This window comes from Eucalyptus grandis, chromosome 3 (genome assembly GCF_016545825.1).
Source record: "Eucalyptus grandis isolate ANBG69807.140 chromosome 3, ASM1654582v1, whole genome shotgun sequence".
NCBI classification, from domain to species: Eukaryota; Viridiplantae; Streptophyta; class Magnoliopsida; order Myrtales; family Myrtaceae; genus Eucalyptus; species Eucalyptus grandis.
This window is the reverse complement of record NC_052614.1, coordinates 16,971,113-17,081,366: the sequence shown is the minus strand read 5'-3', so window position 1 is coordinate 17,081,366 and position 110,254 is coordinate 16,971,113. Positions and strand designations below refer to the sequence as shown.

General features: G+C 40.4%; 11 protein-coding genes across 18 annotated transcripts; 7 read left to right on the top strand and 4 right to left on the bottom strand.

The window, feature by feature from the left end:
• Positions 1–1,229: 1,229 nt before the first annotated feature.
• LOC104415521 lies at positions 1,230–2,330 on the top strand. The gene is made up of 2 exons (XM_010026842.3): positions 1,230–1,689; positions 1,847–2,330. Exons 1-2 carry the CDS (start codon positions 1,285–1,287, stop codon positions 2,132–2,134), a joined length of 693 nt encoding a protein of 230 aa, XP_010025144.1. The 5' UTR covers positions 1,230–1,284; the 3' UTR covers positions 2,135–2,330.
• Positions 2,331–7,710: 5,380 nt separating this feature from the next.
• LOC104415518 (phosphoglycerate mutase-like protein AT74) lies at positions 7,711–23,421 on the top strand. 2 transcript variants are annotated; one of them, XM_039308098.1, is made up of 3 exons: positions 7,711–7,756; positions 21,104–21,591; positions 22,833–23,421. In XM_039308098.1, exons 2-3 carry the CDS (start codon positions 21,141–21,143, stop codon positions 23,237–23,239), a joined length of 858 nt encoding a protein of 285 aa, XP_039164032.1. In that variant the 5' UTR covers positions 7,711–7,756; positions 21,104–21,140; the 3' UTR covers positions 23,240–23,421. The 2 variants fall into 2 exon arrangements, with proteins under 2 accessions (XP_039164032.1, XP_010025142.2); XM_010026840.3 differs by lacking the exon at positions 7,711–7,756 and having other exon boundaries at positions 20,583–21,591.
• Positions 7,815–8,237, top strand: LOC104417689 (phosphoglycerate mutase-like protein AT74H). Its single transcript, XM_039309374.1, has one exon. It carries the CDS (start codon positions 7,815–7,817, stop codon positions 8,235–8,237), a length of 423 nt encoding a protein of 140 aa, XP_039165308.1.
• LOC120291689 lies at positions 13,795–20,407 on the top strand. Its single transcript, XM_039309373.1, has 3 exons — positions 13,795–13,884; positions 17,477–17,686; positions 20,012–20,407. Exons 1-3 carry the CDS (start codon positions 13,795–13,797, stop codon positions 20,192–20,194), a joined length of 483 nt encoding a protein of 160 aa, XP_039165307.1. The 3' UTR covers positions 20,195–20,407.
• A 1,286-nt stretch (positions 23,422–24,707) lies between the features above and the next one.
• LOC104415517 (glutathione synthetase, chloroplastic) lies at positions 24,708–30,025 on the bottom strand. Its single transcript, XM_010026839.3, is given in 13 exon segments — positions 24,708–25,207; positions 25,471–25,663; positions 25,758–25,897; positions 26,274–26,319; positions 26,322–26,394; positions 27,292–27,361; positions 27,452–27,532; positions 27,757–27,837; positions 27,946–28,068; positions 28,206–28,336; positions 28,527–28,602; positions 28,999–29,168; positions 29,499–30,025. Coding segments are annotated over 13 exon segments (1,701 nt in total). The 5' UTR covers positions 29,892–30,025; the 3' UTR covers positions 24,708–25,083.
• Positions 30,026–33,097: 3,072 nt separating this feature from the next.
• On the bottom strand, positions 33,098–38,004 carry LOC104415527 (sodium/hydrogen exchanger 1). Its single transcript, XM_039310210.1, has 14 exons — positions 37,481–38,004; positions 37,259–37,377; positions 36,938–37,035; positions 36,691–36,750; positions 36,568–36,614; positions 36,290–36,484; positions 35,873–35,919; positions 35,567–35,633; positions 35,111–35,211; positions 34,888–34,989; positions 34,210–34,348; positions 34,061–34,123; positions 33,889–33,969; positions 33,098–33,642 (listed from the first exon to the last, which is right to left on the bottom strand). The coding sequence occupies exons 1-14, from the start codon at positions 37,661–37,663 to the stop codon at positions 33,319–33,321; spliced, it is 1,626 nt and encodes a 541-aa protein (XP_039166144.1). The 5' UTR covers positions 37,664–38,004; the 3' UTR covers positions 33,098–33,318.
• A 1,716-nt stretch (positions 38,005–39,720) lies between these two features.
• LOC104415528 lies at positions 39,721–43,018 on the bottom strand. Its single transcript, XM_010026851.3, has 8 exons — positions 42,658–43,018; positions 42,197–42,276; positions 41,995–42,055; positions 41,287–41,344; positions 41,062–41,119; positions 40,777–40,849; positions 40,232–40,345; positions 39,721–40,111 (listed from the first exon to the last, which is right to left on the bottom strand). The coding sequence occupies exons 1-7, from the start codon at positions 42,970–42,972 to the stop codon at positions 40,253–40,255; spliced, it is 738 nt and encodes a 245-aa protein (XP_010025153.1). The 5' UTR covers positions 42,973–43,018; the 3' UTR covers positions 39,721–40,111; positions 40,232–40,252.
• Positions 43,019–43,464: 446 nt separating this feature from the next.
• On the top strand, positions 43,465–45,698 carry LOC104415529 (UPF0603 protein At1g54780, chloroplastic). Its single transcript, XM_010026852.3, has 3 exons — positions 43,465–44,050; positions 44,517–44,709; positions 45,287–45,698. The coding sequence occupies exons 1-3, from the start codon at positions 43,616–43,618 to the stop codon at positions 45,532–45,534; spliced, it is 876 nt and encodes a 291-aa protein (XP_010025154.2). The 5' UTR covers positions 43,465–43,615; the 3' UTR covers positions 45,535–45,698.
• A 149-nt stretch (positions 45,699–45,847) lies between these two features.
• LOC104415531 (GDSL esterase/lipase At1g54790) lies at positions 45,848–48,810 on the bottom strand. 3 transcript variants are annotated; one of them, XM_010026855.3, is made up of 7 exons: positions 48,509–48,810; positions 48,352–48,355; positions 47,727–47,989; positions 47,309–47,509; positions 47,035–47,201; positions 46,590–46,860; positions 45,848–46,335 (listed from the first exon to the last, which is right to left on the bottom strand). In XM_010026855.3, exons 1-7 carry the CDS (start codon positions 48,744–48,746, stop codon positions 46,067–46,069), a joined length of 1,413 nt encoding a protein of 470 aa, XP_010025157.2. In that variant the 5' UTR covers positions 48,747–48,810; the 3' UTR covers positions 45,848–46,066. The 3 variants fall into 3 exon arrangements, with proteins under 3 accessions (XP_010025157.2, XP_010025155.2, XP_010025156.2); XM_010026853.3 differs by lacking the exons at positions 47,727–47,989; positions 48,352–48,355 and having other exon boundaries at positions 48,509–48,809; XM_010026854.3 differs by lacking the exons at positions 48,352–48,355; positions 48,509–48,810 and having other exon boundaries at positions 47,727–48,062.
• A 3,630-nt stretch (positions 48,811–52,440) lies between these two features.
• LOC104415533 (putative uncharacterized protein DDB_G0277003) lies at positions 52,441–56,018 on the top strand. Of its 3 annotated transcripts, none has more exons than XM_010026857.3 (10): positions 52,441–52,658; positions 52,788–52,857; positions 53,263–53,391; positions 53,497–53,560; positions 53,648–53,729; positions 53,937–54,021; positions 54,329–54,385; positions 54,714–54,827; positions 55,144–55,274; positions 55,385–56,018. In XM_010026857.3, exons 1-10 carry the CDS (start codon positions 52,570–52,572, stop codon positions 55,782–55,784), a joined length of 1,221 nt encoding a protein of 406 aa, XP_010025159.2. In that variant the 5' UTR covers positions 52,441–52,569; the 3' UTR covers positions 55,785–56,018. The 3 variants fall into 3 exon arrangements, with proteins under 3 accessions (XP_010025159.2, XP_018717366.2, XP_010025160.2); XM_010026858.3 differs by having other exon boundaries at positions 52,444–52,658; positions 55,204–55,274; XM_018861821.2 differs by lacking the exon at positions 54,714–54,827 and having other exon boundaries at positions 52,442–52,658; positions 55,204–55,274.
• A 24,935-nt stretch (positions 56,019–80,953) lies between these two features.
• On the top strand, positions 80,954–84,568 carry LOC120291235 (putative uncharacterized protein DDB_G0277003). Of its 3 annotated transcripts, none has more exons than XM_039308321.1 (10): positions 80,954–81,131; positions 81,277–81,346; positions 81,752–81,880; positions 81,986–82,049; positions 82,134–82,215; positions 82,431–82,515; positions 82,804–82,860; positions 83,189–83,302; positions 83,639–83,769; positions 83,873–84,568. In XM_039308321.1, the coding sequence occupies exons 1-10, from the start codon at positions 81,049–81,051 to the stop codon at positions 84,270–84,272; spliced, it is 1,215 nt and encodes a 404-aa protein (XP_039164255.1). In that variant the 5' UTR covers positions 80,954–81,048; the 3' UTR covers positions 84,273–84,568. The 3 variants fall into 3 exon arrangements, with proteins under 3 accessions (XP_039164255.1, XP_039164257.1, XP_039164256.1); XM_039308322.1 differs by having other exon boundaries at positions 80,957–81,131; positions 83,699–83,769; XM_039308323.1 differs by lacking the exon at positions 83,189–83,302 and having other exon boundaries at positions 83,699–83,769.
• The last annotated feature ends 25,686 nt before the right edge of the window (positions 84,569–110,254 follow it).

Below are 110,254 nucleotides of genomic sequence, written 5' to 3'. Positions count from 1 at the left end.
GCAGATGAGTTTTCCTATATTAGGTAGAACATGAAAGCGCTTTAACCATATGAATTAGGTTAGATAGAAAAACGCGTCAGATCATTATGAGTATCTAAATTTGTATTGCATAAAAATAAGTCAAAACAACTTAAATTGGCCAAATTAGGTCAATTTATTTTTCACTCAACCCAAACCCAACCTAATCCACCCATTTCACGAGTCTCTATAATACTAAGTATTAGGTTTTTATCTCTTGTTTCCAACTATACAAATTTTTTTTCTAAAGTATTAAAGCTCGATGGTCAGAGTTCTAATCCTAACCCCGACACATACTATTCTTCACGCGTACTTCGATTTTTGGCATGCCCACATTTGTCTACCTTTTCCATTCTTGTTGTCATAGAATCCTCACCATGTCCTAAATTGAGGAATGAATTAGACTGAAGAAGTAATTTCGTAGGGAAGTCGACTCATGCCGTTTGTTCAGAAGATCGCCTCAAAGTAAATGGATTGATTCGCTTGGAGGAAATTGATGTGCACTTGTCGGTGCGTCTAACATTTTTTTTTTTATAAATATCATTTGTATTGAATGACTAAAATATATTTTTATTTTTCTATGCAAATATTTAAAAATAAATGGTTATCGATAAAGAAATTACTTTGTATTGATTAATTATTTCATAAAATAAGCAATTATTTTTAAAATATATATTTTCAGATTATTTATTTTTCACCAAACAAACGGAGTTTGCTTAATTGTTCGATTGATGCTATTGGTGTTTCTTTTCAATTCAATCGCCTCGTCAACAATCTCCTCTGACCCCTTAACGAACCCCTCTCTCTCTCTTCAATTCCCTCACCTCCTCGCACGTACCCCGCCCGCATTGTCTCCTCCTCCTGCAATTGCCGTTTTTCCAATTTCACCGCCTTCATCGCCACCTCCACCTCCTCGATACGCCCCTCCCCTCTCCTAATCTCATCCATCCATCTCAGAACCACCGAAACCTTCTCCAGCAATCTCTCCGTGCAATTCCAATACTCGTGCCCTTTCACTTCCGACCGCTCCTCAATTCTCTCCAAATTCAGCCGTAGCGGTGGCGAAGAAGGGGCTGAACTGGAAAAAGAAAAAACAAGGGGGGGCTTTCTAGTCTTTTCAGCCGACAGAGAACCGGTTTCGGGTCGGTCGGTGGATCCGGACCCGATGATTCCAAAATAAAAAAGAAAACCCTGGAAGCCCTAGAGAAATTGTCTCCAGTTCACACAGATCCAGCAGGAGGAGGAGGAGGAGGAGGAGGAGGAGAGATGTCGACGATCGGTCCAGAAGACGTGACAGAAGCGGAAGGAGGAGGAGGAGGAGAGATGTCGATGGTGGGTCCGGAAGAAGACAGGGATCCGATGATAGCGGAGGCCAAGCGGTTCGTGGAGAACTACTACAGCACGTTCGACGCGAACAGGGAGGGCTTGGTGAACCTGTACCGGCAACGATCGGTGCTGAAAATCGACGGCCGGAAGATCCAGGGCAAGGAGGCTATCCTCGCCAAACTCACCTCCCTTCCGCAGCCGTGCCACCACGAATTCGCCGAGGTCAGTTGCGGCACCTATCGCTTGGCACCCGCATCGGCATCGGTCGCCGTGTCCGTCCTGGTCGGGGGCGGGACGTGGTTAGGCGGCAAGAAGGAGGAGGCGGACGCCGCCCTTATACAGCAGGTCTCTCTCGTTCTCTCTAAGTTATTATTTCTTGTCAACGCTTTGCAATTTCTCTCATCGATCAATCCATTAATCAATCGCATCGCGCATAAATACCGAGAGTACATCTCAAGCTCCTTGTCTAACGCTCTGGCTGGCTCTGATTCTTAACCTTCAGAGCTTCAATCTGGTGCCAGCACGAGGAGGAAGCTTTTACATAGCTCGACAATCTGGGATGCTCTTTGATCTCAAGAAGCCTCGGACCGGGGCTCTGTCCTCCTGGCTACCGAAACCTCCCCCCTCGGCATCGCCCGTTCATGTCTCGTTATTTCAAATCCTATCCTCGGCATACCCGCCGACGTCGGCTGCCACGGCACCGAGTACGCCTCCGCAATTCGAACGCCTCAGCATTTCGAATCCGAATACCACCCATGATGAAACTTCCTCCGTCTCTACAGAGACCTGATGATATAACTGTTTTATTTTCAATGTTCTAGACTCTCTTGTTTTATGTTTTCAATGTTTTATTGCAGTACTTTTGTGAATATGTATTGGATTCATGTTCGAATCCAAGTTCAGCATATGTCATACTGCTCTTATGAACTGAACTCAGTGGCAGGGCCTTCTAATTCTCGTGGTAATATACTTAATGTTTCGTGACATTAGCAGTGAGGAAGTTAATATGATGGACATACATGATGGTGGCGCAGGGAAGTCCTCATCTAAGAGCATATGCTCGTGAGAAATGCACGACATGTACTAAGAACTGTGTGCTGAAATTTGGTTGCTTAAATGATATGATTACTCATCATTGTCGGATGAAATAAGTTCACCGGGCCCTATTCTTTAAACACTTGGCAATTCATAAATCATTTACTAAAAGAATATTATAGTAAATACTTTGTATCCCTAGTATTGTTTTATGTCCGTATAAATTGAACCCGACTCATTCAGCACGAAACACTCTCAATAGAATACCTAACACAAAGACTAGGATTGTCAACTTATAGTCATCTGACAAAACCGGGATTTGAGAACCGCATTTGGAACAATTCTGACAAAATCAGGATTTGAGAACCTCTGCCCATATAGGCAAAAGCATTCGACAAAACCCGGATTTGAGAACCTCTGCCTATATAGGCAAAGGCATTTGGAACAATTCTGACAAAATCAGGATTTGAGAACCTCCGCCCATATAGGCAAAAGCATTCAGAACAATTCTGCTTCGCCTTTGCCGAGAATCTCTCTCTCTCTCTCTCCTCATGCTACCCGGTGACAACTTAAACACATGGAACCAGAAATATTGGCTCCCGAGGTCTCCGTGAATTCTTTCAACTTTGTTCATGCGCATACCACTTGCAGTTCAGGTGCCTAAAGTATTAGAAAAAACCAAATCAAATAATCCTTGCCAGTCAAGCTGGCTGACAGATAGTGCACTTGAAGGATCCATGAAGACCCACGAAGACCATATAAACCATCATTCGATATTGCCTTGACACAAATTATGGGAGGGTAGAGTGGCTTGACAGCCTCTGCAACAGAAGGACGACAAGACTGACTTTCAGACAACCCACCTTTTAGCAAAGTTGGGCGACAACCATGGACCTTCTCAGCCCTCAAATATGCCCTAGCACTCCCTGGAGTAGACAATTGCCCATCAATGAATGCACGAAAGAAGTGATAGTGTAAAACAAATCGAGGACAAAAACTTCATGAACATTTACTGGCTCAACATGGCTGTTTATTATTTTTCCACCGATTTTATTGATAACTGTCAAGATTGTTGAGAGAAACAACAAATTCAGGTAGCGGGTGTATCGGGGAGCACATTACACAATAGACTTGATCATTTTCATCCTCTGCTGGAGGGGGGAGATTTCTTAGCCTCAGATGGTTTGTCGATGCCACAATCATGTTTGTTACACTTTGTCCGGAATGAATAATTTACGTTACTGCATTGCTCACACTTCCAACTACTCTCTGGCATTTTTGTTTTGAAAGTCACTTTATAAATGAGTACCAATATAGACGAATACGAGGCAAGCAACACGGCCAGTAGTGATAACTTACTATAGTTCTTTTAAGAGTTTGAAACCTACAGTTGAAGAGCATAAAAATCTGTTAATTTAAACCAATAAGCACTCTTCAGCTGAAACAAATTGGCTAGAGCAAAATTATAGCTCAGGAATACGATAAACACATGAAAGAAAGCCACAAAGTTTAATCTCCTCAAGCTGCTAATTTGTTTGCCAAAGCAACACCGACCCATGATTCAGGCTTTGGAGCATTGCACTCTTCACACCGTTCTAAAAGAGAAGTAAACATTTCCACAATCCGGGCACGTCCGATCATTATCGAGTGTTGCATCTACAACGTATTTCAAGGAAATCTAATGTCAGTTGGAGATGAACCGGTATTCTTATTGTTAATTCTAAAAGCAATCACCAGCACATGGAATACCAACCTGCCCCCTTCTTTTGAAGTTTATCACCGGGGAAAAATCCCGGCCGTGGTCCCTGGGAGAATAAATGCCAAAACAATGACATGCAGAATATCTGAAATAGTGAAAAGGAAAAAGCAGCAACATCCAAAGACAGAGAAATTTCACATAGATCATGCCACCGAACCCATCGGAAGCCCCAGCCATATCTGTCCATCATAGGAGGCATCCCATACATTCCACCTGAACTGAATCCCTGATGGGTCGTTTTTGTCATATGTTTCTTTTTTAATTATTCTTTTGCCATTTGTCTCGTGTGTTTTCTTGCACTGTTGGTATAGGTATGTAATACAGATGCTTCCCTTACTGTTGGTATCTAGTCATATATAGTTTAATGAACGAAATCTCAAATAATTGGTAAATCATTGAAGGAATGATGATTATATTACGTTGGTAGTCTAATACGCAATATAATAGTCGGCAATATGCACCCGCTATTTTGGGACAGTGATCTAAATTTTCATAATCTCATATTATACAACTCGTGATGTGCTATAATCTTGATTTCAAATTATATCAATCAATGCTCGAATTTCAAATGCAATTACTATTTCAACTATGCTGTTAATTATGTAATAAAAATAAATTTAATAGCATATTATATGACTAAGTACAGCCTATTACCTTAAATTATTTATTTAATTTTACATACCGAATAGCGATTTTTTGATGATATATATAGAGTACTACACTCGCGATCGATATTAGGTAATAACTACCGTGACATAGTAATTGCTTTGATGCAATCCCATGTCATACGCTTAACTTTTGATCATAATCAATAACTAAATTATTAAAAGTATAAATAAACATTTGATAGAACATGTTGTGTATACAATAATTTATATAGGAAACTAAACTCATGAGTCATAATTAATTTTGATATTCCTTCAAATCTTGATTTGGGGGAAGTATTTTTAGATCTCTGTTCTATTTGGACCTGGAAGAGTTTAATCGAGACGGGAGTAGTCGCAGGACAATGTCGGCATTTTAGAATGCTTCCCGATGCGGCCTTTTTGGGTTTGGCCCGTTTTGGGTGGGTGGGGAGGGCAGAGTCGTGACCGAGTTGAGCCGCTGGTTTTGGGGGAAATCGCCGGCGAGGGTTTCCGGCGAGGACACCGGAAGCGGCGCGACGGCGGCGAGGCAACAGGGAGCGTCGCGGGTCTGGGTGCGGGCGAGGGACTCCGAGCGCGGGCAGAAGCAAGGCAGAGACGGCGTCGGGGCGGCGAGGCAGCAGGGAGCGTCGCGGGCGAAGCAGGAGGTTCGGATCTCCTGGCGTCGGTCACGAGCAGGGCGGAGAGCAACCCCGGGTCCTCAGGTCACTGGATCCATGGCGTCGGGTCACCGATCGGAGGTCGGGATGAGGTTGCAGGCGGAGCGCGACGGAGCAGGGGGCTTCGGATCGACGCGGGCTCGCGGGTGGAGGTTCGGAGCGGCGGTCTGGCGTCGCGGGTGCGGCTGAGTCGCGGCAGCGGCAGCGGGCGAGACGGCGACGGTGCGAGCAGGCGGCGCCGGTGCCGGCAGGGACACCCCCACGAGGAAGATGAACAGTCGCGTGGGGGCTTTCTTTTTCTTTTTTCTTTTTCGGTTTGGTCTCTCTCTCACGTTACTTTTTCATCTTTTCACTTTTTGTGTACTTTTTCACCCGAAAGAAAGAGCCCCTTTTACTTTGCGCGCGGTTTATTTTATAGGTTCAAAAATATATCCTCACGACATATATCTTTTCCTTTTTTGCTTGCGCGTGATACCCTAAATATGTCGTTGAAATATACATACCCTGCGCAATATTTTCTTTCGTATTTCTCACATATTCTATCCAGAAAAATTCCCTCTTTGCACAAAATACACCCCTAGTGTATATTACTGAAAAAATATAAAAATCTAAATGGAATATGTGAGAAATCTTCCCTTCATCGGCGGCCTAAAATAAAGTAAAACAAAATGAAAATAAAATATTTCTAAATTATATGCCATGTGTTTTTTATTTTTTATTTTTTAAAATTCAATCCCAAAAATTTAGGTGTCAACAAATCTCCGATCCTACATTCTCTGGTTGCTAGGTAGTGAGGTACACTCCCAATAGGCTAGTGGCAATTCCTTTTGTAAAATTCTTAATAACATCCTCACGTCACGCGGGGTATGGGCTTGGAAGATCGCCTAATCATGGGCTATAGGTCCGTCTTTTAAGCAATACCCCTAAACATGTTACCTTCCCCCGAGGGTAGGTTGCAACACAACTCAGTTCACTTACATCATATTCCCGTGGGGATTTACTGTTATTCTGTACAGCAATTCCCTCAAGACTAATTCTTTTTATACCAATATATGTTGTTACATGTATGTTTGTCTCTCACCCTGATTCTTGGATATAACGATGTACAGGATCTTATATATGCAAGAATTTTATGTTTGTGTTTGTACACATGTCTAAGCCAAATTAAAGATGAGGTAATTTTGATTATGACGTGTAGATGGCAGGGCCATTTGCATACAGGAGCCTTGCTCCCAAGACGAAGAACCTGGTTGTCGCGGGCGGTCAGATAGCATTTGTGTTTGGAGTGTATTTCTACACAATGAGAGCTGTCGGTGGTTCAGATGAGCTTTAGACGGCAATTGATAAGTTTGAAGAGCAAAAGAGCAAGCAAGGAGCTTAGGCAGAGAAGTGGTCCGATGCTCGATACCGGATGCGACTTCGACGGTGGCCTAACTATAGTTTTGGATTTCCTAGACTCCACACGCAGCGTGCACACTTTTCTGTTTTTGTTAATATGTGCACACATCGTTTGTCTAGTGCTGTGACGGTGCATGGTCGATGCCGAGTAACGCATGCTTGTGTTATGAGATGAAGCCAATCGGACTTGTGTTCGCATCAATGAATGCGAAGTCTTAGCTCAAATTATCATGTGATAGGATCGACTAGTCCAGGGTGGCTGTTGATTCTAGGATGGCGGCACGAAATCCTGGCATTAGGGGCTTAGGGCACCGCATTGGTTTCATATGATGGACACAGCAGTTGGATGGACCAGTCTTAGGCTTGAAACATTAATTTAATGTGTGGGACAGGACCGAGCGTTTGTAGTTTATGTAAAGCATTTTCTATTCGAACTCAAATAATCTAAGAAAAGCAAAGGTTACCAAATTCGGAAAGGGGCACTAGCACACGAAACCAAAATCCCCCCTCGCCGTTTTTAACAAGTTCATCCAATAGCCCGTCAGAGTCACGTGTCGGTGGCCTCTGGTGCTTATCCTAGTCAACACGGATATGGTGTACGCTTTCGATACGAATTTGGTAAATCATCCCGAATTTCATGGCTGAATATTTTTAATTCAGGCGACCGAATGTGTTCCAAATACGGAAGCCACCACCGCCACGACCGATGGAAATCTCAATCTACGTAACTTGTCGACGCAATGTGAAGGTAGAAGAAACTGGAATCTCTCCATTGTCTATATATTGGTAAATGCGACGTAGACAAAACACTCGAGAACAGTCAAAAACGACACGACAAGAAGCCAACGAGCGCAGAACAGATTCGCACGCAAAAAGTTCACACGCAGAAGAGATCGAAGAAGAAGAAGAAGAAGAAGGAGGAGGAAGGGAGGAAGGAAGGAAGGAAGGGGAAGGAGAAGAGGCGGCCGCCGGAAAATGGGGCACCCGCAGCAGCACGGCGCGCTGCTCCCGAAGCGCATCATCCTCGTCCACCACGGCGAGTCGGAGGGGAACCTCTCGCCATCGGGGCAAGCCACCACCCCGGACCACAAGATCCCCCTCACCCCGCTCGGGGTCGCGCAGGCCCGCGCCGCCGGGGACCGGCTCCGCACCCTGGTCGCCGGCGGCGGGGGGGAGTGGCGGGTCTACTTCTACGCGTCGCCGTACAAGCAGACGCAGTCGATGCTGCGGGAGATCGGGCGGTCGTTCAGGCGGGGCCGGGTGATTGGGGCGCGGGAGGAGTGCCGGATCAGGGAACAGGACTTCTGGAACTCCCAGGTGGTGGGGAGGATGAAGGTGGTGAAGGAGGCCAGGGAGCGGTTCGGCCGGTTCTTCTACCGGTTCCCGGAAGGGGAATAGGCGACCGACGTGTTCGATCGCGTTTCGAGTGAGTTTTTTTTCTCCATCCTTACGTTTTCGATCAATGCAATTTCATGTGAACGCTGCGTGTTGAGTCGGTCATCGATGTCGGCTTTGCTTCGTTGCTGGTCTGAGAGTGTTCACACGAGAGAAATGAACCCAAGGAATGAACTTTTGTATGGACGGCGCACCGATGTCTTTAACGACAATTGAAATCCTAAAGTAGAGCCCTAAGGGCTTATTCAATTTTTAACACAATTTTAAAGAAAGTATTGAATAAATTGCATAGTATATCAATATTGCGCAATCAATGGGGATTATCTTTAAGGACAATTGAAATCCTAAGGTAGAGCCCTGAGGGCTTGTTCAATTTTTTAACATAATTTTAAAGTCAAGAGGCTTTCTTTTTTAAAAAGAAACTAAAGATCTATTTTTGAAAATTTTCAAGGAATTACATTTTTTTATTTTAAAATTTTTATTTTTTGGAATTTTCTAAATTTTATGAAATTTTTATTTTTTTAGTATTTCTTATTTTTTCTGTGATTTTTTTAATTAATATTTTGTATGAAGTTTACTATTATAATAAATAAATAAAAAAGAGAGAGAGAAAGAAAATCGGACCGGGTCAAGAGACCCGCCCCGACTCAACCGACCTGGACCCTATCGGTCCTGGTTGGACTAAAAAGGGGCTATGCTTAGGCCCACTTTGAATTAATCTCAATTGACTCACGGAAATTTTAAAACAGCCCACTCAATTTCCAGCCCGCTTCCATTTTCTCTCTCAGCCCAAGTGGGGGTTTCTTTCGAGTAACAACACCTACCCAGAGACTTCAACATCCAATATCAATTTCAGAATAAAATAAATTTAACAATAGCACCACTGTGATCTCATCTTTTAAACCAAGAATAACATAATTCGTCATCAAGCACCTTTTAAACATCGAAGCTCCACGAATGGACGAGTACCATTACCATCGCCGTCCGGCGAACGGTGGAAGTAGCTGGCTGGGTGATACGAAAGGCGGGGACGTTCGTGAGCGTCCCAGAGCGTGGGTCTCGAAAGAAAAGAGTGACCGTCGAGTCCCCCTCATGCTCATTGAGGCTCGCTCGAATGACGAAGCTGCAGCTGGGTACATAAAATGGCAAGGAGTCAGTGTTATATCTCTTCTCTCTTCCCGAGCCTCTTTACTATAATCATCCTTTCCTTTCTAATCTAAACGTTGCTCATGTCCCATTCCGTCGAAAGCATTGTCGAAGCTTCTGTGGATGAGGGCACTGTTGTGAACGAAGGTACTGGCGTGGACGAGTGATCATTCATGGCCGACGACCACCATCTAGCTCTAGCGGCTGGCGATCGCAGTCCAGGTCTGGCCCAAACCCTAAGCACAATGATTAGGGTTTTCTATTTCACCAATTAGGGTTCTAAATTGGGGAAAACATGTTTCGCGACGTCGTTTAGGCTATGTATGCGGAGTTAGAGCGTTGGCGAGCCAAGTCAGATTGAAAAAATGATAAAAGATTACTATTTTGAATTTTCAACTATTCAAATCGAAGTTAACACTTGAAGTGATCTAAATAAAAGTTTTTGCATCAAAATTAGCACTATGCAGAAATTACGACACTTATAATTAATATTTTCCTCAAGCCTCATTGCCGGAGGTCCAATTTCGAGACCTTCAAAATATGCCGTTCTCACTATAATCCTAGTGCTGAGGTCTTAATTTTGTTGTGTTGGGCACATCATAGACGTACGGCAAGACCCCGTAGAAAATTTCAGTGATCCATAAGACAAACCAGGGTCTTATCGTCCATGACGAGAAAAATTAAATGCATGATGGTCCTTTTCATTGAATATTCAGTGATTGGTGAACTGTTTAGCCGGTTTTGGTCTTAGTAGGTGGCCATGTCTTATATATATTAATACCTTAAAAAATCTCAAACTGGTACATTTATGACAAATTTACCATAAACTATTTTTTTTACCATAAAAAACCCCAAACTGGTATACCTTTGACAAATTTACAATAAACTGATACACTTGTGACAAATTTATCCTATGTTAGTTTTAGTTAAATTTTCTTGTTAAATTATAAAGTTAAATAAAACGTGACAATTGACCGGTATATCAATTTGGGATTTTACACTATTTGTCACAGTTTATAATTTTTTTGATTTTTTTGTGGTATTAATCTAATTTTTCAGAGGGTATATTAGTCTCAAATTTACCAGTTTGGGATTTTTTGTGGTCGAATAAATTAGTTTGGAGTAAATTGTCTTAAATGTACTTGTTTATGGTTTTTTTATAGTTAGTCGAGGTAAATTTTTCATAGATGTACCAGTTTGGGGTTTTTCATGGTCAAAAAAATAGTTTGAGGTAAATTTGTCACAAATGTACCAGTTTGGGGTTTTTTAAGGTATTAACCCATATATATATTTACCAATATATCTTGTATATTGGGAGTAACGAACTAAAATTTGGATTTTGCTGGTAGTTATTTGACTTCACTAGTGTTTTACAAATGAAGCTACTGCGAATAAATGAAACCACGCGTTCAAAGTCATCAATGATTTACTTGTATCAGCAAGACATCGTTTCGTTGCACATATAGATAAACAATTTATTTTTATTTTTATTGTACGAAAGCTAACACATAGTTTTTCGCAATAAAACACCGTTTGAACGGTTAAAGACAAAATCAATTTTTTTCAATAATAAAAACCCGTATGATATATTATCTTGAAAGCAATATACATACATACGTATTATATTTTTTTTACAAGACTAATAAGAATAAGCTGTATTTTCTTCTTCTTCGCAACAAAAATTAATCATGATTCCTTAAGACTATCTTCAAAATTAGTCCACATGAAAAATTGTCTTAAAGGTGGAGCCATTATGAAAAAGAGATAAGTAATATGTTCTAACTATCGAAGCACATGAATTCATCTGAGTTTTAGTATGCCTTGTGCTAAACTTCGCAGGATTATGTTGCTTCATTGAATTTTCTCCTTTTCATACGTCCTTCAATGATATAAAAATGATGAATAATGTGTTGTGTATCCATAGCACCTTTTCATATTTAAATAGTACTATTCTCGTTTAAGTGGTAAATGATTTTTTGCCATATTATAATCCCTGTTCAAGCAATAATTAATTTGAATTGACTATATTCGATTAGTGGGGAGTGCAAGAAAATTACTTCTTGGAAGGAGGGATGACCGGTCTCTGGCCCTACGTGGGAGGCAAATTTTAGAGAATACATAGTAATTATATATTTCTAGATATTGCAGTAGTGATTATTAGAGTTTGCCAATATCTACAATATCAACCTTGCAAACACTTGACAAACTTACTTATTAAATTGCTTACTACTGACTAGTTGATCTATAACCAAGTTACTAATTTGTTTTGAAAGAATTGCAAACTTATATTCGAATTTACTATTGATTACTCAACCGATACACCGTCACTAGATGTTTCATTTTTATTGGAGGACCAATACCAATGATGTCAACCAGATGTTGCCGTGGACGATGATAAGACGACTCCCGACGGTGGAATTTCTTTACCTTGATCAGTAACCTGCTTATCTCCCCTCAATATTCAATCTTTTTCAGGAAACAAACGACAATCTTGAGGATGCAAGCAATGGGCTAATTCTTACTGATGAGGAGGTGGTGCGCTTCCAGATAAAGGAAGTTTTCGCTCACGTGCCAAAGGATGAATTGTAGAGCCGAATCGAAGATATGAAAGAAGTAACTATGAAAAACTTGGAGAAACTGGAAGAGGAGAAAGAATCTGTGCTTACACATGGCTGAGATGAAGAAAATTTGTATGGGAAGTGCGGGGACTCCATCAATTTGGAAGAGGATTAACATAGCTGTCACTGCTGGTTTTCCTTTAGTTTCTGTTGATTAAATCATTTCTCATATGCTTTGCTGCCTTCAGGCAACTTTAGAATGCCTGCTGCAAGAGCTACGCAATAGCCTAGTTTGTGATCTGCCCACTGCCATTATAGTGACTTATAATGTTCTTAGAACTTATTTTGTTGCCATTAGTTTTGGTCCATTTCTGATTAAAATCGCTTGAATTTGTCATCCAACCTTCAGTCTTAAGCTACTTATAAGACTACTTTCTCTACTCCTGGGTTTACTCTTTCGCGCGAATGTTATTCCCCCTAAATTTCTTTTCCAAACTCTTACTTGGACATTGATGTAGAATCACAATGTGTGACATAGGAGTTTCAAACTCAATGCAAAATTAAATTGGTATGTAGTTTTTACATACTATATTTCCTTTAGGGAAACAAATCAGCAAGGTGTGAAGTGAGAAGAGAGTTAAGTCATGACTCGTCAATGGTCCACGAGAGAAGAGTCATTGTAAGATTCATTTGGGACGTGCTCTATCATGGTTTAAATCTGCCAATTTCTGGCAAGATAGTCTCCAACTAACTAAGAGCGAAAAGTGTTGTTTACAATTGAAGCATTTTGATATTGTGCAATGTTGAAGATCTTAATGGCTAGAACTTTAGCAATTGCCTTCACGAGCCGCACACTTTTCACAAGTAGAAGTCAGAAAGGAACTATTAATGGTCAGAGGATGAATGGGCACCCGTAAGACAGTTTAAACATCCGACAGAAAGAAATGCAAGCATGGTCTTCTAACATTCAAAACTATCATAATTAAACCATAACAAGTATTGAGATATCTATTTTTTTTTTTTGGTAACTCAGATCCGCCGGGCCTAACTCGCTTATGCTCGCCAACCCACGGCCCGTAGAGTGCACGGTGCATCCTAGACTAAGCATCACTACCTAGGGGGAAGCTCGCACAGGACCCTACCACAATGGCCCTCCACTTAAGACGTGTTAACAACTACGAGTTTTGACCCTAGGACCTCTGTAATAAAGTGTCCAAAGTCGAACCAACTTAGCTGCCCACCAATGGGTTTGAGATATCTATTCATAGGCATAAATTTCCAAATGTTTAGGTATTGAGAGAAATGGGGATTAATATCTACAGTATTTTAGGTTAAAAGCAAAAGAATGATTGACCTAAATGTGTAACTTAACACATGGCCTAACCCTCTCCAAATGTCCAATCTGTCCATCATACTGGCCTGAACTTTTGGCAATACAAGCTGGTCCTGAATTGGTGGCCAAGAGATGTTATATATGGGTATTAGCTGAAGCCATGAAAATGGCAAATATGATCATCAAGACAGGCATTGTTCCCAGTTTGCAAGATATGAATGTCTAACTAGGAAGAGAATGAGAGAAAGATACACAATCTTAGCATAATCGAAACAATTAACAGTTATGGTTAAACTAAATGACCCGATTTAGGTCATCTACTCTTGCCATCGGGGGCAAATTATCCTAAAATTCGAGTAAACATTAAACCAAAACACACAGTTGTTTCGCAAGAAAACCCAACTGAAGCAATCTAATAAAATGTAAACCAAAGTTTCCGTCTAAAGGGTTCTTAGTCCCTTGAGTGCTTCAAGCATCCAGCACTGCTGCCGATGCCATTCTCCTGCCCTACAATTCTTCCAACATGTCCAGGAGCTATGGCGCCTCTAGTGCCTCTCCCCCGGGCGGGTCCTCCTCCTCCACCACTACCCAGGCAGGACATACATGGCATCTGGTATTGTACAGAAGACAAAAATACAATGCATCTTCCTCTGGTGTCATTTGCAGAATAAAAGTCTAGGGCAAAACATAAAGTGAGTATTTTTCCTATTCCAAAAAGACACAGCAAAAGCAATAGAGAATACCTCGTGGAAGTTGTGGGTTAGCCCTTCCCTCAAATATCGTCCAGCAAAGGAGGCAATGATGCGATCAGTGATGTGGTCAATGAATGCATTGAACTCATCCACATGGAGCGGAATTCACCCAAGCCGTTCAAGAAGGCAGCAATGGCGTCTAGGGTCCCAAGACGAACCCCATCAAAATCCATGGATGCTTCGTCATAATGGATTATGACCTCTTGCCTGTTGTATCTAAAAGGATGATAGTATGATTGACACGAACTCGTTGAGAACATCATCCATCATGCGAGAGTGAGAGATAAACAACAGGCCTAGTTTCGCGAGAATGGTTGGCGATTTAGGATAAGAGAGATCACAAATCATGATGCCAACAGCTTACCTGAATTGCTTGGCCCACACTTGAGTGATCGAATCGGTCGGAATAGACAATGGGTCCCTAGCACCTCCTCCTCGATACGACTCGATGTCCACATCAACTCGCTTCAACCAAACTTTCAAGAGCATCATATCACACTCCATCAAGACATACTACCATCACATCTCCGTAGTCTCCAGCAATCTCAACACACGTGAAGTTTGTGCCATACACCAATCAAGCAAGTAACAACATAATAGAAACACTAGCTTTCCTCTATACAGCAATCGAACAACCGAAAGCGGAAACAAAATTCGCATCGACATAGCCAACAAAAACAATAAGTGCAAACAACATAGGCATAAAAAATAAATAATAAATAAAAAAATTCAACACACACGAGAGTCTAAAGGTGAACTTCGATTTGATCAGGTTTTGGCTTATGGCAAAGAATTTGCAGAGACTCGATGAACTAAGAGAGTGGGGCAGATGGAAAGTGCGCACAGTTTGTTTAGGAGGTGGTTTTCAGGTGTGGCCGAGTGCACCGAGTGGCACCTTTTGATTGGTCGCGCATGAGACCAGATGTCTGGGGAGGTCCCATTTCTCGACGTGTCACGGCGAGGGCATCGGGAGCGGGTTGATTTCGGTGGCCCCAAGCATAGCAAAGCAAGCCCGAAGTGACCGTTGACATTATGCGATTTATCCATGCAAAGCATTTGTGCTCGAACCATTGCATGATGACTAATTTTAAAAGAGCCTATGTTAAAGTTTGATCGTCCAGACAATTTTTATTGAGGAGGTTGAGATCTATGATAGATATAGAAATTGAAATATCCTATGCGATGTTTGGTAACGTCTGAAAAAACCATGAATTCAAGTAAAATTATATGATTTCCAAATCAGAGTTTGAAATATGTGGGCAGAGTCTCACTTGACTCGACTCATCTCTTGCACTATCTTTTTCTCTCTCTCATGTCGATGGTGGAGATTAAGCACAGACAATATGTCGCAACCTACTTTTTCCTCCAGAAGGGGAAAAGACATAGGTTTATGGATATTACTTAAAGGACGGGGCCCACAGCCCATGAGTTAGACGCAGATTCTCCTAAACCCATATCTTGGGTGACGTATGTTCAAATTGACGATATGAAAATTGTCTAAAGAGAAGTCACCACTAACTTATTAAGATCAGCTAGAAACCAAGTGAAATATGAGAATGTATTTCACTTTCTACATAACAGAGAATTTAGAATTGGGGACTTGATTATACTAATTAAATAATTAGTGTCATTTCGGTACTTAATCTTGTTCATTTAAAAAAAAAAAAAAATTTATGTCAAGCAATCTAGATTAATTTTATACATACTAATATGTGAGGTAATCATGCAAGTGCGAAAGTATTAACATAACAATCGGCAATTAAAGAAAGTATTGAATAAATTGCATGGGACAACAAAGATCAAGTTCAATATATCAATAGTGCGCAACCAATGGCGATTGTCTTCAAGGACCATTGAAATCCTAAGGTAGAGCCCCTAAGGGCTTGTTCAATTTTTGAACACAATTTTAAAGTCGAGGATTTTTTTTTTTTTTTTTTAAAACTAAAGATCAATTTTTGAAAGTTTTCAAGGAATTACATTTTTTATTTTAAATTTTAAATTTTTGTGGAATTTTCTAAATTTTTATGAATTTTTTATTTTTAGTATTTCTTATGTTTTCTGTGATTTTTTTAAGTAATATCTCGTATGAAGTTTACTATTATAATAAATAAATAAATAAAATAAATAAAGGAGAGAAAGAAAATCGGACCGGGTCAAGAGACCCGCCCCAACTCAACCGACCTAGACCCTATCGGTCCAGGTTGGACTAAAAAAGGGGCTATGCTAAGGCCCACTTTGAATTAATCTCAATTGACTCACGAAAATTTTAAAGCAGCCCACTCAATTTCCAGCCCGACTCCATTTTCTCTTCTCAGCCCAAGTGAGGGTTTCTTTCCAGTAACAACACCTACCCAGACACTTCAACATCCCATATCAATTTCAGAATAAAATAAATTTAACAACAGCACCACTATCATCTCATCTTTTAAACCAAGAATAACATAATTCATCATCAAGCACCTTTTGAACATCGAAGCTCCACGACGAGTACCGTTACCATCGCCGTTTGCCGGACGGTGGAAGTAGCTGGCTGGGTGATACGAAAGGCGGAGACGTTCGTGAGCGTTCGAGAGCGTCCGAGAGCGTGGGTCTCAAAAGAAAAGAGTGACCGTCGAGTCCCCCTCATGCTCATTGAGGCTCCGCTCGAATGACGAAGCTGCAGCATGTGGACGAAGGCATTGATGCGGATGAGTGATCATTCATGGCCGACGACCACCATCTAGCTCTAGCCAGGTCTAGCCCAAACCCTAAGCACAATAATTAGGGTTTTCTATTTCACCAATTAGGGTTCTAAATTGGGGGAAAACATGTTTCGCGAAAGTCGTTTATGCTATGTATGCGGAGTTAGAGCATTGACAAGCCAAGTCAGATTTAAAAAATGATAAAATATTACTATTTTGAATTTTAAACTATTCAAATTGAAGTTAACACTTAAAGTGATCTAGGTAAAAGTTTTTGCATCAAAATTAGCACTATATACAAAATTACGATACTTATAATATTATTTTCCTCAAGCCTCACTACTGCAAGTCCAATTTCGAGACCTTCAAAGTATGCTAGTGCAGGTCATCATCATAGACGTACGGTAAAATTTCAGTGATCTATAAGACAAGCCAGGGTCTTATCATCCATGACGAGAAAAATTTAATACATGATAGTCCTTTTCATTGAATATCTAGATTTTTTTAGTTTTGGGGGCGTGCATAATAAACAGATTTTTATTGTAAAAATAGATTTGCAATTTACATTGTAAAAAAAAAAATCATAAATTAAAATTTTTAACTTTTTAGTTTTGAAATAAAAATAGAAATTATTTCTTCTTTTCTCCAATTTCGTTTTTTTAAGGTCGGTCTTCCTTTCTCCAATTTGGACATCCTTTTTCGTTCACCATACGGGCTTTTCTATTTGGCCGTTCCTTATCCTTCTCCTCAACGCTTCAACCAAAAACCCTAGCGCCGTCGCCGTCCTCTCGCCGGTCAGATCGTCGCTCATCTCGCCGTCGCCGTCCTCAGACCGTCCAATTTGCTCCGGTCGTTCCGTCGGATTCCGCTCTCGATTCCGCAACTCCGGTCGCCGTCGCCCATCTCCGTCGTTATTCAATCCGCTCGCGTACGCGTTCGTTCGCGGCCTTCTCTGGAACTTCCCCCCGCGATTCCTCACGAGGTTCGATCGATCCTTCCCTTCTCGCCTCTCTTTATCATGTTCCGGCTTTCGTTTCGCAGATTCGATTTCGATTTCCCTGTTGCTTGCTGGAGAGGGATGGGGGATTTTATCTTCTCGGTGTTTTGTCTTACATTTGTCACTCTTCCGGAATAGTTGCTGGTGGATTTCGCCTCTTTCTTGGTTGTTCTGCGCTTGTGCTCGGTTCTGTTCCCATGCCGATGGCCCTTTTTCTTATAGCTTGACGGAGTCAGTTCAGGGTGAAAAGTTTTACTGCTGCTCATCCATAAATGAGAGATTTGTGCGGTTTTATGAAAAAATTCAGTATGTTCTTATTAAATCATGGGGGGTTAGCCTTTGATTTACTACGACAGGGAAAAGAAACGGCATATTGAAGGTAGATTACTATGGTGAGTGGGTACTTATGTATATTTTTTCGTGGGTCCGGTAGTAGAATTTGTCTATCCAAAGTCAATTTTTTTTGCTTCTGCTAATGTGCGAAGTGTTTGTTTTCTTGTGATTGTATTATCTTTTCCTGTGATGAAATTTTCTCGGTGTACTCTCGTACTGCATATGGAACTTTCATTGCATATTGATGGTAATGCATTTTCAGCAATGTAGTCGAGCGCGGATTTACCGGCTAACTTGATTATATTTCTTTATATCTTCTCTGTTTAACAAAATATTAGATATGACATGAGGGTTTCCAGTGGCTACTTTTTCATTTCTTATATTTATTTCTGTCTCCTCTCTTAAATTTGAGTTTCCCATATCAGTTTGCTGTTATTTCTTGAGGATTTTAGGCATTCATAATAGGATGCAATAGTTGTTTTAAAAATTCCGAGTATTGTTTTTGCACCAGAGTAACAGTGACACTTTGTTCTCTTTATCTCCTCATAAATGTAAAAGGTTTGCAGAACACAGGATAGAACTTTGTTCGTTTGCTGGCATAGGGTGATCTGCACATTGATTATATTTATACTGAAGAGGCTGCCCCTTTTCCTTTTATTCTTTTATGTTGCATTTTTATTGTGACATGCTTGACAAGAAATGCTGGGTGTGAACCTTTTTTTGATTGATCAGTTTGATTTGACTGGAGATTGTTGGTATGGTTCATTACATAGGTGATTGGGACGTGTCGTGTGTCATGAAGTCGGTTGGTTATAGCTCATGTCATCTAGGATCATGGCACGGGCAGTGCCTTGTGAATTCTCACTATTGTAAGCAAAGCAAGCCATCGATACTAGTCTATTTGGAGCTGGAAGAGTTTAATCATGATAGGAGTAGTCGCAGGATGATGTTGGCATTTTAGAATGCTTCCTGATGTGGCTTTTCGGGTGCCCGTTTTAGGTGGGTGGGGAGGGGCAAACTCATGACTGAGTTGAGCCGCTTAGGGGCTGTTTGGGCTCTACTCGTTAATCAATCATCAAAACTCGAGCTCAGAGTACCCAGTGGCTCGCGAGCTTGATTATCTTGCACATGATGGTTTGAAATGTTCCGAAGGAAGTATGATATTATCATTATGACCGCACTTGTATGTTTGTCTGCTTCAGATGCAAAAAGAATCAGCTGAGATATAAAGTTTTCCTCCTTGGGTATGAACTTTGATGCTCTAGTTAACATGAGATAATAATTGCTCTTTTTTGTTCTGTAATTTCTAAAGGGGAGCCTGTTGAAGTATTTTTTAAATCATTTAATGTGAAGTTTTAGACTAATTTTCATCTTTTTTTCTTGGTTATCTTGCGGAAGATGGTTCACCATTCCTGGATTTCATAGTCTGAGTCTGGATTTCAAACTTTAAATTGATATTTTCTAGTCATTTTGGTGAATCTCAGAACTGGTTTTCTATGTTCTGCTGCTTCTTCTACTGAAATCTTAATACATGATCATTGGACTGTTTCTCTCTTTTCTGGGGTTGATGGCATCAGGTCAGTTACATATATTTCATTGGGTCGTTTGAATTTTATGGTGCTTCTATTGGAACATAACAGTGGTGCAATTGAGCTCGAGTTTATAGTCGATTCAGTTCTGATTGATTTTTGCATGCTGAGTATCTGAATTGACAGCTTTAAGCTTAAATCTAAATCGGTTCAACTCAGCTCACTTACATCCTATTCCCATGGGGATTCACTGTGTATTCTATACTGTAATTCCCTCAAGACTAATTCTTTTTATACCAATATATGTTGTTACATGCATGTTTGTCTCTCAGCCTGATTCCTGGATATAACGATGTACGGGATCTGATATATGCAAGAATTTTATGTTTGTTTTGTACACATGTCTAAGCCAAATTTAAGATGAGGTAATTATGATCATGACGTGCAGATGGCAGGGCCATCTGCATACAGGAGCCTTGCTCCCAAGACAAAGAACCTGGTTGTTGCGGGTGGTCTGACAGCATTTGTGTTTGGGGTGTATTTCTACACAATGAGAGCTGTTGGCGGTTCAGATGAGCTCCAGACGGCAATCGATAAGTTTGAAGAGCAAAAGAGCAAGCAAGGAGCTTAGGCAGAGAAGTGGTCCGATGCGCTCGAGACCAGACGCGACTTTGACGGTGGCCTAACTATAGTTTTGGATTTCCTGGACTCCACACGCAGCGTGCACACTTTTCTGTTTTTGTTAATATGTGCACACATTGTTTGTCAAGTGCTGTGACAGTGCATCATCGATGCCGAATAACGCATGCTCGTGTTATGGGATGATCTTGTAGTCAATTTTGTCCATGTCGGCCCTAATATATAAAGATGCATGCCGATATTCATCAGAATATGAAATCTTAGCTCAAATTATCATGTGACAGGATGGACCAGCCCAGGGCGGCTGTTGATTCTAGGATGGCGGCACGAAATCCTGGCATTAGACTGCATTGGTTTCGTATGATGGACAGGGCAGTTGGATGGACCAGTGCTAGGCTTGAAACATTAATTTAATGTGTGGGACGGGACCGAGGGTTTATATTTTATGTAAAGTGAAAAGCAAAGGTAACCAAATTCGGAAAGGGGCATATTAGCACACGAAACCAAGATCCCCCCCCCTTGCCGTTTTTAGCAAGTTTATACGATAGCATGTCTGGTGCTTATCCTAATCAACACGGATATGGTGTACACTTTCGATGCGAAGTTGGTAAATCATCCTGAATTTCATGGCTGAATATTTAATTCAGGCGACCGATTTGTGTTCCAAAAACGGAAGCCGACACCACCACGACCGACGGAAATCTCTAATCTACGTGACCTGTCGACGCAATGTGAAGGCAGAAGAAACCGGAATCTCTCCATTGTCTATATATTGGTAAATGCGACGTGGACAAAACACAGGAGAAAAGTCAAAAACGACACGACAAGAAGCCAACGAGCGGAGCACAGATTCGCACGCAAAAAGTTCGACACGCAGAAGAGATCGAAGAAGAAGAAGAAGAAGAAAGGAAGGGAGGAGAAGAGGCGGGCGCCGGAAAATGGGGCACCCGCAGCAGCACGGCGCGCTGCTCCCGAAGCGCATCATCCTCCTCCGCCACGGCGAGTCGGAGGGGAACCTCTCGCCGTCGGCGTACGCCACCACCCCGGACCACAAGATCCCCCTCACCCCGGTCGGGGCCGCGCAGGCCCGGGCCGCCGGAGACCGGCTCCGGGCCCTGGTCGCCGGCGGCGGGGGGGAGTGGCGGGTCTACTTCTACGCGTCGCCGTACGAGCGGACGCGGTCGACGCTGCGGGAGATCGGGCGGTCGTTCGGGCGGGGGCGGGTGATCGGGGCGCGGGAGGAGTGCCGGATCAGGGAGCAGGACTTCGGGAACTTCCAGGTGGTGGAGAGGATGAAGGTGGTGAAGGAGACCAGGGAGCGGTTCGGCCGGTTCTTCTACCGGTTCCCGGAAGGGGAATCGGCGGCCGATGTGTTCGATCGCGTTTCCAGTGAGTTTTTTCTTGTCTTCATCCTTACGTTTTCGATCAATGCAATTTCATGTGAACGCTGCGTGTTGAGTTGGTCATCGATGTCGGCTTTGTTTCGTTGCTGGTCTGAGAGTGTTCACACGAGAAATGAACTCAAGGGATGAACTTTTGTGGATGGCGTACGGATGTCTTGCTTGATCGATCATGTGTTTTCGTTATCGGTCAGAGAAGTTTGCTGTTTGTCGTGTTTGCTTGAGTATGCTCTTGCTCAATTTGCTGAATTAGCCGACTGAGCGAGCTCAATATTGGGAAGAGAAAATGAGGGATTAGAATTTCATGACGGGCGGAGTTTGGATTGTTGGAAGCCTGACTTTTGATGGGACTCGCAAATTTTTCGGAGTCGATGCTCTGCAACTGTTCCCAGTGAGGGCTCCTCTTGATCTTGCCTAAATGGTGTCTGGCCAGCTTTTTTTGAGAGAAAGAGAGATATGCTTGTGCTCTGTTTGCTGTTGGTTTCACCAGCCAATCTACAAAGTTTTGTTTTATGTCTGATCCTCTGGATGGTGTAATTTGCAATTCCAAGAGCTCGAATAGCTTCCTGAGTGTGCAGAAGAGAGAATGCAAACATACGGTCACCCAGCTTTGGGATTACTGCAGTTGAGGATATAGCTTATCATCGATGCGAAATCTCTGCACATAGCATGGAGCCCGTCTTGCTTCATGTCTTTCAGGCCATACCAAGTATTATGGTTCATGAGTAAAGCTGAAGTAGAATTTTTAGGGTGAAAGTATCTTGGTGACTGACCTTCAGATTTCTTGGTCACCTCATAAGCGTATCTATGCTTTTATGTTGACGGCATGCTTTACCAACACAATGTATGGTATGGTGATATAAATGTTTGACAGAAATTTGAATTTAATCGCTATAGAAGATGAGAAAGAAGAGTAACATCGACTGCTAAGGTGATAAGATGGCTAAAGCATCTTGACGCAGCTAGTATTCTAACATTAGGTTGCGATCATTGGTTGTTCTATGATTATCAGACAGGTAAGGTAAGCTGACATGTGAATATGCAGCTTTCATTTTTTTTTTTTTTTTTTTTTTTTAGTGTGATATAGAGTGCCCTTTAGAAGATGTTCTGCCCCAAGAGGGACAGCCAGCCAGATGAGCTCCATGAAGTCTTGTTTGCATAAAGTTGTGGTCCTTTTACCGTGCTTATAATACTGCAGAACTGCACTAAAGAAGTATGTCGATTGTGCAGGTTTTATGGAATCATTATGGAGAGACATCGATATGAACAGGCTTCACACTAATCCTTCTCATGATCTGAATCTCATCATCGTATCTCATGGATTGACATCGCGTGTCTTCCTCATGAAATGGTTTAAGTGGACGGTCGAGCAATTCGAGCAGCTCAACAATCCAGGGAATTGTGAGTTCCGCGTGATGCAGTTGGGGGAAGGCGGAGAGTACAGCCTTGCAATCCATCACACCGAGGAAGAATTACGCGAGTGGGGCCTTTCATCGGAGATGATCGAAGATCAGAAATGGCGAGCTCATGCAAGGAAGAGCGAATGGAATGAACGTTGCCCATGGTACCTCGATGCTTTTTTCGATGGATTCGCTGACTCGGATGATAATGCAGGAGAAGAGGATGATTGCTGCTAACAATTGGATTATATCCAATTTGATCTGGCCGATTGTAATCCGATTTAATAAATTTTTTATTATGAAAAATTCAATATTTGTTAGCATAAAAGCCATGTGTGACCTCTCTCCTTTGTATTTTCGGGTTTGTGATCATGGTAAATATGATAAAAGAGGGAGATTAACGCGATGCATTCATTTAACTGGCAGTGGTTGAGAAATACCATCAACTATCCTTTTCTTTTCTCTTTCGCTGCTTACAAGCGGCCATTTTAATTGCTACTTCATCGCCGCTTTACAGGTTGAACGCGGAAGCTAGCACCATGATGCTTGTCTTCGAGCATGCGCAAAAGATGCAGAAAATTACAATGTCTGAGTCGGAAATCGCAAAATAGGAAAGAAAAAGAGGGGTGTAATGACTTGCCGGGACAGGAGAAAGACGAGTCCACACGGGAAGATGGAACGCTAGCAGGAGTATACTCGTGATCGTCCTAGCAAGGATGAAGAACACGGCTCGTTCTCAAATTGCTTGCCTTCTTATTCGGTGAATGATCTTGTACTTAAACTGTTCTCGGCCTCGGCATAAATTGAGCGAATGTCCATACATCACTACTCTCTAAGTTCATTGTCACTCTTCCTGTAGCCTTTTTTCCTAAGAGAATGACAATAGAACTTACAAGACATGCCTCTCATCGCAGGCTGTGAAGAACTTAGTGCATATTTTGTAAGTCGAGCAACTACGTATTGCTCCTGGTCATGTACATAAAGGGTGAGTAAAAAGAACAGCCCGAACCAAGTTAAATTGGTCAGTTCTGGACAGTTTGCATGGAGACTAATCCAATTCCCGGTTTGCATAAAATTGGAACAAGTGAAAATCGTTCTAGTTTCCAGTTCCAAAGATTGGCCTGTCCATCCGGATTGGACCGATTTTTTTTTTATTCTTCACAAATCCTTAGTCATGAGCTCTCCCACACTCTCACAATGCTCAATCGCTCACTCTCACGGTGGCGTCTCGCTTAATGCCTTCCCTCTTGCAGTCTCATCTCAGGTCTCGATCGTTACCACCGTCTCTTGCTCTATTTTTGGTCAATCGTGATCGCACAGAGACCTCCGTAATAATGGGTGACTGCTCCAACCTCCAAAACTTCCATTTTTACTCTCCTCCGAGAATGAGATTAGCTCACAAAGTCTTGGTGCTTACTGGTTTTAGCAAAGAATGATCGATTCAAGCAGAACTGAATTTTGCTCTCTTACTTTTCATCAATTTTAAATTATTTTCCCTTTCCTCTGAACCAAAAATAAAAAATAAAAAATAAAACGACATGGAGCCAGTTCCATGGACCCCCGGGAATTGGATCGGGTCAAATCCGATTCCAGAGCCAAATAGGCTGGTTCCCGATTTCAAAAACTAGGACCCAGAATGGTCGAGTTCCTGGTTCCAGAATGGGCCAATTTAGCTCAGAATCTACCCATAATCGGGTTCAAACAGTTCAGAGAAAATTCAAAATAACTTGGAATTGCCACCACTCAAAGTTAACAAATCAACATCGCACTGAGAACTTTTCAGATCATTATGTAATGTCAAATGAAAATACATTAGATCAGATGTAACGCATTGTCTTCAATGACCTGCACCGACTTTTGCCAACAAACTGGAAGACGTTCAATCCACTTAATCCCCTCGATTTCTTCCTCGATTCAAAAATCTTCAATTGGAATTTAACTTTATCGACTCGCAAAGTTTCCAAATCCAATGGGGTGTCAGAACTTGTTCAGAGGTCTTGTGAGCATGCATCAATCCCCGTTAGATATCAGAATGAGGAGTCCAACAAGAGAATAGAGCTGAAATCCAAGCGCCTCAATTCTCAAGTCAAATATAAGCTATCCAGAACTGCAAATCCAGAAGCGACTCCACCTTCATTTGATGACGATATCTTTGTTCTCATTAAATAACCACACTGTTCATTTACGATGACATTCTCTTTGTTCCTGGTAAGATGAATCTCAGATTACCATGAGCACATCAAATGCATTTAGAAACATTGTCACTGAATTCACTAGTGCTAAAACATGCGAACAATGGTGCTATAGAAGGCATGAAAAAAAAAAATGAAAAAAAAAAAGAAGCTTTGATTATAAGATTTTGCCATCCGACTCCAACTGCAAAGATTAAATTCCAAGTCACTGATTTTAATTAATCAGAGATCACATCCATCAAACTAATGAGAGATGGAGTGACATCTAAAAATTACCTCAAATAAGCACTATATACCCCAAGTTCTGACATGGCGTGATCTTTATAACAAATGCCATCACGAATGAGAGTTGTGGGAGAAATGGATGGAAAAATTCTTTGCATAAGGATATAGGCAGCATTCTCCTCACTTCCTTCACGTTGCAGCCTTAATAGGGTTTCTCTCACATCGTCGCCATAGATGTTGTTCCCTAAAGAGAGAAATGAATTCATTTTCAAAAGAAGATAGCACGGCTTATAACAAAGCAATCCTTGAATAATATAATCAAGGTGAGAGATAATTACCTCCCCCTTCCCTCTGGGGTTTCATGACAAATAGCTCGGGACTTTCAATTGCTTTACCAACAATATGAGGGTCTTCTAGGCTCCATAAACCTGCAAAGCATTTCCGGATCTTGGCAATGTCTTCTTTGTTCTCAAGGAATCTGATATATGCACAAATGGAGTCTCGTAAGTGATCAAACATGCAGGAGATAAGAGTCTATTCAACAGTGCATCTTCTCCTGTAATTAAATTGACTTCTAATGTTCCCATTGATATGTTATCGAGACTGTTCGGTAAGACATACGAAAGGAGCTAAAATGGCCATTTGGTATTAAAAGTAGTCCTTAAATGAAGTCCTGGGTGCCATTGATTACATCTAAGCTTCAAATTCAACTAAACATCATCATATTAGCTATTGTTGTATGCATAGCGCACATCTATATACATGTGTGCTTCAGGAGTTTTTCCAGGAACGATATGATTCCATATAAAGCACAGAGGATAAAGAAATGTGATCTGTTGAACAAAATATATCACCTTTCAAGTACATTAGGTTTTGCAAGTTCTTGCTGAATCTTTTTGTGCCGGCTAAATGATAAGATATTGACGGGCACTTAATTGCAGATGACTCTTCCATAAGTAGCCTTGCTCTCCATTCCTACAATACAGCAAGAAACAAAACTTAAGTCACACCTTTCAAGCATTGACCCAGGGCTTAAGATTTCCGCACTTCTTACTATTTTATAATATAGGGTTTTCAAGTGGCACTAATTTGACACCTCTCAACTTCTTGAGGTTGTGTGAAGAATGGATTTCGTATTTCCTTATATTGGTTTCTTTCCATTCCCTTTGTTTACTTATTTTGTGGATAATTATTTATTTGCATTCCACCCAAGAAATTTTTTTAAGTTGATGATATTTTCTGGAACAAAGTCCACTTTTGCCATAACCAATTGGAAAACTTGGTTATTTGGAGGAAATGTCATGATTACATTGTTCAGTATTCTTTTACATTGCATAATGCTATATGTTTTGAACATGAATTCAATTGTTTAGCCAAGCTTGGCTTACTAATGTTCATATGTACATTATCAAGTATTGTTCATTGTGGCCAGTCTCATAGAATTATGATATAGTAATGAGGGAATCCTAACAATCAAAATTTGCAGGAAATAGAGAAGTATATTATAATCATGAATCTAACAGAAATAATCGACTTGCATAATTCATCATGATGGTACTAATAATTGTTGTATTCAATCATCAAGACATATAAAAGTAAATGTTTATGAAAAATAGAGTAAGGATGCAGTCACTATAACATTGTAAGAAATGCTGACACAGAAATATTTTATAAGAAGAATAAAACCCGCCTCAAACGTGGGATTTTCACTAGTATGGTAATAAAACATATCTATAAAGAAAGTATCGGTAAAGCTAAAATGGAAGGAGAAATTTTCTGAAAATTAATCACAACTAAAGTCAATATTTCTAGGAAGACAATCTTCTCTTAGCTGCTATTAGCTAATTATTAGGATAAGGCTTAAGGAGGTACCGATTCTGAAGGATAATCATTTGGGGTATACCCAGCTCTAAAATAAATAACTGCTACAGGGACTCCACCTCTGCAATAGCAAAGCTTCATTATTTAAGTGAAACATGCATGTAAAGCCAAAGTTCAACAAGACAAACTAGAGACATGAGCAACTACATACACAAGTAACGTCCCATCAGGCTGAAGTTCCCCCTCTGCATCAATTTCTGCTAAGGTCTTCCGAATAGACCTCACATTATGTGTGTTATATAATTAAGGAAGCACCCAAAGCAAATTATGGACATGAAGAGACTGATGGACAGAAATAGAGAACTTTATAGTTTGGAAAGCAGATTTTTGGACACAGCATCCTAGCAGATAGATGTAGAATCCAAGAAATGATCTAAGAGAGACAAAGAGAGATAATCACAGATATAACCTACCCTTCTGATATCTCAAAACAATCACTAGTATATAGAAGGATATCTTTCCCTCAAGACAGAGCTAAGCCAGTGCTGGTCATACATATTTCGTTCCTCTGTCTGAACCACAACCAGAACAGTGGCCCTGTTAAAAGTAATCAATTGTAATCAGATCTTAATGAACTATACTCCACATATGCAGACCTATGAATAAAAAAAAAAAAAAAGACCTTAATTATTTTGCAAATCTTACTTCAGGTTATTGAACTCAATCCAAGCTTTGGCCAAGGCCTCTGCATAATGACTCACAGCAGCATTGGTAGGGATCCTCCTGGGATCTAACCCAAGAGTTTCACCATAATGGCTGAGCAAGGACCTGTGTCATTGCCACCTGACGTTAAGATCAAGCTTTTGGTTTTCTGTGACCATCTTTGACTGTGCATGTGAACAGGTGCGTATGGGCTTAGAGAAATCATAGGGAATGTAAGAGTCGGTACATATGACCAACCTAACCTGTGGAGCTCACTAACAAGACAGCCAAGACCCGAAAATGAGGATGATATGGTGTTCAGTTCTATCTGAAGCAGTAACTTTGTTTGTTCATCAAGCATATAATCCGATCGATGCAAACCCAGTCGTATCTCCTGTGGAGAATTGAGAGAGCAAAATTATGGGGTTTAGCACACTAATCATAGTCAGCAATCAGCATATATTTCTTTCAGACAAGGAAAGCAGCCAATCAAAGTGACCTGAACTTGAAAAGCCAATTTTAATACACTATTGCAACCAAACTTAAGGTAAAGCTTCCACAAAATTCTAAATTTATGAACTTACATCTTTTTTATTAATTTCCATCATCTTGGAATGAATATCTAAGAGTCGAGAGGTGAAAGCATCCACCTTTTTTGTTCTGCAATGAGAAGAAGTTACATCATGTAATTCAACAGTAAGTTTGGACTTGATTCACCAATGCGACAACTAAAATCCGGACTACAAAATAACCATTGATTGCAAGGAAGGTAGAAGGGTTCATAATATCCAAAATACTAGGTTATGAGAAAAATAGAAGAGCTAAAAGGAGTTGAATTTGTCATAAGCTAAGAAACAACCAAGAGCATATGATACAAGCCAAAGAAGAGTGAGAATTGAATCAGACCTAAGAATTCACATGAAACAATGGTCTTAATCTTGTTGAATTGGACACTATATACTTATAGCATAAACTACATGCCGTATTTGACCAAAAGAAAATAAATAAATAAATAAACTACGTGCTGCAGACATATAGCTAAAGCAGAATAAATACCTGGATAATGAATCTTGTAAAAACTTTCCATCCAAACTCACACGATCGACAAGCTCATTGAAAATAGGAGCTAATTCGCAAGCCTCTCTAAACTGACTCTCCGGGAATGAGATGGGCAACAAAGCAAACGGAGCATGCGTCAGACCGACACCAGGTACTTTTCCTGATCTCTGCAACACACATGCATACATACCATTATCAATCAAACTGTAGAATTAAACAACCCAGATCAAATTCAACAGGAAACTCCATAAACAGCACATCAGAAAGTCGCATATTCTCTTTTATTTCAGCAGAGGGAAAAAAAGCATCTTTACAGTCATCAACCCGGAAACATCCACTTTTCCGATAAAGCTAACAGCTTTAGTATCCCAGATGCTAAAATTTATCAACTTTGCGAAACAATTCAACAATTTTATACCAGAAGAGAACTCCAAAACCGCCTTCATCACAAGCACTTCAAAAAAATGCGAACTTGTCATATTTACGGGGGCACATACGTTAACATTCCTGTCGCCGACGACGAGCCCATGAAGAGAACTCCAAACCAGAGCATCATAAACCATCTGATCAATCAAACCCTGATCAATTTCGACGAAACCCGACGTGGGTTTTCCCGCGGCCTCATCGTTCTTGGCCTCCATCTCGGACCTCACGCACTTCAAAGGCAGACACCGCGGAAAGATCGGATTTTGGGCGACGGGGCTCGTGAATTTCGAAACGGGCGGCTCTAGGATCTCATCAACTCTCCGAATCCGGCCCGAAAGGAAAGAGTTCGATCTGGGTTTGGCTACGTGGGACGAAGCGCGAGGAGGAAGAAGAGCGGACGCCACGGGGATAAAGCATGCGTCAGCCGTGGTGAGAGCTAGTGGAGATGACTGAACGGCTCCCATCACTTCTCTCCCCTTTTGACTTGGCTTTCTTAGGAATTTTCAGTCGCCTGAAAAGGAATCTTCTTGGGCAAAATGAAGGGATTGGCCCTTAGGCAATAAAGCAAAATACAAATCTGATTTTGCTTTGATCAGGATTTAGCAGCTTTCTTTTGATTCTGCAATTTTCTTCTTTATTCCATGGGCAGGTCAGCTTTGGTGCAAACATTTTGTATATTCTCTGTTAATCTCAATAGCATTTTGCATATCTGGACAATAGTCTATTTGAGCCCATTTTCTCATTTATATTGCCACGGGAATTAGTACTCACGGCTTATTAGAATACATCGAGTATGTCTCACTTATTAACCTGCCATAAATGATTGATTTGGAGATTATTTTCTATTTGTATTGTTTACAAAAGTGAAAGGAAATATATGCAAAAATAATTCCCTAATCATTATTCTTTTTCCGTGGGGTAGACATGCCTAATATACTAGTCTTATAATCTATGAAATCCTGAGATTACTCTCCTTCTAACACTGCCTAATTGAGCGATGCAAAGGCACTCTAGCTAGATAAGGACCATTATAGTTACAAACTTGCAAAACAGGTCGATACATCGATTGAGAATTAATTTGTTGTCGATGCCTTACGTGAAATTTTCAACGGAAAAAGATAAAAAGATACACGCACAAGTTGGTTTCGTTTTTAGATATTCCACGGCAAGGGTCTCCTCATGCAAGACAGTATAGGATTCGCCATTCTCTGTTTTCCTTTCCTACCAGACAGGAGCGGAATTTGTTCTCCAAACCGGATCTCTACAAGTTTCAGGTTTCGGAAGAACCATCAACTTCACCGAAAGGTTCCATGAAAGTTGGTTTTATGTTTTTTTAAGCAAAAGTGGGTTCATTCTGATCAGTCTTTCTTCGGTACTGATTCCGCATGCTTTCCATATATTATTAGGGAGAATATTTTGAAAAATGCATTGAATCTGGACGTGTTTTTATGGGTCTTCACCAGCCACCCCCACGCACAGCATATCTTCTTTACAATTTTATTTTCCTTTTCAACATATCTTCTCTAATTTTTATTTTTTTTAATAAAAGCAACACTTCATTCGTTTTTGCAAAAATACCATAAAGAAGCGATGCAATTCAACTGAAAATCAAGACAAATCCCACATAGTTTCGAAGCAAAACAAGTTCTAAATAACAATATAACTCATCGGGACAAGATTAGGGGTCCATACGTTGAAAAAGTATATCCGTGACTTTTTCAAACCAAAATCGGCAACTAATCACTGAATCTATCTTCATTAATGAGTGCACACCGAAAATCACATATGTTGGTGTGGCTTTGCCCTCGCTTAGGTTCGGCCATCCCAACACCATTGCCGTCTAGAGTAAAAGGTCGAAGATCACAAATTTAATGGTTGATTAAAACTGGATTTGTATATCAACAAAACCCGAGGGAAGCAAAACCCCAAAAACATACATGCAAAAATCCCCAAATCTAGATTAGATCAAGATAGATTCCTCCTCGAAACAAGAGATGAGCTCCTTGATCTATGCTAGATCCAAAGAGAAACGGGAGGAAAGCAAGAAAAATAAAATGGGGAACCGAATCAGCCAAAGAAAAAGGAAGGGGAATGACTGATCTTGCTCAAACCCTCCCCTCCATAAAGGTTGAAAAAATAAAGTTGTGTGAAGAGAGAGAGGTAAAGAAGGGGAGGTTGGCGGCTATACTAACGTATCTTCTTTATTTGATCTGTTCAATTATTTATTTTATTTAGGTTCTTCAATAGGAAAAAGTGAATGCTTGATGAGAAAGAAAATCCTTGCTCCCTTTAACTTAGTACTTCATCTATATCAATGGAATAAATCCCGGAGAGGGCAAATGCTTGCTTCTGTATAACATGGGAGGCTAAATTCCTGAGCACGACCAACTTATAATATATTCTCCCAAAGCATAATGTAATTTGTCTGTGTGCCCACGTCAATGAATATGTTGTGAGAGGACAGCAGTTTCCTGAGTTGGACATCATTTGTGAACATCAGCTGACAAACAATCACCACTATCAGACCTATCAGTTTGCACAGGAAGTTCTTGAATTTCTACTTGTACCAAACTTTTGATTGATTCAGTTTAACTGTATCATACCAATAAACTATCCCTTCAAGAATAACATCGTAAAAGTTCTTACTTCATTTCGCCAATGGACCACATCACTGAGACAATCTGAGTTGAAATGTACATGCAAAGGCCGATCCTTATGCTTTGGTTGTAATATATCGTAAATAAACTTGTTTAATACAGCTTGTGTTGGAGCCAATAGAAAGAGAAGAAAGAGAAACTGCTGTGTATGAATCCGTTTTTCCTCTTACCCTCAATACTCATGATGTCTTGGCTTCATCTAGCTGTTGGGTACTGGGATTCGATGTTGCATCCAGGCCAGAACCCATCTTCAGAATCGACTTGATTATCTCATCATCGTTGCGCTCCACTGAGCTCGTCCTCTCTGTTGAGCTGATCTTTTTCAATTTTCTCTTCCTCCATTCAATTATCTCTACCTTGTGATCAAAGCTAACGACCTTCCTCAAAACCTTTTTCTGAGACTGAACTTCGGGGATTGGATTTTGCTGCTCTTTTTTGCCAGGATCGTCATAGCATGAATGTACTTGCTCCTCAATGTTGACGATGTCGCTGATGCTGTTCACAGGTGGAGGCTCGTCATGCTCATTTGGAGCCACCGTGCCATCAAAGTTTGCCTTTCTGAAACTCAAACCTTGATCTGAAAGATTTTGAGATGAAGGATCCAACTTTCGGTCTGCAGCAGCATTGGAACTGCCCTGCGATTCGACAGAGTTGGGTGTTTCGGCTAATCCATTGCTGAGCCTAGGATCGCCTAATGTGATAGTCTTGCGAGTCTGCGATGCTAGCCAATTCATGATGACATTGAATAGCTTTTGGCATATGGTCAGCAATTGGAATTGGTCCTCTCTACGATCCATCTCGTGTACTTTTCTTCAAAGACGTCGAGTTCGGTGTTTGATATAAGAGTTTGAAACGGCGGAAAAAAGAGATGTGAAACGTTTGAAGTTGAGTTTCAAGGTGAAAATTATTCTGCTTGTGGGACATATTCTTTTCTTTACTTGGGGACAATCTTAGCCCAAAACTTACCACTTAAGCAGACAGCGAAAGGAACTCATAAAGAACTCCACAGTGAATATTTTACAACGATAACCTTCTTCCCTCTAATTTGTCACTTAATCCTTTTCAGGAAATTGAAAAACAAGGTGTAGAAAACATACAAAATTGGGATAAAGTGTATTCCCTACTCTTTACAGCCAATCACAAGCTTCCTTGTACATTTATTGATCCTCTATAAATAATATTAATGACTCCATGGACAAAATAAAAGGAAAATCAATTGCACTCACCATCTAATTTAGGAGTTCTCTTGACTCTCTTCTGCCTCGCCAGTTGGTGATCCAGGAACGAATGGAACAAAACCCCTCCCACCAAAGACTGGCCTCATGAACCTGTCATCAAATTTCCTCCACAGGTAATGAACGCTAATGCCTGGGTTTGTCATAAGCAACCTCAAGCTTCTCTTTCTCTGACTGCTTCCCTGTTCGCTCTGGTCACCGTTTTCAATGAACAGGAATCTCAAGTCCTCTAGGCTCGGGAGATCAGAGGCGTCAGAAATCATCGGTCTTGAGTGCCGTAACAACAGTGCTTCTATTAGAGGCTTTGTTATGGAACCGAACACCTGTCCAAGAAGTTGAAGTGTCCATAATCTCCGCAAGGAAATGCAATCAATAGAGCCACCAAATACAAGTGATTCATGATACAGAGAAAATCTTAGAAGAAGATGGATCATCCTCGTTGCATTGTACTTTCTTCATCCAATGTCAAAGGATTAATAGCTTTGCCATACCGTTTTGCGAGCAACATGACAATCTTGGTTCAATATGCATGAAGGAAAACTATGGAGATCAGTGAAGAGGCAACTTACCAGTGTACTAAATAGAACAACTATTATGGTGCTAGTGATCATCAAACTATCTTGTGATGACGTATCCGACGACGATGCAAACTGTGTGAAAATTGCATAGGTTGAATTAATCAGCAAATTGACAATGGCTGCAAGAAGAGAATCGTAACTCATGGTAGGAAAAGCTAGTTACCTCACTGTAAGACAACGCAATCGTAACTGCACCTCGCATCACACCTGCCCACCATATAATGAACTAAAAATTTGAATGGTTAATAATGTGATAAAACCTGAGCAAGAGGATGGGATTGATCTCAAATGCCAGAAGATAGCAGTTAGCACCTGTTGGCGAAACTCGATTTTTGTTCCATCTCTTTTTTTAAAGCAATTCCTGATGTTTGTAATGGGAAACACAAATGCAGCCCTTCCAACCAATACAAGTGCAAACAAAGTTGAACTGACAGCAATCGAAGTTCCTGCGCTGAATTAAAAGCACATGAAGCAAGTTAGGACAGCACTTTGCACATTATGACATCAACAGATCTCTTGTCATTGAATTGCAGAACCGACATATTGTTCAAATCATACACCGTTGGAGCAGTCTCAAAATCATTGTCAGGAGAAATATTAGTAAAGATTCAGTCTACAGCCCACATGGTAAACAGAACCAATCGCAGCACAGGGAGGACATGTATGGGGTTTATTTTCTTTAACAGGGTCAGTTGTGTGTTCTTGAAATGTTATTGGCTTCGTCTACTAGAGCGATTCATGATAGCTTGCATTTGCAGATTCTCTTGAAAAACACACATTATTATATGCAGCCTACCAGAAGGAACTCACTCAACTAGGGTTATCTTTGCACTAAGTATGATTAAAATAAATGCAAAAGAGAAAATATACATTTATTCTCTATTTATCTTCTACTACCATATATGATCAAGCCACCCAGCACTCTCTTTAAAGACCCATGTCCAGGTTTTCAACCATGGATCTGCATACTTATATGAAGGAGGAAGGTACCTTGCCCCGCTGCTTTTCCATTTATCAATGTCCAAGGCATCCATCCCAACGTATAAGAATATGAAAGTTTCAGAAATGAATGAGATTGTTGCAAATGCATGCCTGAAATCATCGAGCCATATGAACAATAAGGATCCAGTCAGAACTCATTGCTCATCTAATCAGACACGTGAGTTGCTAAACCTCAATAGAAAAAAAAAGGCGAATCAAAGGTGATGCATACTTGGTTGTTATCCGTGAACTTTCTGTGACATTATGCCATGTGTAGTGGGACATGACGATTCCACAGAAGAAAACTGTTAATATCCCACTGAGATCCATAAGCTGCAGAGCAACAATCAGTATGGACAAGTACCAGAAGCAATACACCACAATATCAATTCAATTTCGCTAAGGCCGGTCATATATTGGTTTCTGAATTGATGACAATTTCCCCAGTAAGAAATATCACATGCTCATGACAATTACTGAAGTATGGAGTTAGCAGGTTTCTGGATAAATCAGGCAAGGAGGATGGAAGGCAACTGAGAAGCTAGACTTGAGATCTTCTTGAAATGAAAGCATCAGAATCATAGAGTTGAAAAGCCAAAGATAGGCTCAAAGCTAGTAAGGCTTCAAGTTTTTCTTACAGTATGATTTACATAGTAGAAAGTTGTCAGATTTAAAAGGATATATTTACCTCAGCCAACATGTATGACAAATAAGCCATTAGCATCATCAACGCGACTTCCCGATCTGTGGAATGCCTGTTGGTCAAATACCATTAATGTCATTAGTCTACAATCGGAACCTCTTTCACAAAACTAGATGATCCTGTTAAGACCCGGCCAATACATGGACTAGAGAACTCACAGAAATACCCAGAATTGAAGCAAAACAGCAATATGTTCGTGATGTCTAGAAACTTCAGTGCAAGAAATCTAGAGTACAGAGATTTATAACCTTGATGCTGGAGTCAGAAAATAGTCATGAAAATTTAGTTTACCTTCCAAAGTAAAGTGTCTTTATGATGAAAGCACTCAAAAGTCCGGCCTGAAATAATTACAAAATTTGAGCCAGGATAATGCATTTATTAGGAGACTCAAACAATATGAGCTAGCTAATTGAACACTTTTGGTAATTTTCCATTCCGAGTCTAATGCCAGCTTGATAGTAAATCAGACGGTATGATCTCGACACAGATAATTCATTGGGGAAGTTTTCTAGTGAAGCCTTTAGAGTCACATTCCAATTCAATTGCATGAGGGCAAAACTGGGAACAGTTGTCTGGTGTCTTATACAAGTACAAGCTGATATCTCAATGCATCGAACATTTGGAACTTGTCTGAAAAAAATACATTGCTCTTGATGATTCTCTGAATGATTGTGCAAATAACTAACATGGAAACCAACCATAACTTACCACGATACCGAGAGCTGTACTAGTGAAGAATAGGTAGAGGAAGGTTCCGAGCAGCTTTAAAGCTGTAAGGCCACTAATCTTTTTTAAGTCAATTGACTGTACAGCATTATAGAGCACGATGGATGTTGCATCATTCACAACTCCTTCCCCAAACACAATACTGTAAAGGAAGGGTGTCTCATCTTGATTGAGAACCTATAATATCAGATTATCTTCATATTAGTAAATATTTTACTAGTGTAATAAAGCCCTGTCAAAACCGACTCTCCAACATGTACCTGTAGTGTGCAAACTGAATCGGTGGCAGAGAATATTGCACCCACAGCTGTGCACACACAAAGCCCTCTGTATCAGTGTAAGAATGTGTAGATTTTTTAATATAAGAAAATATGGTAATTTACCTAGGTAATCCTGAACACTAAGAGATGTCACCCCGATTCTGTTGAACACCAAAAATACCCCTACAAATCGACAAGGGGAGCCGACAAGACTAAATTAATGTATGGATAAACATAGAATCAGTGACTGAGGAATAAGCTGCGGAGACTTTGGTCCGAACAGCAGTTTATGATAGTGCTTCTGGACTAATAGCTTCCAGAAAGACCGAAAACCAAAATAGCATAACCAGCTAAAAGGTTGAAATTTTACCGAGCGATATGATGCAGAAGGAAATGACAGTGCCAAACACTCCAAACAACAATATCATCGAAATATTCTTGAAGAATTGCTTTTTTTTTACCTGGAACCTGCAATCAGATGAAGAAATGCAATGGTCAAATGACAGAAGAAATGAAATTGCCGACACATTTACTCTACAGTTCCTCAACCAATCATCTATTTCGATTTAGATTCCATTATAACCTCTCACAAGTATGAGCTCTAACACATCAAGTGTGCTGTTGCAATCACACACACACACATGAGAGAGAGAGAGAGAGAGAGAGAGAGAGAGAGAGAGAGAGAGCATACCCTGCATTGAAGATGATGGGTGGAAGCAAGTAGAGGAAGAAGAGATTCTCGCTAAAATTGAGTAACTTCGAACTCTCCCCTTTACTAACCAGCAAAACCACACCTCCTGAGCCCAATCCCTGTGTACCCACATAACCATTTTTTCCATAATCGAACATGAATCATCACAACAAGTCATCGAAGATCACTAAAACGAGTCGTTTACACCATAATATCGCATACCAACAAAAGGGCTGTGATGGATTCGTTGGCCCACCGGTTCCCATGTAGGAGGTGACCAATGATGATGCAAGCACACAGGAGAGCAAAGAACACGCAAAGAGCAATCACAGTTGTCAAGTTGAAGAATGACGAGCTCTTGACTGGAGCAGGTAACTGCGACACCGCGGTCTCGAGAGCTTCCATGTCTGAGCTTCTTGATCTGAATTTGGCATTTACAACTTGTGTGCCTTGAGGGTGAGAGAGAGACAGACAGCTCCAGAGGATTCCGCCAGGGCCTTTTAAAATGATCAGCACTTCAGGATTCCCTCTGAACTTGAGGTGCGACAAGACAGCGGGGTGAAAGAGAGGCTGCGTTATGTCCTTCTGTTGCGTGCGTGCGCGTCCGTTTCGGGATGGACCGTCTTCTTGGGTGCTTCAAGATTCAAAGTGGAGGGAAGACTGGCAGTTGAGCAAGGGGTTGGCATCAAGTGTGGGCACAGATTCATACCAGTTGCTGCGACCAAAACGTGTCGCCGCTCTATTCGTTCATGTCATCTCCACAAGCTTACGTCGATCCTCTCGTACTTGTCATCTTGTTTATGCGGCTGTCAACCCCTTGACAAATCCCAGCTAAAGTTCCACATCAACCGGGAAAATATTAAATACGACAGACTAATTAAGCCCACCTATTCGGACCCAGAAAATTTATATTTCAGACAATTTTCTCAGCTTTCTTAGATCTGTCAAATGACGGGAGCCCTTTGCTCGTTGGAGGAGCATGGACCGTGCAATGGACGGTCTGTACGGGATGATGAGAGCAGCAGGTCCGTTGGCCGTTAGGTGGCGCTAGAAATATGTTCGTAGACTAATTTCGGTCATTTTATAGCTGTTGCCATTTAGATCAAGAGACGTGCATAAGACTGTAATGGCTAACGTGATGAGGGCAGATCCTGAGCCGGCTCCTACGTGGACCTTGTTAATGAATGAGTATTTTGATAAGTACAATATCAGAGAGACTATGAGGTGGAATAGAATAATGAGGAAAATTCCAGATCTACTGCATGATGATGTAGAAAAACTGCGAGCGCAGTAATCAGATCTCTGTAGTACAATTAGGCCAGCACAGAAGGTCAAACAAAAGAACATCCTGGGACGTGGGTGCTGAAATCGAGGATTCTTGGGTCCGAGAAAGATTTCAGTGTTGATGAGTTTTAATTGTCCCGATGCACAGAGAGAGGCCACTGCATTTAGCCCTGACTCTGACATAGTCCTGCTTAGAGATCGGCTAATAAACAGAGCTGATACCCTTCGAAGGCGGCATCTATGAACATGAATGGGCAGACCATATACAAGTATACCTAAAGTTCTTGATGTTAAAACCCTTTTCTTATCGCGAGTAGTTGCGCCTTTTTGAGATCTCAACCTACTGATCAAAGACCAATGATCACCGTCCTTTTTCGTGATGATGAGTATCTGTGTCCTCCGTCATGATGATAAGTTGCAGTGCTTTTCTTTTTTACGAGGGCCATAGGATATATCATGTTCTGTCGCAATCATCGGCGTAAGCTGTGATCCATGGGAGGATAGGACAAGCCGCAGGATAGTACCATGATAAATATCACCTGCAACGTAACAAGTGTCTCTTTCATGAGAGTAGACAAATGAATGCTTGTCACTGGGATCAGCGTGGGTTTGGTGAGTTGCATCTACAGCTGGCAGAAGTTCTTCTCTTAAACCAAAATAGAAAAGTAGTCATACCGATAACCCAAAAGTCTTGCTAAAGCGGTAGCTTGTCTTGAACAAGTATGCTAAAATGGGAGTTCGTTACTTGAGGGAAATGCAAGAGCTATTGACTTCTTCACTAGGATATTGATGAAGTCTAGAAGGAAATGGGAGTTTGGGAAATGCAAGAGCTATTGACTTCTTCATTCGGAAATTGATGAAGTCTAGAAGGAAACGCCAACTTATTTATATAGTAAAGAAAACGGGGGGAAAAGAAAACAAAAGCACAGATGCTTGGAGAGAGAAAACATCGGGTCACTTTGGATGATTCTAGGAAGTAAATCCATGTTGCTGTCTTTGAGATCACAAAATGCTCCACTTAATTTTAATTTGGTTAGAAAGCGGATTATCTGGTAACCTGCTATCACTTATAAAGAACGGTTATGTGCATTCTTAGAGAGTGAAACTACTTTGGATGATCCTCAGAAAGCGCGGGAGAAAAACCGGAATGAAAAGAACCATACACAAACTACGGCAGATGGAAATAAGAGAACGAGCTTTTAGCCCTTCTTTTCATAGCTCTCCGGAGACGGAGAATATCGAAGCATCTCCTTGCTTCAAATTTAGATGCTATTTACCAAAAGAATCAGATCTCACACTTCAACATGACCAATCTCCGAAGAAGTTTAAATATACCCATGCAGATGGCTCAGGGATAAACAAGGTTCAGAATTTCCCTCATTCAAGAATTCTCCACCAGGTTCTCCGAGATCAGAACATAATTAGCTCCTGCATGAAGCCAGGTCTCCAGGTACTAAGCAATTACAAATGAATGTAGGTATTGTCTCATTTAGAAACTTCTCGCACGTAGATGGATCCGTTAGCATAAAGCCCAACGGAAGTTGCAGCAAAGAACGTGTACAAAATGATCTGGAAAAGAACAAACGGTAAGTGCGGAATGGCAATTATGAAGGTCTTCAGAAGTTAGGGTGTCGATCTACTTGATAAAACTAAAACTAAACATGTGCAGAACAAGGTTATTGCAGTAACCTTCCAAGTCCAGTAGCAGGGTTAGAGAAGTGTGAGGGATATAGCAGCAGAGCGGAGGCGCACTCCATCATCCTCCCATTTGGACTGTGGCGCAGTTGCTCCAGCAATAAATACCTGTAGATGGAAAAATGCATTTATAAGAAACGTAAGAGGAAAAGAATCTTCTCTCCAACCTTCTTTGCATGAAAAATTGCGAGCTTTTTACTTCTTATGGGTGTCAGTTCCGATGCTATAACACCATCACCATGTACATCTAAGAATATATATGTTCCAAGCTCCCACATCATTAATTGGAAAAACCACGCACAATTAACATATCATTTGTTTGGCGGAGTGCAACTAAAGATATCCTAAATTTTGGGCATAAAAATGGCACAGTAATTCTTGGAGGGAGCAAGCAAGTTGTCACTACTCAAAGTTTCAACGCTTTTAGAGTTCAGTGAATGCAGTTAAGACCTTCTACCAGCAAAGTTCCCCAGCAAATTTCTTGAAGTGTCATCTCTATATGACAAAGAATTTTTAGCAGTTGAAGGGCATCAACTAACCTTTCCACTGTCTACAGCAGCAACCAGCGCAACATGTTGCTGGTCTCTAGAGAATTCATAAAAGTAATAAGTCCTGTATCAATAAAGCATTAGATCAGTATGGATTGAAGAGTCGCATGACAAGAATCTTTTTCAAACACTGAATCTGTGTGACAACATTTTACATGTTAGTTATCAAGTGGTAAATTTGCATAGTGCATCTGCTGATAAGAAATGCTGCCACAATAACAACGGCCACCGAGATTGGAACTCAAACATTTTTAGCAAAGTGAAGAATAAACTCACTTGAAACCTTCCTCTTCCTTTATTTTGATATTTCGGGCAGAGTATATTGTTGCGCCACCTGCCATCGCAATGCAGTACACACAAAATAATAAGAGAACCATGAAAAGTAAAACAGCTGGAAAAAAAAAAGAATCCATCTACGGTGAAATCACGAACAAGGAGATGAAACTGCTCGAAAACACTGAAGACACATTGGTGAAAAACCACTCAGTGGCAGAATCCTACCTGGAACAAAAATTTTGGCAGCCTCCTTTAAGGAACCCAAGTCAGTAATATCTTGGGCCTGTAAAGGTTTCTAGTCAATGACAATCCCAAAAAATAGAAGACCCAACAGTTGATCAAACATGTAATAAAAAGGATCCAGCCCCATTGAAATGTAGCACCAGCACTACCAATTTGGCATTTTCTTAAAGATGAATTTGTAAGGAAGTTAATACTCTAGGCGCAGCAAAGCATAAGTCAGAATGGAGGATCACATAATTTCTGTATCCTTTTTATTTTTTGTGGGCGCTAGGTAAGATGGGGCTTAATATCTTTGTAAGGAAAGCTTATACATCTTCATGGGTATCCATTCAGCTACTGAAGGGTAATCCTTCACTTCTCTACAGTATGAATCCTGCTTCTTATGCTCATAGTTTTTTGCTTGGATACCTTTAGGCCAGTAAAATGAACCTTATCCTCCCAATAGAAGCAGAAACGAGGAGCATTGTTTACCCTTAATCCAGAAAGACACAGATCGGCAGCCTCATTCTTCAATTTTCTTGACTAATTGCAAAGCAAACTCCCATAATAGACACAACACATAGTAAATGAAATAAATGGAGTCCCACTACAGTCACATCATGACAGCTATCTCGATAGCAAAAAGCTCTTTCAAGAAGTACTAATAGCATATCATAAGAATTCGGAATTTGCTATTGTAAATACACTAACCTCCAAAAATGTGATCTTGAGTTGGTTGGTCGGGCGAATCACAACACTTACGACTTCAGAACTGCATCAGATTAGCACTGTAAGTAATTGTTAATATAAATGTCTTTCAAACAATTGGGGTCTACTGTCTAGCCAAGAGACTTCAGCTACAATTATCAGAGATGCAAAGAAATATGAACAGCACACAACATGAGTAACATACCCATCAGGCAATGCAAACCGAGCTGCAAATTTTTTTGGCTTCGCCTTATCTCCATAAAGAGACATGCCAGCATTAAAATCCTGAGATCACCAAACCTTTTAGACCACAATCAACAAGAGAGAATATGATGAGAAACGATAGCCAGCGGTTTTACTCTCTCAAATGATTATTCAAAGATTGTAAAATCACCCGAGACTTCCTTTTCACCGTTGGACCATAAAAATCAAAATTTTCCACACTAAAAAAGAAGAAGATAAAAGCCCTCCAAGATTGATTGCTCAATAAAAAGAACCATCTTTATAACAATCCACCCACCCTATAAGCAATTCCCACTTAATTTCTTCCAGCATACATACAAACACTGGCCAAAAAAGACAGTAGAAACTTTTTCTTTTGCGAAAACATGCAATTCCTACTGACCAGACGAAAACGTAGTCCAACATGACAAGAGAGAGCAATACCTCGGGCTCCGTAATGTCCTCAAACTGAGGAGGCACACGAATTGCGAACCCAGCGCCATAAAACTGGAACCACGACTTGGTGTTGGCGATTCCCAAAGGAGCTGCCTTTGGAGGTGGCGACGGTTCAGCCGAGCACTGAGAGAATGTCGACGCGGGGGCGAGTGAAAAGATCAAGAATTTAGCTGTCTTGGAGATGAATTCTCTCTTTGAGAATCGAATGAGATGAGGGTCATTATCTTTGGAGGAGGAGGAGGAGGAGATGGAGGGGATGTTTGGTGGGTGGGGAGAGAGGGACAGGCAAATGGGAATAGCCATTTTGGAGAGTGAGGGTAGTAATATTCATGGTTGCAGAAAAAAATTTGGAGGGAGATAATGTGGGGTAAGAGCTGAGACTTCGATACGTGCCACACTGGTGATCGGTAGTGAGCAGATTTGCGGAAAAAGCGAGGGGTATTTCTGGCATAGAAATTGACATATACGATACCAACATTAGTGTTCCATTCACGATACCAAAACAAACAAATTTAGGGACATTTGTCCATCACTAAGGTAAAATTTGTTAAAGAATAACATAAGATGGATCGAATTTTGCAAAGAATCGGAAAAACCATGTTAATGTGGAGGGCAAGATTTCGGTTTCTGTCGTTGGAATAAGAAGAGGCGTCTGTCTGCTCATTTAAACAGAGCAATTATCCAATACCACAAAATGGCATCGATGGTTTTGCAAAGTGGACCGAAAAGCCCTTGACTCTTTCCGTGGCTGACGCAGGCATTATCCTTCAACAAATATCAGCCAAAAATCCGCACTAGAAACAAATGTCATCCACCCAAAATCGAAACCAACACAAGCCAGGAACACACAGTGAGCACAGCGAGCAATCCGAGGAAGAATTTGTTATGTATTGTCATCACCTTCTCATGATTCACAGATTTTGAAGACCCGTTTGATCTCTAAGTTATGGAGACCATTCTCTCACCTCGTTCACTCTCTCCACTCATCGCTCCCAAGCCATGCTCTTCTTCGAAATCTCCACAGCCAAGATCAAGCACTCTCTTTTACACCAAACCCATCTCTTGCATCCTCAAAAGACACCATCTTGAGTCAAAAAACCCATCTTTCAGTGAGACCAGGAGCTGGTTCTCTCATGCCCAACAAGGACTAGCAGCTCTAGCTCTCACTCTGGCACTCAACTTTTGCCCTCTATCGCTGGACAGTCCTGCATTGGCTTCTGAGTTTGATGTGATCAGTGAGGGGCCACCGAAGGAGTCTTATGTTGTTGATGATGCGGGAGTTCTCAGCCGAGTCACAAAGTCTGACTTGAAACGGTTGTTGTCTGATTTGGAGTCCAGGAAGAACCTCAGAATCAATTTCGTCACCGTCCGAAAGCTGACAGTAAGTTCTGGGGCATTACATTTTGCTAATATCTTCTGTTGGAAGCCATTTTGTGTCTGATGAGTGCAGATTCTTATTTGCAAAAATACTCCCTTCTTTTTTATATCATGATGAAATTGACTTAGAAAATTATAGACTTACCTTTATTTGCATTTCAACCGATCTCATCGTTGAGATGGAAGCTTCACGACAGGGTGTTCATGACTTGATCTGACGTATGAACCACTTGAAAGTAGTATAGCGCCTTGGTATTCCAACTGGCGTGGCAAAATACCGGTGGGTATTCAACCAAGGCGGACATATTCAACTCCTGGTTAGAGTTTGCCACAGTATAGCGATTCTGTATACCATTTACACCTAGGATTTTTCCTTTAAAATTCTAAAAACTCATTGGATGGTTGACCAGCAAGAGGATGATTGTTCATGATGAGATTAAGTGGCGATGTAATTCTTAATTTTGCTGCAGAGTAAAGCTGATGCTTTCGAGTATGCTGATCAAGTTTTGGAGAAGTGGTATCCAACAGTGGAAGAGGGCAACAACAAGGGCATTGTTGTTCTTATCACAAGTCAAAAGGAAGGAGCAATCACAGGAGGCCCTGAGTTCGTCAAGTCTGTCGGAGATAGTATCCTCGATGCAACCATCTCAGAAAATCTTCCAGGTAAGATTGCATTCTCTCCTATGTGATCTACAGTCCGTGGCTGCTTTGTCTAATGGTCAATGGATCAGAAAATTCAAGTTTGTGATTGATTATCGAATCTGAGAAATTCTTGTCCACTAGGTGCTGTCCTTGTCCTTTGTTGGCTGCCACTTGTGAAAAATAAATTTTTCAATCAGGATGAACCTCTTAATAATCCTTTCTTTTTTTTCATAAGCATCTGAATCAACCCTCCCCGTGCATGCAATAAAGTTGGTGACGTACATCAAATATGCCTACATTTCAAGGCCAAAGTTGCATTGTTCTGTCCAAATGTCAAGAGTTATTAGAGAATCTTGGCAGTTTCTTTCACCACATTCTAGGCTACACTTCCATTAGTACAAATTGGTATGCATTTACCAAAAGGAAAAAAAAAATGGTGTTTAATGCGGTGCCATGATGTTTTAAGTTATCGGAGTCCATATCAGACTATGCAAAGATTTTCATGAAAATATATACATTCCTCACTCAAAGAGGAAGCTGGGTTCTGCTTCATGGTGCTGCAGTCCTGATGATCAGGCTATTGGTTTATTCATTGCAGTATTGGCAACAGAAGAGAAGTACAATGAAGCAGTTTATAGCAGTGCCAAACGGCTAGTCGCTGCCATTGATGGGCTCCCGGATCCTGGGGGCCCTCAGTCAAAGGACTATAAGAGAGAATCCAATTTCAAGACCAGGGAAGAGACTGAGGAGAAAAGGGGGCAATTTAGTCTTGTAGTTGGGGGTTTATTGGTAATTGCATTTGTCGTTCCAATGGCACAATATTATGCTTACATCTCCAAAAAATGAGGAAATGTATATCTTTGTCTGCTAGATACTTCTCCGAATTTCTCCTGCGCTGATTAAGAAAGAGCTTGTTCAACAACGACGGTTGTGAGCATGATGATACCATAGACAAATGTTTGAAAAGTTTGCACATCAAAGGATAATATGATTTTGGCATCTGAGCAGTATCATAAGTATTTTATTTTGTGTTTTCTAACTGAAACGGTCTTGTTTGTCCAGTTACATTTTTGCAGTATACAATGGGAAAATATACATACATGAAACTTCCAAAAGCGGATCTATGAGTAGAAGCACTTTCCAGCCCTGCAGAGTGCTATTTGTATAAACCATAGATGGCATCCACTAGATTGAATTGATTTGAGTCGAATGATTACAACAAATTGTCAAGTGCATACTCTGTTAGCATATAGCAAATCAGTAATCACTCAAATAAATGAGTTGTCATTTGACAATCATGGATGGCTTTTAGGATTTTTGTGTCCAACAGATGCTGAGAAACAGTCAAATTTTTATAGCTGTAGAGGATGATCATCCTTCAGAACTTGAGCTTCATTGCAAAAGGCATTTTGTCTGCAAAAGGTGGATCTGAGTATTTTCCTGTTAGTATTTGAGAGGAAATGAACTGGTTGGCAGCCTCAGTGTAATGAATCCCATCCCAATTGACGTACTCGGTGCTGTCATCACATGCTTTGGCCGTGACTGTGGTACCGTTAAGAACCTTTGTTTGCCCACAAGAAACCCTGCTGTCATAGTTCAGGGGTGCGCCCCCATAGCCACAACACGCCATAAACGGTTGCTCAAATCCTGTAAAACACATTACAGAATAATTGATCTTTCTTCCCAGATTCAATCTTCTATAAATTAATCATCATCCAAGTTCAAGATGAAGAATCTTGTTGTCACAAACCAGCAATTGATGTTCCAAGCTGACATAGTAATTTCCCGATCAACCATGAGACCTTAATTCTTCTTTTGTGCAATCTTAAATCTAGGAACTGGCAGGATGAAATATGCCATGGATGAAATTGAGGAAAAGACAATTGCAGGTGGCGACTTACCATAGCGGGAATAGTTGGCGATGAGGTTGGACTTTATGGAGAAGATATCAACATACGTGATATTTGCATCAGTGTACTGGCCCCGCAATTTCGCGCATAGAGCATTGAGCTGCAAGTTGAAAAGCTTAGCCGCTTGGTTGTGTCCGCTGACGCATCCGATCTCATCAAGCTTTGATGGATCGGTCCCAAACTTTGCAATATTCTGAGTTATGCATCCAAGGGGACCTGTGTTGTGTATCCAAAAATTTCTACCCCCTTGATCATACAATGTCTGCAGCAAGACAGCAAAGTAAATAGATGCAAATTCCATTTTTATCTTCTATGCTAGGTTCTTTCCTGATTATGTACATCCTTAGATAGAATTCCTGTATATGTCAAAACTATGAAACAGGCGCATGCAAAGTAAAAAGAATAATTAACATGCCGTCATCAGGATGAAACGTACCTTGAATCCATTTTCGAATTCTACAAGAATTGTTGGAATCAAGGCGAGTATCTGATCCAACGACTTGGAGTAAAATGGGCCAGCAAGGTCATTCTGTCCTATATCAAACATGTAAAGGCCCTGTGCAAAGTACTCTTCTGCTGGTAGATACTTGACAAGCTTCTTACCTGGAACAGAATTTCCAGAGAGGCATGAAATTGTCGATGGCTATTGACAGCAAAGCTTTTTGCGAGGTTGAGGGCAAAAGAAAAAAGAAAAGGAAAATATTAAAAACCTTTGGCCAGCAACTCAAGCACACGGGCTTTAAAACGGAGAAACTGAGACACCTGAACCCCAAATGAAAATGGGCTCAGTGATGTTGCAGTTGCCGGAAGTATCGTCGATGCCGCCGTTGCAAAGTTGCAACCTCTCCGGAAATTTGGCGTGCCGATTGAATCTAGATAGGCATTTAGGAATGGAAGGTCCATTGCATCCACTGTAGCATCAAACAAGAGGCGTTCAATTTCTATTCTCAAAAGCAAAGTCCATCTATATTAAAGAAAAAGAAAGACGATAGATAGCAGCAGCAACAACAGCAAAGCATGAGCAGAATGAAGGAACAGAACAAACAATGACACGACACCAACAAATTGAAGCAGAGAGAATCCAAGCAAACATCAAAACCGTTGTTCTTGCATTGATTGGTGATTTACTCAGGAAATCGACGATGAGACGGCCATCACAGTATCGCCCAGATGGCAGCTGGAAATAGCTCTGGCCATTAGGAGGGTTGAGGCTCTCGATCCCGGCCGAGATAAGATTGCCCGTGTCGGAATTGGAGTCGCCAAAGTTGAAAACAGCAGGGAAGTTGAAGAAATCGATCGAGTTGCCAAGAGGGAACAAACAGAGCAGAGCCAAGATGGCAATGCAGGTCTTGGAGGCCATGGATGATGTTGCAGGCAGCTTGTGTTTTTCTCTTGGAGGTTAGTTACCATCAACATGTAGTTCATGGTCCCCTCTCATGATTAAAAAGGAGATATCATATTTTTTTAATAGGTCTAGGTTGCTTTCTATGAAGGAAACCCATACAATAAGATATTTAAAAAGCAAGGGTCTCTCCAGTTTTCTTTGTTCACCAACTAGAGGGTGGAATTCCACAATATCTTATCTTATTTCCCATGCGCTCTACAAAACTAGATTTATAATGTTGGTGTATTAGAATAATTTCTTTTATGCTGTAGAACTTTTTCATCATATCTTTTGTAGGACAACCCTAGCAGGAGACAATTCACTGTTCTTTCACATGTTAAATAGCTGTTCACTTTTCAAGGTAGACACGTGACTCAATCCTTGTTTTGCTAGTTTGAGCTCATAGACCACAAACTCCACAACTATGGCTGAAAACAAAGCATCTCTAACAGTACAAGCACATAGATGGCATGAGCAATCTGCACAATCTGCATTTTTCCAAGACAATGATAGGTAACTAGTTTACTGAGAAAATCGACGATGAGGCGGCCGTCGCAGAATCTCCCTGCCGGGGCCTTGAAGTAAGTGTCGCCATTGGGAGGGTTCAAGCGGATGCCGAGTGCTGCGACGAGTTCGCCGGTGTCGGAGTTCGAGTCCCCAAAGTTGAAAACAGCTGGGAAATTGAAGTCGGTGGAGGTCGCAAGAGGCAAGAAGATGGAGAATGAGAAGAGAACATGAAACAGAGGGAGGATTTTGGTGGGCATGGCTCCTTTGGGAAGGTCTTGTGTTGTTGTTGTGTGTGTGATGACTTTTGCAAGTTTCCAAAACTAGAGAGTTTTGGGGGGCCTTTTGGGTCGGTATTTATGTGAACAGTGATAGATTGCTTTAAGCCAATGAATGGGGCAACACGAATGCCCTAAGCAAAAGATTTATCCTTTTTTCCCTCTAAATTACGATTCTGCCTGCCCCTGGTGGATGCAATTCAGCCATAAGCACCTCAGGAAAACTCCACGGGTCGGTTGTAATTTTACTGTGGTTGAATATGCTCGTGGTCATCGCACTAGCAGCATATTTATCTTTGCCCTGTGTAAATCTGAGAAACTTGATTGACGAAATTATTTTCTTGTACTTAGAAAAATTCAATGTACCATTCACTTTATTTTCGAAATGGGTAGGCCATAAAGATATACTGTGTATACCAACTACACTCAACTACCGTTATAAGTGACGCACCTATCCATATTTAATGATGTCCAACTTCCTAAGTATCCACCAAAACTACCAGAGTTAATTCTCTAACATTTTGAAATTTCGAAGCTTGGGACCTTTTCTGTAAGAAAGAAATGGAAAAGAATTGCTGTTAGCCTGTTAGCAATCCTAGCAATCAAGGGCAAAAGGCAAAAATGAAATTGTGCGAAAGCATTTGAGAATTTGAGTAAGCAAGGTGGACGCCATTCTGCAAGCAAGATGTTGAAGTTTCCTTGCAAGGGCAGCAAAAATAATTTAAGATAGAAAATAGAATAAGGAAAAATCAAGAAAAATATTTAAAATTACTTGGAATGTTCCGGGACAAGAAGAAAATGAATAGGGGAAAACTATCAAAGGTAAGGAGGTGGGACATCGTATAATATGATCTATACTCATATCAGTTTTCTGATTTTTGAAATTCACTTTCCTCTCTTCTTTCAAAAACATCCTTGTCATCAATTTTAAAATGTGCCGACACAGGTGGACAGACATGATAATGAAAAAAAATTAAATGGTTAAATGGTATAAAAGTTCGTTTAACCATTTTCCATTTTTCAAATCTGATACACTCTCGAATAGAGTGTCTACTTTTTTATTCTAGCATAAAACTTTTTTAGTCTCATAAAATGCTATCAATTTTTAGGAGTGATCGGTTCCCGATTCGGTCCGATTCCAAGGTGGAACCGGGAACCGGACCGGGAGAACCTGGTTCCCAATTTGGGAACCATGGACCGGACCGTTTGGTCCTAGGATCGGGAACCGGACCCGACCATCGGTTCCGGTCCGGTCCGGTCCAACAAATTGGCATTTTTCTTTTTCACTAAAGAAAAACCATGCTCCGGACCGATCAATCCAATTCGGTTTCGGGCGTTCTAATAAAACTACTCACACATGTTTCCATGCGCCACGTGCAAAATATTCACACTTCACTTGCGTGAATATCAATCACAGTTTATGTGTTTCACGCTTAATTTTAAGCATAAAAGCCATGAACAATTTGATTAAAGGTTGTGCTTAAAACAATCTCTCTTCTATACTTTGAATGTTTAGTCAATATCAGACTCTTTGAGGCTTGAAGTGCCTTGTTGTTTGCAAGTGAGGGGAGCAAGAGAGAGAGTGTGAGCACAAGGAACTCCTAGAGCCTTGTCTCACATCGAGTAGAAAATGAAACTAACAAGTAAGTTTTCTCTATAAATAAAGAGTAACAACGAAACTTTGGTGGTCTCTTGGCCACATAGAAGATTGTTACCTCAATTGCAAAATAAGTTTCATATATAATATTCATATATTATATGTGTTTATATATTATATGTATATAAATTATATATGAAAAAAATTGGTCCGGTCCGGTCGGTCCGGTTCCCATCTTGGAACCGGGAACTGGACCCACCGGCCATCGGTTCCAAGATTAGGAACCCGGAACCAGACAGCCGACCATGGGAACTGCCCAAAACCGGCCGGTTCAGTCTGGTCCCGGTTTGGGCGGTTTCCATTGCATACCCCTATCAATTTTTACTCAACTCTCATGTCTACATTCGTTAACACTCCCTCTAATCGCCCTTAGTAATATGGCATTTCAATGTCATTGCTTTAATATTTTTCAAATTTCAAATTCAAAAAGATATCTTTTAGAGAGATGAATTTCCACATTAGCCAAATCAACGTCTTAATGAATCTAAAACTTGGGTAGAAATTAGAGTAATTAGGCTATATTTGGTCGTTCAGATTTCTAATCATTATAGGACTTGATAGAATAGATATGAAATCCATAGATTTTACTATATTTTATTCATTGTTTGGTGATTATAATAATAATGTCGAATATTTATATCATATTATATGTATAAATTGGTATTAAATGGCATATTAATATAATTGAACTCAAAATTAAACAAACGGTGATAGTAAAAATCTCTCATGACACTCTCACATACTTTATATTTATTTGTTTTTATTTTATTTTCCTCTCTTTTTAATTTTTTTTTTCATTTTTTTCTTATCCTTCCATCATTCTCTGATAAAAATTATTATATAGTAAACTATACTAATATATTTAAAATACCTAAAATATGTAATAATACAAATAATTTATATATTAAATTTATATTATAAAATAGAATTAAATTTGAATATATGAATAAAAATAAGTCTAAATTAAAAAGATAACTAAATTGTTATTTTTTGTTATTTTAAATTTTTTATATTAGCATTCAACTAGTATTTATATTGAAATATAATTTTAATTTCGATAATTTTTGTCATCACTCCTGCTTTGGTCGTTGTGTTGTTGGTTGTATCTGGTAGATGGTTGTTCATGCCATGCTAGTGTTGATTAGTTTTTCTAGTCACATAGCCTTCTAGCCACTTGGCTCTTTTCCATCTTGGCGTCCTTCCACTCATGATGATCCTATTCCGTGATCGCTTTTGTATAGTTTGGTCCTTCCCCAATATACTACTTCTACCAAAAAAAAAAAAATTGATTATCATTCAAAAAAGATAACTTTTCTATTATAGATGTTAGAAATTTTATCTATTTTTATCCCATCTTTACGATAGAATAATTTTATTCGGTATATATCTTTTTATATTCAAATTTACCTATCTTGTATTTAGTGCCTACTTAAGATAGAATAAATTAAAATTATAAGAGATTCTATTATGAATTTATCCGAACCGCCAAACGCAACTTTAAGGTTGACCTCTTTCAATTGCCAAGAGAGTTTTCATTCTATATCACTTAAGAATTTCGATTTTGTACTCAATATTCAATCTCTTGTGCTTAGAAGTCTTCCAACTCAAAACGCTCGAACAACTCATGCTTGGGAGTTTTTTCATCTGTCGATTGTTAGGATAAATTTGAATGGAGGGATAATTGGGGCAAATTTAAAATAAAAATTAAAGTTGATGGTTTTTTTTAAATAAAAAAATTATGATAGATCATGGGTTTTCTTCTTCTTCTTCTTCTTTTTAAGACAAAAGAAAGTTTGAGGTAGAATTGGAACAATTTAAAATTGGAGATTTTTATGGAACAGCAAAACAGTTTAGGGTAAAATTGAGACTAGATCTAAAATTGGGATTTTTTTTTTTAGGGCTATTAGGCCAGTTTTTATCAATTTTTATGTGTTGCGGATTAATTACGGAATTTTCTTAATAGCTAAATAATCAGATTTGAGATTTCTTCATTTTCAAGCCTACCCGAACCCGAAAAACCGATCCAAACCCATCTCCGCTTCTCGCCGGCTCCTTCCCTCCTCCTCCTGCTCCTCCTCCTCCTCATCGTTCCTGTCCTGTTGAGGGCGTTGCAGAGAACGAGGCGAGAAGAAATAGTTCTTGAACAAAATGGAGAAGCAAAAGCAAACCGCGAGCCTCCATCTGGTCTCTGCGTTTCTCGCCATGGAACCCACCGACTGCGTGATGTCATACGCGAGGTAAAATCTTCCCCTGCTTTTCCCTCTTTGCGCGCGGTTCACTGAACTCACCAGTTTTGTGGTCTTTAGTATCTCAAGATTCCGTGTGCATTGAATTTGACGCGGTTGTCTCTTTTATGCGAAACCCAGATCGCTCGGTGGTGGGTCCGTGACGGTGGATGTTCAGAGGTTCATTTGGGATCACTGCATCAGTAAAGCTGTAAGTTTTGATTGAGGGATCTTCCCAAACTCAAGAACCCAAAACAGGAAACAAAGAGGATGTCTCAACTGAAGTGTCTTTTGAGTTCACGTCACATGTTGACGTTGGTTTAGGATATAAGTGACAAAAAAAAGAACAATCTTTTGTGTTTCCTCTGTGTCATTTCTGCTGAAGTGAATGTTTTCTTTTACTCGTTGACACCATGTAGACTAGCCAAAATGATTATATGCTTCTGTGGAAGTTATGGTTCACGTTGCTTCTTTTGGAATTGTTGCTCTAGCTTAGTAATACTAGCTCATGCATTAGTTGTTGAGTACCGGTTTCATTGCTATCTGTTTTTGCTGTATTATTTTAGTGAAGGAATGTTACTGCGTAGTTCTCTGAACAGGTGATGTGTTGATGCAGATTGGCAAATGTCATGCTCCGTACTTGAAAAACTTCTTGAAGAAGCTCATATTGGAAATTGAGTCTAATCGTGATGACGTGCTAGATGAATTGTATGAACTGTACAGCGAGTTCATGATTTCTTTAAAGGTAAAGCTTATTGTCGTTAATTTTTCTTACAGAATAATGTGTCCCATTTCTCCTTGTTTACTTATTAATCCTCAAGCTACCTATGACGAAGTCTTTTTTCATTAGGATGACAATACAGTCAAAGGGAATGTGAGGGCTTTGAAATATATTTCTTTTCTTTTCCCAGATGGTAACTTTTTTTTTTTTCAGGTTTATTATTTTTCACTTGAGTGTTTTTTGTATGCATCATCTGAATCTTTTGTTAATTATTTCCTAGATGCAAGTTGTGAGGATGCAATGGTAAGGAAAATGGTGGTTCCTCTGCATTGTTCGCTCAACATGCTTGAAGGAGATACAGGGTATGTATGGGATTGAGTCATGTATATTTTTTAATGCTTGTCCTGGGTCATATGCTTGCTTGGTTTTGTTCAATTAGAGTGGACATGGACATATACTCTTTTTTTTATGGGCAAAAGAGCACAATTTACACAGATGGTTTATTGTCTCATGCATTGTGTGGATTAATGTGCCGACTGAAATTAGCTTTCAGTCCTTTCTCTCATCAGGTGCTCGATCTGGCCAGCCAGTCTCTTTATGTCAGAGTTCATACTTTCCTTTCCGGATATGTTCTCCAGCAAAACATGTTTTGAAGTAAGCTGTCAGAAGTGCGTCAGAATTTTCAAATAAACATTGATGTTATGGATTCAATTTTCTTGTTTTATCCACGTTAGATTTGGTTCTCTTATAGACATTCTGTTATAAAAGTTTTGCCAACCCCAGTATTTTATTTTCTGTAGTAGCAATCTGATTCATCAGATCTATTAGTCTATGGAACACCACAGAGATAATCACTTGGCCTTCTATTCCCTCCCCCTTATCTGATTAGTTCAATCTGTTTTAACTTTGTATATCATGCACTAGAACTGATTTCAGGTACTGACTAGAATATTGGACATAGGTTGGCTCGGGGGTTGGCTTAGTTGGTATCTGTCTCTCCCACGTGAAAGCTTCTAAGGTACTGTCCTTGAGCTTCAAGCTCCTTTCTGCTTAGGTTCTTTTGCTTTTGCTTGAACCTTCATATGTTTATGCATTGTTCTTAATTCATCAATCAGTATATGTAGATATGCTAGGGTTGCGCTTGCTATGGTTTTGGCAAGCAACTCTTTTGCTGTACTTGATTCTTGGAATTGTTCTTTTTCCTGTGAGCTGGATATCAAAAGCTGATTTGGTTGTGGAATGAGTGATCTGTCCTTTAGCACATATACAAGCTTGGCTGAACACTCTGGACATGGTTTCATGATGATACATAAATAGCAGTTGAGAAATTGACCGTATTCATGCAGGTAATGTTAAGTGATGGCGACCTATCAACCTTAAGCAACATGAAGCTTAATTTGAAGATGAATCAAATGAGCACGGAAGATGATGAACCAGTAACTTCGGAATGTTTAGATTTGGTGAGTGATCATGTCATTGTCCTTGCACATTCCACCCTAAGCATTCATTTTTTCAAGTTTTTAGTTTTATATTTCACACACACCCCCCCAGAGTTTTCCTTCTTAGATCTCATGACAGATATTTCTTTCATTGGTAATGCCTTTAGCATAAAAGAGTAGTCCTGCTGCGTGACTTCCCTGTTAGTCCTTTAATTACCTTGATAGCAGTGGGGTTTGTCCTTTTTTATTGAAAAATTTGATTTTCTCGAGAAAGCATGACTTTGAATGAGGTCCATCCAAATATTCATCTTTTGCGATCGTGTGGATCCTGATGCAGTTTGACCGTGCGCAAATTGGAGGAATAAGAACTGAAATTGATATCATGTCCTTGCCCCAGGTAAAATGTTTACACCTGCCTTGGGAATGTGCATCTGAGAGCATACTTCAGGGATTGAAACCGGATATAATGTGAGTAGTTTCTCCACTAACACACTTCTTCTGTCGAGCATTAATGTGGGATATTCAGTTATTTTCTCTTTTCATCAGTCGGTGAAGGCGTAATATCTCTTTTTCTGCAGCTTAGGTGCTGACGTAATATACGACCCGTTGTGCCTGCCGCACCTTGTGCGTGTGCTCTCCATTCTTTTGGATAAAACGAAGTCATCTTCACAACTCCCAAGAGTAGGCTGCGATGGTGCAATTGGCAGTTCACATGGTCATAGCGATGGATGTGGGTCCCGTGACGTTGTGGCAGCTTGCGACAGTGCAGGAAATGCTGGTCCCATTGAGCATCCAATGGCTTACATTTCATCCGTCATTCGCAATGCCAATACTTTCGATCACTTTCTTGCTTTAGTCAACGAGGCAAACCTTGCCATCACAGACCTGACCGGAACTCTTCAACCTGCCAGTTTGCTTCCTTACATGCAATCATACGATAGATCGAGCATGCGACTGTTCAAGCTCTCAAGCAAATGATGCTCGCTGTTTGTACCTTACCATAATGGGAATAGTTTGTGCCCCATTTTCGAGTTGGCACACTCACACAAGCAAGGATTGCGCATTTTCCTCATAGTGATCCATGTCAGAGCATTTCTGAGACATTTCCTCTCATTCTTTCACTTGGCCTATGCGATTTGATGTAGAGATAGGGAGCATTGTTGTAGTAATTTTGAGGTTTGAGAGGAAATTTGAGAGGAAATGCTACGTCCACATTGGTGTGAATGATGCTTACTCGACAGCGAGATACTTAGTTGGATGATAGCAGAACGAAACTCTTTTGAGGACGCTGAGTTATGGGGCTTGTATATCTTCAATCGGATGCGCTGACCCCTGTTTCCCCGGTGTTGTGAATTGCTGGAAAGTTGAGTGTCCTTTTGATGTCAAAGTGAAGAGGCTAATGAAATCGATGGGTCTTTTGGCTAACGTAACATCCAATGCTGATATCGACCTCTGGACAGCCGTTGTCGAATTCAACCTCTGGGCAGCCAATGCTCAAAGGGCGCATCACGAAAGCCAGATCGTCTGTGGTGTCCTCACGGTTACAGGTCCCTGGCCCTGCCACCCATTGATGATGATTATGCTCCCTTTTTGGTATGGCAAATGACTGCCGACAAGCCTTGCGACACGGCCCATGGACGAAGCATGTCCAAGACCGTCCATGATAAGGCCGTGTCATGCACAGGGGCTTGATCAAGAACAGTCCATGAACAATGCACGATCCATACACAACCAGCCCATGTGCAATCCAGACAAAGGCCCATGCACGACCCGTGAGCGACCCGTGAGCAATCTTTGGCCAGCCCTTCACCTACTCCTATATTAGGTGGCCCTATTGCTCTAATCTTGCTTCTGACACATGCCCATGAGAATGCTTCTGACACATGCTTATGGGCTTTCTCAAAGGCTAAGAGTCATTGAGTGGTCTGCAGTGTAGACTTGTAATGATGGCCATCGTTCAAACACAACCGTTAGATCGGAGGGACGATCAACAGCCAAGATATAACCCAAACTTGTATAAATATGAGTTCCTCCCCTTATTGTATTCAGCTCGTTCATAAGTGAAAACACTTGTTCTTTTGTGCAGCCGACCTTGTGTTCATACGTGTGTGTGTGTGTGTGTGAAAAGGCTGACTTAGTGCGTGTGTGTGAAAGGATGACTTGGGATCACAAATCTTAAGACCGCACGTGTTTGATCAATCGTAATCGACCAACCATGACAGATCCATCAAGAATTAGGTGTTCTTTGTGCTAATTAAACCCTTGCTGCATGTCTCCTTTCAGTGAATCCAATGATCATTCGTCGTTTCCCACTTCGCACAAGCAAACGCCGCTGCAGATAACATCTAATCAAGAACCTGACCCTTTTTTTTTCTTGATGATGCTTTCTTCCCCAATCCTCGTGTGAAATGCAGAGTATTCTGGATGCCCGACGATGAGGGCAAGGCTCGATATATCTGGAACCGGTCGAAGGACGCCTCCTCATCAGCCTTCGGGAAAAGCCATTGGCTTGCCATCTCATCCAAATGATCTGTTGAAGCCATATTAGGTCTGGAATAGCAGTGATATGAAGGAGATGCCCAACAAGCTAACCCTGTTGCATGCGGTGCTAAGAAGGAGATGTACTTCAGAAAAAGGATCAAATGCAAATGATACTTCACAAAGTCTTCCGGTGCGGAATATTGCTTACCTCTTAAGTTGTCTTCTTGAAATTTCTTGAGGGAATTGCCCAAGATATGATTTTGGGCAACTGTGACGGAATAACCAAGGCGTCGACTACAAAAGAACAATGGGAAAATTGATCAAAAAGTTATAAAATTATTGCACTTTTACCAATTCAATCCTAAATTTTTCAATTTTGTCAATTAAAGTATAAATATTTTCATGTTTTGCTAATTGAGTACATCGGTCAACTTTAATCAGAAAATTATTGACGTGAAAGCCGATAGTGTCACGTATGACGATTAGTGCTGATGTAGATAATTTTTTATAATTTAAAAATAAAATTGGTTTTTTATATTTTATTCTTTCTTTTGCTTCTTTTTTTTTTTTTTTTTAAGAAGTCTGATGAGGGTCAATAGTGAGGACTTTGCAACCGTCACTTCACGGTTGGCAAGGTCCTCGCGGCCTGCATCAAATGGCCAACGACTGACTTTCGTTGGGTTTGGCAGAATTACGGACGTCATTATCAACCTGCATCATGGTTGGCAAGGTCCTCACTTTTGACTAGCAAGGGTTGACGCCCCCTCGCTTGCAACCGACGAAAGTTGACTAGTGACTTTCGTTAGATTTGGAAGAAAAAAAAAAGAAAATAAATGAAATCAGAAATTTAAAAAAAATATTAATAATTATTTTGTCTTATTTGATAAAACGGTTGATATTGACATCAATAATTTCTTATTAAAATTGACTGAATAAACTCAATTGATAAAATATAAAAAAATTTAGAATTTAATTAACAAAGTTGTAATGTTTTGAATTGAATAGGGAGAAATGTAATAATTTTAGGATTTTGGACAGTTTTATCGAGAGAGCGATTGTTGCTGATTTTAGACACTGTTTAAGGATCTCTCGTACGTGTCCAAATTCATAGTATGCCGCACGGGTCGCTACGGGACATAATGATAACTTGTGTCAACATCTCTCTCCCTCCCCCCTCTCTCCAATCACTCCAGAATCTCTGACTAACTGAGATTCAGTGTCTGCCGTCTGTCCTTTCCGGAACTGCCACTTGCCTGATGATTCAACGTCAGGTGAGACAACCGTTTCGAGCTTCGCTATCAAGTTTCCAAAGTCCTCTCTTTTCTCCCAGACCAAACTCTTGATTAAACGATTCCCTTGGCCCAAAACGCACGACAAAACCAATCTCCACATTTTAATCTTCGAGGGTGCCGGGTCCAGCCCCGGGTTACACTAGGATGCCCCCATCAGAGTTAAGGTTAGAACAAATTATCCGATCAATCCGAAACGCGTTGTACAAATGTTAATTTAGCTATAACTTTCTAGCCTAATTAATTTGGTTATAAAAATTTATCAAAATTCAAATGTGGTCCTTTTGGTCAATATTCGCCAAATAACAGTCTAGTCATCTCCGACAATTCTACTTGGCACTCCATAATGTCAATAATCTTTAGTGAAAATTGACCAGAATGAATATATTAAAAATGGTATCGGTATGAGTTTGAAACTATTTTTGTAATTCGCCTACTAAATGTGACCCATCCCACGTTTTTGTACTTTCTTGGTTTGTTCTTCTTTTATTTCAAGACGATATTCTTAATATATTTAAATATTAAGGCTCCATTCATTTCACAGCCAATATAATATTTTTGAAAAATATTTTCCTTTAAGCCATTTTTAGAAAAATGATAATATTTTATAGTATTTGGTTGAAACTTGAAAATAAACTAGAAAATGTTTTCAACTATTTGTTAAGGAAAATCATTTCCTCATGTACCCATTTCAATTATTTTTTTATCATTGTATTTTTTAATCAATTTTTAATTCTTCTTTTCCTTTTCTTTTTCTTCAGCCATATGCTTGAGGTCGCCTGGGGCCGGAGGCCAAGCTCACCTGAGGCAGCAAACTTGAGCCTCGCCAGATTCGGCTTGCTCGATGCTGTTCGGGCAAGCTTAGCCTTGTCGAAATTTGGTAATCTCAAGCCTCATCGCCTGTGGCAAGACTTGACCTTGCCCTGCGGTCGATTGTCGATTGCCACCGTGGCTGATGTTTGGCCAAGGAACTAGTGACTAGCCAAGAAAGGAGAAAGGGAATAATAATAATAATAATAATAATAATAATAATAATAATAATAATAATAATAATAACCCTAATTTAAAAAATTAAAAATTAAAAAAAGGAAATGGTTTCGAAATAAATGTTGGAAAATCTGAAAAACATTTTTTTGAAATTTCTTTTTTATAAAATGAATAGAGCCTTAAATCACACGTTTTTTTTCGATAGTTTAAGTTTTTAGAACAATAGAGTAAGATTATTAGAATATTGCGGATTCCTACATGGTTTTAGTCAAACATCCGTAGTTTTCAAGGTACGCTGGAGTTTCTTTTCCATACATGGTTTTGGGTCAAAGATGGTACTTCCAGAAGATGGTTTTGAAACCCTTTAGATTCTCGGCTGCACAAGCAAGTTGCGTTCCGACCAATCAAACACTAAAAGACCCAAACGCCTAATCCCACCATCTCCCTAAAAGTCCATATCAAATCAAACAACAACAAAACCAGCATCTGCAACACCTAGAACTGGGCAGCAAGGTCCAGGGCCCTAGGCGAGGGCGGGCAACCCTTGCCCAGATTTGGAAGAGCGCTGCTAGTTGATGAGGGTTGCTAGTCCTTGATGAGGGTTGTTAATCCTCGCTCAAGCGCCAGTGACTTGCCGGCCATTATTGTTGCCCCATCGACAACAAGGCCGTGGCATGCGCTCTCTCTTTCTCTCTCTCTCTCTTTTTTTTTTTAGTTTGCTTTTTTATGAAAAGAAAAAAAGAAAAAGAAAGAAAAGATGAAAAATATTTTAAAAATTGAAAGATGAAATTGCCCTTCACCAGTTGATGAGTTCAAGCCCTTCTTTGAAATTGATATGACTACTCCAGGTCTTTATTTGAGAAAATGAGTAACAATTCAGACTCTTATTTGAAATAATGTATTTTTTATACTCTTATTTAAGAAAATGAAATTCATGCACTTATTTGGAATTTTTCCTTATTTATGATGGGAACTCCATTCTAGCACATGATGCTGGGCTCCTCAAGTCCCAATTCCCACACATGGATGTTGTTCTATTGAACTCCGAGAAATCCTTTCTTCCCTATCTAAAGAAATTAGTTAGCAAAAGCCTTCATGCGAGCCAATGATTAGTCAAAAAATCTAGGTATTGCACTGTCATTCTCTCTCATTTGCACCACCTAGACCTATCAAAATAGGTCACAAAATTGATTTTTTTTCAATTCGTGTTTAATAAACTGAATTGTTATATGAGTTACTTATATTAAATAAAGGGGTTTATAACGGTAAAATCCAAAATAATATGGATGTTAAATGAGTTTACAACTTCTTAGACTTGATTAATTCTATTCATTCTCTCTTACTCTCACTTGATCTTGTGTTCGCTCATTCCACATGGTCACCTCGAGTATGAGTTTTCCTAAATTTGATTAAATATTAAAATGTTTTAGTAATATGAATCGGGATATAAAGTATAGATAGAGTTAAGTAAGTATTATTAAATTTGTATTACATGAAAATTGGTCAAAACAAATCAAATCAATCAATTTGGGTTGACTCATTTCAGTCACTTACGTTTAATTCAAAGTGTAAAAAAAAAAAAAAGTTTATTTTTGGACCGAAAAGTTAAAAAAAAAGTTGGATAAACTAGGATACGTCTTCTTCAATGTTCATCCCTATCGTTCTTCTTCTCTTGCTTCTTGGACTGAAACGCCGGGGAGGATGGCGCCGCATCATCGACGAGCCGCACTTCCGCCATCATGCACACCACGAGCTGCGTCGAAAGTCCCCGGCTCAGAGCCAAGCCGTGGCTCCTGGCCCCGATTCGCTGTGGACGACTGAGCTCCTGGTGACTTTCCTCCCCAACTCAGCCGCGAGGTCGTGGCGCGGCTAAGAGCCGGAGCTTTGGGTCACGGGTCGCTCTGCTTCGAGGAACTCCGCGGCGCAACCTATCTCCTCAACCCTCTGACCCAAAATCGTCTTACCGTGGAGCGTCGAACCTGCACAAGTGGCGGTGCCGGCACAGAATCGGAATAGGGCCGACCGCCTGAACTACCGGTGGAAGATGGTGCGGTGAGCTACTGCCCGGTCTGCTCGATAAGGGAAGAGGTCCTCGATAGGTGCTTGCTGGTCATGGAGTTACATTGCGAGCGTCCCCCAGCCTCCTCAACCCTGTGATTACCGCCAGGTCAGTCCACTGGAAAGAAAGCTGCCGGCGGAGGCGGCGTCATCATCTCGTCCTTCGCGAAGGAGGAGTCCACGCCAAATCCATGCCGGGAGTTCTGGGGCTCGTCGACCGTTCGCGCAGGGAGAGCTCGGGCTTGTGGGGAGAAGGAGTACGGTGTCCGGCTGAGATCGCCACTTCCGGGGAGCAGTCACTGGTTCCTCGAGGTTGTGGGCTGTTGAGGCCGGAAGATGGTGCTCAAGTACTTGGAGATCCTCTTGTGCTATGATCCGGTGACTGACGAGCTGGAGAGGGCGACGCTTGCAGCACCGCCGTGAGTTTGCTTTTCTGCCGCCACCGGTCAAGTCGCTGTCGACACAATTGGTCAGCCGCTGGCCCTCTCTCTCTTACACAGGAGGAGAGAGACCCGCACAGTCGAAGAGACACCCACAAGCTTGAATACCCACATACAATAACCTCATCGCCATCGCTGCTCTCCCCGCAGTTCATTCTCACCCACTTCTTCCTCTTCCTTTCCTTGCCCTTTCCGCCATCTCTCTCTCTCTCTCTCACAAGCACTTGAAGAGCCGCGCACAAACTTGAAGAACCCTAATACGATAACCTCATCGCCGCCTCCCTTTTCCACCATCTCTCTCTCTCTCACACAGACACACACGCACGCACGCACGCGCACACACACTCACGCACTCGAAGGGAGACACAAAACTTGAAGAACCCTAATACAATAACCTCATCGTCATCGCCCACTCAATCCTAGTTCATTCTCACTCACTTCTTCCTTTCCCTTGTCTCTCTTCTGTGGACGCCATCTCCCTCCGTCTCTCTCTCACACGCTTGAAGAACCCGCTGTACAGTAACCTCACCCCCATACAGTCTCTCTCTTCCGTCAAAGCCATCTCTCTCACACACGCACACTTGAAGTACCCTCATTCTCAGTCACTTCCTTAATCTTTCCTCTCTTCTGTGGACAGTATACATCATCCCTGCCATCGACCTCTTGGCAGCGCAGGTGATCATTTTAGCTGTCTCACCTGAGTTTCCTTGTTCTTCTCTTCACTGCAAATTATCTTCAGTTTGGGGAGTTTTGGGCAGGTAAATCAGCTCAAGCACAAGTCCAACAGAGTGAAAAGGGGCCACAAGCGAATATGGTGATGAAGATCATCAGCAAAGTATTGACGATATTGATGCAGTTGATGTGGAAAGTGGTGAGACCTGAGGATCTCAAAATCGGGGATCACGTTTATAGATATGGGTTGTACGGACTATACAGCCATCATGGTGAGTTCTCCTCATCTTCCTGATCTTGCACTAGTCCTATTCTTTTTTCCTTCCTTCTTTTTCTGGCCAATCTTTTTGCTCTTTAGCCGATCAATTTACACTGATCGACTCCATTTCCAACAACACCTAGAAGCCTCAGTCAGAAAGTAACATAATTCTAGTGGATGGTTCATCGAAATTGAAGCCACCGGAGGATAAATGACTACAAAGCTGTGGAGCCAAATGAGATGCAAATTAATGGTAGTAAATGTCACCCGCCTGTTCATCCTGGTGTCGATTCTTTTCATCTCTACTCTTCCTCTCCCCATGATTTTCTCTCCTTTTTCTCACAAAGCAAATGTAGTAAATTCACGGCAAAGGTCACTCTCCTAATGAAGATGATATGGAACAAGATCAACAGGCAAGTGGAAATTTGGGTCGACTGCACATTAATCTTTTTTCAGCAATCAAAATTCTTTCCTTTCAATTCCTTCTCAATGTCAAGTGAAATACACTAGTTAATAACTGCACTTGTGGCTTGTAGAGTTCCCTTTCTTATACCATTTATCCGAAGTCAGCCTAGGCCCGAAGCAAATGATACTATCAAAACCCACTTTTCATCTTTGAAGAATCATGGGTCGAGCTGCAGCTCCACCCGGTTTACCTTTGGCTTTGGAGGCTCCATTAGTATTGAGTTTAATCCTTCCCCACGTTTTTCTTTCATTTCAAGGCAATTCATATATGATTTCTGTCGCCAGAGAAAAGGCGTGAAAAGTTCTAATGACCAATTCAAATCGGATTTCTCCGATTGCTTGCGGTCATGATGGATGGCTCGTGAGTCCACTTTCTTGCACTATGCCAAGTCAAACTTAAACACTTGCCTTTACCCAAAAAAAAAAAAAAAAAAAAAAACTTAAACACTTGCCCTTAGCAAAGAATGAATGATAAAATCAATTCCCCTCTCGAAGAACTGGGACAAGCTGCGGCTAAATCGGAGTCACCTTTTGAGGATCTATCTCGAGTTGAGTTTAATCCACCCCCACGGTTTCACTCTCCTCTCCTTCCATTTTTTCTTTTATTTCAAGGCAATTTATATTTGAGTTCAGTCAAACATGCTAGAAAAACACCCGACAAAGTCCGATCGATGGAAATTCGAGAATCAATTGACAAAGTTCATGCCACAACGATCTACATGGAAGGGCAGTTTTGTTGATGCAGAAAAAGGCACAATGGGTTCTAATAACATAGTGGAAAACCTGGATTCTTGTTTTTTTTTTTTTGTCAGTCCTGCTCTATTTCTACTCTACACTCACTCTCAGACTTTTACCTCGCTTTTCTTGTGGGGCGTGGGAGTTAAACCCACAAACTTACGCGTCCCCATCCCATTCCCGAGAATGTGGGGATTTGAACCTCACCTCCCCATTCCATGTTGGAAGGGTGGCCACTGGGACCTGGATTCTTATTTGGTGTTGGGTTTGTTGGGGGAAGAGAGAGAGAGAATTTTGACATGGATTTTGTCTTGACTTCCAACAACCAATCAACAGTGAAAGACTATAATCTCAAACGCTTGAGAAAATATTGGGCATTCTCATGTGTCAGCGTAGCAAATAAGAAGATTCTTAAGAGGACGACACGTGTCGCATGTGGAGCCCATTACGTTCAAAGCTCCTCTCCTCTTTCTCTCTCTGGACGCTTCCCTCTCTCTCTCTTATGCCTCCCCTTCACGCTCTCTCCTCTCTCATCTCACGCTCTGTCTCACCCGCCTCCTCTCGCTCCCACCGACCCCTCGTCTGACCGACGAACCACCGTTGCCGACCAACGAACTTTGCGATGGAGGAAGCAGAGGCGCGTGGTGGTTCGTCGGACGATGGTTCGGTCATGACTCAGAAGGAGAGAAAGAGAGCAGCTGGGAGAGGGCAGCGACTCGGCGACGGCGGAGCCGGAGGGGCGGCGCTGTGGCTTGTTGGTCGGACGAGGGCGCGGTAGCTCATCCGACGAACCACTGCGCGGCTCCGCCTCACAATTACCTCCGCCATTGCGAAGTTCATTGGTTGGGCATAGTGGCACATCCGACGGACCACCGCGTGGCTCCGCCTCCACCTCCACCTCCACCTCAAAAGGTTGCCTCCGCCGTCGCCGCGGTGTTTTTCGCTCGGATGAAGGACGAACCACTGCACGGCTCTGCCTCCGCCTCCGCCTCGAAAGGTTGCCTCCGCCATTGCCGTGGAGTTCGTTGGTCGGATGAGGGCACGGTGGCTCGTCCGATGAACTACTGCGCAGCCTCTGCTGCCTCCGCTTCAAAACGGATGAGACAGAGAGCGTGCACTGCACGGGGAGAACACGAAGAGAGGAGCTTTTAATGGCCTGGGCCCCGCACGTGTCCCAACCTTGCTGACCATTTTGCTATGAAGTTGAAATCATTTATCTACATAAGTCAAGGTCCGAAAGAAAACATGCTCCGGTCGAAATAAATTAGGTGAGCCTTGTTTGCTTCTGTTCTGCATCCTTGCTATAAATAATTAATTATAGTCTGGCCTACAAAATTAATTCCGGTCATTCTCCAAAACAATCATGCAGTTTTTCATTTCATTCTCAATCCGTAATTTCTTTTTATTTTTATTTTTTTGCTTTTAGCTCGTTCGGCTGCATCTTTTGCAGCCATCTTAGTCTCTTTTCCTAAGTACAATCATTACGGTCTCATTTGTTGCGAATGGAAAACCACCAAAGTTATTTTCATGAGAGAGTGCTTCCGATCAGACCATTTCAGACAAGTCGATGTTCATTAATGTATTATGGCTGTGCAAATAAAGAGAATTGGATTTTTGTAGTTTTGACATGAGATGGACTCCTGACAGTAAGAGCCTGTTTGTTTTTACTCCAAATAATGTATGATTCTGTTCTTTTGTTTCCCGAAACAAAAAAAAATAACAGAAATGCGTTTGGCAAATTTTTTGTTCTCGGGTGTAGATTTGGAACAAAGATCAAGAAGTAAAAAAAAATTGCTTATTGTTTCGGGAACAATTCCTAGAATCGATTCCTATTTTTTTTCTTCTTCTTCCCTTTGGTGAGTGTTTGGTCTCGGCTATGGCCGCGACACCGAGCCACGGCTAGGCCGAGCTCACCTGGCTGACCTCGCCCAGCCACCGGTGAGGCTAGGCCTCGCTAGGCCACCTCTAGGTTGGCGTCGCCTAGCGGTGGCCCGGTGAGGCCAAGCCCCACCGGTGGATGGGCGAGCTCGGCCTCGCCTTGCCCAGCCAAGACAAGGCCGAGCCTCGCCCAGCCACGGCGAGGCTTGGCCTTACCAACCGACGCCAGGCCAAGGCGAGGCTGGCCTCACTAGCCGGCTCGAGGCTGGACTTGCGCCGCTTGGGCGAGGTCAAGCCTCGCCCAAATCTAGCTAGGCGAGGCTTCGGCGAGCGAGCCGGACTCGCCTAGCAGGTCATGGCCGGTGACCAGCTACAAAGAACAAGGAGGAAGAAGAGAAAAAGAAAAAGAAAAAAGAAAAAGAGTTAAAAATTAAAATAAACAAAAAATTTAAAAATTTTACCAAATGCATTTCTATTCCGAGAGTAGAAATTTTGGACGCTTACCAAACGCGTTCTTTTGCTTAGAAATTGTTCCCGGAGCACAATAAGAAAAAAATCATTTTTGATAAAAAAATTATTCCCCGAAACAGAATAGTTACCAAACGCGTCCTAGGTAGCTCGATGACTTTAAAGTCCAACTGTCTTTAAAATAATAGTGCTGTCCTCACTTTTAGTGTGTGAAAATTTTGTGTCTTTTCTTGAGTAGAACGCCGAAGAGAAAATTCTAGAGCTGTGCTGGTGCTGCAGCACATTTCATTTCTATCTAACGTGCCAAACAAAAGATTAGGAATTCATTCAGATTTTTAGTCCAAAATCGGCCTACCAATACAGTTAAAGAAAGAAGCTTGTGAATATTCATAGTACATTCCAGCCTTTATGTCAAAAAATTGTCCCTCTAGAATTTCATTTCTTTGTTTTCCATTTTGAACTAAATTTGATTCTTTAATGATTTATATGTACTAATTACAGGAATTTATGTCGGCAACAAATATGTGATTCATTTCACCCGAACGCAGAGCAAAAGAACTATATTTCCTTCATTTTTCAAAACTAGTTACAAGCAAGAAATTTTGTCTCCTTGCCCAGAATGTGGATACCAGGAGAGCATCCACCGTGGGGTTGTCAAAACTTGTCTCAATTGCTTCCGACAAGATGGCAAAAAAGTCCAATCTCTTCACCGGTATGAATACGGGTGGCCACTACTGAGGTCTAAGTTTGCAAGGCGAGGAACTTGCACCACATTACTCAATACCAAATTGCCCCATCAAGTCATCAATAAGGCCAGTGAGCTTCACACGGATAATTTGTTTGGTGATTACAACCTCATCAACAACAATTGCGAGCATTTTGCCACATATTGCCGGATCGACAACCGCGTAAGCGAACAAGCAGCATTTTTCAGTGATTGTGAACGGAAAATTGAGGAAGCCAAAAAATGGATCAAGAAGTTGCTGCGAAGAAACTGAACTTGAGTAAACCAACCTTCCTCCAATGTTTTTCTCTGTCTGTTTGTTGTTTTAGAAAAGAAAAATGTGCCCTACTCAGCTTATAAGTGTGTGGACATCTTTCAGAAATGTGTACTTGAGGGAGATACAAGGTATCTATGGTACTCGTTCATATATATTTTTGAAGAACTGAATGCTTGTTACATGCTTGCTTGGTTTGTTCAATTATATTAGGCGTAGATGTATTTCTTTTTCTTTTTCTTTTTCTGGCAAAAGAGCACAATTTGATTTTAGTTATGAAGATGGTTTTAATCACAGGTGGTTTATTGTTACATGCATTGTGTGGATTTATGTGCAGACTGAAATTAGCTTTCGGTCCTACTCTCATCGATATTCGATCGGCTGCCGCGATCTACTTTTGTCGAGTTCATGCTTTCCTTTCCGGATATGTTCTCCAGCAAAACATGTTTTTGAAGTAAGCCGTCCAAAGTACATCAGAATTTCCAAATAAACATTGGTGTTATGGGTTAAATTTTCTTAATTTATCCACGTTAGATTTGGTTATCTTATGGACATTCCATTAGAAAAGTTTTGACAGCCTTATTGTTTTATTATCTGTAGTAACAATCTGATACATCAGATCCAGTAGTCTATGAAACACCGCAATGATCAGTTTGTTGTCACATAATCACTTGGCCTTCTATTCCCTTCCCCCTTTATCTGACTAGTTCTATCTGTTTTAATTTTATATATCATGCACTAGATTTGATTTAGATACAGGCTAGAATATCGGACAGAAGTTGGCTTAGTCGGAATCTGTCTCACCCGTGTGAAGGCTTCCAAGGTACTGTCGTTGAGCTTCAAGCTCCTTTCTGCTTAGGCTTTCTTCTTTTACTCGAACCCTCATGTGTTTATGGATTGTTCTTATTCCATCAATCAGTATATGTAGATATGCTAGGGCTGTGCTCACTATGGTTTTGCAAGCAACTTTTTTGCTGTATTTGGTTCTTGGAACTGTTCTTGTTCCTATGAGCTAGATATCAAAAGCTGATTTGGTCGTGAAACTTGCGATCCATCCTTCAGCACATACACAAAGTTGGTGGAACACGCTTGACATAGTTTCAGGACGATACATGAGTAGCAGTTTAGAACTTGACCGAATTCATGGAGGTAATATTAAGTGACAGCAACCTATCAACTTTAAGCAACATGAAGCTTAATTTGAAGATGAATCGATTAAGGACGGAAGATGATGAGCCAGTGTCTTCAGAATGCACGGATTCTGTGAGTGATCATGTCATTGTCCTTGCGCGTTCAACTGTTAAGCGCCCGCTTTTTCAAGTTTTTAGTTTCATTATCCACACACGCAACCCGTAGTTTTTCTTCTAAGATCCCATGGTAGATATTTCTTTAATTGGTATGGTGGAGATAATGCCTTTAGCCTAAAAGAGTAGTCTGCTGCATGACTTCCCCATTAGTCCTTTCGTTATTTCAAATTCCTACTTTCCTCCCCCATTGTATATTTCTACGTTACGATCCCACAAAATTTTATAAACCTGATGTCAATCAAACACTCCATCCCACCACCAGAGAATAAAACCGTGAATAGTCTAACATTACCATGCCAACCCTAGATCCTTGGCTTCACATGCAAGTTTAACACGCCAAATCCATTATCCGCAGGTCCATCTCATATCAAACTCCAACACAATCAACTTCGTTTTTATATGCTCAACAGTTCAAGGACAGTCGAAACCCAACATGTATGAAATGGTCTGATCGGAAGCATTCTCTCGCGAAACTAACCGTGGTGCTTTTCAATTCACGAAAAATGAGCGCCCGGATAGTCGCGATGGGTAACAGCTACAATGAAGGAGATAATGTGGAACGCGGAACTGGTAAAGAAAAAGGTATGGAAATGTCCTTTCCCTTGACAGAACGAGAATAAAATGGAAATTCGTGTCGTTCTTTTCGAAGATGGGTTGGAGTTCATTTTGTTGGGTGACATTATACTTTAAGCAGGGCAAATAGCTGATGCCCCGAGGATCGCGCGTGCATCGTATTCATTATGATGTTTGGGGGGGGAAACAAAGAGAAAATGAAGCGGTGCTAGATGGGTCCACCAATGAACGAACAACGTGGTGAGTCGTATAAAGAAGGTTGATATCACCATCAAGAGCCCACCTTAAGCATCGCTTTTCCTGATTTTGGAGCACCATCTGTTTGGAAAAGAAACATCTCGCGAAAAACGATGGATGTTGTTAAAGTGGTTGCCCAAGGGAAAGAAAAAACTCATTGTGAAAATGTTATTTTTTAGTGATAGCATGTAACTTCGAGGAATCATGAGCAAGATTTAATTTTTGAGATGTTCTAGGGAAAGAAGCGCATGGATCGTCACAGAAATTCGAAATTGGTAGCATGGTAGAACACAATAGATTTTTAGCATTTCAATATTTGAGATTGAATATGTATTAGCAGTTGAGTGGGAGTGCATACAATTCCATGGGATCAGCTTTTTCCAAGTGGAGGTTTATGATATTGACATTCTTGTCTTTGGTATCATTAGGTTTTCAATGATATTAGTTTGTTTTGATTTACAATTTATTAGTTTAGGTTATGATTGTCTTACTTGGGTTTTATAGTTATCTATTTCCTAGTTTGAATATACTATCTTTAGGGCTTTGTAGCTATTAAAATTGCTTTGAATGTTCATGTACGACAACTCTTGATTTTAGTTAGTTACCGAAAGGAGAGTTTGCTTTGGAATTTTGGCGTGTGAGAGATTGATTGTGCTTTCAGTGCGTGTATTTTGGATTGATTACCAATATTCTTCCATCTCTGCTGCGTCAATGTAGGAATTTAATTGATTCCTAACTTATTAGAATTACTAGTTGATCCCGTCACTCCAAAAGCCATAGTCGCAACCACAACCTGGATTCCAATTAGAAATGCAGGTTTCAGTGACATGAAGGAGATGCTCAATGAAGTATTCTTATTGCATGCTTTGATATGAAGGAGATAGTTCCCAAAAGATCAAATGAAGACAATGCCGCTTCAAATTTTTGATCTCACGCACTATATTTACAAAGGACAAAAATGTCAGGCTTTCCTCCAAGTTGTCCTCATCAAATTCCTAAGATACGATCTTGGCAACTGTAAAGAAACAAACAAGGAATAAATAATTAGAGACATCACAACAGTAGGTCCACTCCGATGGCTCTTACCAAGCTTCAGCCTTGATTAGACTGTATGAACAGTTGAGAGTGACGGTGTCCAGTAATAATCTTTGGCCTCCACCTAGGGATCTGTGCATGCAGGTGTTCCCCTCCTTTCTCTCAATTTAAGTAACCCTTGACTCAAGACACTCCTCACCTAAAATCATTCTTCTCCTTCATTTTCATCGTCTTGCCATCGACCTTTCAGCAGTGCAACCAGTCCGAGATTTTCTGACGTTGCAAGGTCAGATAACTGATCATTTCAGCTTCTTCAACCTGCAAGTTTTCCTCTACTTCTCTTCACTACAAGTACTAGTACGAGACCATAACCCTAATATGGTCGGTGGGTCATCTCTTCACTGCAGTAGACCAAGAGTGTGAAGTGAAGGACAAAGATGGTGACGGAGATCATCAAGAAGGTAGCGATGATGTTGATGCGGTTGTTGTGGAAGGAGGTGAGGCTGGAGGATCTCGAAACTGGAGATCATATCTATAGATATGGGTTATATGGCTTATATAGCCATCATGGTGAGTTCTCATTACTTGCTGTTGCGTTATTTTTTCTTCGTTTCAAAAGATAAAAAAAATATGTGGGATTCAAACCTCCCTCCATCAGGTTGCTAATTATTTTGGTAATCAGCTTTTGACTTTCAAATTCGGCTCGGTGTTAACATTTTCCCACTTTTAATCTTCAAGAGTTCAGGTCGAGCCCCAGATTACTTTTGAATGCTCCATTACTGTTAAATTTAGTACTTCCCACGTTTTCGCTCTCCTTTCGTTTCTTCCTCCTCTAAAAATACTCTGGAAACCCTATATTCTGAGAGAGAGAGAGAGAGAGAGAGAGAGATCACTTCCCTTCGTTCTTTCCATCTTTAACTACACTCTGGAAACCCTAGATTCTTGGTTTGGGCGGGTGGGGGGACGGGGAACAAAAAAGAAAGAGTGATTTTCAGGGACCACTTTCCTTCGCTTCTTCCTTCTTCTTTTAAAAATATTCTCGAAAGTTGAAACCCTAGATTCTTAGTGGGAGAGAGAATGAGAGAGATAGATTTTCAGGCCCACTTTGGCTTCACATGCAAGCTGCCTTATCCTGGGGTGTGTCGTGGTTCCTTCGCGGTGTACCTTGCAAAACAGTGAAATCCTAGAAACGCTGACGCCTTCCCAACGTCCAACTGTAATCGGGGTTAAAATGAAACCGCGGCACGATCTACTTTTTATACATGCTCGGCCACGAGTCACAATTAAAATACTTGAAACGGTTTAATTGTTCGTGCAACCAATCATGATGTTTTTCAATCACCAAAATAAAAATAAAAATGAGTGCAAGATAGGGTATAAATCGTGGCATAACGTGAGGTTTGGCCATGTTTTTGGAGATTAAAGTAAAAGGTGGAATTGGGAAAAAAAAAGAGGTGTAGAAATCCCCCCCCTCCCCGTTCTCTCTCTCTCTCTTTATGGAATGAGAATAGAAAGGAAATTTTTTCATTATTCTTATTGAAAAAGATTGGAGTTCATTTCGTTGTCCATATTATAATGATTTTTTTTTTATAGCATGGATGAATAATGAATCCTAACATATAAAGTAGGAGATATAAAATTAAGTTTGCGTCCATTAAATTTCTCTTATTATTGAATAGCGAAAACAAGAAGAGCAAAAGGGTGGTGAGTGAGAGAAGTGGCTAAGACTTGCTCTTTAGGTAATTAATTATCTATCTCCGTTTTATTTTCTTTTGCTAAAACCACCATATTACTAAAAGTTCATTTCGCAACCCTCCTGTTTCTCATCTTTTAATTTAGGATTCATATCTTGTGAAGCAACAACTACTTCTCTTAATTACTTTTTGAAGAGTTTCGTGGGATGCGAAATTGAAAAGTGCTTTGAAGATATAAGATATACTGATCACAGTTCTATGGAGAACTAGGCTCTGTTTGTTTGTGTTTTTTTTTTTTGTTTTTAAACACTTTTTCTGTTTCTTTGTTCCTGGGAAAAAAAGGAACATAAACGCGTTTGGGTGCGTTTCTATTCCTTTTTTGTTCTTTTGTTCCTAGAAACAAAAAGAAACGAAATAAGAAACACAAAATTTGTGTTTCTTATTTCAAAACACATCGAGAAACACTTTCTATTTTCTTCTTCTTTTTCTTCTTCTTTTTTTTTCTTTCGCCGGTCGCCGGCCTCGCCATGGCGGCGGCGATCGGCCGACAAGGGCCGGCGGCCTCGCCCGGCCACGGCGAGGCTCGCTGGCGCCCTCACCGTCCCCCAGCGAGGCCGAGGCTCGCCGTAGCCGGGTGAGGGTCGGCCTCGCCTTGGCCGGGCGAGCTCGAGCTTGCCCAGATCCGGCGAGGCCGAGCTCGCCAAATGGCCGGCCGGCGAGCCTCGGCCTAGCCGAGCCACCGCCGGGCGACGCCGACTGGCGGTGGCTCGGCGAGGCCGAGCCTCGGCCCACCGGGCGAGCTCGACCTCGCGGGGGCCGGCGAGCCTCGCCGTGGTGGGCAAGGCCGCCCGGCCCTCGTCGGCCGGTCGCCGGCCATGGCCGAGGCCGGCGACCGGCCAAAAGAAGAAAAAAAGAAAAAAAGGAAAAAAAGAAAAAAATAGAAAAAATAAAAGAAATAAAAAATTATGCAAATTTACCAAACGTGTTTCTGTTTATTTTTATTCCGGAACAAGTTTACCAAACGCGTTTTTGTTCAAAAATTGTTCCCTAGGAACAGAAACACTTTTTTCTATTTCTGTTTCCTGGAACAATTTTTAACGCAAACAAACGCAAACAAACGCACCCTAAGTGAACGCACATGGGAACAACTAGCCTTATATCAAGCCTTGATTTCGTTGAAAAACATAATTTTTATCATTGTTTCCGCACGTCCTGAAGGTAATCTAATGGTTCTTAGCGGTCCGGCACCACAAACCCATTTTACCAACCTTGCAGAGTGGGTGACTCGTTTGGCAACAAAACGTTTTCCCATAGAGGAACACCGATTTACTCTTGAATAGGACATCTACATCCATTTAGACTGGGTTTCGAAAGTCCCGTATTATGACATTAAACCTTTTCTTTCGACCACATTGATGAACTTGATACTTCTTAATTGGTTTAGGGGGATGGGAATGCTATACTCCCGGTGCACCTAAAAAGGAAAAATATATAATTCACTTATGAAATTCATAATCATTGATTTTATTTGAATTTGTTCCGTGACAACTTAAACTTGTGAGACAAATGAGTTTGTCTTGCAAGTGACATAATACTGAAAAGTCGGTCATAAGATCAACTAACAAGTTCTCAACAGTCCCTCTATTCGCATCCATTTATCAATTGTATCTAACATGTGAGACTCACCCAAACACACTTGGTTATCTAGTGCTTAAGTTTATCATGATTAATTTTTTGCACCAATTCAAGATTCAAATGGATAATTTATGACTGCTCATTACTAAATCCCATAAACCCAGTGCCTGTTCAAAATTTTTATTCACTACATATACATACATCCCTTCTTGTTGATTTCTTCTTACATCCATTTTGCTCCATTTCTCAACGCACTCTTGTTGCAATTAGAAAAGCTTTATAGGGGAAACGATGGGTGAACTTGGTCCCGTTACAAGCCCATTTGTACATAAGGAACTCCAAATCCAACCCAAATATCCATTTCACAAAAGCCAACTAGAAAAGCCCAAATGCAGGAATAGCCCAGTTTCACTCTTTTTTGAACCCCAAAATGCAACGCTCTCCCTAAGGCTCAATTTGTTAGTGACCAAAAACCATTTAAGCAAACAGATCATGACCCATTTCACAAGACCTTGTCCTGCCGTTAATCCATCTTGCCCCGGCAAGGAGAGCACATGGATCTTGGGGGACCGCCCGGCCCTTTGCCATCGACAGCTGAGATCTTGTGTTCGATTCCTTCCATGAGTGATGGGTGAGCGAATTTGTGTGTGAAGAGGTTGGGGCGATGGATGAGTTTTCTGATGGGGGTATATACAAGGTGGTGGGTTGGTTTTGAAGGGCCGATGTTGGGTGGTTAGGGAATTGCTAGTACTTAGAAAATTTTAGGTCCATTTGTTTCTTTATAAATAGCATCCGTCATAACGTAAGTCAAGTCAACAAAGGGTTCTAAAATATATCAAGCATGTATGGCAAAACGAAGTTCAATTTTCCAAACATTGATCATATATACTACAAGAAAAGGCTTGTGTATCAAAATATGCAATCTTAAATTTCACATTCAAGGAATTGAGTATGAATATAATTTCTTTTTTAATAGGTTTTGTTAACAAATGCTCTCGAAGCACTCATTAAGCATAATTCATGAGGAAATATACTAAGTGCATTAATTACATGTACCACTAAAAACTTATTTAGATTTATGATCCTTTTGGGCCAAATTGGCCCACATGCCGAGTCAAAAACATAAGTTTGTGATTATTTCTAGCAAGTTTCAAAGTTTGCACAGGATCATCCCTAATAAAAAATTCATCTTTGTTCATTTGGAATTAACATTTGATTCTTTATGTATGACAGGAATCTATGTCGGCAAGAGCGATGTGATTCATTTCACCATAACACAGAGCAAAGGAACCATAGCCCCATCATTATTCAGGACTTGCCAAAAGCAAGAAATTTCGTCACCTTGCCCAAAATGTGATTACCAGGAGAGCATCAATCGTGGAGTTGTCAAAACTTGTATCAATTGCTTCCGGCAGGACGGCAATAAACTCTGATCCCTTCATTGTTATGAATATGAGTGGCCATTATTAGGGTTCATGCTTGCAAGGTGGGGAACTTGCACCATGTTATTATGTACCGACTTGCCTCATGAAGTCATCGATAAGGCTAGCGAGCTTCACGCTAACAACACTTTTGGCAACTACAGCCTCATAAATAACAATTGTGAGCATTTCGCCACATTTTGCTGCACCGGCATTCGTAAAAGCGAACAGACGGCATTTATCAAAGCTTGTGAGCAGATAATTATGCAAGCCAAAGAATGGACCATGAGATTGCTGCAGAGAAACTGAATTCAAGTGATCCAACCTTCCTCCAATCTTGTATCCTCTCTGTTCGTTTTTCTAATATCTGTTTTAAGGCATATTCAATTGGGATTGGACTGGGCGGCAAGAGCCCTGCACACGTGCCCAATCTTGTATGCTCTGTTCGTTTTTATCCATGTATGTACTTGTGCATATGAAGATGTATGTAAACTCGTCGCATGTGTCTAAGAATGGTCATCATGCTCAATGTCCGGAAGTATGACGAAGCCCCTGTTGGCGTCTGGTGCTCCTTATGAGCATAGGCCGACGGTCAATAGCATGACAGAAGTTGTCGTGTTCACTAGAAGGAAGACGGTTGCTGTTGCGTTTGGGGGTGGGGGCCTGGAGCTCAATGTTTTTGGTGGAATGTCGAGTGCATAGCTGTAGAGAGGAAGTAAAATAAACAGAGCATCGAAATGGAAGAAACAAAAACTGTCGTCACGTGCTTTCTTTCATGTTGTAAATAATAGTATATAAATTAATTAAATTAGATTTAAAATATTCAAAATTTTAAAAAAAATAAGAAAAATTTAAAAATTTAAAAAATTTTAAAAATTAAGAAAATTTAAAAATTTTAAAAATTAAGAAAAATTTAAAAAATTTTAAAATTTTAAAAATTAAGAAAAATTTTAAAAATTTAGAAAATTTAAAAAAAAATTAAAAAATAAGAAAATTTAAGAAAATTTTAAAAATTAAGAAAATTTTAAAAAATTAAGAAAAATTAAAAAATTAAGAAAATTTTAAAAAATTTAAAAAATTAAGAAAATTTTAATTTTTTTTTTTTAAAATTAAGAAAATTTTAAATTTTTTAAAAATTAAGAAAAATTATAAAAAATAAAATTATAAAAAGTTATAAAAAGGGGGGTGGGAGGCCAAACGGGCGGCTCCCTTGCCGCCGTCGGCGGCTCCCACCGCCGCCACCTCCACCGCCGCCGCCTCCCGCCCCCCTTTTTTTAATTTTTAAATTTTTTTTTAAATTTTTAAATTTTTAAAAAATTAAAATTTTTAAAATTTTCTTTTTTTAAATAAATTTTTTTAATTTTTTAAAATTAAAGTTTTTAAAATTAAAATTTTTAAAATTTTCTTATTTTTTATTTTTTAAAAATTTTTTTAAATTAAATTTTTAAAATTTTTTTTATTTTTAAAATTTTTAAATTTTTTTAAATTTTTAAAATTTTTAAAATTAAAATTTTTAAAATTTTCTTATTTTTTTAAATTTTTTTAATTTTTTAAAATTAAAATTTTCATAATTTTCTTTTTTTTTTTAAAAATTTTTAAAAATTTTTAAAATTAAAATTTTAAAATTTTCTTATTTTTTAATTTTTTTTAAATTTTTAAAATTAAAATTTTATAATTTTCTTTTTTTTTTAATTTTTAAAATTTTTTAAAATTAAATATTTTATAATTTTCTTTTTTTTTTTATTTTTAAAATTTTTTAAAATTAAATTTTTAAAATTTTCTTTTTTTTTTTTTTAATTTTTTTAATTTTTTGAAATTGAAATTTTTAAAATTAAAACTTTTTAATTTTTTTTTAATTTTTTTTTAATTTTTATGCTTTGATTTGAGAGCTCGTGAGCCACGTAGGCAAATAATAATAATAAAATATTGCCACGTAGGATTTCCGGCAAGGGTCGCCGGAGGTGGCACTTAAGTGCCCCATTCGAAAAAGTGGCACTTAAGTGTGCATCAAGCTTTTGCAAGTTATAGACTTAAGTGTGCCAGGCGTTATAGACTGTGCGTACTTCGCCTAAAATAAACAGAGCATCGAAATGGAAGAAACAAAGTAACTGTCGTCACGTGCTTTCTTTCATGTTGGTTCTTGTCAAATTACTTAATCAAAATAGGGGAGTGCTTGGCCATTTCTAGTTAGCATATGTGCATTGCGTTTGGTCCTAATTCTCGATTTGAAGGAAGTATTGCTCAAAAGTGTTAGTTAAGACACAGTGTCAATTGCTGAAATAGAATCAACCGGTAACAGCAAAGCTCACTCCAGATGCTCTTTCAGCATTGGTATTATGTAAGGTCTACAATTCTGCATCATAAACATCTACGTGATGATAGCTGGTGGCCATATAACTGATTGCCATTATAATTTATATTCTCCCCACATTGATGTAACACATATACAGGAGTTTCACCATAACCAGTATCCTGATATTGCAGCAAGTGCACATAGACCTGCCTAGTACTACTGTTAACATTGATTATGTGAATGCAGCAGGAAACACAAACCAATCAGAGACAGGCAGGCCAACACAGGAATGGTTGCATCTTAGTGGATTGATTGCACAATCTGTGTGTAGATACTCCACGGGCATTCCTCTGAAATCCCAATTCATTCCTTCTGAAACGAGCGCAGCTATATGAAGCACAAGAAGGAAGGAACTGACCCTTTAACCAATAACTATACGTCTGCACTTTTGTGCTAATACAATCAACTAAGGAAAACAAAAACTTGGGCAAAAACTAATTGCTTGGTCAAATTGTAAGTACAAGCTGAATGACCAGATAATCCCGAGCGTAACAGTGTACTGAAGGGAAAGTGACTGCCCATGGCTATTGCCCAAGACAAAGCTTACTAGATGAGCCAACTTCTGCTGTCGAAAGGGGAGAACTTGGGGAATCGATTTTTATAACGGCAATGTCAAGATCCGTATAAGCATTGACAAATTGGCCTGCAACATTTTCTCCACATCTTGCATATATACAGCAACCTGCGACATTTTTTTCTGTAAGCCAAGAGCCCACGACCTTCCATGCTCAAGTCCATGAGATTAGTCTTAAAATGGAAGCATCACAATTTCCAGTACTCAACCAAGTGCAGCACGGCTTTGTCTGAGCCTTATATACAAGTCATCCTCCATCTAATAGCTTAAGCTTCTTCATTTTGGACTTTCTGACACCAATATATATATGAGGGTCTTTTTCGGCATAGTCACATACAAGAATAAAACAGAATATAATCCCAAGTACCAGAAAGGGCCTTCAGAAATAGTACTGGCGAAAGAAAATGAAAATAATGGCTCTTCAGAGTTACAGTCTCATCAACGTTGGGTTGAGGAAGCGATATGTTTACGCAGAATTACAACAATCATGCAGATTCTGGCAGAGCAGTGTTTTTCATGCCATGGAGTAACATGCTTATGCACAGGGAAGTAGAATGGCAAGATATTGAGCAAAGTCGAAGGCTAATTAATCTGACAAAGCGGGTTTCTTTCCCATCCTTACCTATACGTGCAGTTTACATGTCTACGTCAAGTTCAAGAAAATATTATTAGTTCCAAGATCATGAGGTAGAGAAGAAAACAGAGTGAGAAACTTGAACTTGCACTAATTTGAACAGCAAATTACGTCCTCTGACACCACCGTCCCCGTCAGCCGACTACATCAAGTTTGTTGTGTCAAAAACAACACCAGCCCATGTTAAATGTAGCCATTTTTTGTATAAAAGTTCCAGAACCTATCTTGCCGTCTACCTCTGATCAGCAAGATGAGGAGAGAATTTTCAGATTAGCCCAAACAAACGAGTAAGAGAAGATCTTTGGCCAGGACGACTCAATAAGAGAAGGATCACATGGCACACTTTGCCATCGTTTTGGAGCATATATGAACGCGGGAGCAATCCTCACAGCCACACCAGCTATTATATCTCTGCCAAAATATCCCTCATTTGGTTTTGCATTTTCTTCAGATTTGGCATAAGCTTGCCTTAATTGTATCAAAATACCTATCGAACTAGTTTCAGGAGACTTGGAGGGAAGTACTTCTGCAGGTTGCCGCAATGAAAAATGAACATCAGATGACAGAAAAGGAGTGGTGTTACCCATTGTTTCTGACAAAATTCAAAAGGAGACAAGAACGTGTCGTCGCTGATTCGAGGAAATAAATGCAAGGAGAGGTGGGGCGAATTTTCTGCTACTGATACTTAAAAGTGTAAATTGCTCTAGACTCCCCTCCAGCAATAAAAAAAAATTGCAGGCACACATTGGAAGTTTGGAACAGAGGAATGTGCTGAGAAGAGAAGCAGAAGGAAAATTACCTGTAGTAAGCTCCAGGGCAGAGACCAATTGATACCCAGATTCTGTCGATGTCTCCATGGAATGATTCCAAACCTAATAAAAACTTCCTCTCTTCTTTGAAAAACGTCCTCATTATCAATATCTCATTTGCTAACACGATAACTTAGAAAATAAATTAAATAATTAGATAGTATAAACATTCATATAACCATTTACTATTTTCACTACTTCTAAATTATAATTCTATTTTTCCAACTTCACACCCTCTCGAATGAAGTGTTTATTTTTTCATTCCAACATAAAAGAAAAATTGATTGTGGTTGATCTTATCCCAATCTCCTTTTAAATAACTAAGTAAAAGTATGCCCTATTTTCAAGTTTATAATTTTTTCAAATACAAATTGACGTAAATAATGCATATACAAATTTTGATGCCATTTTTCAAGTAAGAATCAATTGTATAAGCATAACAAAAGCCATTAGTCCGGGAATATATACATATATACATATATATATATGTATATATTTCTTATAATATATTTATTGAAAAGTGGAGATATTAAAACAATGGAGATTTTTTAATATATTAACTCTTTTTTCCACGCCATGAATTTTTATAGTTTGATTAGATACAGCAGAGATAAAATGGATGTATCAAATTGACCGATCTTTTACATCAAAATAAAATCATTTAATTGGTATGTTAAAAGAATATGTTGAAAATTCATAAAAGTAACTAAAAAAGTTGCCCACTTTTCTCGCAATCCTATGACCTTGAAAATTCAAACTCCTCTTTTTCATCGGTGTATCTAGTGAATTTAAAGATCCAACAATCATGCGTCTCTGCCTTCACGTAGATAGATGGAAGGATTAAAAAGGTAGGTTTCTAAGACAATCATTTAAATCGTCTGATGGAACACATCCGATTCATTTTTCATGTATCTTGTAAATCTAAATTGAGTTAAGCACATTCTTCAAAAAAGAGATGAGTTTATTTGTGGTAATTTTATAGATCTAAAAATGAACATAAACAAGGGATACATTGGTAGAAGTCTTTACCTGTATTCATGAATTTGGGATGAACTTCGGATTTTCTTGTGCCTAAATAATCGGATTTCAGATTTCATATTCAAGCCCGACCCGAACCCGAAAAACCGATCCAAACCCATCTCTTCTTCTCGCTGGCTCCCTCCCTCCTCTTGCCCATCACTCCTGTCCTGTTGAGGGTGTTGCAGAGGAAGAGGCGTGAAGAAATATTTTCTTGAACAAGATGGAGAATCAAACCGCGGGTCTCCATCTGGTCTCCGCGTTTCTCGCCATGGAACCCACCGACTGCGTGATGTCGCACGCGAGGTAAAATCTTCCTCTGCTTTTCCCTCTCTGCGCGCGCTTCACTGAGCTGACCAGTTTTATATATTCCTTTTCGCCCGGTCTTTAGTGTCTCTAGATCCCGTGTGCATTGAATTTGACGCAGTTGTCTCTTCTATTCGAGACCCAGATCGCTCGGTGGTGGGTCCGTGACGGTGGATGTTCAGAGGTTCATTTGGGATCATTGCATCAGTAAAGCTGTAAGTTTTGTTTGGGGGCTCTACCCAAACTCAAGAACCCAAAGCAAGAAACAAAGAGGATGTCCCAACTGAAGTGTCTTTTGGGTTCAGGTCACATGTTGACGTCGGTTTAGGATATAAGTGACAAAAAAAGAACAATCTTTTGTGTTTCCTCTGTGTCATTTCTGCTGAAGTGAATGTTTTCTTATACTCGTTGACACCATATAGACTTAGCCAAAATGATTATATGCTTCTGTGGAAGTTATGGTTCATGTTGCTACTATTGGAATTGTTGCTCTAGCTTACTAATACTAGCTCATGCATTAGTTCTTGAGTACCGGGTTCATTGCCATCTGTTTTGGCTGCATTATTTTAGTGAAGGATTGTTACTGCGTAGTTCTCTGAACAGGTGATGTGTTGATGCAGATTGGCAAATGTCATGCTCCGTACTTGAAAAACTTCTTGAAGAAGCTCATATTGGAAATTGAGTCTAATCGTGATGACGTGCTAGATGAATTGTATGAACTGTACAGCGAGTTCATGATTTCTTTAAAGGTAAAGCTTATTGTCGTTAATTTTCCTTACAGAATAATGTGTCCCATTTCTCCCTTTTTACTTATTAATCCTCAAGCTACCTATGACGAAGTCTTTTTTCATTAGGATGACAACACGGTCAAAGGGAATGTGAGGGCTTTGAAATATATTTCTTTTCTTTTCCCAGATGGTAATTTTTTTTTTCAGGTTTATTTTTTTTCACTTGAGTTTTTTTTGTATGCATCATCCGAATCTTTCGCTAATTATTTCCTAGATGCAAATTGTGAGGATGCAATGGTAAGGAAAATGGTGGTTCCTCTGCATTGTTCTCTCAACATGCTTGAAGGAGATACAGGGTATGTATGGGATTGAATCATGTATATTTCTGAAGAACTGAATGCTTGTCCTGGGTCATATGCTTGCTTTGTTTTGTTCAATTAGAGTAGACGTGGATGTATACTCTTCTTTTTTTGGGCAAGAGAGCACAATTTACACAGATGGTTTATTGTCTCATGCATTGTGTGGATTAATGTGCTGACTGAAATTAGCTTTCAGTCCATTCTCTCATCAGGTGCTCGATCTGGCCAGCCAGTCTATTTTTGTCAGAGTTCATACTTTCCTTTCCGGATATGTTCTCCAGCAAAACATGTTTTGAAGTAAGCTGTCAGAAGTGCGTCAGAATTTTCAAATAAACATTGATGTTATGGGTTCAATTTTCTTGTTTTATCCACATTGGATTTGGTTCTCTTGTAGACATTCCGTTATAAAAGTTTTGCCAACCCCATTATTTTTTTTTTTCTGTAGTAGCAATCTGATTCATCAGATCGAGATAATCACTTGGCCTTCTATTCCCTTCCCCCTTATCTGATTAGTTTGATCTGTTTTCACTTTATATATCATGCACTAGAACTGATTTCAGTTACTGACTAGAATATTGGACATAGGTTGGCTCGGGGGTTGGCTTAGTTGGTATCTGTCTCTCCCACGTGAAAGCTTCCAAGGTACTGTCCTTGAGTTTCAAGCATCTTTCTACTTAGGTTCTTTTGCTTTTGGCTGAACCTTCATATGTTTATGCATTGTTCTTAATTCATCAATCAGTATATGTAGATATGCTAGGGTTGCGCTCGCTATGGTTTTGGCACACAACTCTTTTGCTGTACTTGGTTCTTGGAATTGTTCTTGCTCCTGTGAGCTGGATATCAAAAGCTGATTTGGTTGTGAAATGAGTGATCTGTCCTTCAGCACACATACAAACTTGCCTGACCACTCTGGACATGGTTTCATGATGATACATGAGTAGCGGTTGAGAAATTGACCGTATTCATGCAGGTAATATTAAGCGATGGTGACCTATCAACCTTAAGCAACATGAAGCTTAATTTGAAGATGAATCAAATGAGCACGGAAGATGATGAGCCAGTAACTTCGGAATTTTTAGATTCTGTGAGTGATCATGTCATTATCCTTGCAATTCCACCCTAAGCGCGCATTTTTTCGAGTTTTTAGTTTCATATTTCACAAACACACTCCCCAGAGTTTTCCTTCTTAGATCTCATGATAGATATTTCTTTCATTGGTATGGAAGATATCGTTATGATAATGCCTTTAGCATAAAAGAGTAGTCCTGCTGCATGACTTCCCTGTTAGTCCTTTGGTTACCTCGATAGCGGTGGGGTTTGTCCTTTTTTATTGAAAAATTTGATTTTCTTGAGAAACGCAGACTTTGAATGAGGTCCATCCAAATATTCATCTTTTGCGATCATGTGGATCCTGATGCAGTTTGACCATGCGCAAATTGGAGGAATAAGAACTGAAATTGATATCATTTCCTCGCCCCAGGTAAAATGTTTACACCTGCCTTGGGAATGTGCATCTGAGAGCATACTTCAGGGATTGAAACTGGATATAATGTGAGTAGTTTCTCCACTAACACACTTCTTCTGTTGAGCATTAATGTGAGAGTTGTTTTCTCTTTTCATCAGTCGGTGAAGCTGAATTTCTCTTTTTCTACAGCTTAGGTGCAGACGTAATATACGACCCGTTGTGCCTGCCACACCTTGTGCGCATGCTCTCCATTCTTTTGGATAAAACGAAGTCATCTTCACGACTCCCAGGAGTAGGCTGCGGTGGTGCAATTGGCAGTTCACATGATTATAGCGATGGATGTGGTTCCCATGATGTTGTGGCAGCTTGCAGCAGTGCAGGAAATGCTGGTCCCACTGAGCATCCGATGGCTTACATTTCATCCGTCATCCGCAATGCCAATACTTTCGATCACTTTCTTGCTTTAGTCAACGAGGCAAACCTTGCCATCACAGACCTGACCGGAACTCTTCAACCCGCCAGTTTGCTTCCTTACATGCAATCATACAATAGATCGAGCATGCGACTGTTCAAGCTCTCAAGCAAATGATGCTCGCTGTTTGTACCTTACCATAATGGGAATAGTTTGTGCCCCATTTTCGAGTTGGCACACTCACGCAAGCAAGGATTGCGCATTGTCCTCATAGTGATCCGTGTCAGAGCATTTCTGAGACATTTCCTCTTATACTTTCACTTGGCCTATGTGATTTGTTGTAGGGATAGCGAGCATTGTTGTAGTAATTTTGAGTTTTGAGAGGAAATACTACATCCACACTGGTGTGAATGATGCTTACTCGACAGCAAGATACTTTGTTGGACGATAGCAGAATGAAACTCTTTTGAGGACGCTGAGTTATGGGGCTTGTATATCTGTAATCGGATGCGCTGACCCCTGTTTCCCCGGTGTTGTGAATTGCTGGAAAGTTGAATGTCCTTTTGATGCCAAAGTGAGAGGCTAACGAAATTGATGGGTCTTTTGGCTAACGTAACATCCAATGTCGATATCGGCCTCTGGGCAGCCGATGTCGAATTCAACCTCTGGACGGCCAATGCTCAAAGGGCGCACCACGAAAGCTGGATCGTCCGAGGTGTCCTCACGGTTACAGGTCCCTGGTCCTGCCACCCATTGATGATGATTATGCTCCCTTTCTGGTATGGTAAATGACCGCTGACAAGCCTTGCCTCTCAGATCCATCAAGAATTAGGTGTTCTTTGTGCTAATTAAACCCTTGCTGCACGTCTCCTTTCAGTGAATCCAATGATCATTCGTCGTTTCACACTTTGCACAAGCAAACGCCGCTGCAGATAACATCTAATAAAGAACCTGGCCCTTTTTTTCTTGATGATGCTTTCTTTGCCAATCCTTCTGTGAAATGCAAAGTATTCTGATGCCCGACGATGAGGGCAAGGCTTGACATTTCTGGAACTGGTCGAAGGACACCTCCTCATCAGCCTTGGGGAAAAATCATTGGCTTGCTATCGCATCCAAATGATCTGTTGAAGCCATATCAGGTCTGGAATAGCAGTGATACGAAGGAGATGCCCAGCGACCTAACCCTGTTGCATGCTGTGCTAAGGAGGACATGTACTTCAGAAAAGGATCAAATGCAGATGATACTTCACAAAGTCTTTCAGTGCAGAATATTGCTTACCTCTTAAGTTGTCTTCATGAAATTTCTTGAGGGACTTGCCCAAGATATGATTTTGGGCAACTGTGACGGAATAACCAAGGCGTCAACTACAAAAGAACGATGGGAAAGTTGACCAAAAAGTTCTAAAATTATTGCACTTTTACCAATTCAATTTCAAACTTTTCAATTTTGTCAATTAAATAATAAATGTTTTCATATTTTGTCAATTAAGTACATTGATCAACTTTAATTAGAAAATCGTTGACGTGGAAGCCAGTAATGTTACATATGACGGTTAGTACTAATGTAAATATTTTTTTTATAATTTAAAAATAAAATTGATTTTTCTATATTTTATTCTTTCTTTTGCCTCTTTTTTTTTTTTTACCAAGTCTAATGAGGGTTGATAGTGAGGACTTTGCAACCCTCGCTTGCAAATGGAGACAGCTTCATGTTTGGCAAGGTCCTCGCGACCCGCATCAAGTGGCGCCCTCATCTTTGACTAGCGAGGGTTGACACACCCTCACCTGCAACCGACAAAGGTTGGCTAGTGACTTTTGTTGGGTTTGGAAGGAAAAAAAGGAAAAGAAAATAAAGAAAATAAATGAAAGCAGAAATTTTAAAAAATATAAAAATTATTATCTTATTTTATAAAATGATTGATGTTGACATCAATAATTTTTTATTAAAATTGACTTAATAAACTCAATTGATAAAATATGAAAAAAAATTAGGATTTAATTAACAAAGTTGTAATGTTTTGAATTGAATAGGGAGAAATGTAATAATTTTAGGATTTTGGACAGTTTTATAGGGGGATCGATTGTTGCTGATTTTAGACACCGTCTAAGGATCTCTCGTGTGTGTCCAAATTCATAGTATGCCGTACGGCCGCTACGGGACATAATGATGAGTTGTGTCAACGTCTCTCTCCAACCACTCTAGACCTTCTGACTGACTGAGATTCAGCGTTCGCCGTCTGTCCTTTTCGGCACTACCACTTGTCTGATGATTCAACATCAGGTGAGCCGACCGCTTCGAGCTTCGCTGTCAACTTTCCAAAGTCCTCTCTTCTTCCAGACCAAACTTTTGATTAACCAATTCCCTTGGCCCGAAACGCACCACAAAACCAATCTCCACGTTTTAATCTTCGAGAGTGCCTGGTCCAACCTCGGGTTGCACTAGGATGCCCCCATCAGTGTTAAGGTTAGAACAAATTATCCAATCAATCTGAGACGCATTGTACAAATGTTAATTTAGCTATAATTTTCTAGCCTAATTAATTCAGTTATAAAAATTTATCAAAATTAAAATGTGGTCCTTTTGGTCAATATTCGCCAAATAATAGTCTAGTCATCTCCAACAATTCTACTTGGTACTCCATAATGTCAATAATCTTTAGTGAAAATTGACTAGAATGAATATATTAAAATTGGTATTGGCATGAGTTTAAAACTATTTTTGTAATTTGCCTACTAAATGTGACCCATCCCACGTTCTTGTACTTTCTTGGTTTGTTCTTCTTTTATTTCAAGACGATATTCTTAATATATTTAAATATTAATGCTCCGTTCATTTCACGGCTAATATAATATTTTTGAAAAATATTTTTCTTTAAGCCATTTTTAGGAAAATGATAATATTTTATAGTATTTGGCTGAAACTTAAAAATAAACTAGAAAATGTTTTCCACTATTTGTTAAGGAAAATCCTTTGCTACATTCACCCATTTCAATAATTGTTTTATCATTATATTTTTTAATCAATTTTTAATTCTTTTTAATTCTTTTTTTCCTTTTCTTTTCTCCGGCCACAGGCTTGAGGTCGCCTAGAGCCTAAGGCCAAGCTCACTTGAGGCAACAAGCCTAAGCCTCATCAATTTCAGCTTGCTCGATGCTGGTTAGGCAAGCTTAGCCTCGTCGAAATCTGGTAATGTCGAGCCCTGTCGGCCCGTGGCAAGGCTCGACCTTGCCTACGACCGACTCGGGCAAGGCTCAACCTTGCCTACGACTGATCGTTGACTGCCACCGTGGCCGATGTCTAGCCAAGGAACTAGTGACTGGTCAAGGAAGAAGAAATGAATTTTTTTTTAAAGAAAAAAAGAAAAAAATAATAATAAAAACTCTATTTAAAAATTAAAAATAAAAATAAAAGGAAATGGTTTTTGATGAAAGAAAGTGAGATGAAAGGAGATATAAAAAATATTTTCCTCTTTCTGAAAAACAAAAAATATTTTCACCTATCTTAAAAGATTTTTTTTTGATGAAAAATATTTTCCCCAACCAGTTCATTTTTGTGAAAAATATAAAAAACATTTTCTTGAAATTTATTTTTGTAAAATGAATGGAGCCTTAAATCATACATTTCTCAATAGTTTAAATATTTAGAATATTACAGCTTCCTACATGGTTTCAGTCAAACATGCCGTCCCACAACCGAAAAGTAGTTCTCACGGTACTCTGGAAACCGTAGATTCTTATCCATACATGGTTTTGGGTCAAAGATGCCATACCACTACCAGAAGATGGTTTTGAAACCCTTTAGATTCTCGGCTGCACAAGCAAGTTACGTTCCAACCAGTCAAACACTAAAAGACCCAAACGCCAAATCCCACCATCTCCCTAAAAGTCCATATTAAATCAAACAACAACAAAACCAGCATCTGCAATACCTAGAACTGGGCGGCACGGTCCAGGAACCTAGGCAAGGGTGGGCAACCCTCGCCTAGATTTGGAAGAGCACTGCTAGTTGGTGGGGGTTGCTAGTCCTCGCTCAAGCTTCGGTGACCTGCTGGCCATTGTCGTTGCCCCACCGACAACGGGGGCGGTGGCATGCTTTTTTTATTTATTTATTTTTTTAGTTTGCTTTTTTATGAAAAGAAAAAAAGAAAAAGAAAGAAAAGATGAAAAATATTTTAAAAATTGAAAGACGAAATTGCCCTTCACCAGTCGATGAGTTCAAGCCCTTTTTTTAAATCGATATGATTACTCTAGGCCTTTATTTGAAAAAAAATGAGTAACAATTCGGATTCTTATTTAAAATAAGGTATTTTTCATACTCTTATTTAAGAAAATGAAACATGCCCTTATTTGGAATTTTTCCTTATTTATGGGAACTCCATTCTAGCACATGATGCTAGGCTCCTCAAGCCCCAATTCCCACACATGTGATGTTGTTCTATTGAACTCTAAGAAATCCTTTCTTCCCTATCTAAAGAAATTAGTTAGCGAAAGCCTTCATGCGATCCAATGATTAGTCAAAAAATCTAGGTACTGCACTGTCATTCTCTCTCATTTACACCACCTAGACCTATCAAAATAGGTCACAAAATTGATTTTTTTCAATTCATGTTTAATAAACCAAATTGTTATATGAGTTAGTTATATTAAATAAAAAGGGTTTATAATGGTAAAATCCAAAATAATATGCATGTTAAATGAGTTTACAACTTCTTAGACCTGATTCATTCTCTCTTACTCTCATTGATCTTGTGCTTGCTCATTTCACATGATCACCTTGAGTATGAGTTTTCCTAAATTTGATTAATATTGAAGTGTTTTAGCAATATGAATTGGGATGTAAAGTATGGATAGAATTGAGTATGGATTATTAAATTTATATTACATGAAAATGGGTCAAAACAAATCAAATCGATCAATTTGGGTTGACCCATTTCACTCACTTACATTTAATTAAAAGTGTAAAAAAAAAAAGTTTCTTTTTGGACCGAAAAGTTAAAAAAAAGTTGGATAAACTAGAATACGTCTTCTTCAATGTCCATCCCTATCGTTCTTCTTCTCTTGCTTCTTGGACTGAAACGCCGTGGAGGATGGCGCCGCATCATAGACGAGCCGCACTTCCGCCATCATGCACACCAGGAGCCGCGTCGAAAGTCCCCGGCTCAGAGCCAAGCCGTGGCTCGGGGCCCCGATTCGCTGTGGACGACTGAGCTCCTGGTGACTTTCCTCCCCAACTCAGCCGCGAGGTCGTGGCGTGGCTCGAAGCCGGAGCTTCGGGTCACGGGTCGTTCTGCTTCGAGGAACTCCGCGGCGCAACCTATCTCCTCAACCCTCTGACCCGAAATCGTCTCACCGTCGAGCGCCGAACCTGCGCAAGTGGCGGTGCCGGCATAGAATCGGAATAGGGCCGACCGCCTGAACTACAGGTAGAAGATGGTGCGGTGAGCTACTGCCTGGTCCGCTCGATAAGGGAAGAGGTCCTCGATAGGTGCTTGCTGTCATAGAGTGACATTGCAAGCGTCCCTCCCAGCCTCCTCAACCCGTGTTCACCGCCAGGTCAGTCCACTGGAAAGCTGCCGGCGGAGGCGGCGTCATCATCTCGTCCTTCGCGAAGGAGGAGTCCACGCATCCATGCCGGGAGTTCTGGGGCTCGTCGACCGTTCGCGCAGGGAGAGCTCGGACTTGTGGAGCGAAGGAGTACGGTGTCCGGCTGAGATCGCCACTCCGGTGAGCAGTCACTGGTTCCTCGAGGTTGTGGGCTGTTGAGGCCGGAAGATGGTGCTCAAGTACTTGGAGATCCTCTTGTGCTAAGATCCGGTGACTGACGAGCTGGAGGGGGCGACGCTTGCAGCACCACCGTGAGTTTGCTTTTCTGCCGCCACTGGTCAAGTCGCCGTCGACACAATTGGTCAGCCGCCGGCCCTCTCTCTCTTACACACGAGGAGAGAGACCCGCATAGTCGAAGAGACACCCACAAGCTTGAATACCCACATACAATAACCTCATCGCCATCGCCGCTCTCCCCGCAGTTCATTCTCACCCACTTCTTCCTCTTCCTTTCCACTCTTTTCCGCCATCTCTCTCACCCAAACACGCGCGAAGAGACACATACAAACCGGACAATAACCTCATCTCCATCGCCCGCTCTCCCCCAGTTCATTCTCACCCACTTCTTCCTCTTCCTTTCCTTGCCCTTTCCGCCATCTCTCTCTCTCTCTCTCTCTCACAAGCACTTGAAGAGCCGCGCACAAACTTGAAGAACCCTAATACGATAACCTCATCGCTGCCTCCCTTTTCCACCATCTCTCTCTCTCTCTCTCTCTCTCACACACACACACACACACTCGAAAGGAGACACAAAACTTGAAGAACCCTAATACAATAACCTCATCGCCATCGCCCAGTCAATCCTAGTTCATTCTCACTCACTTCTTCCTTTCCCTTTTCTCTCTTCTGATGGACGCCATCTCCCTCCGTCTCTCTCTCACACGCTTGAAGAACCCCCCCGTACAGTAACGTCACCCCCGTACAGTCTCTCTCTTCCGTCAACTCCATCTCTCTCACACACGCACACTTGAAGCACCCTCATTCTCAGTCACTTCCTTAATGTTTCCTCTCTTCCGTGGACAGTATTCATCATCCCTGCCATCGACCTCTTGGCAGCGCAGGTGATGATATTAGCTTCCTCACCTGAGTTTCCTTGTTCTTCTCTTCACTGCAAATTATCTTCAGTTTGGGGAGTTTTGGGCAGGTAAATCAGCTCAAGCACAAGTCCAACAGAGTGAAAAGGGGCCACAAGCGAATATGGTGATGAAGATCATCAACAAAGTATTGACGATATTGATGCAGTTGTTGTGGAAAGTGGTGAGACCTGAGGATCTCAAACTTGGGGATCACGTTTATAGATATGGGTTGTATGGACTATACAGCCATCATGGTGAGTTCTCCTCATCTTCCTGATCTTGCACTAGTCCTATTCTTTTTTTCCTTCCTTCTTTTTCTGGCCAATCTTTTTGCTCTTTAGCCGATCAATTTACACTGATCGACTCCATTTCCAACAACACCTAGAAGCCTCAGTCAGATAGTAACATAATTCTAGTGGATGGTTCATCGAAATTGAAGCCACCGGAGGATAAGTGACTAAAAGCTGTGGAGCCAAATGAGATGCAAATTAATGGTAGTAAATGTCACCCGCCTGTTCATCCTGGTGTCGATTCTCTTCATCTCTACTCTTCCTCTCCCCATGATTTTCTCTCCTTTTTCTCACAAAGCAAATGTAGTAAATTCACGGAAAAGGTCACTCTCCTAATGAAGACGATAGGGAACAAGATCAACAGGCAAGTGGACATTTGGGTCGACTGCACATTAATCTTTTTTCAGCAATCAAAATTCTTTCCTTTCAATTCCTTCTCAATGTTAAGTGAAATACACTGGTTAATAACTGCACTTGTGGCTTGTAGAGTTCCCTTTCTTATACCATTTATCCGAAGTCAGCCTAGGCCCGAAGCAAATGATACTATCAAAACCCACTTTTCATCTTTGAAGAATCATGGGTCGAGCTGCAGCTCCACCCGGTTTACCTTTGGCTTTGGAGGCTCCATTAATATTGAGTTTAATCCTTCCCCACTGTTTTTCTTTCATTTCAAGGCAATTCATATATGATTTCTCGCCAGAGAAAAGGCGTGAAAAGTTCAAATGACAATTCAAATCGGATTTCTCCGATTGCTTGCGGTCATGATGGATGGCTCGTGAGTCCACTTTCTTGCACTATGCCAAGTCAAACTTAAACACTTGCCTTTACCAAAAAAAAAAAAAAAAAAAAAACTTAAACACTTGCCCTCAGCCCAGAATGAATGATAAAATCAATTCCCCCTCTCGAAGAACTGGGACAAGCTGCGGCTAAATCGGAGTCACCTTTTGAGGATCTATCTGCGTTGAGTTTAATCCACCCCCACGGTTTCATTCTCCTCTCCTTCCATTTTTTCTTTTATTTCAAGGCAATTTATATTTGAGTTCAGTCAAACATGCCAGAAAAACACCCGGCAAAAGTCCGATCGATGGAAATTCGGGAATCAATTGACAAAGTTCATGCCACGATGATCTACATGGAAGGGCAGTTTTGTTGATGCAGAAAAAGGCACCATGGGTTCTAATAACACAGTGGAAAACCTGGATTCTTGTTTGGTGTTGGGTTTGTTGGGGGGGAAGAAAGAGAGAGAATTTTAACACGGATTTTGTCTTGACTTCCAACAACCAAGGAGAAAGGGAGAGAATTTTGACACGGATTTTGTCTTGACTTCCAACAACCAATCAACGGTGAAAGAAATATTGGGCGTCCTCATGTGTCAGCGTAGCAAATAAGAAAATTCTTAAGAGGAAGACACGTGTCGCATGTGGAGCCCATTACGTTCAAAGCTCCTCTCCTCTTTCTCTCTCTGGACGCTTCCCTCTTTCTCTCTTATGCCTCCCCTTCACGCTCTCTCCTCTCTCATCTCACGCTCTGTCTCACCCGCCTCCTCTCGCTCCCACCGACCCCTCGTCTGACCGACGAACCACCGTTGCCGACCAACGAACTTTGCGATGAAGGAAGCAGAGGCGCGTGGTGGTTCGTCGGACGATGGTTCGGTCATGACTCAGAGGGAGAGAAAGAGAGCAGCTGGGAGAGGGCAGCGACTTGGCGACGGCGGAGCCGGAGGGGCGGCGCTGTGGCTTGTTGGTCGGACGAGGGCACGGTAGCTCATCCGACGAACCACTGCGCGGCTCCGCCTCACAATTACCTCCGCCATTGCGAAGTTCATTGGTTGGGCATAGTGGCACATCCGACGGACCACCGCGTGGCTCCGCCTCCACCTCAAAAGGTTGCCTCCGCCGTCACCGCCGTGTTTTTCGCTCGGATGAAGGACGAACCACTGCACGGCTCTGCCTCCGCCTCGAAAGGTTGCCTCCGCCATTGCCGTGGAGTTCGTTGGTCGGATGAGGGCACGGTGGCTTGTCCGATGAACTACCGTGCGGTCTCTGCCTCCGCTTCAAAACGGATGAGACAGAGAGCGTGCACTGCAGGGGAAGAACACAGAGAGGTGCTTTTAATGGCCTGGGCTCCACAAATTGACACATGAGAGGCACTCAACCTTGCTGCTCATTTTGCTATGACTAATCTCTCGTTCTTAATTTTGATATGAATTTTTTTTTTTTGATCTGTCCTACTCTAATCCTATTCTAACACTCACTTTTAAACTTTTACCCTGCCTTATTGCGGGGCATGGGAATCGAAACCCACTCCTGAAATGAAATCATTCCCATCCCCAATCCCCCTAAGAAAGTGAGGATTTGAACCCCTTACCTCCCCCTTCCAAGTTGGAAGGGTGACTACTGAGGCAAACCCCCAGTGCTTAATCTTGATATGAAGTTGAAAAAGACTCCTTTTGTGACATTTATCTACATAGGTCCGAAAGAAAATATGCTCCGGTCAAAATAAATTAAGTGAGCCTTGTTTGCTTCTGTTCTGCATCCTTGCTATAAATAATTATAGTTTGGCCTGCAAAATTAATTCCAGTCATTCTCCAAAAGAATCATGCAGTTTTTCATTTCATTCTCAATCCGTAATTTCCTTTTATTTTTATTGTTTGCTTTTAGCTCATTCGGCTGCATCTTTTTCAGCCATCTTAGTCTCTTTTCCTAAGTACAATCATTACGGTCTCATATGTTGCGAATGGAAAACCACCATAGATATTTATGAGAGAGTGCTTCCAGTTAGACCATTTCAGACAAGTCGATGTTCATTAATGTATTATGGTTGTGCAAATAAAGAGAAGTGGATTTTTGTAGTTTTGACATGAGATGGACTCCTGTCAGTAAGGGCGCATTTAATAACCATTCTGTTCCCGAGAACAACTTCTGATCATAAATGATTTTTTTATTATGTTTTTTTATTAGTTTTTTTATTCTGTTCCCTACAACAATTTCTAAGCAATAGAACGCATTTAGTAATTGCACAAAATTTATGATTCGGGAAGAAAAAAGAACATAAATGCATTTGGTAATCGCATAAAATTTCTATTCCAATTCTTTTTCAATTACCTTTTTAGATGATTGTATATTTGATATTGAATTCTCATGGACCACTCACCAATATAATTGTCTTTTTATGAGTGAAGAAATCATATTATATTTTATTATTTTTTCAATTTCAAAAGAATTCGAATTTAGAATTCTATTCCATTCTAAAATTCTATCAAATCATAGAAATTCTATTGATTAATTATATTTATACTAAGTAATAAAACTATTAACTAATCAAATTTTTATTAAATAGTAAATAATAAACTATAGTATAAACTATAAATATAAATACTAAATAATAAATTAAAACATAAAATTAATTATGTATTCTATATATAGAAAAATTTCAATTCCTACTTTAAATCATTTTTTATTTTAAAAATAATTTTATCTTTATCTTTTTTTCTTCTTTTATTTTTTTCCTTTATTTCTCCCCTTCTTCTTCTTCTTCAAGGTGGCCGGTCACCGGTCTTGGATGATTGCCGACCGACCGGATAAGGGTCGGCGACCTCACCGGAGCGTCACCGACAACTAGGTGAGGCTCGACCTCACCAGGGCACCATAAGGTCGGCCTCGCCTTGGTTGGGCGACGCGGACCTTGCGGTGCCCCGGTGAGATCGAGCCCTGCCAATGGATGGGTGAGCTCAGCCTCGCCAGGCCTCACCGAACCTCGCCTTGGTCTAGTGAGCCTCCGGCGAGCTCACCGGTGATTAGTGGTAGTGGGCGGTGAACGGTGGCGGACGGCGCGGGGGGGGGGGGTGGCAGCACTTGAAGAAAGAGAGAGGGAAGAAGAACAAGAAATAAGAAGAGGAAAAAGAAAAAATAGGTTGACTTGATTCTAGAATTGTTCAAGGGAACAAAGAATCAATTTTTCTACTTCTTGATTCTATTCCATATCTACTTCCGGGAACAAAAATTTTACCAAACGCTTTTTTGTTCCAAATTTATTCCTGGGAACAAAAGAACATAAACAAACACTATTTGGCAAGTTGCCAAATAGGCCCTAAGCAGCTCGATGACTTTAAAGTCCAACCGTCTTTAAAATAATAGTGCTGTCCTTGCTATTAGTGCGTGGAAATTTTGTGTCTTTTCTTGAGTCGAACGTCCGAGAGAAAATTCTAGAGATGTGCTGGTGCTGCAGCACATTTCATTTCTATCTAACGTGCCGAACAAAAGATTAGGAATTCATTCAGATTTCTAGTCCAAAATCGGCCTACCAATCCAGTTAAAGAAAGAAGCTTGTGAATATTCATAGTACATTCCGGCCTTTACGTCAAAAAATTGTCCCTCTAGAATTTCTTTTCTTTGTTTTCCATTTTGAACTAAATTTGATTCTTTAATGATTTACATGTACTAATTACAGGAATTTATGTTGGCAACAAATATGTGATTCATTTCACCCGAACGCAGAGCAAAAAAGCTATATTTCCTTCACTTTTCAAGACTAGTTACAAGCAAGAAATTTCGTCTCCTTGCCCAGAATGTGGATACCAAGAGAGCATCCACCGTGGGGTTGTCAAAACTTGTCTCAATTGCTTTCGACAGGATGGCAAAAAAGTCCAATCTCTTCACCGGTATGAATACGGGTGGCCACTACTGAGGTCTAAGTTCGCAAGGCGAGGAACTTGCACCACATTACTCAATACCAAATTGCCCCATCAAGTCGTCAATAAGGCCAGTGAGCTTCACGAGGATAATTTGTTTGGTGATTACAATCTCATCAACAACAACCGTGAGCATTTTGCCACATATTGCTGGACCGACAACCGTGCAAGCGAACAAGCAGCATTTTTCAGTGATTGTGAACGGAAAAGTGAGGAAGCCAAAAAATGGATCACGAAGTTGCTGCGAAGAAACTGAACTTGAGTAGACCAACCTTCCTCCAATGTGTTTCTCTGTCTGTTTGTTGTTTTAGAAAAGAAAAATGTGCCCTACTCAGCTTATAAGTGTGTGGACATCTTTCATAAATGTGTACTTGAGGGAGATACAGGGTATCTATGGTGCTCGTTCATATATATTTTTGAAGAACTAAATGCTTGTCCTGGGTCACATGCTTGCTTGGTTCTGTTCAATTATATTAGGCGTAGATGTATTTCTTTTTCCTTTTCTTTTTCTGGCAAAAGAGCACAATTTTATTTTAGTTATGAAGACGGTTCTAATCACAGTTGGTTTATTGTTACATGCATTGTGTGGATTTATGTGCAGACTGAAATTAGCTTTCAGTCCACTCTCTCATCGATGTTCGATCCGGCCCGCGATCTACTTTTGTCGAGTTCATGGTTTCCTTTCCGATATGTTCTTCAGCAAAACATGTTTTTGAAGTAAGCTGTCCAAAGTACATCAGAATTTCCAAATAAACATTGGTGTTATGGGTTAAATTTTCTTGATTTATCCACGTTAGATTTGGTTCTCTTATGGACATTCCATTAGAAAAGTTTTGACAGCCTTATTGTTTTATTATCGTAGTAACAATCGATACATCAGATCCAGTAGTCTATGAAACATCGCAATGATCAGTTTGTTGTCACATAATCACTTGGCCTTCTATTCCCTTCCCCTTTATCGACTAGTTCTATCTGTTTTGACTTTATTTATCAGCCACTAGATTTGATTTCAGATACGAGGCTAGAATATTGACAGAAGTTGGCTTAATCGGAATCTCTCACCCATGTGAAGGCTTCCAAGGTACTGTCGTTGAGCTTCAACCTCCTTTTTGCTTAGGTTTTCTTCTTTTACTTGAACCCTCATATGTTTATGCATTGTTCTTATTCCATCAATCGATTCGTAGATATGCTAGGGCTATGCTCACTATGGTTGTTGCAAGCAACTCTTTTGCTGTATTTGGTTCTTGGAACTGTTCTTGTTCCTATGAGCTAGATATCAAATGTTGATTCGGTTGTGAAACTAGCGATCTGTCCTTCAGCACATACTCAAAGTTGGTGGAACACGCTTGACATAGTTTCAGGATGTTACATAAGTAGCAGTTTAGAAACTGATCGTATTCATGGAGGTAATATTAAGTGATGTTTTTAATTGGTGATGGGCTTAAAGCCCGTCCGCCCATGCTGGGCCCAAAAGGCCCGGCCCACGGGAATATGACCCGTGGATGGGGGAAGGTATAAAAGGGAGGAGAGAGAGAGAGATGACACCCGTTGGAACAACGAACGTACGTCCTCTCCAACACTCTCTCTCCCTCCAAAAAGAACAAGAAGCACAAGGCCACTTGTTTTCTCCCCTTCAAGGCGTCGTCGGATCGAACGGGATCGAACGGGGCCAAATTCTCTTCCTCTTATCGGCATTGGTGTCTAATCTGTGGCTAATAAGGTACGCTCGACTCGTGGTGTGCTTTACGATCGGTGATACATGTTTTCCGGGCTTCGTCTTCGGCATTGATTTAGGGGTTCGATTTAGTGTCGAATCCGGTTTTCGGGGATCCGTTATTCCCAACATTGGTATCAGAGCCCTAGTTTCGACCTGTTTGATGTTTTTGATTGATTTTTCGCAAAAAATTTTCGGCCGTATGGATCGGGGCCAGAAATCCTGACACCCGAGCGCTGTTCGGCCATTTTTCTAAGTTTTCGTAAGTCAAAATCGAATTCTAATGGAATAGGAAGAAAGGCGACATTGAGACGAGTCTGGCGATACGTCGAGCGCCGCCGGGAGATGCCGCATGTGCCCACACGCGCGGTCGGAAGCCGCTGCGCGTGGGCTTGACGCGCCCGGAAGCGCCGGTTGGCGAACCGGTGCGTGCGCACCGTCGGCCTGCGAACCGGCATGCGCCGGTCGACGGATCGACGTGCGCGTCATCGATGACGTCAGCGCCGACGACCGTTGGCTGGCCGGTCACCGGCCGGCGACCTGACCCGACCCGACCCGCGGACGCCTGGCACGCGCGCGGCATGTGCCAGCTGACGTCTGCGTGACGTTAGCCCGCGCACGCGCACGGCACGTGTGGTCGGTTCGTCCGACCCGGCCTGATCGGCCCGACTGGTCCATCCGATCCAACCGGTCCGACGACCGACGACCTGACCCGTTGACTGTTGACTGACGACCGTTGACCGTTGACTTTGACCGTTGACCCGAAAAAAGATAAAAATAAAAAAAATAATAAATTTGTTTCTTTTTTCAATTATGTCTGTGTGGGTTAGAGATAATCCATTTTTTTTATTCTGCATTTGTTGCATGAATCATAGAAAATTATGTATTTTCCATTGTCTTTATTGTGGATTATAAGTGATCCATTTATTGCTTCTGCATTTGTTGCAGGAACTATGATGCGTTATACACGGATACCTGTAATCCCGAGAACGGACGAAGGAAGAACTAGACTTAAAAGGTTGATGAAAGAGTTAACTGATTATCGATGGCTTGATGGTGATTTAGTATCACACATGGTCAAGGTCAATCAGATGATACAGGAAATCATCTAGAATGGTTATCTTATACCGGATTTTGAGAAGGTGCCGGCTTTGATGAACACTCTTCCACCTGAATGGCAAGCAGTGTTAGATTGGTTATGGGAGGTCAACGTGGTCCCGGATTACAGGGGGCTAGTGGAAGCTTTTATAAGAGAGTACTATAGGATTGAGTTGGCCAAAACTTCAACCCTTAGACTGAGCGCCACATGGCGTAGAGTAAATGCGCCTTGGTGGCGACATGAAAGCTCTCCAAAAGTTTTTCCATGGTTGGCAAATGTGCCTTCAGTTTTCTCAGTACTTTGATTGATAGATTAGAAGGAACTTTCCCTATTTATTTCCTAGATTAGTTTGAGATATTTTTTAGTGTTGAATATCTATTTCTATGTTGATATTTCTTTTTGGATATATTACTTAGTGTAATGGATTGTTGTATTAGTTGAAAGCATTATTATTTTATTGGATGTCAATTATCTCATTTGCTTTCATTATTGCTGATTCTTGTGGGTAGTTAGTCGTTGGTAGTTTATAGAAGTTTTTGTAACTTTATAGAATTTATTTTGCATAAGACAATTATATTAATAATAATTTTAAGTTGGGATTTTTGGAGGATGATTGGAAACTTAGTGACATTTTGATTCTGAAACCTTACTTGAAATTATTCATTGATATGATGGGTCGTGCAAAGTGGATGCATAAATGATAGGCATTGATTATTCGTGCATATATGTCGATGTGTTGATTGATGGATTCAAAGCAACTAAGAACGTAATTGCTGATGTGAACGGCAACAATTGTGAAATATTGAATATGAAGATTCAATATGTGCTGGAAAAGCAAGAAGCACTAGAAGCTCTTGACCATGTTATGGAAGATCTTAAGGATGCCGTGCGCCACCTTGAGCTAGTAGAGGACCGCTTAAAGGCATGTGAGCCGAAAATAGATATTTGCAATGCTGGTTCTAGCTCAGAAAGGGCTTTGAGCTCTAAGCGCAAGCGTATTGATTCGTTCAATATGTGGGAATGCAAAGGATCAAGTCCTTATTGCAAGAGATCAAGAGTTAACCAACACAAGAGAGGAAAACGTCCTCAAGTGAAGAAAATGTCAAGGGTGAGGTGTTACAATTGTGACAATAGAGGCCACTATGCTCGCGACTGTCGTGAGCTAAAGAAGGTATACACCTCTTGTACATTTGAGAACTTTGCTTATGTGTCAAGTTCTGCATTATTGGCTGAATCCAATCCTTAGTGGACTGTAGATTCAGGATCGACAGGCCATGTAGCGAAGGATAGAGAATCCTTCGTGGAATTTCGACGATACCAACTGGAACTAAGTGGATTTATGTGGGAAACAGCTCCAGAGCTGAAGTTAAAGTAATTGACGCCTGCCAATTGAACATGCGTAGTGGACGCAACTTGTTCCTATATGATGTTCTATATGCTTCGGAGATTCGTCGAAATTTAAGTGTCTGTTTTGATGTTGGTTAAGCTTGGTTTTAGTGTGAGCTTCCGTAATAACGGTGTAGATTTGTATTTGGATACAAACTGCTATGATTGTGGTCACTTTCTAGATGGTTTTATTGTACTAAATGTTGTTGTGGTGATGTCAATATATGTTATTCCCTTGTTTCACGTCTCCTACTTCATATGATAATGATGTGAATGTGTGGCATGCTAGACTTGGTCATATTGGCCAATAATGTATGAATAGACTAGCCAAAGAGGGCTGGTTGGGCAAAATTGAAAAAGTCGATTTGCCCATATGTGAGCATTGCCTAGTAGGGAAAACGACAAGGAAACCATTTGGAAAAGATAAAAGAGCTGAATTTCCTCTGCATTTAATCCATTATAACGTATGTGGTTCAATGAATGTGAGAGGAAGGCATGGGGCTATTTATTTCATCACTTTTAAAAGATGATTATACTCGATTCGGATATGTCTATTTGATTTCTCATAAATCCGAGGCATTAAGTTGTTTCAAAGGTTTATGAACTTGGTAGAAAATCAATTAGACAAGAAAATAAAAGCATTGAAATCCGATCGAGGTCGAGAATATTTATCTGATGAGTTCAGAAAATAATGTGATAAAAAGAAATAGAAATACAGTTGTCTATTCCATATACTCCTAAACAAAATGGTGTCGCAGAGAGAAGAAACAGAACCCTTATGGAAATGGTTAGGTCCATGATGCCGCATGCTAACTTACATATCACTTTTTGGAGTAATGCGTTTTTAACTGCTGCCTATATACTTAACCGGGTGCCTTCCAAATCAGTTAGTTCCACTCCATATGAGTTATGGACAGGTAGAAAACCGGACTTAAATTTTCTTAAGTCATGGGGTTATGCCGCCTATACTTATGAGTCCTCTCACAAGTTTGGGAAATTGGGTCCCAAAGGAAAGAAGAGTATTTTAATGAGATACTCCAAACACTCAAAAGGGTATGTGTTCATAAGTGAGTAGGAAAGTGGGAGTATAACTGAATTTAAATCACGGGATGTCACATCCTTAGTGGATGAATTTCCTAAGAGGGGCGAAATAAGAAAAGATTACTTCCTATTTGAAACCTTGGATTAAGATAATGATATTAGTGGAGTTCGTCCAAGTGGGAGTAATATGAGAAGTGATGAATTGAATTCAACTCATTCTCGATTACAACCACATGATGAAATGATATCGTCATTATCTAATCCGAGTGGGAGCATAATGGGGAATGATGTGCTAAGTGTACATTCTCTCATATAGCGAACAAGTCGCCAAAGTATTCCCGGTCGACGTTTTAACATTGAAGGGGAAACTTTTATGGTTGCTCCACAAGATGAGGATGAGCCAAGAAATATTAATGAGGCTCTGAAATGCCCTAGTAAGGAAGAATAGATTTATGCAATGAAAGAGGAGATGGAGTCAATAAAGTCAAACCAAGTCTGGGAACTGGTTGATCTTCCAAAAGGACGCAAAGCTATTGGGAACAAATGGGTTCTCAAAATAAAGCGAAATGTGATGGCTCGATAGAAAGGCATAAGGCTCGCCTTGTGGTGAAGGGGTATAATCAACATGAAGGAATTAATGACGAAGATACATTTTCTCCTGTAGTGGGATTTACCTCAATTCGCATTATTCTGGCAATAGTGGCTAGTATGGATCTAGAGTTACATCAAATGGATGTAAAGATTGTTTTCCTCAATGGAGAATTAGAGGAAGAAATATATATGGAGCAACCTGCTGGTTTCATAGTGAAAGGCCAAGAAGAAAAATGTATGTCGACTTTTGAGGTCGATATATGGCCTTAAACAGTCGTCAAGACAATGGTATTTACGATTTCATAATGCCATAATGGCATATGATTTTACAATGATAGATGATGATCATTGTATATATATCAAAAGATCCTAAGATCAATTTGTGATCATATCATTATATGTTGATGATATACTAATTGCTGGAAACAATATGGAGTTTGTTAATCTTTTGTCAAGAGTTGGTTGTCTTTCAACTTTGAGATGAAAGACATGGGTGATGTAGCTTACTTTCTTGGAGTTAAGATTTCAAAATTGTAAACCCATAGATACTCCTATTGCAAAAGGTGAATGATTGAGCCATAAACCGTGTCCAAGGACTCCACAAGAGAAGGAACAAATGCAACATGTTCCTTATGCTAGTGCTGTTGGAAGCTTGATGTACGCTATGATGTGTACAAGACCCGGCATATGTTTTGCAGTTGGAATGATGAGTAGATATCAATCCAATCCACGTCAAGCACGTTGGAAAGCCGTTAAAAGAATGCGAGGTATCTAAAGGGAACTGCTGATTATACGTTGAGTTATTAAAGAAAGGATCTGCAACTCAAAGGCTATTCTGATGCTGATTGGGGAGGAGATTTAAATGAAAGGAAATCTACCTCTGAGTTTGTTCTCTTACTGAATAATGGCACAATATGTTGGAGTAGTAAGAAACAAAAGTGTATAGCCTTGTCCACGATGGAAACTGAGTTCGTGGCATTATCAGCAGCAGTATAAGCAGATGTTTGGCTTAAGAGATTATTGGATCATTTATATGTTATTGGAAGTGCTGCAGATTTGTTATTGGTTAACTGTGATAACCAAGCAGCGAAAGTGTATACCAAAGATCCAAAATATCATGGCAAGACCAAACATATAGATACCAAGTATACTTTTGTCAAGGATATGATTGCACGAAAAGAGGTAAACTTAGAGTACATACTACGCATAGAATGGTAGCAGATCCTATGACAAAACCAATACCTAGAGATGTGTTTTGTGGCCATATGAAATCTCTAGGATTGCGTAGAGGGTGATGTCGAGTATTGTAATTTCCCTAAGAGTTCACATTTGATGAATTTGTGTTTTCATCATTAATGCCTATGAATCTTTGTTTGATCTTTATGCATTTTAATGCTCAGTGCATTACTTTAAGTTGAGAAAGTATGTCGGGCAGATATAAGATTAGCCCACTCACACGGGTAATCGCCTCTATTTACTGTGTGATAGATAGAGATGAGACTATTTTTAATCTTATTATCTAGGTGATAATCGAGAGCTCAAGCTTAAAATACGTATGTCGCCTTAACTAAGTATTAAGATGAGGACATAATACTAATTATGTCCGAAAATAAAATAACCCACATATTTTACTTTATCTTTGTCTATGATGCCGGATGTGAGTTCGATGAATTTTATGATTGAGTAGATACGTGAACTCAAGCTAGACATTGGGTATATCTGAACTATCATCCGTACGGTATTGAAAGTGTAGACATACGCTCCATGGGAAAGAAGTTAATACCGTAATACGTATTTCATACTACGTATGCATGAGACGACCAATAAGAGTGGCAAAAAGTTTGATCCCAACTTTTATGACGTGTAAGACTCTTGAGGAAAAGAGTTCCTCAATTTTTTTGTCCCCTCATGACTCTTACTTATTCTCAAGATTTCTATTTAGTATTTGCTATCTTAGGGTGTTGCTAATGGTCATGAGTTGATTCGATCTAATGGGACATTTCTAGAAAAGCAAGCTGAACTGAAATTGAGAGTTTGAAGGAAAGAGGAAGATCGATTTTGGAGAATCACATTGTAGTTTTGTATTCACGGTTAACCAATTATGACTGTCTTTGGGATAATCATAATTGTGAATACAATATATATATATATATATATATATATATATATATATATATATCATTGTTTAAAAGAGATTAAGAGAGATATAAATGTGATCGATCGATCTAGGGTACTGCATACTAAATCTACTTGGAGTGTGACGTCCATTATGAGCTGTTATATATTCCTAACAGATGTATAGCAATGAGCTCTCAAAGTATGCTGGTCGCACGGATTATTCACCGGTATGAATGTTGAAGAGAAGTAAAGAGAATCCTGTTCAGCCCATCATGTGCGAGTGGGAGATGATGTTTTTAATTGGTAATGGGCTTAAGGCCCGGCCCACGGGAATAGGGCCCGTGGACGAGGGAAGGTATAAAAGGGAGAGAGAGAGAGAGATGACACCCGTTGGAACAACGAACGTACGTCCTCTCCAACGCTCTCTCTCCCTCCAAAAAGAACAATAAGCATAAGGCCACTGTTTTCTCCCCTTCAAGGCGTTGTCGGATCGAACAGGATTGAACATGGCCAAATTCTCTTCCTCTTATCGGCATCGGTGTCTAATCTGTGGCTAATAAGGTACGCTCGAATCCGTGGTGTGCTTTACGATCGGTGATACGTGTTTTCCCGGGCTTCGTCTTTCGCATTGATTTAGGGGTTCGATTTAGTGTCGAATCCGGTTTTCGGGGATCCGTTATTCCCAACATTAAGTGGCAGCAACCTATCGACTTTAAGCAACATGAAACTTAATTTGAAGATGAATCAATTAAGCACGGAAGATGATGAGCCAGTGTCTTCAGAATGTACAGATTCTGTGAGTGATCATGTCATTGTCCTTGCGCGTTTAACTGTTAAGCGCCTGCTTTTTCAAGTTTTTAGTTTCATATCCACACACGCAACCCGTAGTTTTCCTTCTAAGATCCCATGGTAGATATTTCTTTAATTGGTATGGTGGAGATAATGCCTTTAGCCTAAAAGAGTAGTCTGCTGCATGGCTTCCCCATTAGTCCTTTGGTTACTCCAAATTCCTACTTTCCTCCGCCATTGTATATTTCTACGTTACGATCCCACAAAAATTTACAAACCTGATATCAATCAAACATGCCATCCCACCACCAGAGAAAAAAACCATGAATAGTCTAACGATACCATGCCAACCCTAGATCCTTGGCTTCACATGCAAGTTTAACATGCCAAATCCACATTATCCGCAGGTCCATCTCATATCAAACCCCAACACAATCAACTTCGTTTTTATATGCTCAACAGTTCAAGGACAGTCGAAACCCAACATGTATGAAATGGTCTGATCAGAAGCATTCTCTCGCTAAACTAACCGTGGTGCTTTTCAATTCACGAAAAATGAGCGCCCGGATAGTCGCGATGGGTAACAGCTACAATGAAGGCGATAAAGTGGAACGCGGAACTGGTAAAGAAAGAGGTATGGAAATGTCCTTTCCCTTGACAGAACGAGAATAAAATGAAAATTCGTGTTGTTCTTTTCGAAAATGGGTTGGAGTTCATTTTGTTGGGTGACATTATACTTTAAGCAGGGCAAATAGCTGATGCCCCGAGGATCGCGCGTGCGCCGTATTCATTATGATGTTTGTGGGGGAAACAAAGAGAAAATGAAGCGGTGCAAGATGGGTCCACCAATGAACGAACAACGTGGTGAGTCGTATAAAGAAGGTTGATATCACCATCAAGAGCCCATCTTAAGCATCGCTTTTCCTGATTATGGATCACCATCTGTCTGGAAAAGAAACATCTCGCGAACAACGATGGATGTCGTTAAAGTGGTTGCCCAAGGGGGAAAAAAAAACTCATTGTGAAAATGTTATTTTTTAGTGATAGCATGTAACTTCGAGGAATCATGCGCAAGATTTAATTTTTGAGATGTTACAGGGAAAGAAGTACATGGATCATCATAGAAATTCGAAATTGGTAGCATGGCAAAACACAATAAATTTTTAACATTTAAATATTTGAGATCGAATATGTATTAGCAGTCGAGCGGGAGCGCATACAATTCCATCGGATCGGCTTTTTCCAAGTGGAGGTTTATGATATTGGACATTCTTGTCTTTGGTATCATTAGGTTTTCAACGATATTAGTTTGTTTTGATTTACAATTTGTTAGTTTAGGTTAGGATTGTCTTATTTGTGTTTTATAGTTATCTATTTCCTAGTTTGAATATACTATCTCTAGGGTTTTGTAGCTATTAAAACTGCTTTGAATGTTCATGTACGACAACTCTTGATTTTAGTTAGTTACCGAAATGAGAGTTTGCTTTGGAATTTTGGGGTGTGAGAGATTGATTGTGCTTTGAGTGTGTGTATTTTGGATTGATTACCAATATTCATTCCATCTCTGCTGCGTCAATGTAGGAATTTAATTGATTCCTAACTTATTAGAATTACTAGTTGATCCCGTCACTCCAAAAGCCATAGTCGCAACCACAACCTGGATTCCAATTAGAAATGCAGGTTTCAGTGACATGAAGGAGATGCTCAATGAAGTATTCTTATTGCATGCTTTGATATGAAGGAGATACTTCCCAAAAGATCAAATGAAGACAATGCCGCTTCAAATTTTTTGATCTCACGCACTATATTTACAAAGGACAAAAATGTCAGGCTTTCCTCCAAGTTGTCCTCATCAAATTCCTAAGATACGATCTTGGCAACTGTAAAGAAACAAACAAGGAATAAATAATTAGAGACATCACGACAGTAGGTCCACTCCGATGGCTCTTACCAAGCTTCAGCCTCGATTAGACTGTATGAACAGTTGAGAGTGACGGTGTCCAGTAATAATCTTTGGCCTCCACCTAGGGATCTGTGCATGCAGGTGTTCCCCTCCTTTCTCTCCCCAATTTAAGTGACCCTTGACTCAAGACACTCCTCACCTAAAATCATTCTTCTCCTTCATTTTCATCGTCTTGCCATCGACCTTTCAGCAGTGCAACCAGTCCGAGATTTTCTGACGTTGCAAGGTCAGGTAACTGATCATTTCAGCTTCTTCAACCTGCAAGTTTTCCTCTACTTCTCTTCACTACAGTACTAGTACGAGACCATAACCCTAATATGGTCAGTGGGTCATCTCTTCACTGCAGTAGACCAAGAGTGTGAAGTGAAGGACAAAGATGGTGACGGAGATCATCAAGAAGGTAGCGATGATGTTGATGCAGTTGTTGTGGAAGGAGGTGAGGCTGGAGGATCTGAAACCTGGAGATCATATCTATAGATATGGGTTATATGGCTTATATAGCCATCATGGTGAGTTCTCGTTACTTGCTGTTGCGTTATTTTTCTTCGTTTCAAAAAAAAAAAAAATATGTGGGATTCAAACCTCCCTCCATTAGGTTGCTAATTATTTTGGTAATCAGCTTTTGCCTTTCAAATCCGGCTTGGTGTTAACATTTTCCCACTTTTAATCTTCAAGAGTTTAGGTCGAGCCCCAGGTTAATTTTGAATGCTCCATTACTATTAAATTTAGTACTTCCCACGTTTTCGCTCTCCTTTCGTTTCTTCCTCCTCTAAAAATACTCTGGAAACCCTATATTCTGAGAGAGAGAGAGAGAGAGAGAGAGAGAGAGAGAGAGAGAGATCACTTCCCTTCGTTCTTTCCATCTTTAACTACACTCTGGAAACCCTAGATTCTTGGTTTGGGCGGGTGGGGGACGGGGAACAAAAAGAAAGAGTGATTTTCAGGGACCACTTTGCTTCGCTTCTCCCTTCTTCTTTTAAAAATACTCGAAAGTGGAAACCCTAGATTCTTAGTGGGAGAGAGAATGAGAGAGATAGATTTTCAGGGCCCACTTTGGCTTCACATGCAAGCTGCCTTATCCTGGGTTGTGTCGTGGTTCCTTCGCGGTGTACCTTGCAAAACAGTGAAATCCTAGAAACGCTGACGCCTCCCCAACGTCCAACTGTAATCGGAGGTTAAAATGAAACCGCGGCACGATCTACTTTTTATACATGCTCGGCCACGAGTCACGATTAAAATACTTGAAACGGTTTAATTGTTCGTGCAACCAATCATGATGTTTTTCAATCACCAAAATAAAAATGAGTGCAAGATAAGGTATAAATCGTGGCATAACGTGAGGTTTGGCCATGTCTTTGGAGATTAAAGTAAAAGGTGGAACCGGGAAAAAAAGAGGTGTAGAAATCCCTCCGTCCCCCCCCCTCTCTCTCTCCGTCTCTCTTTATGGAATGAGAATAAAAAGGAAAATTTTTCATCATTCTTATTGAAAAAGATTGGAGATCATTTCGTTGTCCATATTATAATGGTTTTTTATAGCATGGATGAATAATGAATCCTAACATATAAAGTAGGAGATATAAAATTAAGTTTGCGTCCATTAAATTTCTCTTATTATTGAATAGCGAAAACAAGAAGAGCAAAAGGGTGGTGAGTGAGAGAAGTGGCTAAGACTTGCTCTTTAGGTAATTAATTATCTATCTCCGTTTTATTTTCTTTTGCTAAAACCACCATATTACTAAAAGTTCATTTCGCAACCTCCTGTTTCTCATCTTTTAATTTAGGATTCATATCTTGTGAAGCAACAACTACTTCTCTTAATTACTTTTTGAAGAGTTTCGTGGGATGCGAAATTGAAAAGTGCTTTGAAGATATAAGATATACTGATCACAGTTCTATGGAGAACTAGTGAACGCACATGGGAACAACTAGCCTTATATCAAGCCTTGATTTCGTTGAAAAACATAAGTTTTATCATTGTTTCCGCACGTCCTGAAGGTGATCTAATGGTCCTTAGCGGTCCGGCGACACAAACCCATTTTGCCAACCTTGCAGAATGGGTGACTCGTTTGGCAACAAAACCTTTTCCCATAGAGGAACACCAATGTACTCTTGAATAGGACATCTACATCCATTTAGACTGGGTTTCGAAAGTCCCGTATTATGATATCAAACCTTTTCTTTCGACCACATCGATGAACTTGATACTTCTTGATTGGTTTAGGGGGATGGAAATGCTATACTCCCGGTGCACCTAAAAAGGAAAAATATATAATTCAATTATGAAACTCATAATCACTGATTTTATTTGAATCTGTTCTGTGACATCTTAAACTTGTGAGACAAATGAGTTTGTCTTGCAAGTGACATAATACTGAAAAGTCAGTCATAAGATCGAGTAGCAAGTTCTCAACAGTCCCTCTATTCGCATCCATTTATCAATTGTATCTAACGTGTGAGACTCACCCAAACACACTTGGTTATCTAGTGCTTAAGTTAATCATGATTAAATTTTTGCACCTATTAAGTTTCAAATGGATAATTTATGACTGCTCATTACTAAATCCCATAAACCCAATGCCTGTTCAAAATTTTTATTCACTACATATACATACATCCCTTCTTGTTGATTTCTTCTTACATCCATTTTGCTCCATTTCTTAACGCACTCTCGTTGCACTTAGAAAAGCTTTATAGGGGAAACGATGGGTGAACTTGGTCCCGTTACAAGCCCATTTCTACATAAGGAACTCCAAATCCAACCCAAATATCCATTTCACAAAAGCCAACTAGAAAAGCCCAAATGCAGGAATAGCCCAGTTTCACTCTTTTTTGAACCCCAAAATGCAATGCTCACCCAAAGGCTCAATTTGTTAGTGACCAAAAACCATTTAAGCAAATAGATCGTGACCCATTTTACAGGACCTTGTCCTGCCGTTAATCCATCTTGCCCCGGCAAGGAGAGCACATGTATCTCGGGGGACCGCCCGGCCCTTTGCCATCGACAGCTGAGGTGTTGTGTTCGATTCCTTCCATGAGTGATGGGTGAACGAATTTGTCTGTGAAGAGGTTGGGGTGATGGATGAGTTTTCTGATGGGGGTATATACAAGGTGGTGGGTTGGCTTTGAAGGGCCGATGTTGGGTGGTTGGGGAATTGCTAGTACTTAGAAAATTTTAAGTCCATTTGTTTCATTATAAATAGCATCCGTCATAATATAAGTCAATTCAACGAAGGGCTTTAAAATATGTTAAACATGTATGTTAAGGAAAATGAAGTTCAATTTTCCGAATATTGATCATATATACTACAAGAAAAGGCTTGTGTATCGAAATATGCAATATCTTAAATTTCGCATTTGAGGAATTGAGTATGAATATAATTTCATTTTTTAATTAGATCCTGTTAGCAAATACCCTCAAAGCAGTTATTAAGCATACTTCATGAGGAAATATACTAAACCGTCAATTACATGCACCACTAAAAATTATTTAGATTTATAATCCTTTTGGGCCAAATTGGCCCACATGCCAAGTCAAAAACAGAAATTTGTGATTATTTCTAGTAAGTTTCAAAATTCGCGTAGAATCATCCCTAAGAAAAAGTTCATCTTTGTTCATTCAGGATTAACATTTGATTCTTTATGTACGATAGGAATCTATGTCGGCAAGAGCTATGTGATTCATTTCACCAGAACACAGAGCAAAAAAACCATAGCCCCATCATTATTCAGGACTCGCCAAAAGCAAGAAATTTCGTCACCTTGCCCAAAATGTGATTACCAGAAGAGCATCAATCGTGG

What these genes read in the sequence shown, in the direction of transcription:
- LOC104415527 (XM_039310210.1), bottom strand. Translation starts at nt 37,663, where the DNA reads ATGGAAGCTCTCGAGACCGCGGTGTCGCAGTTACCTGCTCCAGTCAAG. An exon ending in AAGACACTTTACTTTGGAAG is followed by an intron (nt 35,634 to 35,872) that starts GTAAACTAAATT and finishes TTTGACCAACAG; the next exon opens with GCATTCCACAGATCGGGAAG. An exon ending in AAATCGAGTTTCGCCAACAG is followed by an intron (nt 34,124 to 34,209) that starts GTGCTAACTGCT and finishes TCAAATTTTTAG; the next exon opens with TTCATTATATGGTGGGCAGG.
- LOC104415518 (XM_010026840.3), top strand. Translation starts at nt 20,982, where the DNA reads ATGCGACGTGGACAAAACACAGGAGAAAAGTCAAAAACGACACGACAA. An exon ending in TGTGTTCGATCGCGTTTCCA is followed by an intron (nt 21,592 to 22,832) that starts GTGAGTTTTTTC and finishes TCGATTGTGCAG; the next exon opens with GTTTTATGGAATCATTATGG.
- LOC104415533 (XM_010026857.3), top strand. Translation starts at nt 52,570, where the DNA reads ATGGAGAAGCAAAAGCAAACCGCGAGCCTCCATCTGGTCTCTGCGTTT. An exon ending in CCAGCAAAACATGTTTTGAA is followed by an intron (nt 54,022 to 54,328) that starts GTAAGCTGTCAG and finishes TATTGGACATAG; the next exon opens with GTTGGCTCGGGGGTTGGCTT. An exon ending in CCCACGTGAAAGCTTCTAAG is followed by an intron (nt 54,386 to 54,713) that starts GTACTGTCCTTG and finishes GTATTCATGCAG; the next exon opens with GTAATGTTAAGTGATGGCGA.
- LOC104415528 (XM_010026851.3), bottom strand. Translation starts at nt 42,972, where the DNA reads ATGGCTATTCCCATTTGCCTGTCCCTCTCTCCCCACCCACCAAACATC. An exon ending in CGGTTTGCATTGCCTGATGG is followed by an intron (nt 42,056 to 42,196) that starts GTATGTTACTCA and finishes AATCTGATGCAG; the next exon opens with TTCTGAAGTCGTAAGTGTTG. An exon ending in TCAAGATCACATTTTTGGAG is followed by an intron (nt 41,345 to 41,994) that starts GTTAGTGTATTT and finishes AAACCTTTACAG; the next exon opens with GCCCAAGATATTACTGACTT.
- LOC120291235 (XM_039308321.1), top strand. Translation starts at nt 81,049, where the DNA reads ATGGAGAATCAAACCGCGGGTCTCCATCTGGTCTCCGCGTTTCTCGCC. An exon ending in TGCGTGATGTCGCACGCGAG is followed by an intron (nt 81,132 to 81,276) that starts GTAAAATCTTCC and finishes TTCGAGACCCAG; the next exon opens with ATCGCTCGGTGGTGGGTCCG. An exon ending in GGATTGAAACTGGATATAAT is followed by an intron (nt 83,770 to 83,872) that starts GTGAGTAGTTTC and finishes CTTTTTCTACAG; the next exon opens with CTTAGGTGCAGACGTAATAT.
- LOC104415529 (XM_010026852.3), top strand. Translation starts at nt 43,616, where the DNA reads ATGGAGACCATTCTCTCACCTCGTTCACTCTCTCCACTCATCGCTCCC. An exon ending in TCACCGTCCGAAAGCTGACA is followed by an intron (nt 44,051 to 44,516) that starts GTAAGTTCTGGG and finishes ATTTTGCTGCAG; the next exon opens with AGTAAAGCTGATGCTTTCGA. An exon ending in CATCTCAGAAAATCTTCCAG is followed by an intron (nt 44,710 to 45,286) that starts GTAAGATTGCAT and finishes TATTCATTGCAG; the next exon opens with TATTGGCAACAGAAGAGAAG.
- LOC104415531 (XM_010026855.3), bottom strand. Translation starts at nt 48,746, where the DNA reads ATGCCCACCAAAATCCTCCCTCTGTTTCATGTTCTCTTCTCATTCTCC. An exon ending in AATTCGAAAATGGATTCAAG is followed by an intron (nt 46,861 to 47,034) that starts GTACGTTTCATC and finishes GTCTTGCTGCAG; the next exon opens with ACATTGTATGATCAAGGGGG. An exon ending in CGCCAACTATTCCCGCTATG is followed by an intron (nt 46,336 to 46,589) that starts GTAAGTCGCCAC and finishes TGTGTTTTACAG; the next exon opens with GATTTGAGCAACCGTTTATG.
- LOC120291689 (XM_039309373.1), top strand. Translation starts at nt 13,795, where the DNA reads ATGTCCAGGAGCTATGGCGCCTCTAGTGCCTCTCCCCCGGGCGGGTCC. An exon ending in CAGGACATACATGGCATCTG is followed by an intron (nt 13,885 to 17,476) that starts GTATTGTACAGA and finishes CAAAAACCCTAG; the next exon opens with CGCCGTCGCCGTCCTCTCGC. An exon ending in CCCCCGCGATTCCTCACGAG is followed by an intron (nt 17,687 to 20,011) that starts GTTCGATCGATC and finishes CATGACGTGCAG; the next exon opens with ATGGCAGGGCCATCTGCATA.
- LOC104417689 (XM_039309374.1), top strand. Translation starts at nt 7,815, where the DNA reads ATGGGGCACCCGCAGCAGCACGGCGCGCTGCTCCCGAAGCGCATCATC.
- LOC104415521 (XM_010026842.3), top strand. Translation starts at nt 1,285, where the DNA reads ATGTCGACGATCGGTCCAGAAGACGTGACAGAAGCGGAAGGAGGAGGA. An exon ending in ACGCCGCCCTTATACAGCAG is followed by an intron (nt 1,690 to 1,846) that starts GTCTCTCTCGTT and finishes CTTAACCTTCAG; the next exon opens with AGCTTCAATCTGGTGCCAGC.